Source organism: Danio rerio, chromosome 21 (genome assembly GCF_049306965.1).
Source record: "Danio rerio strain Tuebingen ecotype United States chromosome 21, GRCz12tu, whole genome shotgun sequence".
Lineage (NCBI taxonomy): Eukaryota > Metazoa > Chordata > Actinopteri > Cypriniformes > Danionidae > Danio > Danio rerio.
The window spans coordinates 22235357-22358328 of record NC_133196.1 but is presented as its reverse complement, the minus strand read 5'-3'; the positions used below and the strand labels follow the sequence as shown (position 1 = coordinate 22358328).

General features: G+C 37.4%; 2 protein-coding genes, 2 long non-coding RNA genes and 2 pseudogenes across 5 annotated transcripts; 2 read left to right on the top strand and 4 right to left on the bottom strand.

The window, feature by feature from the left end:
• Window positions 1-16074: 16074 nt before the first annotated feature.
• On the top strand, window positions 16075-23169 carry LOC141379860 (uncharacterized). The gene is made up of 3 exons (XR_012396770.1): window positions 16075-16155; window positions 16390-16614; window positions 16749-23169. It is a non-coding gene; the product is annotated as an uncharacterized lncRNA (long non-coding RNA).
• Window positions 23170-51829: 28660 nt separating this feature from the next.
• LOC141379855 (uncharacterized) lies at window positions 51830-56424 on the bottom strand. The gene is made up of 4 exons (XR_012396765.1): window positions 56085-56424; window positions 55887-56036; window positions 53572-55798; window positions 51830-52411 (listed from the first exon to the last, which is right to left on the bottom strand). It is a non-coding gene; the product is annotated as an uncharacterized lncRNA (long non-coding RNA).
• Window positions 56425-57043: 619 nt separating this feature from the next.
• LOC141374979 (complement component C6-like) lies at window positions 57044-85414 on the top strand (annotated as a pseudogene).
• A 177-nt stretch (window positions 85415-85591) lies between these two features.
• On the bottom strand, window positions 85592-100962 carry LOC141379850 (complement component C7-like). Its single transcript, XM_073935277.1, has 19 exons — window positions 100815-100962; window positions 99592-99841; window positions 97842-97894; window positions 97679-97754; window positions 96005-96146; window positions 95646-95781; window positions 95423-95561; window positions 94043-94177; window positions 93717-93960; window positions 91427-91540; window positions 91161-91327; window positions 90851-91079; window positions 89562-89733; window positions 88830-88917; window positions 88587-88719; window positions 87677-87865; window positions 86481-86574; window positions 86215-86396; window positions 85592-85860 (listed from the first exon to the last, which is right to left on the bottom strand). Exons 2-19 carry the CDS (start codon window positions 99628-99630, stop codon window positions 85691-85693), a joined length of 2502 nt encoding a protein of 833 aa, XP_073791378.1. The 5' UTR covers window positions 99631-99841; window positions 100815-100962; the 3' UTR covers window positions 85592-85690.
• A 7974-nt stretch (window positions 100963-108936) lies between these two features.
• LOC141380036 (succinyl-CoA:3-ketoacid coenzyme A transferase 1, mitochondrial-like) lies at window positions 108937-114727 on the bottom strand (annotated as a pseudogene).
• Window positions 114486-121369, bottom strand: LOC141379851 (succinyl-CoA:3-ketoacid coenzyme A transferase 1, mitochondrial-like). Of its 2 annotated transcripts, XM_073935298.1 has the most exons (5): window positions 121335-121369; window positions 116792-116929; window positions 116505-116654; window positions 116309-116415; window positions 114486-114593 (listed from the first exon to the last, which is right to left on the bottom strand). In XM_073935298.1, exons 2-4 carry the CDS (start codon window positions 116873-116875, stop codon window positions 116341-116343), a joined length of 309 nt encoding a protein of 102 aa, XP_073791399.1. In that variant the 5' UTR covers window positions 116876-116929; window positions 121335-121369; the 3' UTR covers window positions 114486-114593; window positions 116309-116340. The 2 variants fall into 2 exon arrangements, with proteins under 2 accessions (XP_073791399.1, XP_073791398.1); XM_073935297.1 differs by lacking the exon at window positions 121335-121369 and having other exon boundaries at window positions 116792-117184.
• Window positions 121370-122972: the final 1603 nt, after the last annotated feature.

Genomic DNA, 122972 nt, shown 5'->3' with positions numbered 1-122972 from the left:
GGACCTCTTACTCACATTGGTTCATAACTGGATGATTAAAAAAACTAAATTGTATACACACTGAGTAAAAGCACTATAGCCTTTAAAATTATAATGTATCTGTTTGTGTTATGTTATAGGGCTAATAATTATTAAATATTAAAATGTATTAGTGCTCTGTATCTAATGGAGCTCAACATATCTGATCAAATTTTAATACTCTGAATATAAATGCATTTTGTTCCACTTTTTCCCATATTTGTTTGTGTAACTAATTTAAATGTAATGTTCAGTATTATTATTAATAGAACAAACTGGTATGAACATTTTAAAGTCAGCAAAGCTTCTAAAATTATGCAAAGTAAAACTTGTGGCTCTTTGAACTTGAATACCCAATTCTAGATTGCATTTAGGAAATTATTTTTTATCAGTGTAAGTCAGGATTGTCGACCTGAGTAAATTATGATGTGCACAAAAAAAAAGGAATAAAAATAAACAAAACACACTGAACCACTACAGCCTCTATTGTAGTATTGCTAGTTACAACAGTACAGTTAACTGTTAACAGGCTGATGAATGACAAAACTCTTTAAAACTTTAAAGCTTTAAATCTTTAGATACATTTAGACTCTCAGCTGTAAGGGTAAATACAGAAGAGTCTAGCTGTGCATAGGCTGAAAAAAAGCATAAAAATGGCATAAAAACTGTGTAAACGTGACGACTTGTACACAAAATATGGCTTGATGGAATAATTCAGTGAGAGCAAACCACAATGAGTACTGCGCATCAAGATTTGATCAATAGATTGAAGCACTAAAACCATGCCAACTCAACTAACATCTTACAAAAATTAATCCAGATAATGAATAATATAAATTTATTGAATAATATATAATAATATAAATGTATTGAATAATACAATTAAAAAAAAATTAAGTACAGTTGTTAATTTGAGGGGGTGGCGTCATTTTTATTTTTGGGGGGTCCCCAAAAGAATTCGCCCTACACAAAGGGGCCCTCAGCTGAAAAGGTTTGAAAACCCCTGATCTAGTGGGTCCGTCATCTTTAATGTGCGCGTTGGTGATTTCAGGAGGCGTGGCTTTGGACAGCAGGGGAGGGATTGTATTTGAAATATTATGCTAACCAGTTAGCATTTTGGCAGATCACCTAGTGCAGCTTTAACTGATGTCACACTAAAGCTCCGATCTGTCAGAAGTCAAACTGTGGCATTTAAATATGGTCAGTAGTAAAGTAGAACTTATTGTGGTATTTTCAGCATTTTTTGTTAGCATGATTTGGAGGGGCTCAAAAAAATAAGCCAATGTTGTTCTTGAAAGTATCTTTTTGACCTTTGAAAAAGTACATAGTTCATGGCATAAAGACACACTGAAGGGGAGGTTTTCACTCATCAAAACAACTAATTAAATAAAAGACACCAAACATCCCCTAAAAGGTCATTCAGGGTGACAATAACAGTTCAAGCATCTAAAAAATATTATTCCTTCATTTTCTTTTCGGCTTGGTCCCTTTATTATTACACGCCACCGTGGAATTAACCTGCCAACTTATCCAGCACAATTTTTACGCAGCGGATGACCTTCCGGCCGCAACCCATCTCTGGGAAACATCCACACACACACACACTCAGTCACACTCATACACTACGGAAAACTTAGCCCACCCAATTCACCTGTACCGCATGTCTTTGGACTTGTGGGGGAAACCGGAGCACCCGGAGGAAAACCCACGCGAATGCAGGGGGAACATGCAAACTCCACACAGAAACGGTAGCTGACCCAGCTGAGGCTCGAACCAGTGACCTTCCTGCTGTGAGGCAACGGCACTACCTACTGCGTCACCTAAAAATATTATATGTATGGCAAATTTATATCCTAAATAGAGGGTCTCATCACTACAATTTATTTGTGTCTTTTTATTTTTGACAACCAAAGAGTGCTTAAACGGTCGGACGTCTATAAAGAGAGAGACGCTTGCTTAGCATGGCACAAGGTCCATTAGACCTTGTTTTATTGGATTTGGCAACCAAAGTATTGAGTCCCTAAAGAGATAGTTCACCCTAAAAATGAAAATGCACTCACCATTTACTGACCTACATGCATGTAGTTCTACACGTTTATTCATACGTTTGCATTACTGAGAGCAGGAGAGAGACCGGCTGCACTAGTAGGCAGTGACGTTATCTTCATAATATTGTTTAATTAGCATAAATGATTAGCAAATGAATCTGTCTCGTCAGCCTTTACAAGTGAAGGAATTATCTACACACAATCTGAATTCCCAATTAGAATAATACTACAAACTATATAATACTATTCATGAAAACACCTAAATATCAGACTAATCCAAATGCCCAACACGAGCGAGCTGCGCTCCAGACCAGATCAGCTCGATGACGTATAATGTCTCCGACACGCCGCCTGTAGTCCCATTTAGCAACTTGATAGCAAGCGTCTTTTTAAAGAAGCATAACCCATTAAAAAAGTCAAGAGTGTGCTGTAAGTGATGTGTTTTATGTCGTAGAACAAAACGTGAAAGTATTTTGAGTTTGTGTTTGCCACGAACCTTATTTAAGCGATTTTACTGAAACCCCATCGAGAAAACCCATTGACTTTGGGACGAAGGAACCGGAAATGCTAAAATTCTAACTCGCTTCCGGGTTTTTGCATACAAATTGACGTCATAGTTCCTCCACTCAATTAGGAGTAGGCTAGCCTCAACAAGACTGACTGCTCATTTAGTCTACATCTAGGCCTATTGAACTACGTGCTTTAGCATAGGCCAACGAACTGCAGTACAGACACCAATTCTCACTTAAGCTCATTTCAGGTTATGATTAGACCTGTCCAGTTTCATCTGAAACGCATCCCAGATGACCTTCTGAAGTGGTTTGAGCGATCGGATGGATATCTGATCAGAACAAAAAAAAAAAAAAAACAAACGAATGAAGTGAGCAAACAGCCTCAAAAACACTGACGTGACAGGAATATATATTGAATATAAATATATTATATTCATTATTTGATTAATATATAATATTCAATTACATAAAATAATTAAAAGGACAAATGCTGGACCTTTTGGCAACACTTTTTCAGTTTAGGTCACAATTCACAGTATTAACAAACAATTAAACTAACACTACTAGCATAATAAACTAACTAGCTGTTTGTTAATAATTAGTAAGGTACTAATTGGGTTTACGTTTAGGTTAGGGCTAGGCATGCCCCCACCCCGGCTACGGGCATGATGTAGTGGAGTAGCAAGTAACATGCTATTAGGTTATGTGACCGCTAGATGGCGATCTTGGATAATAAGAAGCTTACCACCACTAGGAGTTTGTCAGAGTCATTGGTCTTTAATTATAATCATCTGTCTCCCTATTCTACTGCATCCCAGAATAACACACGGCACCAAAAAAAAAATGTAAAAATATATATTCAGTATATTTAATATGTTTTTGTCCGCAACTCGCCGTCACGCCGTGACGGAGATTCCCGAGCCTGTTTGGTCCAATGGGAGGCGTGCTCTCCTCAGCGCTCACCATGACAACGAGACTCCCAGCAGTGACGTCGCCATGTAAACATTTGCATATGCATTCCTATAAAGCACGGCGGTTCTCTCTCGGTGTTGTCAGTTCTCTCGGGGCTGCTCTTAGAAATTGACCAAGGTAAGTTCAAAATAAACTTCTCTTTCTAAACACCTGTCTCGTGTTTTTATTTGTCATGTACAGCAATACACTGCCATACAGGTCTGTTGAATGCATTTGTACGCAACGTGGTTTGACAATAAAGTAGCCTAACAAGTAAATAGTTGTTAAAAATGTACCTTCATTAGTCAACATTTGGGGAAGGTAGTAAAAAGTTAATCAAAGATGTCCTAAGACATAATGGTAATGTTATGGATGTTACATGACTGTGTTTATTATTACGTATGTATGTTTAAAACCAGCAGAATATACTATATATTTAACATGTCATGAACTTACTGTTCTTCAAAAAATTGCTCAATAAAAATTTCCTTAAGACAAGAATGGGTATTGTTTTGGTCTTTTTTTCTTTTTTTTTCCCCTTTTTTTTTGTCAAACTACTGTAGGTTTTAAGTTACTACAGCAGATATAGGCTACCTATATCATTATATTGGTAGTCAGAGTTATTTTAATGACCCAAATCGAGTAAAATGTCTCCTACTCAAGTACTTTTTGCATGCAAAAGTCAAATTTACAGTTTTCAACAACAAAATTTTGTCTCGTAAAAATGACCCGTGGGGTGTGAGAAAAAAGTTAATGTCAAGTTATATATTATATATAAAAGAAGTGGAACAAGTTGTCATACTATTTAGTCATAATGCATTTTTCTGTACATTTCCATTAGACGTTTTTTTCTAAATCTATAATTGGTAAATTGCTCCCAGGTCAATCTGGACTTTGTCTAACGAAGGTGAGGTGTATCTGAAAGGAGATTGTCCTATGTTCACATTTCTACTTTTGTTTTGGGTTTGTTTTTTGTTTTCTTTGTCCTATGAAGTGCTGTCTTTTTCTTTCTGTATCACAATGACATGATCTGGCAACGAATCACAGTACAAGCCGCAAAAAAATGAAATAAATTAGCCGTAGCTTACATGAGGACGTCCATCCAGAGTACGCTGTTACATTGACAACATGAGTAAGTAATTTGACTGTCTTATCCGTACACAATGACACAAGGACTTGTCATTCTGACGGCACTGACATGTTCATTGAGAGATGAACCAAGGACTTTAAGCAAGAGACTGGCCTCTGCAGGTAATCCATGCTGTTTGGCTATTTGTATGTGCTGTTTTGAGAAATGCACTCACTGCTCAGCAAATTTCAAATCTGAGAAGTTTACCAAAGCGACTGAAAAAAAAAAAAACTGTAATACAACACAAGTTTATGCAAAGATGAAAAGTCTGCAAAGACAAAAGTGTGTATTTTTATTTGCACATATCACTTTATAAAAATAGTAGCGTATACATAATTCGGTTTTATATTTTTGGCTTAATATTTAATACTCGTTTTGATGTAACCATGTCTATAGTGGAATGGAACATCACAACCATGGTTTCTGCAGGTGTCAGTCACTATTTCAAATGTATGACTTTTTAAGTCTTTTCTGAAAACCATTGTGACCCCGACATTTCTCAGAGGTGGCTATAAATATACAAATGTTGCACACATAACAATAGGCCTATATAAACATGAGCATATTGCCAACACAAAGAGTGCAACAGTCTTAACAGTCATGGGCTATATAGTGTGTATAATCATTTATTCCTTTCTTTAATTTAATATTAATAACCTAACCTCAAGGAGACTGGTGGACAGCATGTGTTCAGGACAAGTCCATTGGTTTAATTTTGGAGATCATCCTCAATGGTCAGTTGTGGCCTGTGTTCATTTTCAATTTGATTACCATAAAGGGGTCATAAAGTTTAACCTGGTGCTATAAGTTCAGTCTGTGCTGTTGATCTGACGTACAATCTAATCTAATACACAATTCTATGACAAAAATTAAGGGCCGATGGCTCTTTATTTGCATGCGATCCTTGCATGCATGAAATATTGCACATCATGACAAGTTTTGCTTGCTAACTGAAAACGTGCTAGATATAATGCAGTTTTTCGTTCAGAATTGTGGTATTTTTAAAGTACTATCAAGTTTTCTAACTGGCGAGCGACATGATCTAGTGGGTCCGTCATCTTTAATGTGCGCGTTGGTGATTTCAGGAGGCGTGCCTTTGGACAGCAGGGGAGGGATTGTATTTGAAATATTATGCTAACCAGTTAGCATTTTGGCAGATCACCTAGTGCAGCTTTAACTGATGTCACACTAAAGCTCCGATCTGTCAGAAGTCAAACTGTGGCATTTAAATATGGTCAGTAGTAAAGTAGAACTTATTGTGGTATTTTCAGCATTTTTTGTTAGCATGATTTGGAGGGGCTCAAAAAAATAAGCCAATGTTGTTCTTGAAAGTATCTTTTTGACCTTTGAAAAAGTACATAGTTCATGGCATAAAGACACACTGAAGGGGAGGTTTTCACTCATCAAAACAACTAATTAAATAAAAGACACCAAACATCCCCTAAAAGGTCATTCAGGGTGACAATAACAGTTCAAGCATCTAAAAAATATTATTCCTTCATTTTCTTTTCGGCTTGGTCCCTTTATTATTACACGCCACCGTGGAATTAACCTGCCAACTTATCCAGCACAATTTTTACGCAGCGGATGACCTTCCGGCCGCAACCCATCTCTGGGAAACATCCACACACACACACACTCAGTCACACTCATACACTACGGAAAACTTGGCCCACCCAATTCACCTGTACCGCATGTCTTTGGACTTGTGGGGGAAACCGGAGCACCCGGAGGAAAACCCACGCGAATGCAGGGAGAACATGCAAACTCCACACAGAAACGGTAGCTGACCCAGCTGAGGCTCGAACCAGTGACCTTCCTGCTGTGAGGCAACGGCACTACCTACTGCGTCACCTAAAAATATTATATGTATGGCAAATTTATATCCTAAATAGAGGGTCTCATCACTACAATTTATTTGTGTCTTTTTATTTTTGACAACCAAAGAGTGCTTAAACGGTCGGACGTCTATAAAGAGAGAGACGCTTGCTTAGCATGGCACAAGGTCCATTAGACCTTGTTTTATTGGATTTGGCAACCAAAGTATTGAGTCCCTAAAGAGATAGTTCACCCTAAAAATGAAAATGCACTCACCATTTACTGACCTACATGCATGTAGTTCTACACGTTTATTCATACGTTTGCATTACTGAGAGCAGGAGAGAGACCGGCTGCACTAGTAGGCAGTGACGTTATCTTCATAATATTGTTTAATTAGCATAAATGATTAGCAAATGAATCTGTCTCGTCAGCCTTTACAAGTGAAGGAATTATCTACACACAATCTGAATTCCCAATTAGAATAATACTACAAACTATATAATACTATTCATGAAAACACCTAAATATCAGACTAATCCAAATGCCCAACACGAGCGAGCTGCGCTCCAGACCAGATCAGCTCGATGACGTATAATGTCTCCGACACGCCGCCTGTAGTCCCATTTAGCAACTTGATAGCAAGCGTCTTTTTAAAGAAGCATAACCCATTAAAAAAGTCAAGAGTGTGCTGTAAGTGATGTGTTTTATGTCGTAGAACAAAACGTGAAAGTATTTTGAGTTTGTGTTTGCCACGAACCTTATTTAAGCGATTTTACTGAAACCCCATCGAGAAAACCCATTGACTTTGGGACGAAGGAACCGGAAATGCTAAAATTCTAACTCGCTTCCGGGTTTTTGCATACAAATTGACGTCATAGTTCCTCCACTCAATTAGGAGTAGGCTAGCCTCAACAAGACTGACTGCTCATTTAGTCTACATCTAGGCCTATTGAACTACGTGCTTTAGCATAGGCCAACGAACTGCAGTACAGACACCAATTCTCACTTAAGCTCATTTCAGGTTATGATTAGACCTGTCCAGTTTCATCTGAAACGCATCCCAGATGACCTTCTGAAGTGGTTTGAGCGATTGGATGGATATCTGATCAGAACAAAAAAAAAAACAAACAAACGAATGAAGTGAGCAAACAGCCTCAAAAACACTGACGTGACAGGAATATATATTGAATATAAATATATTATATTCATTATTTGATTAATATATAATATTCAATTACATAAAATAATTAAAAGGACAAATGCTGGACCTTTTGGCAACACTTTTTCAGTTTAGGTCACAATTCACAGTATTAACAAACAATTAAACTAACACTACTGGCATAATAAACTAACTAGCTGTTCGTTAATAATTAGTAAGGTACTAATTGGGTTTACGTTTAGGTTAGGGCTAGGCATGCCCCCACCCGGCTACTATGGAAGGCCGTTAGGGCCAAAACGTCTGCAACAAACGTGTTAACGCGTAATTGCGTGTTAACACGTAATTTACGCGTTAACACGTAATTTACGCGTTAACACGTTGGTACGTGTTAACACGTCATTTACGTGTTAACACGCAATTTACGTGTTAACACGTCTTTTTTTTAAACTAGTCTCATTTTAAAGTGCTATCATTTATTCATTCTTGAAACTGCTTATTTTAAAATGTATAATGTCATTTCACTAAAATCACAATAAATGTTTTGCAGTCAATGATCTGTAGCAGATATTTAGTATTATGAAAGGCCAGACATCTTCTGTTATGTTATGTTTGATGGCATAATAATGTATATTAATAATGTTTGTTATTCAGCTGCTGAGATTTCTTTAAAAAATGTGTCCAGAGAAATCAGAATGAGATTTATTAGTGTGTGCAAACACAAGAAATGTTTTGTGTTTTTTTTTTTCAGGAGCACATATACATACAGTACACACATACAAATGAACACAGGAAAAAAGAATGGCATAAGTGGATAAAGTAAATAATACAACATTTTGGTTACAAATCATAAATAGTAAGGGTTGTGTATATTTATGACTATAAAAACAGGTAGCAACCAATCTAATAATAAAGATCGATAAAGATGTGTAGAGATTTGGATGTTGGGCAGGTGCACAGAATTAATCCTCTCCGCTGTCCTGGCAATCCGCTGCAGTCTTATGTCTGATTTGGTGGCTGATCCAAACCAGACAGTAAATGAAGTTTTGTCAGATGAAGTGGCTGCAGATTCTACATTCTCATACCGTATATAACATGTCATAAATTACTAAACTATATATATATATATATATATATATATATATATATATATATATATATATATATATATATATATATATATATATATATATATATATATATATATATAATGTTTGCAGAACTTTGCACTAGATATTTTTATATATTTTTTATAGCTGGAAGCTCCAATCACCAAGACAAAACATTACTTTGTGCAAACGATGTAAGGTAAGCAAAGCCAAAATTATAATTTACTAAATCAAAAGTACAAGATAAAGTCAAAATAATGATTTAATAACTCAAATTTATGACTGAATAATTCTGTAGAAATTACATTACAACAATAGGCGGTAAAAAAAACAACCATCTAAATATGTAATATAATTCTAAAGATGATTAATCTAATAAAAGATGTTTTTTTATTTTAAGAGAGTTATTTAATCATTAACTGAAAATTATGGGAAAATAGGATTTTTATATTATAAAACATGATATAGTTAAAAAGTATTACATAATTGAACATTCATATACATATTTGTAATTATAATGTGTGTGTGTGTGTGTACATGTATGTATGTATATATATATATATATATATATATATATATATATATATATATATATATATATATATATATATATATATATATATATATATATATATATATATAAATAAATAAAAACGCACGCGCACGCACACACACACATGCCTTTGAACTTGTGGGGGAAACCAGAGCACCTGGAGGAAACCCAAGCCAACACGGGGAGCAGGGATGGGCAAAAATACACTGAACCACATTTTAAAATAAAATCCTAAATCCATCAATTTTACGTGTATCAATATAAACTACAAAATACAGCAGGCACAAATGTATCAAAGTAAAATACTATATATTTATTATTTTTAAAACATATTAAAAAAAAATACATTTACAAGAGAGCAGAAAATTTCTTCGCCAACCCTCCACAATAGGCATATTTGGTCATTCCTTCACCATTACACTGACTATACTATGTGAACAATGTTTGACAGCAACAGTCTTGAAGATGATCTCTTTAAAAAAAAAACATTTAATGCAAATGAGTTAGACTAGATCTCATCATTGTGTTTCCATCCATTGAGTGGCCAAAAAAATTGACACCATCTCTTAACGGTCTTATATTTTAAAAAGGTGTTATATGAAGAGGTTTAGTAAAATATTGAATTAGAACTAAAAACCTGGTAAACACTTAAATCCTCAGCCCCAGAGTAAAGAGTCAACACATGGTTTGGAAAAAAAATAAACCATAGAATTAGTTTCTATATTTCTATTAAACTGTCAAACGGAGTGAGTATAGCCTGAACAAACAGAAAGCAGCTAACAAAGTTTAGAGGACAAGCTTACCGAATACAAAAAAAAACAAAAAAAACAAAGATGAAAATCAAATTACTAAATTCCCCAAGCTTTCTCTCAACTATAAACAGGTGTAAAGATATACAAAATAAAATACTCACGCTTTATTCACTCTTGGAAGTAAATCTCAAAGTACACAAAATATTATATAGTAATGGAAATGCAACAATAATGTTAACTTGGCTTTAAGGCTTAATCCAACTACAAGAACACTAATAAACAATATCACAACCACAAGTGAACAATATAATAATAAAATTTACTACTACTACTACTACTACTACTACTACTACTACTACTACTACTACTACTACTACTACTACTACTACTACTACTACTACTACTACTACTACTACTACTACACTTAAGAGCTGGGGAGAAGTGTTCCTCAGCTCTCTAGCTTCAGAGGGCTGTATTTAAAGCCAAACCACTCTGATTCAGGCAGATTCATAATTATTAGCAGCTGGGAGCTAATTAACCCGAGAGCTGGTGAGAGACAGAGAGAAAAGCAGGGTGGAGCACAACACAATATGCAGGGCCTACACATAAAATAAGGTTTTGGCTGTAACCAATGCAAAACATAAAACATGTCATCTGTAAAAATGGACTTATCTGTTTTTGCAAAGTCTGGAATCTGGAGTTTTTGACCAGTCTGTATAGGCTGGAGTATTATTAAATTTGTGTGTCTCATATACTGTATTTTGCCACTTTGCTATCTTTAGACAGACATCTTTCCTCTTCATTAACTATATAAGTGCACCTGCAGATCAAAATTCTGACTTTTTAAACAACCATTTAAGTATAGGTGTCACCACTGTAGGGCTTATTTTTATGTGGTGTGTCTTATTGTCTTGCCATCTACATCAGCAATCCATCCAGAACTACTATTATTTGTGCAGTTTACTAATTTTCTCAAGATTTTTTCAGTTCTTCTTTAACTTAAAGTCTTCGTTTACCCAATTGGTGAACTTCAGTACACTGTCTTTAGGTGTTTTTTTCATTATATTATATTTTTTCATGGTATTGTGCATTATACCATTTTCAATGACTGTTGCCTTGCTCTCAAATATACCCCTGTCATTTGTCTGTTATTTTCAAGCATTGATGACCTTCTTAATACATTTTCTGTTCTGATCTCAAGTCTGGGCAAACAACTGAGAAAACATCACTCAGAGGCCGCATTTTATGTCATTATGTAGACTTTCAAAGTATTTTACAGTATTTGAAAAATACAAAATACAAGACACTAAAGTATTTTGATACAAAATATAAAACCATTTTCATAAAGCCAATGAAATACAGATTACAATTTTGTATGTAAAATACTGCCCATCTCTGACAGGGAGAACATGCAAACTTCACACAGAAACACCAACTGACCCAGCCGAGGCTCAAACCAGTAATCTTCCTGGTGTGAGGCGACATTTTTTCAATATTTAAAAAAAATATATATAATTCAAATATGAACTTGTATTTCAGATACTTTACAGATTTACACATTTCATATGGCTTAATAGCAAATCATATTTACAGTAATTTGAATACATCATGCACAAAGTAAATATATTTCCATTATTCTGTTATTCTGTGTGATATATGTGTCCTATAAGATGTGGCCATGTGTAATATTGGTGTTTTTAGGCCGCTAAATACTTTAATGTATCACCACACTGGAGTGAAAATCCTTTTACTAGCGTTCTAGTCATGCCAATTGCTTTCATATAAGATCCAACTAAATGTGTCACTGCATTATTTTTAAAAAAAGAATTAATGAAATTATGTCTTTGTAACGAGTTATCATTATCTGAAAATGATTATATATATATATATATATATATATATATATATATATATATATATATATATATATATATATATAATTAAATGATATATCTTGATATTTATTTGTAATTATATAATTTTTTTAATTATATAATTGATTTGGTAACACTTTACAATAACAGTACATTGATAATGATGTATTAATATGTAAACTTAACATTACTTTATTATAAATTCATGATAGCAACGTGGTGGCGCAGTAGCGCTGTTGAATCACAGCAAGAAGGTCGCTGGTTTGAGCCTCGGCTGGGTCAGTTGGTATTTCTGTGTGGAGTTCTGTGTGCATGTTCTCCCCGCGTTCGCTTGGGTTTCCTCCGGGTGCTCCGGTTTCCCCCACAGTACAAACACATGCGGTTCAGTTGAATTGGGTAGGCTAAATTGTTCGTATTGTATGAGCGTGAATGAGTGTAAATGGATGTTTCCCAGAGATGCATTGCAGCTGGAAGGGCATCTGCTGAGTAGAACATATGCTAGATAAGTTGGCGGTTCATTCTGTTGTAGCGAACACAGATTAATAAAGGGAGTAAGCCGACAAGAAAATGAATGAATGATTTTATGATAAGTTAATGCATGCAATTATCATGAACTAATGTAAACTACAACATGAGTCACATGAGTTCATGTGTGAATAACAGCTACCTTAATTACTTGTTAGTACATGCTGTTAATTAATGTACTAATTAACATTTAAGTTTAAGCTAAATGTAACTAACGTGAACTCGTGAGTTGTTAATGTATAATTATGTCATGACTTGGAGGGGCACATCACCATTAACTCATCATTACCTACTCATGAATTCCTGTTCATGTTGATGCTGCCAGCACACTTTACAATTGTTATTCAGTGTAAAAATACTAGATGGACGTGCATCGGAAGTTCATGAGTAGTTAAGAATGGATTAATGATGATGTGCCCTTCCATGAAAAGTCACAATATAATTATACATTAACATATCATGAGTTCATGATGGTTAAATTAGACATAAACATGTACTAACAATTAAGGTAGCCGTTATTCACACATGAACTCGTGACTCATGCTTAAAGTTAATTCATGATTGGCATGCATTAACTCATCATTAGTTAATAATAAAGTAATGTTTAGTTTACATATTAATACATCATTATTCATGCTGTTATTGTAAAGTTTTACCCATGATGAACGACATTAAACAGCAGCAAAACTCTGTTGCTTTGTATTTTGCTGCTTTCGGTTTGTATTTCTTAACGCACTTCCGCGTACGTTACTCTCCCGTCATGATCTTGGATGATGAGGTAAGAGGCTCGTTTGACTTGGCCAAAATCTGCGCAGAATCGATCACCGGTGATCACCGCAAGATGCATGCCGGTTAGAAATGTGTCCGCCTTGCCTTCGCCTCGCTCTGATGTCACGCTGACGTGCGCCAAAAAACTCTCGCGATCGCGAGGCAGGTACCTCGGATAGAGCAGTCGGCCGCAGTTGCTCTCAAAAGACTGCGTTACCAAAAGCATGATGGGAAACGACTGGCTGACGACACAGCTTAATGCTGATTGGATGAGACTGACACATTACACTTCATTATCTTGTTTTACTAAGGTTTATACCTGGATTTGTTGAATACCTTTTTTTTTGTATTTTCGTTGATAATTTAAAAAAAAAGTCATAAAGAGCATAACATGGTTATTTATTTAGATTTACACACAAACAAAAACAAAACACATCTTTGTAAAACATAACGTGACCTATGTAATATAACTAAATGTTACTAATAAATCATTAGGATTTGTGTGTGTATTTCTCTCTCAGTTCTAAGTCCTGTTTGTTGTCATTTTCACTTTTTGTATGTTTGTGTGAATTTTGTATTGTATTTTTTATGCAGCATTATTCCATTAAAGTCAGTCCAATATATACATATATTCAGAAATACAAAGATAATCAGACTGTTTTGTCATTATGCCTTATCTTTGTGTGGTTTCATATGAGAAGTGAAAAGGGTGTAGTAAACAAGACACACACACACATATGTATATATATATATATATATATATATATATATATATATATATATATATATATATATGTATGTGAAGTCAAAAGTCATGTTTATTAGACCAAGAATATTTTGATAGTTTTTCCTACAGTCTAATAGATTTTATTCTGGAGAAAGTCTTGGGCTGTTTATTTTAGTCTGGCTGGAGTAATATCAGTTTATATAGACCTAATAAGCTTGTCAATATAATTAACCCCCTAAGAATTTATTTGTCAAACAAACATTTGTCATGACTTGTCACTCAAAAGCATCTTGCTATGGCTACTTCATTTATAATGTAGCCAAATTAGGTTTCTTGAAAGCTTTCTTTCTGTATAAGCTGTTTATTTTGTTATTCTTTTAACGTTTGTTGAATATACAGAATTATATTTTTAATACACCCTTTTAGTTAATGAGCTGTTCATCTTCTGTAATTCTGACCATCTTTATGTAAAAACAGTGATATTTCTATTGCATCCACTCCCACATTAAAAAATACTATAGTAATGTATACTGTAGTGCTTTTGAACCATGTTATAAAATAGCCTATTTAAATTTTATATTTCTGGTATCACAACAACTATAAACACAACACAATACTGAATAAACATGTTCAAAAATGCTATAATATTTACTATAAATCACCATAGTATTTTTTCATGAGGTCATTCGTCTGCGATAAAAAACGCGAACGAGATCTCCGCCACTGGTGACGTTTCCAGGTGGCTTAACAGCGAGATTCGGCAGGTGTCCGACTTCTGATGTAATTTTTGAGCCCTCCTCTTACTGCGCACGCCTGCTCTCGTTTACAATGCAGTCAAGGCGAGGCGCACCTCAAACGAGCCTAAGGTCACCGTAAGCTAAGCGTAGTGCTTCGGTCACTGAATCATGAATAATTCAAGTAAAACGTAGCTGTGTTGTCACGATGATTGTGTCTGTCGTAACAGCTCGTAATACTTCTCGTGAATATTAATGTGGTGATGCGAGCTATCGTAATGGCTACGTTGAGCCTACGTCATCTGCTCCACTTCCTTTAAAGAAGCTCAACATATTTGGCAGCAAGGAATAAACTTACAAACCGTCCTTTTTAACACGAGCTCTGTTAAACCGTCATGAAATGTCCGCTATCCATACTGTTCTCTCATCATAACTTTTTAGCTCTGAAAAAACGATTTCTTGTCAAAATAAAAGTCCCCCATAAACAATAGAAATAAAGTGATCCTTAAACATGAAGAAATGTAAGATAACTCTTATTAACGTCTGTTACAGTGTTAATTAATAAATTAGTTAACACCTTAGTGCTTACAAGAACCATTAATGAACAAATGTAACATTAGATAATGCTGAGTGTACACTACAATAAGGTTATTAATTACACCAACAAATGCTTTGTTAATGGTAAATCATATTAATAAATGGTTAACAAACATGAAAAACATGTAAGCTGAAGCTAGGAATTTCACATGAATACTCTAAAACCTGCATGTTATTCATGCTTGTTCACTACACAAAGACATCCATTTCAGACAGATTCCCCTGGCATCCACAGTTCCTCCTGTTGGATGTGGTTCATCTTTTTCATTTGGTGGTTTCTGGATACCGTGGCTCTTGATCATCTCAAACAAACACGTTCTGTCTTGGTCACAGATGCGCCAGCGAGACGCGCACCAACAGTTTATCCTCTTTTTTAACTATGTGTCACTCATTATGTTGTGTGCACAGCAATACTTTAGGATAAAAATGTGCTACTAAACCTTCACAGTCTGCTCTTACTGCTGGAATCTGCAGTCAATGAAGATTCGTCACCAAGGAGATAAGAGTCGTCTCGCGCATGCACTCTGTCTCTCTCTCTCTTTTTGCTTGATTTTCATTTTGACAATGCTGAGATTGAATGCATCAGAGTTTTTCACCTTCGTGAGAAATTAAACCCCAGACTAACACAGGTAATGAAAAATTCAACTTTAGTCATTTTCTATTTGGAGAATTACAGTTTGTGTAGCAGATGTCATGTGTGTTTAAGATCTTATGCCAGTTCACCTAGGAACTAATTAAGGCGGAGCTAATTTCAGGGGGAACTATAAAAATGATGCACCACTGTGAGTAGAGAGACCAATGCATTCACTTCCAAGCATTCAACAAGCTAAGGAATGCTTATGCTTTTCTTGAGTTTCTCCCTTCCGTAACCAGCCAATGAGGTATGTTTGTTTTGTATGATTTGTTGGGTTTGTTTGATTTGAAGTGTGGTGTTGTTGTTGCTGTTTGTTTGGTGTGTGCATTTAACTGTTTGTTTATGAGCGGTGCTATTTATAAAGTTAAATTGTATTAGTTAAGATTATGTGATCCAGTGTTATGTGTGACCTTAATGTGGTGATTTGGATTAATTTGATATGGAAATGCACTGTTGTAATTCATTGTTGTATGTTTTTTAGTTCTTAAGTCTGGTACACCCCTGATGTCTTGTGGTTTGCTCTATGTTGAGAACTGAAGACTTGCTATGAAAATAAACCAGTCAGTAGAAACCAAAGACTCTTGCTCGTTTGTTGCTGGAGGGAGCTACAGTAAGAACTCAAGGCTCATTGCGAGTATGAAAGAGGAAAGAGGACTCGTAAGCTGACTGAAAAGGGTCAGAAGTTGCAAGAAGAGAAGTTGGAAAGGTATGAACAGAGATTCAAGGTCAGTTATGATAAATGGAAATCTCTTGTCAAAGAAGTAAAGTGGTTATTATCTGAGTCTTCTTCAATTGAATCAATACAAGATGTTATGGTAAGAATGACAAAGGCTTCTGCAGTTGTAGGCACTGGGTATGAAGATCTACGCCATTTGAGTATTCCTGACCATGATACACGCCGCCGAGTAGACCATTGTGAAGCAGTCACAAAGAAAATGGAGGTTTTGGTGAAGCATTATTTCGAAGGGAATAAGGAAATGGAGTCTGGATGGAGTGACATTGAGTTATCTGAAGAGGTCAGTGTGGGCACAAGGATTTCTAGAACATCTACATCGTCTCAAAGTAAGTCAAGATCTTCTAAGTTTTCAAGTTTATCTGCTGCCAAAAAACAAGAAGCTGCTGCTGAGGTTGCTGCTAATGAAGCCACTTTAGAAGTCTTAAAGGAACAGGATCGTCAGTTTAAGGAACTTCAGAAGCTTGAAGCTGAAGATAAGAAGCGTATAGCTGAACAAGAAGCTGATGATTTGAAGCGCCGTGAAGAAGAGGCTAAGGTGAAAGCTCAGCATGAGGTGGAAAATGCAGCTAGACGTAAGTTATTAGAAGATAAACGCCGCGAACTGGAACGTTTGGAGACAGTTAAGAAGTTAAATGCAGCTAAAGCACGTATGCAGATATATGAACAAAGTGAAGCTTCAGAAGATGATGAACTTTTGAGTGACTTGTCTCATGATTGTGAATTTAAAGAAATCCATGTGGATAAAAGACACCACAGACCTGATAATTTGTCAACAAAAAATGTCACTTTACAGCCAACAGTGACAACTCCACAAATAGATAATACTTCTCTTGTCAAGGCTTTGACTGAATCTATGAGAGTCAATCGACTTCCTGTGCCAGAACCAATGGTTTTTAATGGGGATCCACTTAAGTTCAATGATTGGAAAACGTCCTTTCAAATGTTAATAGAGAAGAAATCCATTCCTGCAGTGGAGAAGATTTTCTATCTACGGAGGTATGTAGGAGATTCTGTCAAAAAGGCTCTTGAAGGCCATTTTCTTCTTGGAACAGATTCGGCTTATTGTTCAGCTTGGAAGATTTTGGAAGAAAGATATGGAAATCCATTTCTTATAGCCAAATCATTTCGAGAGAAGCTTTATGCTTGGCCAAAGATTGGTCCCAAGGAAAGTTTGGAACTACAAGAGTTTGTAGATTTCCTTCGTAGTTGTGAGGCTGCCATTCCTCAAATTAAAGAACTTGAAGTGTTAAATGATTGTAATGAGAACCAAAAAATTCTTGCCAAGCTGCCTGATTGGTTAACTTCAAGATGGAATAGAGAGGTGATGGAAACTGAAGAAAATACTAAAACATTTCCAAGTTTCAGCCAATTTGTTAAGTTCCTTACAAAGGAAGCCAAGATTGTGTGCAATCCTATAACATCACTTTATGCTCTGAAATCAAGCGATAAAGAAGGAACAAGGACGTTGAAGACTCGAAGCTCTGTGGGAAAGGTGTTGGCGACTAATTCTGGTGGAGACAACCTCGTCTTGGTGAGTTGTGTTTTTTGTCAAAAAAATGATCATAGTCTTCATAAATGTCATAAGTTCATGGAGAAGACAGTTGTTGAACGACACAAGTTTGTCTATAAGAAGATGTTATGCTTTGGATGTTTGAAGCCTGGACATCAATCAAGGATTTGTCAAAACAGAAGTGTCTGTGACATTTGTGCAAAAAACCATCCTACCTGTCTTCATGAAGATCGTTCAAGGAGTGTTGGAAATCATGGGGTGACTGAAAGCTTTAAGAAGAGTACAGATCCTTATCAGCATAGACACACAAGAGTTCTAAATGAGGCAACTTCGAACCAGGTAATGCAAGAAATTAATAATACCTGCACTTCTTCTATTATACCTGTATGGGTGTCTACAACATCTGAACCAGAGAAAGAGGTTCTAGTATATGCTCTCCTTGATACACAAAGTGATACAACCTTTATTCTTGAAGAGACTACACATGCACTGAATGTTAAGAAGGAAGCAGTTCAATTGAAACTTGCAACTATGGCTTCAAAGATTACAGTCGTTCCTTGTTTTAAAATGAAGGGTCTTCAAGTTAGAGGATTTTATTCGAAAACTAGGATTCCTCTGCCAACAACCTATTCAAGAGAGTTTGTTCCTGCCAGCAAAGATCACATTCCTACACCACAAACAGCAAGAGTATGGCCTCATCTTGAACATATTGCAGATGTCCTTGCTCCTCGACAAGGTTGTGATGTTGGCTTATTAATTGGATACAACTGTCCACAGGCTCTTCTTCCACGAGAGGTAGTGGCTGGTGAAGGAAATCAACCTTTTGCACAGAGGACCGATTTGGGATGGAGTGTAATTGGTCATGGTAATCCATGTGTTGACTCTGGCGATATTTATGGAACAAGTCATCAGATTATTGTGAGGCAAGTAATGCCAAGTATACCTGCTTCTGTCAATCTCAAAACGAAGATGCACTATGTCTGTCGAACACAAATCAAAGAAGTGGTTTCTCCAATAGATGTCATCAGGGTGTTTGAATCTGATTTTTGTGAGCAAGAATCTGAGGATTGCTGTATGTCTCAAGAGGATCTTCGATTCCTAGGGAAAATGAAAGCAGGTACATCATTAAATAAGGCTGGACATTATGAGATGCCACTACCATTTAAAGGTGACAGGCCTAACTTGCCAAACAATAAAGTCTGTGCAGTATATCGTCTCAAATGTTTGGCAAGAAGATTTAAGAAGGATATGCAGTATTACAGTGATTATACTGCTTTCATGAATGAAATCATTGCCTGTGGAGATGCTGAGAAGGTTCCACCTGAAGAAGCTGAGAAATGTTCAGCATGGTACATTCCTCATCATGGAGTGTATCATCCAAAAAAGCCTGGAAAAATTAGAGTTGTTTTTGATTGTTCTGCAAGGTTTCAAGGAACTTCTTTAAATGACCATCTTTTGACAGGCCCAGAGCTGACAAATACTCTAGTGGGTGTCTTGTGTCGTTTCAGGAAAAATCCAGTTGCCATTATGTGTGACATAGAACGCATGTTTCATCAGTTTCATGTCAAAGCAGAGGACCGAGATTATCTTCGATTCTTATGGTGGGACAACGGCAATTTGGAAGCTCAACCCTCAGTGTATAAAATGAAAGTTCATTTATTTGGTGCAGCTTCTTCCCCAGGTTGTGCAAATTATGGTCTTAAACATCTTGCTGCTGAAGGAAAAGGAATGTTCAATGAAGATGTTATCAGGTTCATCCAAAGGAACTTTTACGTTGATGATGGATTAGTAAGTGTGCCAACTGAAGCTGAAGCAATTGCTCTTGTGACTGAAGCTAAGAAACTCTGTAGCACTGGGAAACTTCGACTTCACAAGTTTATTTCCAACAGTAAGAAAGTTATCGCTTCAATTCCTCAAGAGGATCTTGCTAAAGGAGTAAAGGATTTGGATCTGGATCTGGGTGAGATGTATGTGGAGAGAGCACTTGGTGTTCAATGGTCAATTGCATCTGATGAATTCCAGTTTAGAGTCATTGTAAAGGAACATCCATTTACTCGCAGAGGAGTGTTGTCAACGATAGCATCTGTGTTTGATCCACTTGGATTTATGGCACCATTCATTTTGGTGGGCAAGAAGATCCTACAACAGCTGTGCTACAACAAGGCTAGTTGGGACGATTCATTGCCTGAAGAGTTGCAATCTCAATGGGAACGTTGGCTTTTAGATCTGCCAAATTTAGCTGATGTGAAGATCCCACGATGTTATGTTCCACAGATAAGTAACGAAGCCATTCGTTTTGAACTCCATCATTTCTCTGATGCTAGCATCTCAGGATATGGGGAATGCTCCTATCTTCGAACAGTCAGTGCATCAGGTGAGGTTCATTGCTCTTTCGTCATGGGAAAGTCACGAGTTGCACCAACAAAAATAACTACTATTCCAAGACTAGAACTTTCAGCTGCAGTGGTCGCTGTACGGGTCAGTGATATGCTGAAGAAAGAATTGGACATTAAGGATTTACAGGAATGTTTCTGGATTGATTCTAAGGTAGTTCTGGGATACATCAACAATGATGCTAGGAGATTTCAAGTTTTTGTAGCTAATCGTGTTCAACGTATCAAGTTGAGTACTGAATCGAATCAATGGAAATATGTAGGCACTGAAGACAATCCTGCAGATTCTGCTTCTAGAGGTTTGATGGTTGAACAACTAGTGGCGTCGAGTTGGCTCAAGGGACCAAAATTCTTGTGGCAGAAAGATCTTCCCAGTGAAGAAGTTAAGGTGGGAGATGTGATCACAAGTAATGATCCAGAGCTTCGAAAGGTTCAAGTTTTCAATATCCAAGCAAATAAAGAAAAATCATTGTTAGAACGTCTTCTCAAATTCTCGGACTGGGCAAGGATGGTGAAGGCCATTGCCAGACTTAAACGGTATGTAAGAGAAGCTAAAGGTTTTGAATCCAAAGCTTTTGAACCTACTACTTTGGAGCAAAGGAAAGATGCTGAGCTCTTTATCATTCGGTTAGTTCAAGAAGCAACCTTTTCCCATGAAATGACGAGTCTCAAGAAACAACTAGCATTTACATCTGATGCTCAAACCAAAAGCCAATTGTACAAGTTAAGTCCTTTCCTGGATAATCAAGGCATACTGCGAGTTGGAGGTCGCTTGGCAAATGCAACTCTTCATTTAGACGTAAAATATCCTGCCATTCTTCCAAGGAAAAATCATTTCTCAGCATTACTAATCAAACATTATCACGAACGAGTACAACATCAAGGGCGAGGAATGACCGTGAATGAACTTCGGTCCAATGGTATATGGATTCTTGGATGCAGTAGTGCTGTTTCTTCTCACATATACAAATGCCTGAAATGTAGGAAATTTAGAAGGTGTGTAGAAGAACAGAAAATGGCTGATCTTCCTGAAGATCGTGTGCAGCCAACTCCACCTTTTCTATTGTGTGGAATGGATTGTTTTGGACCTTTTTATGTTACCGATGGTAGAAGGCAACTCAAACGCTATGGGTTATTGTTGACTTGTATGTGTTCCAGAGCCATACACATTGAAATGCTTGATGCTCTGTCTACTGATGCATTTATTAATGCTCTCCGCTCCTTTATAGCCATTCGTGGAACAGTTCGCCAAATTCGATGTGATCAGGGTACGAACTTTGTGGGGGCAAGCAGAGAATTTATGAGCACATTGAAAACAATGGATCAAGAGCAGATAAAGAAACTTGGCTGCGAGTTGATCATGAACATTCCATCAGCAAGTCATATGGGAGGTGTCTGGGAAAGACAGATCCGTACCGTAAGAAATGTTTTGACTTCTGTTCTTGACCAGTGTCCTGGGGCACTTGACAGTACTTCCCTGCGAACTCTGTTGTATGAGGTTATGGCTATTGTGAATAGCAGGCCTTTGACTGTTGAGCATTTGAATGACCCTCTAGGTCCAGAACCTCTTACCCCAAATCACATCTTGACAATGAAGTCTATGATTGTGGAACCACCACCTGGAGAGTTTGTCAAAGAAGATCTTTATCTCCGTAAACGATGGCGCAAAGTGCAGTATTTAGTCAACAACTTCTGGTCGCGCTGGAGAAAAGAGTATCTTCTAAATCTTCAGCAAAGACAGAAATGGAATAAGAATCGCAGGAATGTTAAAGTGAATGACATAGTAATCCTTAAAGATGATGTTTCACCACGTAACAAGTGGAAATTGGCAAAGGTGGTAGACGTGTACCAAGGAAAGGATGGCAAAGTGAGACAAGTCAAGTTGTTAATGAGTGACTCTTCGCTTGATGGAAAGGGTAAGCGATTGTCTAAACCAAGTTACCTTGAGCGTCCAATACAGAAGGTAGTCATTCTTCTTGAAGCTGATTGAAGACTGCTTGATTTCACACTATCACTCCATGGGTTGCATTAATTTTCATAATTGTGTTTAAGTGTGATTTATAAAAAAGGAAAAAATCACAAGTGATTTGGTGGGAGTGTAGCAGATGTCATGTGTGTTTAAGATCTTATGCCAGTTCACCTAGGAACTAATTAAGGCGGAGCTAATTTCAGGGGGAACTATAAAAATGATGCACCACTGTGAGTAGAGAGACCAATGCATTCACTTCCAAGCATTCAACAAGCTAAGGAATGCTTATGCTTTTCTTGAGTTTCTCCCTTCCGTAACCAGCCAATGAGGTATGTTTGTTTTGTATGATTTGTTGGGTTTGTTTGATTTGAAGTGTGGTGTTGTTGTTGCTGTTTGTTTGGTGTGTGCATTTAACTGTTTGTTTATGAGCGGTGCTATTTATAAAGTTAAATTGTATTAGTTAAGATTATGTGATCCAGTGTTATGTGTGACCTTAATGTGGTGATTTGGATTAATTTGATATGGAAATGCACTGTTGTAATTCATTGTTGTATGTTTTTTAGTTCTTAAGTCTGGTACACCCCTGATGTCTTGTGGTTTGCTCTATGTTGAGAACTGAAGACTTGCTATGAAAATAAACCAGTCAGTAGAAACCAAAGACTCTTGCTCGTTTGTTGCTGGAGGGAGCTACAGTTTGCTTAGTCCATAAACAATCATTTTATGAAATACATAATTTATCCAGGCCTTTATATATTTATATTTTATATCTAAACTATAAATATACATTTTAACAAAAGTTTAAGAACATTACATGTAAAAAAAAATAAAAATCTATAGGGTAGGTTACAGGCTAAATCAATGCGCCTCGTCAGCTGAACATCACTGCGGTCACCGTATGCGCTTTTGTTTAATGCTTCATAAAGACAGATGACAGACACAGTCTCAATAAACACTTGATGCTTGCTGTCAACTAGGCTAGGTAATTTAGGGCATTTGTTATGAGATTGATAGGATCTGTGGTTGTCAAATAAGTTTTCTTATAATATTTTTGCTGAAAATCTGTTGTAACCCTTATTTCTGGCTGTTTACACACCAGTCTCTCCAACGTGGGTATCATAAATAAACGAGGGTTACCATGGTGATCATTCATTTCTTTTTCTTTAATCTGGAGCATCAACATGACATTCACAATCAGCATTACAACAGCATTGCATCTGTCAAACTTTTCTCCTACTTTCCGGTGCACCTCTCTTAAAGGAGCCAGAGCACATCAATAACTTTCACAACTAACAGCTATTAAACTTTGCACCAGACAAAAGTTAATAAAAAATCTTTATAAGTAGATTCAATGACATTTTTACATTTAAGTATTAATTAACAAAATATAAATTAAAATAATGAGTAAAATGTAAGGTTACACTGTAGTGTGCCTCATCACCAGTAAAATAACCAGCCTTTGTATTTAATGTATATTTTCCAATCAATGTATCGCATCCAAACTAAATTGTGGCCAGTTTTACTTATTATACTGTGCTTTGACTGGCTATGTAGTTTAAAAGCAAAATTGTTAGCTATAGTATTGAAAAACATAATTCACAATGCAAAACCCCGGCCCTGCAGTTATCTCTCTGAAAATAAAAATCTTATGGCCTATAGCCTACTTGTTTCGGTTTAGGCTATGGGACTAAATGTTTTTTTTATACTTACACTATTTTATCCCCTATACTAAACATAAATATAATACTAAATATATATATATATATATATATATATATATATATATATATATATATATATATATATATATATATATATATTCACTTTGGGTAAAAAACTATCATTTAATCTTATTATAAATTAGCTTATATATTTATTTATTTGTTAAAAGTGACATGATTCTCCCCAGCTGTTCTTTTTAGGCTTACAGGACCTTGTCATAACAATGAACGGAATAACAACAACCTGCTAATAATAATAATAATAATAATAATTATTATTATTATTATGATTATTATGGTAATATTTGATCACCTGCCACTAGAAGCAAAACCTTAAAATAGGTGTCATTATGTCCCAGTTTGCATATCTCTTACTGGCTTTTATAAAATTAAGTAAAAGCATGCGATGAGCCGCAATTCTGTTTCTCTCTAACATACAAACTTTTATTTCATATATGAAAGAGAATTGCAGCACACCTTGAGTGCATGCGTTTATTTTTTTATAACTGCCAGAAACCATTTTAAGGTTGTGCCTATAGGCAGTTGGTCAAATTATAACAATTAGGCTATTAATAAAGCCAGTTATTCCGTTCATGGCAACGTCCTGAAAGCCTAAAAAGAAAAGCTGGTGGGAATTGTGTTGGTTTCAAACAAATGAATAAATTAACAAGCTAATTTATAATATGCTTAGACTATCATTTTTTTTCATTAGCCACACTTTATTCTGTGTGTGTGGTTACTATGACCCAGATGTGTAGCCAATGAAATAAAATGCTTAAACATTAAAATGTAAGGTTTAGAAAATTTAAGTATAGAAAATAAAATTCAGAGGGAGAGACAGTACTGTAACTGCAGACCAGGGTTTTGTTGCATTGTGAATTACATTTTTCCACACTATAAGCTATGCAGTGCAACAACTAACAATTTTTCTTTTGAAATAAATAGCCAGTCAAAGCACGGCACATCCCATTATTATGATATTAGCTTATAATAATAATTGTCAGGAATCCTTCTGGACTGTCAGATTCATTCACTGCACCTGAACAGCCCCAATCACCAGACTAATCACTAATCACCTTCACCTGTTGCTCATCACTGCTCACACTACATAAGCCTAGAACACTCACTCATTTATGGTTTGATTTATTTGTTATTAGCCAGACTTATTTCTCTTCGGTGTGACAGCATTTACCTGACGATGTAGCCTGCCTGCTCACCAGTTTGTCATCCTGTCTGTTATCTTGTCCTGTTAATCCTGTACTGTTTACCTCGACTGGCATCATCTTGTTTTTGTTACAACCCGAAGTTAAGTTCTGTTTGTTTGTCTTCTTTTTGTTGGTATTGGTTATTTCTTTTATGAACAACCTCAACATTGTTTGAAGTATCATTAAATATCTATTCTCTGTTAATCTGCCTTTGTCTTCTCTCTGATCCGTAATAATAATAATATTATTATTATTATTATTATTATTATTAATAATAATAATAATAGTAGTTTGTGTTTTATTTTTGTTATTCATAATATTAGACATTTGTTTGGACTGTGCTCTTTTCAAGCAGCATTTTTTTCATTCTGCAGGCTGTACGCTCTGGCAGTTGGTCAAATATTTGTTAGTTAGCCTATCATAAAGCAGAGTTATTCTGCAATCAGGTTATGTGCTCCACCAGGCTTATCATAATCTTACTAATATCTTGTAGTGTGCTGTGCCACAGTTTTCTGGTCTTGTAGTGTGCGCACGTTTAAGGTTTGTGTGTGCTGTAACCAGAGTTCATTATTGTTTACGATTTTAAAACTCCTGCAGCAGGTGAGGAGAAAACGAAAGCACATTAGAACAAGGAAAAATCAGATACTTATGAAAATCTTTAACATAATGACAAATTAAAAATGTAGCAAACAAATGACGGGCTTGTAACCCAATTACAGTGTAACATTAAATAAACCCCTATTTCCCACAGAACAAAAATCTATTTATGGGCAGGAACAAAAACTTTGTTCCTGCCCATAAATATACACTTTTATAAAAGGATATACACTTTTATATCTTTCTTGGAAAATATATCTTTTTGAAACTCATTTGATATAATTTTTATCTTTATTTTAATGTATTTTTGTTGGTCTGTTATCTGCAAAATAAGCAAGAAGAAAGAATAGCATGAAGTGCACAAGTCAGCTATATGCTTGTATACTTTAACACAATTTGTTATATAATGTGCAATATTTACAGTTCTAGAGAAGCCCGTTTTAAACTGTTTTAATTTTTAATGACATTATCATTCATTGCGCTGGTCACTTTAAATGAGCCAGGGCAGGCTTTACAGGCTATTTGCAGCGCTGACCTTGTTCCCAGATCACTTCGGAAGAATGAACTTGGTTGGATGAATGATAGAAGTAAGAAACTCATTGTGAGGAAGAAGATGCTTTGTGCATGCCTGACCACAATTTTTTTTGTTTTTGTTTTTGAGAGAGTGTACATGCCGAATTTTGCCAGCCTGTCAAGATGAAAAATTGCTTGCAGCGCCTTAATATTTATAACATAACTATAAGAAATAAGACTTATGACTCCAGAAGAATTTGTTTTATGGATACTGTGGCATAATAATACTGTGAAATTGTCCTTGGTTAGTTAAAGACAATGTGGGAAATATTACTTTAAATTCACTTCATTTTGAATTGACTTAAACTGCATGTGTTACCCACTACATTGCAAAGTTACTTGTCAAATTACCATGGACCATTAATTTGAGTTTAAATTCTTTCATTAGCTTGTTTATGAAAACTGCATGCATGAAAAAAATGACATTCAGTTAAAGATTCAATAACTGAAATATAAAAAAAAAAAAAAGTTTTATTAGATTAATCCTCTTTAGAGAATTAAGTTACACATTTAAATGGTGAGTTGTCGCCATCTATTGTCGTTATGTCATTGCTACAGATTTATTTAGTCCTATTTTGAATTAATAAATCATTATTTTGACTTTTTGTCTTGTAATTTTAATTTAGTATATCATAACTTGGGCTTTGCTCAACAGGCAGAAAGGAGCTTAATTACAGTTTTATCAAAACTTGTCAATTATTTATTGTCAATTGTTTGCACACAAGAATGTTTTGTCTTGGTGATTTGGAGTTTCCAGTACAGAGACCAAAAGTATATAGTGTAAAGTTTTGCAAACAATAAATGTATAAAAAGATCAGATAAAAAAAACTCTAAGTGCCATCTAGAAATCACCAAATCAGACATAAGAAGACTGCAGTGGACTATCAGGACAGCGGAGAGGATTAGTGCACCTGCTCAACCTCCAGATCTCTACATATCTTTCTCTATACATCTTTATTATTAGATTAGTTGCTTCCTGTTTTATTCATACATATACACAACCCTTACTGTATATGATTTTGTATCCAAAATGTTTTATTATTTACTTTATCCACTTATGTCATTCTGTGTTCTTGTGTTGATTTGTATGTATATACTGTATGTATATGTGCTTCTGGAAAAAAAAACACCTTGTGTGTTTGCAGACACTTGTCAAATAAATCTCATTCTGATTTCTCTGGACACATATTTCAAAGAAATCTCAGCAGCTGAATAACAAACATTATTATTATGCATTATTATGCCATCAAACATAACATAACAGAAGATGTCTGGCCTTTCATAATACTAAATATCTGCTACAGATCATTGACTGCAAAACATTTATTGTGATTTAAGTGAAATTACATTATACATATAATAAGTTGGTTAATTGGAGAAATTAGTAAATGATAGCACTTTAAAATGAGACCAGTTTAAAAAAAGACGTGTTAACACGTAAATTGCGTGTTAACACGTAAATGACGTGTTAACACGTACCAACGTGTTAACGCGTAAATTACGTGTTAACGCGTAAATTACGTGTTAACACGCAATTACGCGTTAACACGTTTGTTGCAGACGTTTTGGCCCCAACGGCCTTCCATAGGCTACGGGCATGATGTAGTGGAGTACCAAGTAACATGCTATTAGGTTATGTGACCGCTAGATGGCGATCTTGGATAATAAGAAGCTTACCACCACTAGGAGTTTGTCAGAGTCATTGGTCTTTAATTATAATCATCTGTCTCCCTATTCTACTGCATCCCAGAATAACACACGGCACCAAAAAAAAAAAATGTAAAAATATATATTCAGTATATTTAATATGTTTTTGTCCGCAACTCGCCGTCACGCCGTGACGGAGATTCCCGAGCCTGTTTGGTCCAATGGGAGGCGTGCTCTCCTCAGCGCTCACCATGACAACGAGACTCCCAGCAGTGACGTCGCCATGTAAACATTTGCATATGCATTCCTATAAAGCACGGCGGTTCTCGCTCGGTGTTGTCAGTTCTCTCGGGGCTGCTCTTAGAAATTGACCAAGGTAAGTTCAAAATAAACTTCTCTTTCTAAACACCTGTCTCGTGTTTTTATTTGTCATGTACAGCAATACACTGCCATACAGGTCTGTTGAATGCATTTGTACGCAACGTGGTTTGACAATAAAGTAGCCTAACAAGTAAATAGTTGTTAAAAATGTACCTTCATTAGTCAACATTTGGGGAAGGTAGTAAAAAGTTAATCAAAGATGTCCTAAGACATAATGGTAATGTTATGGATGTTACATGACTGTATTTATTATTACGTATGTATGTTTAAAACCAGCAGAATATACTATATATTTAACATGTCATGAACTTACTGTTCTTCAAAAAATTGCTCAATAAAAATTTCCTTAAGACAAGAATGGGTATTGTTTTGGTCTTTTTTTCTTTTTTTTTCCCCTTTTTTTTTGTCAAACTACTGTAGGTTTTAAGTTACTACAGCAGATATAGGCTACCTATATCATTATATTGGTAGTCAGAGTTATTTTAATGACCCAAATCGAGTAAAATGTCTCCTACTCAAGTACTTTTTGCATGCAAAAGTCAAATTTACAGTTTTCAACAACAAAATTTTGTCTCGTAAAAATGACCCGTGGGGTGTGAGAAAAAAGTTAATGTCAAGTTATATATTATATATAAAAGAAGTGGAACAAGTTGTCATACTATTTAGTCATAATGCATTTTTCTGTACATTTCCATTAGACGTTTTTTTCTAAATCTATAATTGGTAAATTGCTCCCAGGTCAATCTGGACTTTGTCTAACGAAGGTGAGGTGTATCTGAAAGGAGATTGTCCTATGTTCACATTTCTACTTTTGTTTTGGGTTTGTTTTTTGTTTTCTTTGTCCTATGAAGTGCTGTCTTTTTCTTTCTGTATCACAATGACATGATCTGGCAACGAATCGCAGTACAAGCTGCAAAACAATGAAATAAATTAGCCGTAGCTTACATGAGGACGTCCATCCAGAGTACGCTGTTACATTGACAACATGAGTAAGTAATTTGACTGTCTTATCCGTACACAATGACACAAGGACTTGTCATTCTGACGGCACTGACATGTTCATTGAGAGATGAACCAAGGACTTTAAGCAAGAGACTGGCCTCTGCAGGTAATCCATGCTGTTTGGCTATTTGTATGTGCTGTTTTGAGAAATGCACTCACTGCTCAGCAAATTTCAAATCTGAGAAGTTTACCAAAGCGACTGAAAAAAAAAAACTGTAATACAACACAAGTTTATGCAAAGATGAAAAGTCTGCAAAGACAAAAGTGTGTATTTTTATTTGCACATATCACTTTATAAAAATAGTAGCGTATACATAATTCGGTTTTATATTCTTGGCTTAATATTTAATACTCGTTTTGATGTAACCATGTCTATAGTGGAATGGAACATCACAACCATGGTTTCTGCAGGTGTCAGTCACTATTTCAAATGTATGACTTTTTAAGTCTTTTCTTAAAACCATCGTGACCCCGACATTTCTCAGAGGTGGCTATAAATATACAAATGTTGCACACATAACAATAGGCCTATATAAACATGAGCATATTGCCAACACAAAGAGTGCAACAGTCTTAACAGTCATGGGCTATATAGTGTGTATAATCATTTATTCCTTTCTTTAATTTAATATTAATAACCTAACCTCAAGGAGACTGGTGGACAGCATGTGTTCAGGACAAGTCCATTGGTTTAATTTTGGAGATCATCCTCAATGGTCAGTTGTGGCCTGTGTTCATTTTCAATTTGATTACCATAAAGGGGTCATAAAGTTTAACCTGGTGCTATAAGTTCAGTCTGTGCTGTTGATCTGACGTACAATCTAATCTAATACACAATTCTATGACAAAAATTAAGGGCCGATGGCTCTTTATTTGCATGCGATCCTTGCATGCATGAAATATTGCACATCATGACAAGTTTTGCTTGCTAACTGAAAACGTGCTAGATATAATGCAGTTTTTCGTTCAGAATTGTGGTATTTTTAAAGTACTATCAAGTTTTCTAACTGGCGAGCGACATGATCTAGTGGGTCCGTCATCTTTAATGTGCGCGTTGGTGATTTCAGGAGGCGTGCCTTTGGACAGCAGGGGAGGGATTGTATTTGAAATATTATGCTAACCAGTTAGCATTTTGGCAGATCACCTAGTGCAGCTTTAACTGATGTCACACTAAAGCTCCGATCTGTCAGAAGTCAAACTGTGGCATTTAAATATGGTCAGTAGTAAAGTAGAACTTATTGTGGTATTTTCAGCATTTTTTGTTAGCATGATTTGGAGGGGCTCAAAAAAATAAGCCAATGTTGTTCTTGAAAGTATCTTTTTGACCTTTGAAAAAGTACATAGTTCATGGCATAAAGACACACTGAAGGGGAGGTTTTCACTCATCAAAACAACTAATTAAATAAAAGACACCAAACATCCCCTAAAAGGTCATTCAGGGTGACAATAACAGTTCAAGCATCTAAAAAATATTATTCCTTCATTTTCTTTTCGGCTTGGTCCCTTTATTATTACACGCCACCGTGGAATTAACCTGCCAACTTATCCAGCACAATTTTTACGCAGCGGATGACCTTCCGGCCGCAACCCATCTCTGGGAAACATCCACACACACACACACTCAGTCACACTCATACACTACGGAAAACTTGGCCCACCCAATTCACCTGTACCGCATGTCTTTGGACTTGTGGGGGAAACCGGAGCACCCGGAGGAAAACCCACGCGAATGCAGGGAGAACATGCAAACTCCACACAGAAACGGTAGCTGACCCAGCTGAGGCTCGAACCAGTGACCTTCCTGCTGTGAGGCAACGGCACTACCTACTGCGTCACCTAAAAATATTATATGTATGGCAAATTTATATCCTAAATAGAGGGTCTCATCACTACAATTTATTTGTGTCTTTTTATTTTTGACAACCAAAGAGTGCTTAAACGGTCGGACGTCTATAAAGAGAGAGACGCTTGCTTAGCATGGCACAAGGTCCATTAGACCTTGTTTTATTGGATTTGGCAACCAAAGTATTGAGTCCCTAAAGAGATAGTTCACCCTAAAAATGAAAATGCACTCACCATTTACTGACCTACATGCATGTAGTTCTACACGTTTATTCATACGTTTGCATTACTGAGAGCAGGAGAGAGACCGGCTGCACTAGTAGGCAGTGACGTTATCTTCATAATATTGTTTAATTAGCATAAATGATTAGCAAATGAATCTGTCTCGTCAGCCTTTACAAGTGAAGGAATTATCTACACACAATCTGAATTCCCAATTAGAATAATACTACAAACTATATAATACTATTCATGAAAACACCTAAATATCAGACTAATCCAAATGCCCAACACGAGCGAGCTGCGCTCCAGATCAGCTCGATGACGTATAATGTCTCCGACGCCGCCTATAGTCCCATTTAGCAACTTGATAGCAAGCGTCTTTTTAAAGAAGCATAACCCATTAAAAAAGTCAAGAGTGTGCTGTAAGTGATGTGTTTTATGTCGTAGAACAAAACGTGAAAGTATTTTGAGTTTGTGTTTGCCACGAACCTTATTTAAGCGATTTTACTGAAACCCCATCGAGAAAACCCATTGACTTTGGGACGAAGGAACCGGAACTGCTAAAATTCTAACTCGCTTCCGGGGTTTTGCATACAAATTGACGTCATAGTTCCTCCACTCAATTAGGAGTAGGCTAGCCTCAACAAGACTGACTGCTCATTTAGTCTACATCTAGGCCTATTGAACTACGTGCTTTAGCATAGGCCAACGAACTGCAGTACAGACACCAATTCTCACTTAAGCTCATTTCAGGTTATGATTAGACCTGTCCAGTTTCATCTGAAACGCATCCCAGATGACCTTCTGAAGTGGTTTGAGCGATCGGATGGATATCTGATCAGAACAAAAAAAAACAAAACAAACGAATGAAGTGAGCAAACAGCCTCAAAAACACTGACGTGACAGGAATATATATTGAATATAAATATATTATATTCATTATTTGATTAATATATAATATTCAATTACATAAAATAATTAAAAGGACAAATGCTGGACCTTTTGGCAACACTTTTTCAGTTTAGGTCACAATTCACAGTATTAACAAACAATTAAACTAACACTACTGGCATAATAAACTAACTAGCTGTTTGTTAATAATTAGTAAGGTACTAATTGGGTTTACGTTTAGGTTAGGGCTAGGCATGCCCCCACCCCGGCTACGGGCATGATGTAGTGGAGTAGCAAGTAACATGCTATTAGGTTATGTGACCGCTAGATGGCGATCTTGGATAATAAGAAGCTTACCACCACTAGGAGTTTGTCAGAGTCATTGGTCTTTAATTATAATCATCTGTCTCCCTATTCTACTGCATCCCAGAATAACACACGGCACCAAAAAAAAAAAATGTAAAAATATATATTCAGTATATTTAATATGTTTTTGTCCGCAACTCGCCGTCACGCCGTGACGGAGATTCCCGAGCCTGTTTGGTCCAATGGGAGGCGTGCTCTCCTCAGCGCTCACCATGACAACGAGACTCCCAGCAGTGACGTCGCCATGTAAACATTTGCATATGCATTCCTATAAAGCACGGCGGTTCTCGCTCGGTGTTGTCAGTTCTCTCGGGGCTGCTCTTAGAAATTGACCAAGGTAAGTTCAAAATAAACTTCTCTTTCTAAACACCTGTCTCGTGTTTTTATTTGTCATGTACAGCAATACACTGCCATACAGGTCTGTTGAATGCATTTGTACGCAACGTGGTTTGACAATAAAGTAGCCTAACAAGTAAATAGTTGTTAAAAATGTACCTTCATTAGTCAACATTTGGGGAAGGTAGTAAAAAGTTAATCAAAGATGTCCTAAGACATAATGGTAATGTTATGGATGTTACATGACTGTGTTTATTATTACGTATGTATGTTTAAAACCAGCAGAATATACTATATATTTAACATGTCATGAACTTACTGTTCTTCAAAAAATTGCTCAATAAAAATTTCCTTAAGACAAGAATGGGTATTGTTTTGGTCTTTTTTTCTTTTTCCCCCCCTTTTTTTTGTCAAACTACTGTAGGTTTTAAGTTACTACAGCAGATATAGGCTACCTATATCATTATATTGGTAGTCAGAGTTATTTTAATGACCCAAATCGAGTAAAATGTCTCCTACTCAAGTACTTTTTGCATGCAAAAGTCAAATTTACAGTTTTCAACAACAAAATTTTGTCTCGTAAAAATGACCCGTGGGGTGTGAGAAAAAAGTTAATGTCAAGTTATATATTATATATAAAAGAAGTGGAACAAGTTGTCATACTATTTAGTCATAATGCATTTTTCTGTACATTTCCATTAGACGTTTTTTTCTAAATCTATAATTGGTAAATTGCTCCCAGGTCAATCTGGACTTTGTCTAACGAAGGTGAGGTGTATCTGAAAGGAGATTGTCCTATGTTCACATTTCTACTTTTGTTTTGGGTTTGTTTTTTGTTTTCTTTGTCCTATGAAGTGCTGTCTTTTTCTTTCTGTATCACAATGACATGATCTGGCAACGAATCACAGTACAAGCCGCAAAACAATGAAATAAATTAGCCGTAGCTTACATGAGGACGTCCATCCAGAGTACGCTGTTACATTGACAACATGAGTAAGTAATTTGACTGTCTTATCCGTACACAATGACACAAGGACTTGTCATTCTGACGGCACTGACATGTTCATTGAGAGATGAACCAAGGACTTTAAGCAAGAGACTGGCCTCTGCAGGTAATCCATGCTGTTTGGCTATTTGTATGTGCTGTTTTGAGAAATGCACTCACTGCTCAGCAAATTTCAAATCTGAGAAGTTTACCAAAGCGACTGAAAAAAAAAAACTGTAATACAACACAAGTTTATGCAAAGATGAAAAGTCTGCAAAGACAAAAGTGTGTATTTTTATTTGCACATATCACTTTATAAAAATAGTAGCGTATACATAATTCGGTTTTATATTCTTGGCTTAATATTTAATACTCGTTTTGATGTAACCATGTCTATAGTGGAATGGAACATCACAACCATGGTTTCTGCAGGTGTCAGTCACTATTTCAAATGTATGACTTTTTAAGTCTTTTCTTAAAACCATTGTGACCCCGACATTTCTCAGAGGTGGCTATAAATATACAAATGTTGCACACATAACAATAGGCCTATATAAACATGAGCATATTGCCAACACAAAGAGTGCAACAGTCTTAACAGTCATGGGCTATATAGTGTATATAATCATTTATTCCTTTCTTTAATTTAATATTAATAACCTAACCTCAAGGAGACTGGTGGACAGCATGTGTTCAGGACAAGTCCATTGGTTTAATTTTGGAGATCATCCTCAATGGTCAGTTGTGGCCTGTGTTCATTTTCAATTTGATTACCATAAAGGGGTCATAAAGTTTAACCTGGTGCTATAAGTTCAGTCTGTGCTGTTGATCTGACGTACAATCTAATCTAATACACAATTCTATGACAAAAATTAAGGGCCGATGGCTCTTTATTTGCATGCGATCCTTGCATGCATGAAATATTGCACATCATGACAAGTTTTGCTTGCTAACTGAAAACGTGCTAGATATAATGCAGTTTTTCGTTCAGAATTGTGGTATTTTTAAAGTACTATCAAGTTTTCTAACTGGCGAGCGACATGATCTAGTGGGTCCGTCATCTTTAATGTGCGCGTTGGTGATTTCAGGAGGCGTGCCTTTGGACAGCAGGGGAGGGATTGTATTTGAAATATTATGCTAACCAGTTAGCATTTTGGCAGATCACCTAGTGCAGCTTTAACTGATGTCACACTAAAGCTCCGATCTGTCAGAAGTCAAACTGTGGCATTTAAATATGGTCAGTAGTAAAGTAGAACTTATTGTGGTATTTTCAGCATTTTTTGTTAGCATGATTTGGAGGGGCTCAAAAAAATAAGCCAATGTTGTTCTTGAAAGTATCTTTTTGACCTTTGAAAAAGTACATAGTTCATGGCATAAAGACACACTGAAGGGGAGGTTTTCACTCATCAAAACAACTAATTAAATAAAAGACACCAAACATCCCCTAAAAGGTCATTCAGGGTGACAATAACAGTTCAAGCATCTAAAAAATATTATTCCTTCATTTTCTTTTCGGCTTGGTCCCTTTATTATTACACGCCACCGTGGAATTAACCTGCCAACTTATCCAGCACAATTTTTACGCAGCGGATGACCTTCCGGCCGCAACCCATCTCTGGGAAACATCCACACACACACACACTCAGTCACACTCATACACTACGGAAAACTTGGCCCACCCAATTCACCTGTACCGCATGTCTTTGGACTTGTGGGGGAAACCGGAGCACCCGGAGGAAAACCCACGCGAATGCAGGGAGAACATGCAAACTCCACACAGAAACGGTAGCTGACCCAGCTGAGGCTCGAACCAGTGACCTTCCTGCTGTGAGGCAACGGCACTACCTACTGCGTCACCTAAAAATATTATATGTATGGCAAATTTATATCCTAAATAGAGGGTCTCATCACTACAATTTATTTGTGTCTTTTTATTTTTGACAACCAAAGAGTGCTTAAACGGTCGGACGTCTATAAAGAGAGAGACGCTTGCTTAGCATGGCACAAGGTCCATTAGACCTTGTTTTATTGGATTTGGCAACCAAAGTATTGAGTCCCTAAAGAGATAGTTCACCCTAAAAATGAAAATGCACTCACCATTTACTGACCTACATGCATGTAGTTCTACACGTTTATTCATACGTTTGCATTACTGAGAGCAGGAGAGAGACCGGCTGCACTAGTAGGCAGTGACGTTATCTTCATAATATTGTTTAATTAGCATAAATGATTAGCAAATGAATCTGTCTCGTCAGCCTTTACAAGTGAAGGAATTATCTACACACAATCTGAATTCCCAATTAGAATAATACTACAAACTATATAATACTATTCATGAAAACACCTAAATATCAGACTAATCCAAATGCCCAACACGAGCGAGCTGCGCTCCAGATCAGCTCGATGACGTATAATGTCTCCGACGCCGCCTATAGTCCCATTTAGCAACTTGATAGCAAGCGTCTTTTTAAAGAAGCATAACCCATTAAAAAAGTCAAGAGTGTGCTGTAAGTGATGTGTTTTATGTCGTAGAACAAAACGTGAAAGTATTTTGAGTTTGTGTTTGCCACGAACCTTATTTAAGCGATTTTACTGAAACCCCATCGAGAAAACCCATTGACTTTGGGACGAAGGAACCGGAACTGCTAAAATTCTAACTCGCTTCCGGGGTTTTGCATACAAATTGACGTCATAGTTCCTCCACTCAATTAGGAGTAGGCTAGCCTCAACAAGACTGACTGCTCATTTAGTCTACATCTAGGCCTATTGAACTACGTGCTTTAGCATAGGCCAACGAACTGCAGTACAGACACCAATTCTCACTTAAGCTCATTTCAGGTTATGATTAGACCTGTCCAGTTTCATCTGAAACGCATCCCAGATGACCTTCTGAAGTGGTTTGAGCGATCGGATGGATATCTGATCAGAACAAAAAAAAACCAAACGAATGAAGTGAGCAAACAGCCTCAAAAACACTGACGTGACAGGAATATATATTGAATATAAATATATTATATTCATTATTTGATTAATATATAATATTCAATTACATAAAATAATTAAAAGGACAAATGCTGGACCTTTTGGCAACACTTTTTCAGTTTAGGTCACAATTCACAGTATTAACAAACAATTAAACTAACACTACTGGCATAATAAACTAACTAGCTGTTTGTTAATAATTAGTAAGGTACTAATTGGGTTTACGTTTAGGTTAGGGCTAGGCATGCCCCCACCCCGGCTACGGGCATGATGTAGTGGAGTAGCAAGTAACATGCTATTAGGTTATGTGACCGCTAGATGGCGATCTTGGATAATAAGAAGCTTACCACCACTAGGAGTTTGTCAGAGTCATTGGTCTTTAATTATAATCATCTGTCTCCCTATTCTACTGCATCCCAGAATAACACACGGCACCAAAAAAAAAAATGTAAAAATATATATTCAGTATATTTAATATGTTTTTGTCCGCAACTCGCCGTCACGCCGTGACGGAGATTCCCGAGCCTGTTTGGTCCAATGGGAGGCGTGCTCTCCTCAGCGCTCACCATGACAACGAGACTCCCAGCAGTGACGTCGCCATGTAAACATTTGCATATGCATTCCTATAAAGCACGGCGGTTCTCGCTCGGTGTTGTCAGTTCTCTCGGGGCTGCTCTTAGAAATTGACCAAGGTAAGTTCAAAATAAACTTCTCTTTCTAAACACCTGTCTCGTGTTTTTATTTGTCATGTACAGCAATACACTGCCATACAGGTCTGTTGAATGCATTTGTACGCAACGTGGTTTGACAATAAAGTAGCCTAACAAGTAAATAGTTGTTAAAAATGTACCTTCATTAGTCAACATTTGGGGAAGGTAGTAAAAAGTTAATCAAAGATGTCCTAAGACATAATGGTAATGTTATGGATGTTACATGACTGTGTTTATTATTACGTATGTATGTTTAAAACCAGCAGAATATACTATATATTTAACATGTCATGAACTTACTGTTCTTCAAAAAATTGCTCAATAAAAATTTCCTTAAGACAAGAATGGGTATTGTTTTGGTCTTTTTTTCTTTTTCCCCCCCTTTTTTTTGTCAAACTACTGTAGGTTTTAAGTTACTACAGCAGATATAGGCTACCTATATCATTATATTGGTAGTCAGAGTTATTTTAATGACCCAAATCGAGTAAAATGTCTCCTACTCAAGTACTTTTTGCATGCAAAAGTCAAATTTACAGTTTTCAACAACAAAATTTTGTCTCGTAAAAATGACCCGTGGGGTGTGAGAAAAAAGTTAATGTCAAGTTATATATTATATATAAAAGAAGTGGAACAAGTTGTCATACTATTTAGTCATAATGCATTTTTCTGTACATTTCCATTAGACGTTTTTTTCTAAATCTATAATTGGTAAATTGCTCCCAGGTCAATCTGGACTTTGTCTAACGAAGGTGAGGTGTATCTGAAAGGAGATTGTCCTATGTTCACATTTCTACTTTTGTTTTGGGTTTGTTTTTTGTTTTCTTTGTCCTATGAAGTGCTGTCTTTTTCTTTCTGTATCACAATGACATGATCTGGCAACGAATCACAGTACAAGCCGCAAAACAATGAAATAAATTAGCCGTAGCTTACATGAGGACGTCCATCCAGAGTACGCTGTTACATTGACAACATGAGTAAGTAATTTGACTGTCTTATCCGTACACAATGACACAAGGACTTGTCATTCTGACGGCACTGACATGTTCATTGAGAGATGAACCAAGGACTTTAAGCAAGAGACTGGCCTCTGCAGGTAATCCATGCTGTTTGGCTATTTGTATGTGCTGTTTTGAGAAATGCACTCACTGCTCAGCAAATTTCAAATCTGAGAAGTTTACCAAAGCGACTGAAAAAAAAAAACTGTAATACAACACAAGTTTATGCAAAGATGAAAAGTCTGCAAAGACAAAAGTGTGTATTTTTATTTGCACATATCACTTTATAAAAATAGTAGCGTATACATAATTCGGTTTTATATTCTTGGCTTAATATTTAATACTCGTTTTGATGTAACCATGTCTATAGTGGAATGGAACATCACAACCATGGTTTCTGCAGGTGTCAGTCACTATTTCAAATGTATGACTTTTTAAGTCTTTTCTTAAAACCATTGTGACCCCGACATTTCTCAGAGGTGGCTATAAATATACAAATGTTGCACACATAACAATAGGCCTATATAAACATGAGCATATTGCCAACACAAAGAGTGCAACAGTCTTAACAGTCATGGGCTATATAGTGTGTATAATCATTTATTCCTTTCTTTAATTTAATATTAATAACCTAACCTCAAGGAGACTGGTGGACAGCATGTGTTCAGGACAAGTCCATTGGTTTAATTTTGGAGATCATCCTCAATGGTCAGTTGTGGCCTGTGTTCATTTTCAATTTGATTACCATAAAGGGGTCATAAAGTTTAACCTGGTGCTATAAGTTCAGTCTGTGCTGTTGATCTGACGTACAATCTAATCTAATACACAATTCTATGACAAAAATTAAGGGCCGATGGCTCTTTATTTGCATGCGATCCTTGCATGCATGAAATATTGCACATCATGACAAGTTTTGCTTGCTAACTGAAAACGTGCTAGATATAATGCAGTTTTTCGTTCAGAATTGTGGTATTTTTAAAGTACTATCAAGTTTTCTAACTGGCGAGCGACATGATCTAGTGGGTCCGTCATCTTTAATGTGCGCGTTGGTGATTTCAGGAGGCGTGCCTTTGGACAGCAGGGGAGGGATTGTATTTGAAATATTATGCTAACCAGTTAGCATTTTGGCAGATCACCTAGTGCAGCTTTAACTGATGTCACACTAAAGCTCCGATCTGTCAGAAGTCAAACTGTGGCATTTAAATATGGTCAGTAGTAAAGTAGAACTTATTGTGGTATTTTCAGCATTTTTTGTTAGCATGATTTGGAGGGGCTCAAAAAAATAAGCCAATGTTGTTCTTGAAAGTATCTTTTTGACCTTTGAAAAAGTACATAGTTCATGGCATAAAGACACACTGAAGGGGAGGTTTTCACTCATCAAAACAACTAATTAAATAAAAGACACCAAACATCCCCTAAAAGGTCATTCAGGGTGACAATAACAGTTCAAGCATCTAAAAAATATTATTCCTTCATTTTCTTTTCGGCTTGGTCCCTTTATTATTACACGCCACCGTGGAATTAACCTGCCAACTTATCCAGCACAATTTTTACGCAGCGGATGACCTTCCGGCCGCAACCCATCTCTGGGAAACATCCACACACACACACACACTCAGTCACACTCATACACTACGGAAAACTTGGCCCACCCAATTCACCTGTACCGCATGTCTTTGGACTTGTGGGGGAAACCGGAGCACCCGGAGGAAAACCCACGCGAATGCAGGGAGAACATGCAAACTCCACACAGAAACGGTAGCTGACCCAGCTGAGGCTCGAACCAGTGACCTTCCTGCTGTGAGGCAACGGCACTACCTACTGCGTCACCTAAAAATATTATATGTATGGCAAATTTATATCCTAAATAGAGGGTCTCATCACTACAATTTATTTGTGTCTTTTTATTTTTGACAACCAAAGAGTGCTTAAACGGTCGGACGTCTATAAAGAGAGAGACGCTTGCTTAGCATGGCACAAGGTCCATTAGACCTTGTTTTATTGGATTTGGCAACCAAAGTATTGAGTCCCTAAAGAGATAGTTCACCCTAAAAATGAAAATGCACTCACCATTTACTGACCTACATGCATGTAGTTCTACACGTTTATTCATACGTTTGCATTACTGAGAGCAGGAGAGAGACCGGCTGCACTAGTAGGCAGTGACGTTATCTTCATAATATTGTTTAATTAGCATAAATGATTAGCAAATGAATCTGTCTCGTCAGCCTTTACAAGTGAAGGAATTATCTACACACAATCTGAATTCCCAATTAGAATAATACTACAAACTATATAATACTATTCATGAAAACACCTAAATATCAGACTAATCCAAATGCCCAACACGAGCGAGCTGCGCTCCAGATCAGCTCGATGACGTATAATGTCTCCGACGCCGCCTATAGTCCCATTTAGCAACTTGATAGCAAGCGTCTTTTTAAAGAAGCATAACCCATTAAAAAAGTCAAGAGTGTGCTGTAAGTGATGTGTTTTATGTCGTAGAACAAAACGTGAAAGTATTTTGAGTTTGTGTTTGCCACGAACCTTATTTAAGCGATTTTACTGAAACCCCATCGAGAAAACCCATTGACTTTGGGACGAAGGAACCGGAACTGCTAAAATTCTAACTCGCTTCCGGGGTTTTGCATACAAATTGACGTCATAGTTCCTCCACTCAATTAGGAGTAGGCTAGCCTCAACAAGACTGACTGCTCATTTAGTCTACATCTAGGCCTATTGAACTACGTGCTTTAGCATAGGCCAACGAACTGCAGTACAGACACCAATTCTCACTTAAGCTCATTTCAGGTTATGATTAGACCTGTCCAGTTTCATCTGAAACGCATCCCAGATGACCTTCTGAAGTGGTTTGAGCGATCGGATGGATATCTGATCAGAACAAAAAAAAACAAAACAAACGAATGAAGTGAGCAAACAGCCTCAAAAACACTGACGTGACAGGAATATATATTGAATATAAATATATTATATTCATTATTTGATTAATATATAATATTCAATTACATAAAATAATTAAAAGGACAAATGCTGGACCTTTTGGCAACACTTTTTCAGTTTAGGTCACAATTCACAGTATTAACAAACAATTAAACTAACACTACTGGCATAATAAACTAACTAGCTGTTTGTTAATAATTAGTAAGGTACTAATTGGGTTTACGTTTAGGTTAGGGCTAGGCATGCCCCCACCCCGGCTACGGGCATGATGTAGTGGAGTAGCAAGTAACATGCTATTAGGTTATGTGACCGCTAGATGGCGATCTTGGATAATAAGAAGCTTACCACCACTAGGAGTTTGTCAGAGTCATTGGTCTTTAATTATAATCATCTGTCTCCCTATTCTACTGCATCCCAGAATAACACACGGCACCAAAAAAAAAATGTAAAAATATATATTCAGTATATTTAATATGTTTTTGTCCGCAACTCGCCGTCACGCCGTGACGGAGATTCCCGAGCCTGTTTGGTCCAATGGGAGGCGTGCTCTCCTCAGCGCTCACCATGACAACGAGACTCCCAGCAGTGACGTCGCCATGTAAACATTTGCATATGCATTCCTATAAAGCACGGCGGTTCTCGCTCGGTGTTGTCAGTTCTCTCGGGGCTGCTCTTAGAAATTGACCAAGGTAAGTTCAAAATAAACTTCTCTTTCTAAACACCTGTCTCGTGTTTTTATTTGTCATGTACAGCAATACACTGCCATACAGGTCTGTTGAATGCATTTGTACGCAACGTGGTTTGACAATAAAGTAGCCTAACAAGTAAATAGTTGTTAAAAATGTACCTTCATTAGTCAACATTTGGGGAAGGTAGTAAAAAGTTAATCAAAGATGTCCTAAGACATAATGGTAATGTTATGGATGTTACATGACTGTATTTATTATTACGTATGTATGTTTAAAACCAGCAGAATATACTATATATTTAACATGTCATGAACTTACTGTTCTTCAAAAAATTGCTCAATAAAAAATTTCCTTAAGACAAGAATGGGTATTGTTTTGGTCTTTTTTTCTTTTTCCCCCCCTTTTTTTTGTCAAACTACTGTAGGTTTTAAGTTACTACAGCAGATATAGGCTACCTATATCATTATATTGGTAGTCAGAGTTATTTTAATGACCCAAATCGAGTAAAATGTCTCCTACTCAAGTACTTTTTGCATGCAAAAGTCAAATTTACAGTTTTCAACAACAAAATTTTGTCTCGTAAAAATGACCCGTGGGGTGTGAGAAAAAAGTTAATGTCAAGTTATATATTATATATAAAAGAAGTGGAACAAGTTGTCATACTATTTAGTCATAATGCATTTTTCTGTACATTTCCATTAGACGTTTTTTTCTAAATCTATAATTGGTAAATTGCTCCCAGGTCAATCTGGACTTTGTCTAACGAAGGTGAGGTGTATCTGAAAGGAGATTGTCCTATGTTCACATTTCTACTTTTGTTTTGGGTTTGTTTTTTGTTTTCTTTGTCCTATGAAGTGCTGTCTTTTTCTTTCTGTATCACAATGACATGATCTGGCAACGAATCACAGTACAAGCCGCAAAACAATGAAATAAATTAGCCGTAGCTTACATGAGGACGTCCATCCAGAGTACGCTGTTACATTGACAACATGAGTAAGTAATTTGACTGTCTTATCCGTACACAATGACACAAGGACTTGTCATTCTGACGGCACTGACATGTTCATTGAGAGATGAACCAAGGACTTTAAGCAAGAGACTGGCCTCTGCAGGTAATCCATGCTGTTTGGCTATTTGTATGTGCTGTTTTGAGAAATGCACTCACTGCTCAGCAAATTTCAAATCTGAGAAGTTTACCAAAGCGACTGAAAAAAAAAAACTGTAATACAACACAAGTTTATGCAAAGATGAAAAGTCTGCAAAGACAAAAGTGTGTATTTTTATTTGCACATATCACTTTATAAAAATAGTAGCGTATACATAATTCGGTTTTATATTCTTGGCTTAATATTTAATACTCGTTTTGATGTAACCATGTCTATAGTGGAATGGAACATCACAACCATGGTTTCTGCAGGTGTCAGTCACTATTTCAAATGTATGACTTTTTAAGTCTTTTCTTAAAACCATCGTGACCCCGACATTTCTCAGAGGTGGCTATAAATATACAAATGTTGCACACATAACAATAGGCCTATATAAACATGAGCATATTGCCAACACAAAGAGTGCAACAGTCTTAACAGTCATGGGCTATATAGTGTGTATAATCATTTATTCCTTTCTTTAATTTAATATTAATAACCTAACCTCAAGGAGACTGGTGGACAGCATGTGTTCAGGACAAGTCCATTGGTTTAATTTTGGAGATCATCCTCAATGGTCAGTTGTGGCCTGTGTTCATTTTCAATTTGATTACCATAAAGGGGTCATAAAGTTTAACCTGGTGCTATAAGTTCAGTCTGTGCTGTTGATCTGACGTACAATCTAATCTAATACACAATTCTATGACAAAAATTAAGGGCCGATGGCTCTTTATTTGCATGCGATCCTTGCATGCATGAAATATTGCACATCATGACAAGTTTTGCTTGCTAACTGAAAACGTGCTAGATATAATGCAGTTTTTCGTTCAGAATTGTGGTATTTTTAAAGTACTATCAAGTTTTCTAACTGGCGAGCGACATGATCTAGTGGGTCCGTCATCTTTAATGTGCGCGTTGGTGATTTCAGGAGGCGTGCCTTTGGACAGCAGGGGAGGGATTGTATTTGAAATATTATGCTAACCAGTTAGCATTTTGGCAGATCACCTAGTGCAGCTTTAACTGATGTCACACTAAAGCTCCGATCTGTCAGAAGTCAAACTGTGGCATTTAAATATGGTCAGTAGTAAAGTAGAACTTATTGTGGTATTTTCAGCATTTTTTGTTAGCATGATTTGGAGGGGCTCAAAAAAATAAGCCAATGTTGTTCTTGAAAGTATCTTTTTGACCTTTGAAAAAGTACATAGTTCATGGCATAAAGACACACTGAAGGGGAGGTTTTCACTCATCAAAACAACTAATTAAATAAAAGACACCAAACATCCCCTAAAAGGTCATTCAGGGTGACAATAACAGTTCAAGCATCTAAAAAATATTATTCCTTCATTTTCTTTTCGGCTTGGTCCCTTTATTATTACACGCCACCGTGGAATTAACCTGCCAACTTATCCAGCACAATTTTTACGCAGCGGATGACCTTCCGGCCGCAACCCATCTCTGGGAAACATCCACACACACACACACACTCAGTCACACTCATACACTACGGAAAACTTGGCCCACCCAATTCACCTGTACCGCATGTCTTTGGACTTGTGGGGGAAACCGGAGCACCCGGAGGAAAACCCACGCGAATGCAGGGAGAACATGCAAACTCCACACAGAAACGGTAGCTGACCCAGCTGAGGCTCGAACCAGTGACCTTCCTGCTGTGAGGCAACGGCACTACCTACTGCGTCACCTAAAAATATTATATGTATGGCAAATTTATATCCTAAATAGAGGGTCTCATCACTACAATTTATTTGTGTCTTTTTATTTTTGACAACCAAAGAGTGCTTAAACGGTCGGACGTCTATAAAGAGAGAGACGCTTGCTTAGCATGGCACAAGGTCCATTAGACCTTGTTTTATTGGATTTGGCAACCAAAGTATTGAGTCCCTAAAGAGATAGTTCACCCTAAAAATGAAAATGCACTCACCATTTACTGACCTACATGCATGTAGTTCTACACGTTTATTCATACGTTTGCATTACTGAGAGCAGGAGAGAGACCGGCTGCACTAGTAGGCAGTGACGTTATCTTCATAATATTGTTTAATTAGCATAAATGATTAGCAAATGAATCTGTCTCGTCAGCCTTTACAAGTGAAGGAATTATCTACACACAATCTGAATTCCCAATTAGAATAATACTACAAACTATATAATACTATTCATGAAAACACCTAAATATCAGACTAATCCAAATGCCCAACACGAGCGAGCTGCGCTCCAGATCAGCTCGATGACGTATAATGTCTCCGACGCCGCCTATAGTCCCATTTAGCAACTTGATAGCAAGCGTCTTTTTAAAGAAGCATAACCCATTAAAAAAGTCAAGAGTGTGCTGTAAGTGATGTGTTTTATGTCGTAGAACAAAACGTGAAAGTATTTTGAGTTTGTGTTTGCCACGAACCTTATTTAAGCGATTTTACTGAAACCCCATCGAGAAAACCCATTGACTTTGGGACGAAGGAACCGGAACTGCTAAAATTCTAACTCGCTTCCGGGGTTTTGCATACAAATTGACGTCATAGTTCCTCCACTCAATTAGGAGTAGGCTAGCCTCAACAAGACTGACTGCTCATTTAGTCTACATCTAGGCCTATTGAACTACGTGCTTTAGCATAGGCCAACGAACTGCAGTACAGACACCAATTCTCACTTAAGCTCATTTCAGGTTATGATTAGACCTGTCCAGTTTCATCTGAAACGCATCCCAGATGACCTTCTGAAGTGGTTTGAGCGATCGGATGGATATCTGATCAGAACAAAAAAAAAAAAAACAAACGAATGAAGTGAGCAAACAGCCTCAAAAACACTGACGTGACAGGAATATATATTGAATATAAATATATTATATTCATTATTTGATTAATATATAATATTCAATTACATAAAATAATTAAAAGGACAAATGCTGGACCTTTTGGCAACACTTTTTCAGTTTAGGTCACAATTCACAGTATTAACAAACAATTAAACTAACACTACTGGCATAATAAACTAACTAGCTGTTTGTTAATAATTAGTAAGGTACTAATTGGGTTTACGTTTAGGTTAGGGCTAGGCATGCCCCCACCCCGGCTACGGGCATGATGTAGTGGAGTAGCAAGTAACATGCTATTAGGTTATGTGACCGCTAGATGGCGATCTTGGATAATAAGAAGCTTACCACCACTAGGAGTTTGTCAGAGTCATTGGTCTTTAATTATAATCATCTGTCTCCCTATTCTACTGCATCCCAGAATAACACACGGCACCAAAAAAAAATGTAAAAATATATATTCAGTATATTTAATATGTTTTTGTCCGCAACTCGCCGTCACGCCGTGACGGAGATTCCCGAGCCTGTTTGGTCCAATGGGAGGCGTGCTCTCCTCAGCGCTCACCATGACAACGAGACTCCCAGCAGTGACGTCGCCATGTAAACATTTGCATATGCATTCCTATAAAGCACGGCGGTTCTCGCTCGGTGTTGTCAGTTCTCTCGGGGCTGCTCTTAGAAATTGACCAAGGTAAGTTCAAAATAAACTTCTCTTTCTAAACACCTGTCTCGTGTTTTTATTTGTCATGTACAGCAATACACTGCCATACAGGTCTGTTGAATGCATTTGTACGCAACGTGGTTTGACAATAAAGTAGCCTAACAAGTAAATAGTTGTTAAAAATGTACCTTCATTAGTCAACATTTGGGGAAGGTAGTAAAAAGTTAATCAAAGATGTCCTAAGACATAATGGTAATGTTATGGATGTTACATGACTGTATTTATTATTACGTATGTATGTTTAAAACCAGCAGAATATACTATATATTTAACATGTCATGAACTTACTGTTCTTCAAAAAATTGCTCAATAAAAAATTTCCTTAAGACAAGAATGGGTATTGTTTTGGTCTTTTTTTCTTTTTCCCCCCCTTTTTTTTGTCAAACTACTGTAGGTTTTAAGTTACTACAGCAGATATAGGCTACCTATATCATTATATTGGTAGTCAGAGTTATTTTAATGACCCAAATCGAGTAAAATGTCTCCTACTCAAGTACTTTTTGCATGCAAAAGTCAAATTTACAGTTTTCAACAACAAAATTTTGTCTCGTAAAAATGACCCGTGGGGTGTGAGAAAAAAGTTAATGTCAAGTTATATATTATATATAAAAGAAGTGGAACAAGTTGTCATACTATTTAGTCATAATGCATTTTTCTGTACATTTCCATTAGACGTTTTTTTCTAAATCTATAATTGGTAAATTGCTCCCAGGTCAATCTGGACTTTGTCTAACGAAGGTGAGGTGTATCTGAAAGGAGATTGTCCTATGTTCACATTTCTACTTTTGTTTTGGGTTTGTTTTTTGTTTTCTTTGTCCTATGAAGTGCTGTCTTTTTCTTTCTGTATCACAATGACATGATCTGGCAACGAATCACAGTACAAGCCGCAAAACAATGAAATAAATTAGCCGTAGCTTACATGAGGACGTCCATCCAGAGTACGCTGTTACATTGACAACATGAGTAAGTAATTTGACTGTCTTATCCGTACACAATGACACAAGGACTTGTCATTCTGACGGCACTGACATGTTCATTGAGAGATGAACCAAGGACTTTAAGCAAGAGACTGGCCTCTGCAGGTAATCCATGCTGTTTGGCTATTTGTATGTGCTGTTTTGAGAAATGCACTCACTGCTCAGCAAATTTCAAATCTGAGAAGTTTACCAAAGCGACTGAAAAAAAAAAACTGTAATACAACACAAGTTTATGCAAAGATGAAAAGTCTGCAAAGACAAAAGTGTGTATTTTTATTTGCACATATCACTTTATAAAAATAGTAGCGTATACATAATTCGGTTTTATATTCTTGGCTTAATATTTAATACTCGTTTTGATGTAACCATGTCTATAGTGGAATGGAACATCACAACCATGGTTTCTGCAGGTGTCAGTCACTATTTCAAATGTATGACTTTTTAAGTCTTTTCTTAAAACCATCGTGACCCCGACATTTCTCAGAGGTGGCTATAAATATACAAATGTTGCACACATAACAATAGGCCTATATAAACATGAGCATATTGCCAACACAAAGAGTGCAACAGTCTTAACAGTCATGGGCTATATAGTGTGTATAATCATTTATTCCTTTCTTTAATTTAATATTAATAACCTAACCTCAAGGAGACTGGTGGACAGCATGTGTTCAGGACAAGTCCATTGGTTTAATTTTGGAGATCATCCTCAATGGTCAGTTGTGGCCTGTGTTCATTTTCAATTTGATTACCATAAAGGGGTCATAAAGTTTAACCTGGTGCTATAAGTTCAGTCTGTGCTGTTGATCTGACGTACAATCTAATCTAATACACAATTCTATGACAAAAATTAAGGGCCGATGGCTCTTTATTTGCATGCGATCCTTGCATGCATGAAATATTGCACATCATGACAAGTTTTGCTTGCTAACTGAAAACGTGCTAGATATAATGCAGTTTTTCGTTCAGAATTGTGGTATTTTTAAAGTACTATCAAGTTTTCTAACTGGCGAGCGACATGATCTAGTGCAGGGGTTTTCAAACTGGGGTCCGCGGCCCCCTGGGGGGCCGCCAGATGGCGCTAGGGGGGCCGCAAAGAAATTTTAGATCAATGAGCCCACATGGATGAATTTTGTGTCCTGTTGGACTTCAAAGGGTCCAGTGCATGTTCAAAAATGGGTTCGGAGTCAATCTGTCAAAAATTATAAGTTTTATTTGCTCAAGCAGGAAAGAAACCAAAAGCAATACACTGCGCAGGAGAGGTACAGTTCTCTAAACTCTCCTTCAGAGACACATCCTTTTATACCACAGTTGTCTTCCGTGCATCTTCTCTTAAGAGTTAACCTTTTAAGGCAAATGTCTCCTCTTAGCACACACATGGCTCATACATCCTGTCATTCTTAGAACTCGCACCTATATTCAATAACAGGATGTAACACTGGTCTATACCGTGCTCACAATATGGCTGTTAACCCTTCAGACGATTTCATAGTAACCAACACCCTATGGATCAATCATTAAAGACTTCTTATGCATGGAAAACATATCAAAATTATATTTAAACTGAAAAACACCACAGTCCCGCATCATTCTGAGGGTTAATCTATTTTTATTATAATTTGAGCTCAAAAGTACTGCAAAAATGAAGCTTTTTTCATTCTGCATTTATGTCATTTAAATGCAGTTGACATTTTCGTGACACAGGAAAAGAAGCGCAGCGGCCCGCCTCCGTGGACGGGGACTTTTATTGAATAAGCGCTTCTGGCCAGGCGCTTCCTGACTGTGATTTTTGGCGCTTGTCTGCCGCACCAGACGGCGTTTACCTTTCACTTACGCTTACCTCTTTTACGCTTAACAACTAAATGAATGCTCAGGTTTGACTGACTATATTTCAGTTAAAATACATGATCAATTGGAAAATTATCGGTGGCTGAAAGCACTACCTTGTTTATGGCTTGCGTTCCTAAGTAACCGAGGTGCTGCGGAGTACGCGCCTCTCTGCGCAGGCTTCACTCATAGGGAACAAATAGCATTTTAAAGACACGGCACAACATTGCACCTCGTCCACAGCGCGACAGGCTTTTACACTTTGCATTGTACAAATATCAGACGGTCCTCTTTGCAGCATGGCAAACAAACATATTAAAATTGTAAAGCAAAAAGTGCTGCAATAACAATGAATGGAGCTGTCATCACATCAGCGAGTGCTCAGTTTCACTCCTGTTACACTAATGACAGCTGGATGAGCTCTGCAGTGGACCTCTTACTCACATTGGTTCATAACTGGATGATTAAAAAAACTAAATTGTATACACACTGAGTAAAAGCACTATAGCCTTTAAAATTATAATGTATCTGTTTGTGTTATGTTATAGGGCTAATAATTATTAAATATTAAAATGTATTAGTGCTCTGTATCTAATGGAGCTCAACATATCTGATCAAATTTTAATACTCTGAATATAAATGCATTTTGTTCCACTTTTTCCCATATTTGTTTGTGTAACTAATTTAAATGTAATGTTCAGTATTATTATTAATAGAACAAACTGGTATGAACATTTTAAAGTCAGCAAAGCTTCTAAAATTATGCAAAGTAAAACTTGTGGCTCTTTGAACTTGAATACCCAATTCTAGATTGCATTTAGGAAATTATTTTTTATCAGTGTAAGTCAGGATTGTCGACCTGAGTAAATTATGATGTGCACAAAAAAAAAGGAATAAAAATAAACAAAACACACTGAACCACTACAGCCTCTATTGTAGTATTGCTAGTTACAACAGTACAGTTAACTGTTAACAGGCTGATGAATGACAAAACTCTTTAAAACTTTAAAGCTTTAAATCTTTAGATACATTTAGACTCTCAGCTGTAAGGGTAAATACAGAAGAGTCTAGCTGTGCATAGGCTGAAAAAAAGCATAAAAATGGCATAAAAACTGTGTAAACGTGACGACTTGTACACAAAATATGGCTTGATGGAATAATTCAGTGAGAGCAAACCACAATGAGTACTGCGCATCAAGATTTGATCAATAGATTGAAGCACTAAAACCATGCCAACTCAACTAACATCTTACAAAAATTAATCCAGATAATGAATAATATAAATTTATTGAATAATATATAATAATATAAATGTATTGAATAATACAATTTAAAAAAAATTAAGTACAGTTGTTAATTTGAGGGGGTGGCGTCATTTTTATTTTTGGGGGGGTCCCCAAAAGAGTTCGCCCTACACAAAGGGGCCCTCAGCTGAAAAGGTTTGAAAACCCCTGCTCTATATAGTTATAATAGTCACACATGAAAGCATATAAAACGCTTGTGTTACTCTAAAACTGGAGCTTTCCTGTCTTTTGACCCCATTGATGCTGCACACTGGTGTTGGTGTGGAGAGACCCCCCATCCCCCACCCCCCACGAACACACACACACACACACACACACACACACACACACACACGATTGTGAAGTGCTTTAGGTGTATGGCCATACACAATAAATGTGCTATTCTTTTAGCTATGTTTTATTATTTTTTTAAAAACTGTCTTGGTCAATATTTATGTAAAATTCAGTCGGTTTCGTCTCAAGTGAACACAAACAACTGGGAGAAAAATGAATCAATACATTGGATCTGTGCATTTAAGTTAATGTGATAGCAATAAAAAAAAACATACAAATTGCTTTATATCTTTAATTTTTATTATACAGAAAAATAAAAATAAAAATGTTGCAGCACTGCACTCTCTTTCTTCAAACGGTGGCTTGCAAATTGTGTATATTTTTGTATAATGAAATTTAAATTGACTTAAATTCTATTTACTTTACTTCTTTTCTATTTGCAAATGAATTATCTTTTTCAGGATCTCCGTGGGGGTCTAAAAAGCCTTAAGATGTCTTAAATTTCAAAAACAAATATTTAAGCCTTAAAAAGTCTTAAATTCACTGAAATATTGTCTTCTGGTCTTAAATGAATTTAAACAGGGCTTAATTTTCCTTTGTTTACGTAAAGCTACCCAATTGATCCAACACATTCAATCAGCAACAACACATCTCAATAAAACATTTAGCAAAACTATTCATAACTAATATTATTATGCTGTAGTTTTAAAGTAATTCAGCTTTTATTTGTATAGCGCTTTTACAATGTAGATTGTGTCAAAGCAGCTTCACATAAATGGTCATAGTAATTGGAACAGTGTGGTTCAGGTTTTAGTGTTTAAGTTCAGTTCAGTTCAGTTTAGCTCTGTTCAGTGTGATTTAATCATTACTGAGAGTTCAAACACTGAAGAGCAAATTCATCGATGCGTAGCTCTACCAATCCTGAACCATGCGAGGCAGTGGCGACAGCGGAGAGGGAAAAAAAACTTCACCTGATGGGAGTGAAGAAAAAAAACCTTGAGAGAACCAGACTCAGTTGGGCACGACCATTTTAATTTCTCCGCTGGCCAAAAGTCTTGTGCAGAACTTCATTCGCCGTGGTTTATGCTGGAAAATGGCCTCAATGAAGACTCGTCTGTCCCTGGAGCGTCGCTGGAATCAGACACATGTTCTCCACTCCCCACGACCATCAGCGCAGCAGCAGCTCAGGATATGGCCTGGTCCCGGATATGGAATCCTTGGGATCATCACGTCGCTGGTCTTGGATCCAATCAGTGACTCCGCCTAATCTGAGGACCTCGGGATGAGTATCCCCAGGTGAAAATAGAGAATAAAGAGAATAATTAGCGTAGCTGCTGTTCATAGTGTATATAAGCAAGATGTAGAAGCCAGTGTGGAACCTGCTAGGTGATGCACTGAGTGTATGCTTTACTAAACAGATAGGTCTTTAATCTAGTTTTGAACTGGGAGAGTGTGTCTGAGCCTCGGACATTACCAGGAAGGCTATTCCAGAGTGTAGGAGCCATGAAAGAGAAGGCTCGACCTCCTTTACTTGATTTTGCTATTCTAGGTACTACCAGAAGCCCTGAATTTTGAGATCTTAAGGAGCGAGTTGGTTCGTAGCGAGACAGAAGGTTGGTTAGATAAACAGGAGCTAGATTATTTAGAGCTTTATAGGTGAGAAGTAATATTTTAAATTCAATACGAAATTTAACAGGCAGCCAGTGTAAGGAGGATAAAATTGGGGTGATATGATCATATTTTCTAGACCTGGTCAGAACTCTGGCTGCTGCATTTTGCACTAATTGAAGTTTGTTAATAGAGGATGCTGGGCAGCCAGCAAATAGAGCATTACAGTAATCCAGTCTCGAAGTCATAAAAGCATGGACTTTTAAAGCACAAATCAACAGTTTGTTTTGGTTTCTTAATTATTTCCATAGCTTTGTGTTTTGAGCTATTTGTGCTTATCTCTGTATAAGAGGCACATTTGTGTAGCGAATGTTTTGGTATGTCACATCTCATATACATTAACTCAAAATTCTGTCATACTCAGTCACAAACCTGTTTAAGTTTCAAAGATTTTTTTAAAAAGTTGGAAATCGGTAACCTTTGAATTCTGTATTTGATTTTTCTACTATGGAAGTCATGCATCAACATTAACATTTTTCAAATTATCTTCTTTTGTGTTCAACAGAAAGAAATTCATAAAGGGTTGGAACCAGTTCAGAGTGAGTACTTTTATATCTTTAGGTAAACTATCCCTTTAAGCTCCCACTTATACCTCCAACAAGAAGCTTGGAGCCATTAGGAATGTCCTGGACGGTCTCCACAGGGTCTGAATAAAAACAGGCTCTCCATGACTGCGATGTTGAGAAATGAGCGCTGTTGGATTCCTGTAGAGTAAAGCGACAGTGAGAGCATGACATACTTATAGTAAAAAAGCATGTTGTTTTCTACTTTAACCGAAGTATCTTTATAAAATATAAACAGTGTGATGTCTTTTTGAACCTGTTTTGATGCTCACGCTGTACAGTATTGCTGTTTGCTTCCAGTAAACTTTAGTTCTTTGAAAGGAAGTTCAAAGAATACTTCAATGTCACGTTTAAACATGTCAAATTTAAAAGTGAATTATATAATATTCCCCATGTTCATTTTAAATTCTTTCATCATTCATTAATTTCACGTGCTATTCAATCTTTAAAGAGACACATAAATAAATGGTGAAAGGTTGAAAGACATTTTCATAATATCTAAAGAGTCTTAAATGAAAAAACATTATGTATAAAGTAAAATTTAGCTGGTCAGGTAATGCTTAAATAAAAGTAATTAAGTAAATAAAGTAGCTTTGTTCTCATATTACCAACAAAATGCATTAATCCTAATTCTACTGTCAAACATTATAGATTATAAATATCAGTTACACTCGATCTTAAAGTACCATGTTACTGACGGTTGTCATTGGTTATGCTTGCATTTCTTCCAATGCATTAAGGTGTTCTAATATCTTTCCCCATGTTTTATCAAATATTTTATTTGATTGTATTTTTTATTTAATGTTTCTCATTATTGATATAACTCAACCTCTCCAAAGCAATCATGTTTACGAGATCTCTTCCCCACGTACCAAATTTAGGTACAGATTCAGCTTTTCACATTCTCAAAATTCCCCTTTTGGTAGTAATACCATACCAAATAACATGGCTTGTCTTTCATGTATATTGAACATCTCTAAGTTACTAAATATCCCAAGAACAGCTATAAGTGGACATGGATTTTTGGAGGGCTTTAGAAAAACATTCAAATATATTTTCCAAAAATTCTTAAATTAATTGTTAAATAAGATGCTTTTACTTACATCACTGGCAGAATATTTAGCTTGTTTTAAAATGGTGGTCCAGCTAGTTGTATCAGTTTGAGCCTGAAAAGGACGCTGCTGAACCTCATGCTTGCCCTCTAAAATAAAATCTGACAAGTGTCTTTCATACAGTTGAAGTCAAAATTATTAGCCCCCTTTGAAATGTTTTTTCTTATTTAAAGATTTCCCAAATTATGTTTAACAGAGCAAGAACATTTTCATAGTATGTCTAATAATATTTTTTTCTTCTGGAGAAAGTCTTATTTTGGCTAGAACCAAAGCAGTTTTTAATTTTTGAAATATAATTTTAAGGTCAAAATTATTAGCCCCTTTAAGCTATATATTTTTTTGATTTTCTACAGAAAAACTATTATGTTTAGAAATGTGTTGGAAAAATCTCCTCAGCGTTAAACCGAAATTGGGGGAAAAAATAAATAAGGGGGCTAATAATTCTGACTTCAACTGTATATTCAGGTTATAATTATGTGTAAGCAATATGAAACGTTTGTTATTGGAAATGTAACACAAGTAAAGCGGCCGCAAAGAGAGACACTGCATAAATTGCATAAATTGTTAGCGGTGCCAAATAGCATTTCTTGTTGTTTACATCCTTGTTTAAGTCCTTGCTACAGCATATCATTTATGCTTGACTCTATGCATGTAATAGTTCAGTTTGAACAAATAAAACACTTTAGTTTCCCAGTGATGGGTTGCAGCTGGAAGGGCATCCGCTGTGTAAAACTTTTGCTGGATAAGTTGACAGTTCATTCCTCTGTGGCGACCCCAGTTTAATGAAGGGACTAAGCCAAAAAAGAAAATGAATGAATGAAAACACTTATAGGTTATGGCTTACAATCCACAGCTTTGTCTTATATGGTTGGAGCTGCTCCTTCTTTGAGGAGTTTTCAGTCGAATCCCACACTGAACTAAGAGAGGTTCTGGAAGCTATCTTTTGTCAAATGATAACTATATATATCTTTTTAATTCTCCGGAACATAATTAAAATGAAACTGTAAGCACTTCACTCTTTGTGTCGTGTCCTTTGGAAGCTTAAATACAGAAACAAAAGAAGCTCTGTGGAAATAGCAGCATTTGGACGGCATTTTAGCTTTTTCTGCTATAACATTATAGTGCCTCGGGCCACGCCCCTTCACTGTACAGGGCGTTTGTGATCTCACTAGCCCGGATGTGTTTTTTGTAGTCACCAAACTTCATTCGCTGTAGGCTAACTTTGTAAAAACCAATGTCTCCCTTTGCATTACACTTTGAGTGTATTATATTCAGAGATGTTGTTTATGTTCACACAGCTACATGACACATCACCTAAAGTTTAAAATGATATCGTTGTCGACCAACCCTTTAAGAAAAAAAAACTTAATTTTTACTTGTTATTTCTGACAAAAAAAAGAAAAAAAAAATATATATATTTTTTTACTTGTCTAGAAAATACTCATTGCTTATTTGAAGATTAAAACAAGGTTATTTTACTTACCCCACTGGCAGATTATTTTGCTTATTTTAATGAAAACTCACTTAATTATGACTTATTATTTCTGAAAACAAGACGTATAGTTCAACATGCATATATGAAAACAATACTTCTAGATATGAGGTATCAACATATGGTTTTAGCCCCTTTTTGTCACTTTATAATTATGTTTTTAATGTAATTGTGTGTTTTATTGTAGCATACACATCCAAGCTAAGAACATCAGTTGATGCATTTTTGTTATTCTTCTTTGTTTATTTTTTATTTTGTTTATTAAAAAACTAAAAACTACAAATAATGAAAATAACATTTAATAAGAATAAAGCAAACCCTATTTTGGCATGTAGAAATGCAATAAATTAGTCCTGTAATAACATGTTTTCCACGTACTCCCTGTTCACATTCCCATAGTCTAAACCCAAGCCAAATGGCAAAGTGAAGAGTTGCAGCTGTAGGGCTTTACTGGAAGTCATGGGGGATGGAGATATTTTGGACAGAGAGTCAAGAAGGCGTGCTGACAGACAATTCATAAGGGTCAAAATAAGCTCCAGAGCAACTGATTCTTGATCATTTTCATGTTTACTTTTATTGCGATTGGACACAAAAGCTGTTCGTGAAAGTGCCACTTTTGGAGGAGTCTGTAATTCTGTGAGTATTCCTCAATCTCAGACACTATTAGCTTTCAGTAATTTGTCTCAAAAATCGTTCAGAGGATATGTGTTAACTTTATTGAATGCTTAATGTCCATATTTTATCACGTTTTCATTCCTTCTTAAGTAAAAGTTTGCTTCACAATATACTGTTTTACTATTTAAAAGCTGCTTCTGAGATCGAATTTCTCAACACAATCTCTGTTTTCAACCATAGTTTTGCAGTGTCTAAATGTTTAAAATTGTACAAGTTGTACAAATGTCAGCAGCTTAAGCAAGCAAATTGTTAATTGGCGTTGCTGATGTTTACAATGCTTACGATGCTAAAAGCATGCTAACGTATGCTAACAATGTGTTAACCATGTGCTACTTCAGACTATAATGATGTTAACCATGCTTTTTAAACACTTTTATTTACATTTTAAATATAGAAATTATAATATTCTCTTATACAATCGATTCTTCAATCCAGATATCTGCTGAAACTAAAGATAACAGTCTTGTACATTTGTAGTACTTTTTACTCTGTTTACGCAGGAAATGCAACATATTTATTTACTATTTAAAAGCTGCTTCTGAGATCAAATTTCTCAACACAATTTTTGTTTTTAACCATAGTTTTGCAGCCATAGCCATATCACCCTGCAGCCCAAGACCGGTTACTCACTGAAGCTAAGCAGGTCTTAGCCTGGTCAGTACCTGCATGCGAGACCACATGGGAAAACTAGGTTGCTGCTGGATGTGGTGTTAGTGGGGCCAGCAGGGGGCGTCCAACCTGTGGTCTGTTTGAGTCCTAATGGCCCAGTTAACTTGAAGGGGACACCATATTGTCAGTGGGCACTGTCTTTTGGATGGGACGTCAAGCCTGACTCTCTGTGGTCATTAAAAATCTCATGGCTCGTCTCGTAAAGAGTAGCGGTGTGACCCCAGTGTCCTGGCCAAGTTCCCTCCATCAGTCCTTAGATATCATGGCCTCCCAATCATCCCCGCCCACCAAATTGGCTCTATCACTGTTTCTCTGTTGCTGGTGTGTGGTGAGCGCACTGGTGCTGTTATCCTGTGGCTGCAGTCACATCATCAAAGTGGATGGTGCACACCTAGTGCTTTATGATTGTAAAGTGCTTTGGGTGCATGGCCACACACAATCCGCTTGTTAAAGGGCCATGAAACCCCCTCGTTTCAGCAGGGTGTTTTCACACCTCCACTTGGGAAAAAGTCAGAAAAGTGGGCGTGTCCAGCTCTGTTTAGGGGGGAGTGTCGGAGGAACTAAAGTAGGATGGTGTGGGAGTGTCTATTTGTGCACGCGCGAGTTTCAGAGTCAAAATACACACCCACAGCGGACAATGTGACTGTGTTTACATGGACATCTGTAGTCGAATTATTTGCCAAATTATTAAAAGTTGGACTTTAACTGCAGTTTGGCTCTTTCGTTCAGGGAATTCATTCATGCCTCTCGCGACAAACGAGATATTTGATTCGAGGAACTGCTGCAAGCGTGTATTTTTCATGCAATGTTTGATACCGCATGGCGAATGAGAGAGAAAAAAATTCCGCGTTTCCCGGAAACTTAGATACACACGGCAGGTAGCATCAGAAAGCCGCGTGTGTTATTCCGGTCACAAAATGCGGTGCTTACATTTCTGCACTCAGTGCAATAGTAACTTAATTCGATACGAACAAACTGAATAAACAAAGAGCACTGGTCGCTTACTTACCAAATCTGTAGAGACAGGACAATCACCAGCAACTAGAGCCGCGTCTTTATGGAGAGAATACTACAAGCGAATTCAGATTTCAGCGTTTGCAGATGAGAACAGCTCTCAGGTAAACAATAATCCTCAGACACGTAAGTTATTGTTGTCGAGCGTCGCGTACACTGTTAATCCACACGTGAGACTGAGCTCTCACAGAGAGAAAATGAAAACGAAACTTAACGGCAGCAAACTATAAAAGCAACACTTCACGCTTGTTTTGCCAACACAACGTGGCGTCTTTGTGGCGTAAACACGGTGACACTAATGAATATTAATGAAGTTCCACAATAGAGCGCGCTGATTGGTTTGAACCAAGCCTTACTCATGCATTAATGTATCACACTGTAAGATGTAATAAGACACACTCTGGCACAGACACCCAGTCTGCACGCTGGAATACAACGCTATTATGTCATGACCGTGACGCAGCTTCAAAAATTCGTTTCAAACAGGAAGTAAAAATTTGCTTGAAATAACGCAAAAACAACCAATTTACACTTTTTAGTGAAATATAGGTGTCCTAATAGTGTTTTTGGCAGTGTGGGACACATATACGACTGTCAACAGCTCAAAAAATGTGTTTTGGTGTTTCGTGACCCTTTAAGTGTGACGTCACGCGAAGCGGCTTCTGGGTCCAAGTTTTCTATTCAACTGAATGGGGAGGCTCACGAAATGGTAATAATAAACGTTTACGAAGCGATTTAATTCTTTCGAAAATAAAGATAGAAGTATATATGGTCATGCCTAATATCCGATGTCAGAAAATGATTCATTTTTTTTTAATTGTTAAATTTTTGGTATTTGTTATGCAGCAAGCCCAGAGAATGTTGTGTACACTATGATTTTATATAAAATTAACTTTAATGTGTGATAGGAATAAAACGTGATCATAAACGAATGATTTCTCCACTCAAATGAATGGCGGCTTGGACCCGGAAACAGTATTACATACGTCATCACTTAACAAGCGGATAAACACACTATATAAATACACATTACATTACATTAGTGTCTAAATATGGAAGCATGTTTACAATGCTAGAAGCATGCTAATTTATGCTAACAATGTATTAACCATGCAACAAACGTGCTAGCAACATGCTAAGACCAAATCCCAATTCTAGCCCCTAGCCCTTGTTCCAGTTCTCTTTAGCTTAAAGGTGTAGGGCTAAGGGGAAGGGCTAGATACCTCTTCAAACAGACATTTTTCAGGACCACTCTCGAAACCAAGGGTAAGAAAATTTCCCAGAATACACCAGCTATAATGGCAGCATGGCAGCATTCGGAAGTAAAGAGATCCACAAATTAGTATTTTTGGTCATTATTACAAATTTTAACAAAAAACAAGCTTGTTTAAATTCATTCATAATGGCGTTCGTGTTTTACCGTTATGCTTTAAAAAAATGCTAAAATATAAACTGCTACATTTTGCGATCTATTATTTATAATCATAACTCCTGTACAGTTGTCCCACAGCATTCAGACACTCGATGACACTGGAATACCCCATCAGAAAAGTCTAGTGACTGGAAATGACCTTTTCACAGTGTCTGCTGTAGTATAGCGCAGTAAAGTTACAATCTTATTGCCACATTAGATCATTATGCATAATATATGCCTTTAATGATTTCCTGAAGATAAATACCAAAAAATAAACCAACTGGAAAAACTACTTGGGAAAATACAACACACTGATTTACTATTTAAAAGTTGTTTCTGGGATCAAATTTCCCAGCACAATCTCTGTTTTAATGAATTAACTATTTGTTAGCAAACATCAGCAGCTTATGCTAACAAATAGTTAATTAAAGTTGGTAATGTTTACAATGCTAAAATTATCCTAACAATGTGTTAACCATGCAACAAACATGCTAGCAACATGCTATATCAAACCATGATGCTAACCATGCTTTTTAAACACTTATTAACGTTACATTTTAAATATAGAAATTTATTTTTACATTTTGCCATAATATTCTCTTATACAATCAATGCTTCAATCTAGATATCTGCTTAAACTTAAAATAACAACCTTGTACATTTGTAGTTCCCCTTCGGGTGGGGAACTCCAATGCTATTAGTGGATTTGATTTTAGAAAATCCACGTATGGGAGGATTCGGTTCAGAAGCCACTTGTCTGAAAGAGTATGGAACGGGCCAATGAATGCCGATGAATTGGCAGCGTAAGCTTGCGCATGTGTGCTTCATTGCCAATTAACTCCGCATATAAGCACAGGTGAATCAAGCATTCGCTATCCTTTTTGCTTCAGAGACTTTCTGATCAAGTCGATGAGGGTTCCTCCTGCTGTGATCCCGCGATTCCAGCGAACGAGAGCATTCTCCTGGTCCAGAGTGTGTACACGCAGCGGCAGACGGTTGAGCTGGGTTTTTCCCTTGCCTGGCGTTCTTTGGGTCAGGTCCTCCAGAGCGGTGCGTATAAAGTTGCAACTTCACAAAGAGAGCAACACAGTCGTGCAGCACGTCCTTTTCAGGATGGCGCTCCGACTGTGCGTTTCTGGATGCGGTGGTTTACTGTCCTCGGATGATGGGCACGGGCACTGCGTTGCATGCCTGGGGGGTCCAGCATATTAATGCGCTGCTCGCGGGCAGTTCATGTCGTCATTGCGATTCCATGACTGTTGTGCAGTAAAGATTGCGGCTAGCCTTTGCAAAAGGGCAAACCACCACAGTTGTCCCCTGCTCTGCAGCAGGCACACAGGCAGATCTGAGGGTTCAGCGAGAGATAATCCGTCGCCCACGGGCCCGTGGACCTCCCGCTCCTCCAATTGCTCCATCCAAGCTTTGGGCTGGGGAAGCGATCCGTCTAACAGATGGTAGCCCTTACGCTCAATGACACCGGAGACCAGACGTCCACCGCGGCATCGGAGGGTGGGCTTTCATTGTCCGATGATAATCCAAACCCACTCGCCCCCTCCGGGCAAGTGAGCGCTGTCAAAACGGATCCTGAAACGGACATGTTAGCCGTGTTTTCCCGGGCTGCTTCGGCCGTGGTTTGGAGATGGTTTATCTCCCAGCTCCGCTGGCCTGTTCGGCTTCACCGTCTGTGAATTCACCCAGGAATTCGAGGCAGTGAGAGAGCAGTTTGATGGGTGCTGTCTAATCGGCGAGTCCGTAAGCCCCCTCCGCCCACCGTACCATCCATATCTGCTCCTCGCCGAAGGCGCCCGCCTACAAGAGCTGCACCGCCCCCGCACAAGCCTCTGGAGAAGCGAGCGCGTCGAGCACCTCGGAAGCAGGCAACCCCCCTGCCCAGAATGATGCTAAGTCTGGCAACGCACCGCGAAGCGTCCCTGGGACAGGCCATTTGGAGAAGAGGAAACTTGCTCTTTCCATGCTGGAGGGCAGGGCCCCATTTCCAACGGCACTTTTTACTGCCATGCATTTTTCCACTTCCCTGGATGTGACAGCCCGAAATCTGCCAGTCTGGCACGCTATGCTTTCTAGCTTGCAGGCTCGGTGCGTTTCGCCAGTGGCTCACGAGCGCTGGGAGGACGGTCTCCTTTCTCCCACCCCTCGAGCCACCCCTCCGGAGCTCGGGTGCGGAGTGAGAGTAAATCTCTCACTTCCAGCTCTTCCGTGGGACCCGCGCGCTTCCCGGATCACCACATCCACTCCGCGCTGCCCCACTGCTGGTACGTCAGCGATTGTAGCGATGAGTCCATTAGCGAGAGCTCTGCCTGCCTGGTTAGCATAGGCCAGCCCTTCGTGGTGGCTCATACGCACAATCAGACTCGGCTATGCGATTCAGTTCGCGAAACGGCCTCCCAAGTTCACGGGTGTGTATTCACCAGGGTCAGCTCCCTGTCCACCCCTGTCTTGCGAGAAGAGATTGCTGTCCTCCTGGCGAAAGATGCAATCGAGCCGCTCCCTCCAGCCGAGATGGAGAGCCGGTTTTACAGCCCACACTTCATCGTGCCCAAAAGAGCGGTGGGTCACGGCCAATCCTTGATCTGTGCATTTTGAACCGCTGTCTGCACAAGCTGCCGTTCAGAATGCTCACGCAGAAGCGCATCCTCCGGTGCGTTCATCCTCTGGGTTGGTCTGCAGCATTAGACCTGAAGGACGCGTATTTCCATGTCCCCACTCTTCCACTCGGCTCGCAGGCATCCGCATACTCCATTATCTCAATGACTGGCTGATTTTTGCCCACTCTCGGAGCAATTGATTATGCACAGAGACAAAGTGCTCTGGCACTTCCACTTGTTGGGGTTTCAGGTCAACCGAGAAAAGAGCAAACTCGCCCCCGTGCAGAGGATCTTTTCTCTCGGGCTGGAGCTGGACTCGGTCACCATGGCAGCGCGCCTCTCCGGAGAGCGCGCTCAGCTGATGCTGTACTGTCTGAGAGAGTTCGACAGTAAAATAGTGGTCCCACTGAAACTATTTCAGAGGCTCCTGGGGCATATGGTATCCGCAGCCGCTTCACGCCGCTTGGATTAATCTATATGAGACCACTTCAGCACTGGCTTCCTACATTCCTACAGGCCTGAGTGCCTCTAGGACAGGCGTCCAGTCTTCTTGTTGTTTCAACAGACGCTTCCAACACGGGCTGGGGGGCTGTGCGTTGCGGGTATGCGGCTGCGGACCTCTGGAAATGAACCCAGTTGCATTGGCATATCGCCTGGAGCTGTTGGCAGTGTTCCTCGCTCTCCACCATTTTTTTTTCGGTGCTGGAGCAGCAACATGTGCTGGTCAGGACGGACAGCACGGCGGCGGTGGCGTATATCAACCGCTTGGGGGGTATTCGCTCTCGCTGCATGTCTCCTCTGGAGTCATCCACGGCTGAAATCGCTGCACGCCATTCACATTCGGGCAAGCTCAACCGTGCAGCTGATGCGCTCTCACAGCAGCCTTACGTCCTAGAGAATGGAGACTCCACCTCGAGTCTGTTCAGCTGATATGAGAGCGATTCGGGGAAGCCCAGATCGATTTGTTGCTTCCCCCGAGATCGCTCATTCCCAGTTGTTCTTTTCCCTGACCGAGGGCTCTCGGCACGGATGCACTGGCTCACAGCTGGCCTCGGGGCATGCGCAAATACTCATTTCCACCAGTGAGCCTGCTCTCGCAGTTACTGTGCAAGGTCAGGGAGGACGAGGAACAGGTTGCTGGTTGCACCCCTCTGGCCCAACCGGACCTGGATGTCAGAGCTCTCCCTCCTCGCGATAGCCCTCCCCTGGCAGTTCCCTTTGAGAGAGCACCTACTCTCTCAGGGACAGGGCACCATCTGGCACCCTCGCCGATCTTTGGAACCTCCGGGTGGTCCTTAGACGCGAGGAAGACTTAGGTAACCTCCGATTGCGGTGGCTAATACCTTCACTCGGGCTAGAGCCCCCTCCCCGAGCGCGCCTATGCCCTGAAGTGGAGTCTATTCACTGAATGGTGCGTCTCTCGCAGAGAAGACCCCCGTAATTTGCCAGATTAGCATTGTGCTTTCTTTATGGCAAGAGAAGCTGGAGAGCAGGATGTCGCCCTCCACACTCAAGGTTACGTGGCTGCCATCTCCGCTCTCATGACGCGGTGGCTGGCAGCACCGTGGGAACGCATAACCTCATCATCCAGTTCCTCAGGGATGCTAGGCGAATTAATCCACCCCGCCCCCCTCTCATGCCCTCTTAGGATCTCGCCCTCGTTACACGAGCTGCGTCAGATCCCTTCGATCCTCGACTCAGTATCTTTTCTGTCCCAGAAGACAGCTCTGCTGGTCGCGTTGATATCGATTAGAGGGTCGGGGACCCGGAGGCATTTTTCGGTCAGTGACTGGTGCCTGTAATTGGGCTGGCTTTCTCTCACGTCCTGAGACCCCGCCCGCGATATGTGCCCAAGGTTCCTACCACTCCCATTAAATACCAGGTAGTGAGCCTGCAAGCTCTGCCCCCGGAGGAGGTAGAAATTAAGATTAATTAAAGATTTTAATTAAATTAAAGATTAAGATTAAATTAAGAAATTAAAATGCCGTATCGAAATTAAGATTATCCCACTGGATTGTGGATGCCATTCTCTCGTTTATCAGAGCCGAGGTGAGCCGTGTTCCCCGAGAGTGCGTGCGCACTCCACTCGGAGCATTGCATCCTCTTGGGTGCGTGTATGCGGCACCTTTCTAACAGACAACTGTAGAGCTGCGGGCTAGGCGACACCCAACACATTTACAAGGTTTTACAATCTGCGAGTGGAGCCGGTTTCCTCAAGGGTATTAGGTAACACTTTGGTGATTGAGGAAACAATTCGGTAGGGTGTTGAAACACACTTGCTGCGCCATTCTCCCTAACACGGAGATACGTCAGCCTTTTTATTTGTCAGTAAGTTCCTCGTCAGGTGAGCCCCACAGATTCCTCCATGGCCCCCAGCACTGACTTAGCGGAGGAGTCACTTGCTGGCCCACTACGTTGTAGGTTTGCCCGCTGGTCTGCCCGCGTTTTGGGTATAGGTGGCTGCTATGTTGGAGGACCGCGCCTCCCATGATGTGGGTGCGTCACGCTTGCTTGACTATCCTCTCATCGAAGGTGTTGGTAAGGTACAGTCATTATGGCGTTTTCCATAGTTCTCCCCTACGTGGATTTTCTAAAATCAAATCCACTAATAGCATTGGAGTTCCCCACCCGAAGGGGAACACTCTGGTTACTAAAGTAACCCTCGTTCTCGAGGAGGGGAACGGAAATGCTATTTACCATCGCCATAATGACTGTCCCTTAGCTGTTAGTAAGTCTCTTCAGCTTAAAAGGATAGCGAATGCTTGCTCCACCTGTGCTTATATGCGGAGTTAATTGGCAATGAAGCACACGTACGCAAGCTTATGTCAATTCATTGGCATTTATTGGCCAGTTCCATAGTCTTTCAGACAAGGGGCTTCTGAACCAAATCCTACCATACGTGGATTTTCTAAAATCTTATCCACTAATGGCATTTCCGTTCCCCGAGGAGGGGAACGAGGGTTACTTTAGTAACCAGAGCGTTCTATTTTACTCTGTGTTTACTCAGGAAATCCAACTTAGGATTTTACTATTTAAAAGCTGCTTCTGAGACCAAATTTCTCAACACAATTCCTGTTTACATCAATAGTTTGCAGTGTCTAAATGTGTAAACATTTTAAAACAAGTTAGCTAATGTCAGCAGCTAATGCTAGCAATTTGTAATTAGTGTTGGAAATGTTTACAGTGCTAAAAGCATGCTAATCATGCTAACAATCTGTAAAACATGCTTCATAAGCATGCTAGTAACATGCTAAATCAGATCTACTTTTTTTTTTACATTTTATATATACTTAAACATCCCATTCCTCAACCCTGATATCTGCTGACTTAAAGATGACAATATTTTTTTATTTTTTTATTATAAATTWTATATATATATATATATATATATATATATATATATATATATATATATATATATATATATATATATATATATATATATATATATATATATACATAAACAATTTGCTTTCGTTAGCTAAAAGATTCATTCTAATGATTTGTGTTTGACTACAGATGCCAGTTGTTTATGTATGTCATTGGAAGTTTAACAAACTCTGTGTTCCCCTATAAGCTATCAATTTCCAACAGGCCGTCTTCTCTATGGATTGTACTTGCATTCTCCTTGCCCTACTCTCCACCCTGGCTTCTTTAAGTCCCACTATGGGGTGTTTCTGTGATCATTACCCATGGAGTACCTGGTCCCAATGCACTAAAACCTGTGATTCTGGTACTCAATCACGTTTAAGGTAACAATTATTGAGCATTTATCTGATGTGTAAAGCTTAATGTTGTGATGTAAGTACATGTATTGTTGCAGGGCTGTCCAGTATGATGATCACTGGTTAAAAAACAGCTGTTCCCAGCTGTGTCAGATACATGATAATAGAGTGTGTAATGTTGAGGCCTGCCCTATAAACTGCCAGCTGACTGAGTTTGGACCCTGGTCTGAGTGTTCATCTTGTGCCAAAAAGTCAGTGAGTAAAACACACACACAGTTTAAAATGAGTTGCTCTGGGTGCTCACATAGTTTTCAGTGTTTGAGTTTTTGCATTCTATTGACCTTTTTCTTTCACATTCAAGAGGGTGCAGTCAATGGAACCTTACTGGCTCAAGACTCACATTGCAGATCTCATTCACATTCATTGATTTTTAGCTGTAAAAAAACAGCACAAAATTCAGCTTGATATTACAAACTCGTGTGTTGTTACTATGTGTAGTCATAAAATATGGTCATTTCTGCTATAGGCTAAATGAATCAAAAATCAAAAAACAAAACATTTGCAGAATAAGAGAGCAGAAGCAGAATGAGGTCAGTACAGATAATTAGCATAATGCAAACTGCTGTACATATCCTATACATTCTTAAATTGCTAATTATTTTGATTTATCTAATTTGTGCACTTTCTGCAATATAAATGAAGAGACTTTATTTAACTTATTCTATAAATAAACTTATAATAATGATAAACGATGAACTTCTTTGGAACAACATTATTCTTTATTTATCATCCTTATTTAAATATGATTTATTTATGAATGATGATCGGCTTTACTGCTTTGACTAGAATAATGACTTTTGTGCAACTGCAGCAGTTCAGGGCACATAATATTAGGTCAAACCTAGTTTAATGACCCATTTCAATGCAAAAACTTACTTTGGCTTGATTTTAAAGGACACCTATTATGAAAATCTTGTTTATTGTGTCCTGATCCAAATCCTATCCCATTTTGAGGCCCACCGCAACATGACATAGGACTGTGGTTTCCCTGCCCACCAAAATTGATTGACAGCCGTGCATTAACATGTATTCGAAGTAATGTGAAAATTTATATCAATAAGACAGGACATGCACAAAGCAACTGGAATTAAAGGTTCAGCACCCTGTGATCATCAATCATAATCAAATGTGATCAAGATTGAGTTTTACAAGTTTAAAAGGTTTTTAAAACAGTGCATTTTTGTAATGAATTTACCATCTTTGCTTCATCACCACAGCCGCATGTCAGTACAATTATAAAAGAAGACCCTTCTATCCTGGTTTGTGAACGTTAAATCAGGTTGATTTTCTACATAAACATAAAAGATATCCATACAGCAGTGTGTATTAATGTCTATCCTGTCACATTTTCATGCAAAGTTAAATGTTAAACCTTCAGGAACTGAGTTTGCCACCACTGCTCTAAACCATGTTGTTTTTCAGAATATTGTGCTGTTTGTGATTTAGTTCAAAATCAGGTCTGTGTTGAGGCCATCTCAGTTCGAAGGAGCCAACTGCAGTCAATCTCGTATGGAGGAAAGAGCCTGTCATCCTTTCAAGGAATGCAGGATTGAGCCTTTGGACTGTAAAGACAAGTTCACCTGTGACACTGGTACATCAGCAACTTCTGCTACATAATCTGCTGATCTAGCAAGTTTGTACAGTCCTTCAATGCAGTGTTCTAGAAAACTTGGGACAACCAACTTGTTTTTTTTTGCCACCAAAGGAAGATGTATACATGCTGATCTGCAATGCAACGATCAGAACGACTGTGGTGACAACTCTGATGAGAGAGACTGTGGGCGCATTAAAAGTGTGTGTTCAAATCAGCGGATGTATGCTTTCGTCCCTGGAGCAGACCAGATTGGTTTTGGGTGAGTTACAGATTGAGATCATTTACTTTCTGAGACCGCAAAACAGCTAAATGGAAAACATTTAGGGTGTTGTCAGCAAAGCATCTCTGGATATCAGAGAATGTGCTTGATTTAAAACTGATAATGATTTAAAATTTAATGATTAAATCAGATTTGATGCTGCAGCGGAGCAGATGAGAGGTGCTGTTCTGGACAACTCGTTCATGGGAAGTAATTGTACTGTAGAAAAACTAAAGAGGAACCTCTACAGAATCTCAGCCAACACTGAGAGATATGAACTCAAGGTCAGAAAGAAATCATTTTATGCAAGTATTTGAGTTGTCTTTTATAATTTATTATTATAAAATTATAATTATCATTTTTGCTCTATTTAAACACATATTAACTAATATGGGTTATTTAATAAGAATTGCAAAAAATCTTTATTAATAGTTCTTATAAAGAATTTTAAAAGGAATAATTCATAGTGTTTTGGACAGTACATTCATCATCTTGCAGTGCCAAATTTGTGTAGGGGGAGCTATTTATTTAGCTTTTCACAGCAAAATAGCATAGATAAAAATTCATTTAATGCATTTATGTGAGCAATATCACATGAGTAGCAGTGTGATATGGTTACATATTGACACTGGTGGGAGGTGTGCGTTTATACAAAAATTTGACAGCGTAATCGTGTGTATAAAAAAGAAAATCAAACACGGGACAGTCTCAAAAACGCCTTTGTATGAGGAACTACTTTCTTACTTCACTCATTCAAATCTGCAGCTGACGTCAGAACGGCAGAAACCGTTGCCTGTTCACAAACGTCACTGTAAAGCTAGTATTTAAATGATTGTCTAGCATAATATCTAAAGTGATGACAAAACAGGTGATTTTTACTCTCAGTTTCAGATTGTAAGGATGAACGGCATGAAGTGTCATCAGTCTACAGAAATTTCCCAGTATTTCTCTGTTGCAATCGGGATTTCACAATAATCAACCCCGAAAAAGCCAGAGCAAAGCAAACACGACCAGTTTCTGTGGTATAAATACAACAATACAAAATACAAAAATACAACTTTGAAACCTGATTTATAATGATTTGTTCAGCTGCAGTTTGAAACTTATGCTGAGAAAATGCTGTTTTTCTCCCTAAGGACTTATTATGTGGACTCTGTTGCCATCTTGTGGCGTAACATCAACCGTCACTTTCTTTGGTCTGCTCAGACAGGCTGATGGCGGCTGATATACTAAATCTAATGCTCTGAAATGATAAATATTTTAAAATATGTGCTATCCTTTTAAGTTGCAATCTAAACAACTACATTCTCAACTAAAACAGCATCAAAAGTACATTATGTTGTCCAACAGCCGCAATATTTTTTTAAACTGTAGAGTGTGCTCGGCTTGTCGCTGTACAAAGATAAATACACTAGATATAGCATACTGACCCTGAGCATGTGTCAATAGCGTCGCCACATTTGTACGGTGCTCCCAGCACAAATGTCATTCAGCCGCACTATTCAAGATTAAAGCCAATGTGAAGATGCTGGACTTGCACTGTGTACGTGTGTAGTAACGAGCAAACAAACCATAAAGGCAGAACATTTCAGAGGTAAGATTTAGTTTTTTCACGTTTTTGTATGTTACAAACTTTAGTGCTCAAAAAATAACGTTATTGATGATAATACAGTCTCTTACTGCACTGACCATAAGGCAAAGTAGCACCAACTCACACTAAATACTAGGCTTATGCTAGTTTTGTTGAATAAAATAAGCAAACAATGTAAATGAAATATGACAACAAGATGCTGAGGTGCTGGAAACTTGTCTTATTGTTGGCTAAGTGAATAGGAGTCATTCACAAATGAATCGCTTCGTTAGAATGAGAAGTGAAGGCAGGAGAGGAGGTGTGTTTCAGGACATGGATTAGATCAAATTTAGAGGATAATATATTTCCATGCACACAAACACACACTCTTTGTCGGCAATGCCCATGTGATCACTTATGCATCAAAGTAGAAAAGTGATATAAACTTATAATTTTCGTAATTTAAAAAAATATTTGCATTCGAACCACCGGGAAAACTCCAGATCATAGATATATGTATGTATGTGTATATATCTTGTGCTCTGGATGGCAGTCCTCCGCTGCACCTTGGCCCCACATTCATTTCCTTGAGCGCTACCTTGTAGTAAAAAGGCGGTTATATTGACACATTGCTTCCATTGGACAACAATAGCATAGGCGACATCTAATGTAAATATCTATGGTCTCTGTATGTGGGCGGAGTAATACACAAGGGTGAAGAGTGCTGTTATTTCCAGAAAATCACACAGCCATCAACCAATCAGATTCAAGAACCAGACCGAGCTGTTGTATAAATATATTTAAATATTGTTCAAAACAATCATCATCTGCTTATAAGTAGTGGCCAGAATTTTTATATTGGTGCTGTATTGTTTTGTCACAAAATTATTAGCACTAATCAAAATTCAGTCGGATTTTATTTGCAAACCCATAACAGTTCTGTTTATCTTTGGATGTCAAATAAAAGATTTTTAACCTAAGAGATTTCTGTCCTTTTATTAATGTCTATTCATTCCCAACTCTTCAGAGTGTTTTAATTAATGTCTTCTGAAAATACATGCTTTATAGCAATAACAGATTAAAATTCAGTCATGTATAGACCCTTTTCCCATTTCCGTGTTTCTCAGCAGCGGCAGTCGTCATAGTTGGTTAAATTATGATATAAACAGTGAATGGTAGAGTACAACAAATATATATATATATATATATATTCTATTTGCTAAAATAATAAAAGAAAAACTCCAGGATGGTGTTACCAAGACTTTATAAAAAGAAAAAAAGTGTGAGACTGATAACGACAGCCAGAGGAGTGAACAACGTCAAATTTACTCTCAGCCCTATAGACGTTGCTTTAAAAACAACTCACCTAAGCGGTAATTCGTTTTTTGTCATTTGACACAAAGATGATATAATACATACATATATGCATATAAATGTTCACGTATTTCATACGTCTTGTGAAAGAGATACATTATTGGTCACTGAAGCTCTAGCATGCTTGCTTGATTCGTAAGGATTCGCACAGCACATTTGAGCTTCAACAAGAACCAATGAAGTCTGTTCACATGTCAAGCAGAATTAGTCAAACATCCTTTTACGTTCACTTGTCAGTGTTTAAAGCAATGGTCTCAAACTCAATTCCTGGAGGGCCACAGCTTTACAAATATTAGTTCCAACTAACCTCCAACTCACACCTGCTTAATAGTCTCTAGTATTCTTGAACACCCTGATTAGTTGGATCAGCTGTGTTTGAGTAGTGTTGAAGCAAAACTGTGCAGAGCTGCGGCCCTCCAGGTATCAAGTTTGAGACCTATGGTTTAAAGACTAATGATAAATTTACTTGATGCATATATTAATGTATTTTTTATCTCAGCAGATGGACAGGAATCTCTCAGATTTGATTAAATGTCTTTTATTTTCAGAACAAAAAACATTTAGTTTTGGAATGACTCGAGTTAGATTAAATTAGGACAGCATTTTAATTTCAAATGAACCCTTTTATGACTGGCTTTTTTATTTGATGGCATTTCCAGATCGAAACCTTTGAGGATTTTCAACAAAAAGAAACCAAATCCCAAAAAATCGATCTGGCCAAAGAACCCCTTTACAGGGAAGCAGTGAAAGCATCTCAACAAAAGGTGAAGGTTCTTAAACAATGATGCTTTTATGCCCTATTAATATGTTCACATCTAAAGCAAAGATCTTCTCTCTTTTTTTCAGGACTCTGTGTTTTACCGCGTGGATCAAGTTATCGTAACAGCAACATTCAAAGTAAAATCCTCTGACCTCTATTTATCAGATCAGTTCCTTCAGTTTCTAAGCAGCCTACCCTTGGAATACAACTACGCCCTTTACAGGCATATATTCCAGCTGTTTGGAACACATTATTTCAGCTCTGGGACATTAGGAGGGAAGTATGAGCTACTTTTCCAATTCGATCGAGAAGAACTGAAAACCTTTGGTAAGTAGATATTATTATTATCGGATAGGAAGCGGTTGTGGCACATCATTAGTGTTCACTTGACTTTATTGTTTCCCTCTCATTTCTTGCTATTAAAATCAGCCAAACATCTTTACACTTTTTAGGGCTTAAAGAAAGCGACTCAGAGTACTGCTTGTCTCATGATGACACACTCGTCACATTTTTTTTATAATAGACATTCACAAAAAAACACTTGTGGGAATATTTCTATGAAAACCAAATATGAAGGTAACAGACATACAAATGTACTATTTACGCAAACAAGGCTTATGTTTTTAGTTATATAAATGTGTGTCCACTCCAGGGTCAATGGTAAAAGCATCAAAGATCTGTATCACATCTGTACAAGGAGGAGATCCATATTTTGCAGCAGCACTGGCCTGGGAGAAGAACTGCGTTTCACCAGCGAGCCCTTTAATCACAGACTGGATCAAGTCTACTATAAAAAATCCAGTGGTTATTCATTTTGAGGTTAGAAAGAGCAACAAACCTTAATGCCCTTTCTGTAAAAACAAAACAAAAGAGGCCATCATGGAATCTGTGATATTTTAATGGTTATAATAGAAATAATACTGGCTTTAATGGAAACTATTTGGCCTTCTATTGGTGCTGTGTTCAAATCAATACATCCTAATGTAATGTGTCCCACAACACACTTAAAATCATCAACATGTGCTACTTTTAATGGCTAAAATCTTTTTTACTACTTACTACTAATTTTAGTAGTGGGAGTCTTCTTCTGTGATGGTTTCTGTTGTTTGAAAATGGCTGTGGATTAACCTGCTAATCATACTGGCAGCCTTTTATCTAAAAAGAGAGAAAAGAAGAGCAAATCACCATCAATAAATGGCTCTCAGATTTTAATATGTTTGTGTCTTATCCAGCTTTTGCCTTTAGTGAATTTGGTGCGGGGCATCTCTTGTGCTGTGACAAAAAGACGCCACTTTCAGCGGGCACTGGAGGAGTACCAGACCGAATTTGACTCCTGCAAATGTGCCCCCTGTCCGAACAATGCTTGGCCGGCTCTTTCAGGAACCGAGTGCCTTTGTATATGCCAGACTGGAACATATGGATCAAACTGCGAGAAACGAGCACCGGACTACACCTCAGGTTTACGTGCATGCTTTTAAATATTCAAATGTGGTATTGACGTAAAATATAAATACCCTTTGTAGGCAAGGCAGGTTTATTTATATAGCACATTTCATAAACTATGGTAATTCAAAGTGCTTTACATAAAAAAGACAGAAACGTAAAATAAACAACAATAAGAAATAAAAACAAATAATAAAAATGATTAAAATCCAATACAACTAGATTAAAATGTGTTAAACGACATGTTAAAAAGACTTAATAGTACGATCTGTCGGACGTAGGACAGTGGACATTCAGTAAAGGCACAGCTAAACAGATGTGTTTCACTCTTAATTTGAATGTACCTTATGTTGGAGCACATCTGATCACTTCTGGAAGCTGATTCCATCAACGGGGGATGCAGTAGCTGAAGGCCGATTCACCCTTCTTTGACTGAACTCAATTTGAGACTGAATTTCCAATTTACTTAACCCTAATGGTCTGAGTGATCTGTTTATTATATATAAAACATTGTTAACTCACCCTCATGAGGACTTTTGTTCATGTTCAGAACAAAACTGTAGATATTTTATGAAATCAGAGAGATTTCACTGTTGAAAATCTTTTTTTTTTTACACTTTAAAACATTTTAAATCAAAACTATTTAAGCAGTTCAATCCTTAAAAAGTCTTCAGAAGAGATATTATTGTTTTATATGAAGATTACATTATTCACATATAAACAATGATCAGCAAAAATGAACAGCATTTCTACATGATAAGCAGGAACAAACCTCATTAATTTGTATTTGAACCAATTTTGACACCATCTGTCCACATCTTACAGTTGAAGTTGATGGGCACTGGAGCTGCTGGAGCTCTTGGAGTCCTTGTGATGCCACCTTGAAGAAGCACCGCTCTCGTACCTGCAGCAACCCTGCCCCACAGCGAGGCGGCAAACCCTGCCCAGGCCTTGAAAAACAGGTGGAGGAATGTACTATCTCCTTTTTTCAGGAGTAAGTGCCCTGATTTACCTTGTAGGCTACAAGCAGGCTTGTACTGTCATTGTTACGTCGATGAATGTGAATTGTTCTAATTTGGGTAGCATGTGCCTGAAGCTAGTCATTTACATTCAGTCTGTCCATACAGTATCTCACACACATGTTGGTGTTGGTGGTTTACAAGGACTCTCCATAGGAGTAATGTATTTTATTCACATTTCTAAACATAATAGTTTTAATTAATAATTCATTTCTTATTACTGATTTATTTTATCCTTACCATGATGACAGTAAATAATATTTGACTAGATATTTTTCAAGACACTTCTATACCGCTTAAAATTACATTTAAAGGCTTAACTAGGTTAACTAGGCAGGTTAGGGTAATTCGGAAAGTTTTGGTATAAAAATGGTTTGTTCTGTAGACTATCGAAAAAAAAAGATAGCTTAAAGGGGCTAATAATTTTGACCTTAAAATAGATTTGAAAAATTGAAAAACTGCTTTTATTCTTGCCGAAATAAAGCAAATAAGACTTTCTCCAGAAGAAAAAAATATTATCAGACATACTGTGAAAATTTTCTTGCTCTGTTAAACCACATTTGGGAAATATTTGAGATAGAAAAAAAAATCAAAGGGGGGCTAATAATTCTGACTTCAACTGTATGTGTAAAAGCGTTCTTGTAAGAAGTAAAATGCAAAGATACTAAAGATTTATTTTAGTTTTTATTTGATTGTAACCTATTATTATTATTATTCTCTCTTCTTGTTTTTGTCTCTAATTTATTTCCTTTTTTGGTTAATTATTTAGTATTTTCGCCAGAGGCGAAAGTTGGTTGCTTGTCCATAACAATGTATGCTAGATTATTTCCAACTGTTCAATAAAAATGTAATCACAAAAAAAGAAAAACAATAAAAGAATTGATAAACTTAGTGAACACTTATATCTTCTCAAACATCAGACTTCAAGCTACATAAATATAACACATTTTCTTTAAAAATTGTTTTACAAAAAAAGTACCCATCTATGAAAATCTACAGAATTATTTGCAAACGAGACCCACTTTTCCTATTTGTCCATCTTTCACAGGCAAAACGTCTGCATTAATGATGACAGTGAGAGTCGGCTGCCTTCTGGAACTTCTGGCTGTGCAAAACCTCTTCCACCAGCTAACAGTCACTTAAGAGTGCGCAAAAATCACATCACAATGTTTTGCCAAACTCTTTTACATTGTCTTTTAATATCTTTCATATTTCTTATATGTGCAGTTCAACAAGCGTCAGTATGATTATGGAGATCTTGAGGAGATTATTTGCTTCACTGGATTTGAGTTGCAGGGATTCCAGCTCATTCATTGTTTGCAGGATGGTACATGGGAGAAACCAAAGGCACAGTGTATTAGTAAGCCAAACAAATGCCTGTTTAATATCAGAATAACACAACTTATGATCTGAAAGCTCATTTTGTCCTTTAACACACTTTGTAATCAATGTAATTCATGCCGTACCAGAAACCGTTTGCTCCAAACCCTCTGTGCCTGATGGCATGACGATTAATCCAGACAGAATGGAGTATAAAGTAGGAAGTGACATCATGCTGGTTTGTTTAGAGAGCGGCACGAGTCCTTCAGGACGCCTGTCTTACTCTTGTGGAAAAAGTCTTGTCTGGGAACCGAGCATTCCAAAGGACATATACTGCAAAATCGGTACTCATTCATTTTTCTTCGGCTTCTTCTCTATTTTAGAGGTCACCACAGCGGAATTGACCGCCAACTATTCCGGCTTTTGTTTTATGGAGCGGATGCCCTTCCAGCCACAACCTAGTACTGGGAAACACCCATACACACACACACACACATACACACACACACACATACAGTATGGACATTTATTCATTCATTTCATTTTCCTTCGGCTTAGTCCCTTTATTTATCAGGGGTCATCACTGCGGAATAGTGTAAACCGCCAACTTGTCCAGCATATGTTTTACCCAGCAGATAGAGTGCATATGTTTTACACAGCGGATGCCCTTCCTGCTGCAACCCAGTACTGGGAACACTCTCTCATTCACACAAATGTATGGACAATTTAGCCTACCTAATTCACCTATACCAAGTGTCTTTGGACTTGTGGTGGAAACCAGAGCACCCGGAGGAAACCCTTGCCAACACGGGGAGAACATGCAGACTCCACACAGAAATGCCATCTTGCCCAGTCGGGACTTTAACCAGCGACCTTCTTGCTGTAAGATGACAGTGCTAACCACTGAGCCACAATGCCGCCCAAAAATAGGAGCTTACAAAGAATAAATGCCAAACTTGATTTTGATTCACAGCTTTAGCTTCTGAGATGCAAATATGATGCCTCTATTGTGACCTTTTAAAGGTTTGTTTTGGAGGTGTCTTAAAACAGGTTTATAACCGTCAATGGTCCCTGTGATGGCCAAATAAAAAATACGTGGAACCCAATTGCAAGTAATACAAGTCTTTAATGCTGTTCTCACAAGGACAGGAAAATGGTGAGTCGCTGGAAGTACAGAAACTGTTGGAATAATAATAGAAGCGATCTGGTTCGGCAGCGCCGATCAAATGTTCATGATACTCATCAACAGAGCGGATCAAACAACTGGTGTGTGCGGATTAATTGGCTTATGAAAAACGGGCTTTACTTTGGATACATGGAACACGGGATGAATTCTCCTGTACGCTGGTGGTAATTTGAGGCGGATTGCCACAGGACTAATGATTTTAGTGACAATAAAAGGTCAGATAAATTTAGGAGCTAACTTATTACAGACGGTGCAGAGCGGAATGTTTTTAGTAGAAAGCCACACTTTTTGACCAACAACGTAAACCGGAGTCTTAGACCGGTGGCGATCGGCTTTAGCCTTGGTGCACGTCCCTACTTGGAGGAGGGTCTGTCTGGTCCTAATTCAAGTGCGACGGCACCTCTGGACAAAGGCGTGGATGGAGGGAACTGCAACTTCGGATTCCAGACTGGGAAAAACTAGTGGTTGGTAACCTAGACTACACTGAAACGGAGAAAGGCCGGTGGCCGACATTGGTAACGAATTATGTGCGTACTCCACCCACGAAAGTTGTTGACTCCAGGAGGATGGATTCTGCTGGACCAAACATCGCAACGTGCGCTCAAGATCTTGATTGGCTCTCTCAGTCTGGCTGTTACTCTGGGGTTGAAAACCAGAAGAAAGACTAACAGTGGCCCCAAATAAATGACAGAATTCTCTCCAGAATTTAGAGACGAACTGCAGCCCCCTGTCAGAGACCACATCCGTCGGGAGGCCATGAATGCGAAAAACGTGATCAATGACAGCAACCGCTGTCTCTCTGGCTGACGGTAATTTGGGCAGGGAGATAAAATGAGTAGCCTTCGAGAACCTGTCCACCACGGTTAAAACTACCGTGTTATCGTTAGAGGATGGAAGACCCGTAACAAAATCTAGCGAAATGTGTGACCAGGGTCTCGAAGACACTGACAGCGGTTGGAGGAGTCCAGCAGGTGGGCGATTGGAAGACTTGGAAACCGCACAGACAGAACAAGCCAAAACAAAATCGTGCACATCACGAGCCATAGCTGGCCATCAAAATCGTTGTTTAATAACAAATAATGTGCGACTCACCCCTGGATGACAAGCTACCTTGGAGGATTGACCCCACCGGAAAACGTCAGACCATAACCCCTCCAGCACGAACAAACGACTCGATGGGCATCCGATCGTAGGCGTTACCCCATCCAGGGCTGCGCGGACCCTCAACTCAATCTCCCAGGAAATGTTCGCTACGATGATGTTCTGAGGGAGCACAGGATTGGGAAATGATTTGCGATCCGAAGGATCGAAAAGATGTGATAACGCGTCAGGTTTGATGTTTTTGGAACCTGGTCTGTACGAGGTGGTAAAATTAAACTGTCCAAAAAGTAATGCCCACCGAGCCTGCCTGGAGTTTAATCTTTTAGCGGATCTAATATATTCAAGATTCTTATAACTGGTCCAGACGATAAAAGGCCCCCCCGAGCCTTCTAACCAGTGAAGCCACTCCTCCAGAGCAAGCTTGACGGCCAACAACTCTCGATTACCAATGTCGTAATTTCTTTCTGCAGGGGATAACCGATGAGAAAAATACGCGCAAGGATGTAGCGCTCATTTGTGCGCCCATAGGCGTTCTGGTCTAAAAATGAAGGCGTTCTGAGGCGGAGCGCTGGTGCGTTACTATTTTGAGAAACTATAATAGATTTTTCATTAGTTTCATTAATTGGCTTATGAAAAACGGGCTTTACTTTGGATACATGGAACACGGAATGAATTCTCCTGTACGCTGGTGGTAATTTGAGGCGGATTGCCACAGGACTAATGATTTTAGTGACAATAAAAGGTCAGATAAATTTAGGAGCTAACTTATTACAGACGGTGCAGAGCGGAATGTTTTTAGTAGAAAGCCACACTTTTTGACCAACAACGTAAACCGGAGTCTTAGACCGGTGGCGATCCAGGGCTGCGCGGACCCTCAACTCAATCTCCCAGGAAATGTTCGCTACGATGATGTTCTGAGGGAGCACAGGATTGGGAAATGATTTGCGATCCGAAGGATCGAAAAGATGTGATAACGCGTCAGGTTTGATGTTTTTGGAACCTGGTCTGTACGAGGTGGTAAAATTAAACTGTCCAAAAAGTAATGCCCACCGAGCCTGCCTGGAGTTTAATCTTTTAGCGGATCTAATATATTCAAGATTCTTATAACTGGTCCAGACGATAAAAGGCCCCCCCGAGCCTTCTAACCAGTGAAGCCACTCCTCCAGAGCAAGCTTGACGGCCAACAACTCTCGATTACCAATGTCGTAATTTCTTTCTGCAGGGGATAACCGATGAGAAAAATACGCGCAAGGATGTACCTTGCCATCCAAGGCAGAGCGCTGGGACAGGATGGCTCCGACCAAAACCTCAGATGGATCGACCTCCACCACAAACTGCCGGGAAGGATCAGCGGCAAAGGATAAGTATTCTTAACCGTGATGCTGTTCAGCCCTTGATAGTTTATGCACGGACGAAAAGAACCTTCCTTCTTTTTCACAGAAAAAAATCCCGCCCCCGCAGGTGAAGAAGACGGGCGGATGATCTTGGCTGCTAGAGAATCAGAAATATATTTCTCCATGGACTCCCTCTCTGGAACAGACAGCGAATATAACTTGCCTTTAGGCAGAGACGTACCTGGCAGTAAGTCTATAGCACAGTCATAGGGACGGTGAGGAACTAGAGAAGCAGCCCGGGACTTACTGAACACTCTCTTCAGGTCATGGTACTCACGAGGCATGTTTGACAGATCCACCTGCTCTTCCTGAAACACAGAACAAGACACAGTGGAACATGCAGACAATAAACAAGACTTATGACAGCTCTCACTCCAAAAAAAACTGTATTGGGGCCCCAGTTGATATGGGGCTTGTGTAACACCAACCACGGATGTCACAGAATAACAGGATTTTTAACAGTGTTAATGAGAAAGAAGGAAATAGTCTCAGTATGGTTTCCTGCAGGGATGAGTCTAATAGGGGCCTCGATATGCGCCATAGTTGGAAGAGGTAAACCGCTAAGTGCGTGAACAGCTATGGATGAAGAAAGAGGAAAACAAGGAATTTTTAACATATTAACTAAATCAGAGTCAATAAAATTCCCCTCCGCTCCTGAATCAATGAGCGCATGACAGGAATAAAAGTTCAAGTTGAAACCCAATTTAATGGCTAGAAAAGTGGAATCGGAAGAGTCTTTTCACGTCATAATTTCACCCACCAAAAAAGTCTTACCAGTGGATGATTTATTGTTCTTAACCGGACATAAAGCCACATAATGACCAGCAACCCCACAGTACATACACAAGCCCCCTGTGCGACGGCGACGTCTCTCCTCCTATGAGAGGCGAAATCTTCCCACCTGCATGGGCTCGGGTTCCGGATCAGGGGGTGTGGCCTCCAAAAAACAGGTCTGCGATCGAAAACCCTTGTGAATACCTCTGCGCTGCAGATGGTTGTCCACCCTCATGGCCAGATTGATGAGTATGTCCAACGTCTTGGGCAGCTGCAAAGCATAAATCTTATCCTTTATATGGTCCGCGAGTCCGTGAAAGAACATGTCCCACTGAGCTTCAGTGTTCAAACCACACTCAGCCACCAGGGTGCGGAAATCGATGGAGTAATCCGCCACACTGTGATCCCCATGACGAAGCTCAGCGAGACGTCTAGATGCCTTTCTCCCTGAAGCAGCCTGATCAAATACCGTCCTGAGCTCCTCTGAAAAGGACTTAAAAGATTGACAGCAGGGAAGCTTTTTCTCCCACGCCGTGGTTCCCCTTAATGCCGCCTTTCCAGTCAACAAGTTGATTAAAAACGCTACCTTGGTCTCTTTGGTGGGAAAAGACGATGGTTGCAGCGATATGTAAAGAGAACACTTGGCCATAAAATCTCTGCATAACTGGGGTTCACCTGCATAGGACTGTGGTGGAGGTAGTCGCGGTTCGAGGAATCTCGTTAACAACAGGACTTACTGGTGGGTTGACGGAGGGAGCTGGCAGGGTGGATCCGGCGCTGAGACCCGAGCAGAGTCGCTGGACCTGTGTAGTCAGCTCAGAAACCTGATTGCTGGTCCTGGTGATCCATCCTAGCGACACTGCGTGACAGCACATCATGTATCTCCACCGAACTTGCTGGGTCCATGTTGATCAGTTTGTTCTGTGATGGCCAAATAAAACAAGATGTGGAACCCAATTGCAAGTAAAACAAGTCTTTAATGCTGTTCTCACAAGGACAGGAAAATGGTGAGTTGCTGGAAGTACAGAAACTGGTGGAATAATAATAGATGCGATCTGGCCGATCAAATCTTCATGAAACTCATTAACAGAGTGGATCAAACATTCATCATTGAAGAAACAGGATGCTTCAAATGATACTCATCAACAGAGCAGATCAAACATTCATCATCGAAGAAACAGGAAGCATCGGACACTGCAACATGGAATTCAACCAGACCACTCACCACCAGCAAAATCAGCGAGAGGAGCCTGACAAAACACAGAGGACCGTGAGCATACAACGAACTGACAAGGTGAGAACCTTGAACATTTATATGCACACAAATGCGCTGCACCTGTGGAGCGCTGATAATCAGCTGTGCGGTGCTAGACAACAGTACCGGTGAAAATGGTCATGTGACCGCTCAGCTGATGACATGAAAACAAACAACCACTGACAGGCACGCGACTCCCACACAAACACAGAGAGAAAGGCACACACACTTAGAAACACATACCATAATAGGGAACTGTCAAACAACGCAGACACTTCAAGTAAAGAGCAGATAGATTCACAACCGTGACAGTCCCTTATAATATTTAGCAATGGAAAAAAAAAAAAGACTACTTAAAACTGTTCAGTTTGTTTGGATTTAAGTAAAATGTTTATATTTGTTTTATTCTATAATGGTTTGATCAATTATATTTTTTGTAATGTTTTCATTTGTTGTGATTTAAAAATTTGGATTGTTTCACAAGATTAATTCTTTAAACTCTTCTGAATTTAAAGGTATTGTGTTGTCTAAAGAATGCTCTTTTTTTGTTAATATATGCAGTATAAGTAACAATTTAAGTTATATGCACTTATATTATCATTATACATGTTATTTCATCATGTTGTTAGTGAACAGTTAGCTTTATTAAAAATGAAATTAAAATATAATACGAGCCTATAAAGACATTCCCAAGAGGCATTACATCATTCTTTGGATATAATTATTGAATTTCCAATCTTTACTTCTAATCTTTTTTCAATTGAACAGCCAGGCTAAATTATGTAGCTAGATTTTTTTTTTACACAAATTTAATGAAAACCTATTATGGCAAAATTAATTTTAGACCACTTTCATCTCTTTACTTAAGAAAAATTCTTTCTCATGAAAAACAATATAAAAAATCATTAGAATTTTTGAATCATTAGAAATATAATAAAAAACTCACAGGAGACATCATAAGTTGGTATTATGCTAATTTTATATAAATCTTCTAAGCTTGTGCAGAAAGTAAAGGTGTAATTACTAACGACTTGTTTCCACTGATTGTAAACTTCGACCACTGGAAATGTATGGAAATGTATATACAGATATACTGTAATACACACTATATTAAACATTTGTAAAAGCTTTAACAGTGCATTCTTTTCACAGATAAACCCTATGTACCAGACAGCAGCTGCAAACCTGGAGAGATCAATGATGGGACTAAATGTGTTTGCATGACTAAAGAAAGATGCAGGTATGAAGTGTTCCTATTTGTGACAAGTTCATTTCATCATGTTGTTTTCCTTCTCATGAGAAACAATATTAAAAGTCCTTAGACTTTTTGAGTCATTAGAAATATAATAAAATTTAGTGGTGTAACGGATAACAAATCTCACAGTTCAGATCACATAATGGTTTTTTAGTCACTGATCGGATAATTTTTCTGCCAAAAAGGGAGGAGACAAATGTAATTTGCTTTCCATTTATTACAAAGACAGTACTCAAGACACTTTTGGTTTTTAACAAACAGAACTTAGAACCTGTAATTGTATTAAAAATAAAATTAAGAAATAATCAGCTGAATCAAAATAAATTGTAAAATATTTAGTACTGTGAAAAAGTCACTGATACTACTGCTGTTGCTGATAACAGTAAATGTAGAAATCTAAGATTATCATTTGCACAATCCATATTTATTTTTAGTCTTGTTTTCAATAAATGATTCAGTTATTATAATGTAATTGCTGCCAACAACTCTCATTTTTGAGCGTTGTTAAATATGATGGTGATTTTAATCTTTAACATAAACATCAGTGGTTTTATCCAAACCCTAAACTGTTATCTCAGGATTTCTGTGTTATATGACTGTTTGTAACTTTACAACTAAATCAAAAGACTAAAGCCTGAATCATTTTTAAATTTTAAGTGTTTTCAAACACAGATTTGAATGTAGCGATTCGAGGGATTAATAAACATGCGAATCACTATCATTTATAATTTATGTTGCGTGGGTGTTGAGATCCCGATCTTTTAATGATTAATCGTGCAGCTTACACTGAATGCATTGATGCAGGCTAAACAAGTTAAGACAGAAAACACCTTTCATATCCCTAGGCTCTCTTGTAAAACATAACTGTGAAGAAAAAATTTGCGGTAGTTTATTCAGGATGTGGTGGGTTTCTTAAATGCTTACATACATGCAATTTGAATGACTCGAGAGGCGATCTCTCTACGATTGTCACAAATTTAGGATCAATCTACAAGTGCGGGTCACGTACGTGTGTTTCAAATTGTGGGTTGCGATTCGTTACACTCCTAACAAAAGTAGTAAAAGACCTAAAACACTCCCACATGAAATGGGCAAATAATTAATCCAAAAACATCCATTCATTAATTTTCCACAGTGAAATGAACCACCAACTTATCCAACATATGCTTTACGCAGCAGATGCCCTACCAGCCGCAACCCATTACCAGGAAACATCCATACACTCTCATTCACGCATATACACAAGGGCTAATTTAGCTTATTCAATTCACCTATAGCGAATGTCTTTGGACTGTGGGGGCAACCGGATGACCCAGAGTAAACCCACGCAAACACGGAGAATGTACAAAATCCACACAGAAAGGCTAACTGATCCAGCTGGGGCTCGAACCAGAGACCTTTTTGCTGTGAGGCGATCGTGCTACCCACTATGCCAGCGTGTCCCAATCCGAAAACACCTCTTTAAATCCACCATTTCATTCTATGATATGCTTTCACATGAATTATCACTATATCCCAATTCATTTAGCTTTTAAAAGCAAAATACTAAATCAACTTTATCAAACGCCTTGTAGAAAATCTAACAGCTTAACTTGCCTTCATCATATTTTTTCATATAAAATCATATACAGTTGAGGTCAGAATTATTAGCCCCCATTAAGATAGCTGCCTTAATGCAGTGCTATTTGCAGTTTTGACCATTTAACACTATGTATTTGTGTATCCTGCAGAGGTTACAGAGAAGACTTGTGCGTTTATGACGCTGGCAAGGAAACTGCCATTATGATGTCCCTCTGTGCTTTTCATGCTGACCGTTGTCATGGAGACAGATTATACTTTATGAATAATGGACCGTGCAAAAGTGACGCACGCAGTCTGGACTGGGCCAAATTCAGGGTCAGTGTATCTGAGCAGAGCTCGGTGCAGGAGCCCTGCGGTTCAGACACCTGTTACGAGTGGGAGACCTGCTCAGGTACAGACCGAATCACAAATCCTTACATAATGCATTCTTTCATTATATTCAACTAAAATAATTCAACAGTCTTATTGTCTTTTCTTCTTAGTGTCCAAAACGTGTGAGTGTAAGATGCCCAGAGAATGTCCAAAAGACGGGAAGAAAATATACTGCCTGAAAATCGTGAGGACGCAAACCACAAGAAGCATGAATCTGTGTTTTATGGCTGCAATGAAGTGCAGCAGTATAGAGTTTGAGCTTCAGCATGAAGGCCCTTGCGCAGGTTCTTAATTGTGCACCACTTAAGCTGTAAAAATGTTCACAGATTTGCAGCCATTATTGATTCATATTGATAACACATTGTCATTTTAAAATCACTCACAGCATGCTATAGTTATTTGTTTGTGCATATGGGCATTCTTGATATTGATCTGGAACAACACAATAAAATATAATCGGACATTCAGATGCCTTCTAGTATTTAAATACTCTTTCATCTGCTAAAGTTGAATGTTAAAATAATTACTTTCTGGCATGTCAGAAATAACTGTAAATAAGCTATTCATGTGAATTATACTGAAATGCTTTGCTGTTTTTTATTGCCCACAATCCAGGAACACTTTAAGTAACAAATTTGCACTTATTTACAAAATTTATTTGCAAAGTGAATACATGTCTTTTTTATATTACAGTAAAAAGAAACATCATAGAGCTGCACCAAACAATATATTTAAAAAATACTTTATGACTGACAGGCTCCAATTTTGAGCACGTTCATTTCTTTCCCTCTGCATCTCCAAGCTCCCGCCTCACATTCTGACATCATCTCAGGAGCTCCGCCCATCAGAGAGACACACACGTGGGCGGAATCATCAGGGCAGTCCTCAGGATCCTTACAGTCACATTTCGAACCTAAGAACACATTTAAATACAGTTTTACATATACTCTAAACTCTAAAGTGACCAAATGTTCTACTTCATTATGTATGAAAATAACAAAAGATGGAACTGTGGAAAATATGGTCACAATATTATAAATATTCTTTTTGTATCAGATTTTTTATTCACTTATTAGTCTGTCAAAATTAAAGCCTCTGGCTATTTTTCTTGATAGACATTTTTTTAAGGAAATGATTAATTATCATACAATCAGAGTATCCAACACATTATGTGCGTGAATAGTGTTTTGAAAGAATTATTATAATTGCACACAAAGTGCACTGTGTCAATGACCAGTATGAGAAAGTTACTGTTTTTTTGTGTTACCATCGCATGTCTCCCACTGATGGCAGTCCTGACAGGATGTGAATTTGGTTTCTGGCCAACTGCATGCACTATCCTGCAGCAAAGTAAAGGTTTGCCCAAGACACTGCAGAGCCCCAAGCTGGCAGACACTCATTCGGTTGACCCGGCCCGGACGCACAGTGGCACAAACGTGGAGAGACGTCCTGGTCAAAGATGTGACATTAACACGTGCTGCTTTTGTATGATTTTTTTTGTCATATATTCAATACCATAAATAAGGCACTTACTTGCATTCAAAAGGCATTTTGCAAACACACTGACCCGTCCCTGGTTTTTCCCATGGTTTGCAGAGGAGGCTTGGTTGGGTGGGCACTGCTTCAACTAATCAAAAATATTATATTAGCCATAATTAAAGCCATATTTAGAGCCATCCATTAATTTGATAAATATGAGCAAAGAACGCTGTGGAAAAATAATTATCTGGATCTTTTGATCAATCTATTTTTTTTTAAATGGAAGAAGTTGACAGATGTTTGTGGTGAGACTTTTTAATCCATAGGTCTTAAACTCAGTTCCTATTGGGCTGCAGTCATCAAACTTATCAAACACAATTGATCCAACTAATCAAGGTGTTTAAGACATATCGAGTAGAATTGAGTTTGAGACTTATGCACCAATCCCATGACCCTTCTAACCTCTGCCGTTCTCCAGCTGTGGTTTTAAGAGATTTATTTGGCCACTTAAACCTTCATCCTAACTGTCTTGTGAAAAATTCAGCACATGTCCTCTTCCAGGTTTGAACCCTTAAACTCTGTTTCTTTACCTACATTCAGGTCAACTCTGTTACATTACAAAAAGACATCGGTTATAAAAATCTTTAAAGTACTTATAGAAAGAAACTTATTATTCTTTCATTAATTTGTAAAAAAAAATGTAAAGGCTAATTATTTGTAAACTCGGTTACTGTGATATTTCAGTGAATTTCTCATTTACTTTTTATAAACAATAATATGACAAAACTGCATAGAATAGCTTAAACTGTTTATTTTAGTAACTAGATTAAAAAGTTCTTCAACACAAACTTTAGGCTGGCTTGAGAAAGCTTAGACTGAAGGTTTAAAGTAGTTCTTAAGTTTTAAATGGCTTAAAATTTTAAGTAGTTTTAATTAGTTCTAAGTTTCACACAGCTTGAGGTTTAAAAGTAGTATTAAAAAAAGTAAAAAAAATTGTTTTCATCAACAACAATTACTAACAAAATCAAATGCTCTCTATCACGCATTTTACATTGTCACTTCAATAAAATATTTAAATGGCTAGATTATACAAATACTAGATTGCTGGATTATAATATACATATGTAACAGTGCAAATGACCAAAATGTTAAATAATATAAACTTTTTCACAGCCTTCTTTGATCTTATTTATGAAGGGTACCGATATGTTGGGCACTGTATGTGTTTGCTTTTTTTAATAGGAGCCTACCTGGGTTGCAACGGACACTCTTAGGATCTGGATACCAGCTGAGTCCAAGCCGGCACCTGATTTCTCCTTCACCATCTTTCTGCATTCCGCTTGGACATGAGAGGGTCACACTGTCACCAATACGATAGGATTGTTTTAAGGGCACAACAATCACATTTCTGAGAACAGCTGGAGCATCACACTCTGATTCTGGTAAATATACAAACACAAGAAAATACTTCACAACAATTGCCAAATGTAATGATCTAAAAACACAGAACTGCATTAAATGGGTTACATGTAAAGATTTGTATAACCATATCTCTATTAGTCTCAGATATTCTTTATAATTTAACTATGATATCAAAATGATGTCATTTGAACTGCCTAGTTTGTCGACATGATGCTGTTGAATAGCAGAGCTTGATCAGATACTTTATTAACTAAATTTCTTAACATCAACTATACAGCATTGACTGGTACATCTTAGATTTATCAAAAGTATTCATTTTTCAGATACTTGTACCAGTGAAAAGCTACTTAATCATTAAATTAGTATTTATACTCTTATGCCAATTAAACAGATTATAGTTATCACATGCTAGTATTTATTAGATAATAGTTCTTTTATCATTTTAGTACTAATACATTTATCATTTTATATACTATATACTATATACTAATGGATAAAAATACTTATCTGAACTATTAGAACTGAAGATATTTAACATTTCATCGGTAAGACTATTAACCAAAATATACTGTGGTCATTCTGATTAACCAAATGTTGCTAAAAATGAGACTTAATGAACAGCATGTATAACCCTGATTTAATAATTATTCTCCTGGCAAATACCTAAACACTTTTTGATTTGGCAACTACCCAGAAAATATTGTCACCATAAATAATATATTTAACATTTTCAATTACTTTTGCACTCCATTGGTGATATCCTCCATGTCAGGCTTTCTGTACATTCAGCGAATGGATTGCCAATGCGATCGTATCCGTCTGTGCAGGTGTATTCAATCTTCTTGCCAACTGTATAGATGTCTTTTGGGTCCTGCATACATGATGGAATGCATGCTTGATGTGAGTTTTGTGTATTGAAAGTTTCATTACTGTGTGTATTCCCACACCCTTTCCATTTGCCTTGAATAGGGAGATACTTACCAAAACAAACCCATTAGCCAAAGGAGGGGGAGTTTTACATGTCTTCACTGGTGTCAGTGTGGGATCAAAGCAATGGGGCTCCAAGATTCTAAAGTATGGAGAAGAAAAAAGGCCATGATTGTACACCAAAATATAGAGTTAAAGTCAGAATTATTAGTCCTCCTGTGATTTTTTTTTTCTTTTCTTTTTAAATATTTTTCACAGTATTTACTATAATATTTTTTTCTCCTGGCGAAAGTCTGGTTTGTTTTATTTAGGCTAGAATAAAAGCAGTTTTATAAAAAAGAAAAAAAAGAAAAAATATATTATTTAAGCAGTATTTTTTCCAATAGTCTACAGAACAAACCATTGTTATACAATGACTTGCTTAATTACCCTGACTTGCCTAGTTAACCTATATAATCTAGCTAAGCCTTTAAACTGCACTTTAAGCTGAATACAAATTTCTCGAAAAAATATCTAGTAAAATATGATGTGTATGGGCTAATAACTCGACTCTCTCTCTCTCTTTCTCTCTCTCTCTCTCTCTCTCTCTCTCTCTCTCTCTCTCTCTCTCTCTCTCTCTCTCTCTCTCTCTCTCTCTCTCTCTCTCTCTCTCTCTCTCTCTCTCTCTCTCTCTCTCTCTCTCTATATATATATATATATATATATATATATATATATATATATATATATATATATATATATATATATATATATATATATATTAAATGCACAAACTGTCATCCTCACTTGAGGTTTTCAAAATCCGGCTCCTCGCAGCTTCTGCGCTCTATGGTTTCTCCTATGCAATTTTTGCCTCCATTTCTTGGCGTAGGATTGTTGCATGAACGAGTCCTTGACTTTTGACCATGAGAGCAGCTGCTCCAGGCAGACCAGCAGCTCCAGCCTCCTTCAATCACTCCTGTAAAGCATGACATATTTCAGACACAATGAACAGGCAGGATATGTTCAACAAATGAACAGCATTCTTTAATTCTGAATCCGTTTTTCTAATTCCTGAACAAACAACTCTTATGAACCAGATCTTTATAGGGAATCAAAAACAAGAAGCGCAACCAGTGATTTTATTTCCTGAACGAGTCTAATATAAGAAAAATTTAGATAATATATATTTGACCAATTAAAAAGCTCCTATAACCTCTTATAAGCAATTAATGACTAGTTTGAATCACTTCAGCCGTTCCTGAATCAATATCTGACTCACCTAAAATGCAAGTTTCCAATAATAAGTGACCCATTTTGTCTTGTAGGGGCGAGATACTTTAAATACCAGAGTGCAAAAGTGATGATGTGAGGAACTGTATCTCAGTAAATATTAATAATAATAATAATTCCTTACATTTATATGGTGCTTTTCTGGACACTCAAACACTTTTTACACATTGGGGGGAATCTCCTCATCCACCACCAGTGTGCAGCATCCACCTGGATGACATGACGGCAGCCATATTGTGCCAGACCACACATCACACACCAGCTGATTGGTGGACAGGAGGCCGAGTGATGAAGACAATTGTGATATGGGAATGGTTAGGAGGCCATGGTGGACAGAGGCCAGGGAGTAAATTTGGCCAGGAAGCCAGTGTTAAACTACTCTTGTTCGAAGGACTTCCTGGGATTTTTAACGACCACAGAGAGTCAGGACCTCGGTTTAACATCTCACCCTAAAAGACTGACAAATCTTCTAATGAGAAGAATGGGCACATTAGCTAAATAATAACTTTAATACTAACAGATGGATAACCTAAAGGATAATTTTAACACTAACCGGGAATTTGTTTTGTTGAAACATATGACCACCATTAGCTGAAGTGCAAAAGTGATGTCATTAAAAATCACTGACCCAAAATGACAGAAGTGAGAAACTATTTCACTAAATCTTCTAATGACAATTGTGTATGTGTTTTGGAGCACAGTAGCTATTGGATAATATTAATACTAACAGACTGATACCAACACACACACAAAAAACTTTCATTTTATTTTCATGCAAACTTCAAAAGTTAATTAAGTCCTACCTGGTTGCTCTCCAAGGACATGGCCATTCTGGCAGGCATTACCGCTGGTTCCTGGCCTACACACACATGTACAAACCCCTTCACTGAGCACAGCCATGCCATTGTTCTGACAGGGTCTGCAGTGACAGGGGCTCTGCTCCTCCAGATAGGCCTCCAGTGCCCTCTTCAGGTGGACTTTCTTTAGTCCTGCACATGCCACCTCCTTGACCAATTCATGCAGCGGCCTCAACTAAGAAATAGACACATCATAGTGTAAATATTTACTCTATACTTTTAAGTACATATTTCTAATGCCTTAGGCCTGACATACCTTCTGTTTTATAACTTTAGGGAACTCCTTCACTGACCCAGCCCACTTTGTGTACATTTGTTTGTTATTGTCAGGGTTTTCCAAGTCCAGGAGACTAAGGCCAGCGATATAAGCGCTATTTCCTCCTATAATGTCTGTTTTTATTGGCATCTTATGGTTTCTGTTCTCTGTAACACATTTTAAAGTGTTCCACATTCAAATCTAAATTTAAACACACCTTTAGTGATAATAATTTGTCAGAGCATCAGTAATAATGTGCTACTAACCACTGAAATTCTCAATGGTCTTCATCAGTTTCACACACTTGGTTGTTTTCTTCTTATAGAAGAGACGCCGCTTCACACGGGTAATACACTGGTGGAAATCAGTCTCTGTTCTACCTGCATTAAAAAGGACATTAAGTTAAGCAGAATGAATCTTACACAAATGCCCCACAATACAAGGGTTAGCGCTTACACTGAAAGCACATTGACTTCATATAGAAAAATATAAAGTATCACTTAATCAGGAGTTCCCAATTTTTTCAGCCCACAACCTCCAAAACTGCAATGCCAGTGACTTGTGATCCCCAGTATTCTCTGAGGTGGTTATAAATATATAAACCTTGCACACAGTGGCGCACACATACCAATAGGCCCAAGTCTAGTCATTGTTTAATTTTGGAAATCGCCAGTTAGAGACGATCCTCCATGTTCAGTCATAAAGGGGTCAGAAAGTTTAACCTAGTGCTGTAAAATCAATGTGTCTTTAATACAACGTAATCACCCAAGGGGTCGCAAAAAAATCAAAAGGCTGATGGCTTTTTACTTGCATGCTGTTTTTTTTTTTACGAAACTATTAACTACTATTTTTCTTCAGTAGGTTATGCATAAAATATGGCAATTCTAATAGTTTGTAAATGAATTAGACTTATGGACATCACCAAGCGACCTGACCCCGCACTTTGGAAAAAACTGACTTAGCTGACAGAAGGGTCAATATTAAGATAGTTGTGTCTGAATCAAAATATGTTCATAAAAATTATTTTTTATTCAAAAAAAATCATGTAAAATGTAAGAAATGCTTATTCTTTAAATCATTTGTTTAAAATAAAATGTCAAAAAATATTAAATGTTATGATATAATGCTATCAGCATGATATAGTGAAGATAAATTTATGTGGCCAATCATTAAAACATATGCCATAATAAGTGATCATACAAAATGTTAATTTTAAATTATATTAAAAAATTATATGTTGATAAATAAGTAAAGCCTAGAGATTTGAAAGATGGTGGCAAAATATAAAGATTTAAAATTACATAAATTTAGTCATTTAGAGCTGCATTGTAATCCTTAAATGGAGTATATTAATAGAGTAACTCATCAATTTAATATTGTTCTAATACGCCTATATTTCTTTTTTTTTTGTTTTTTGTTTTGTTTTTGTATATTAACCCATTTTCATCTTTAACCCAGTAGATGGTTTCAGAAAAGGTCTGAGTGTTCATAATTCAGAAGCCCAAATTCTAATCAAATACGAAACAGAAAAGGATTAAATAAGGATTTTGGAATAAAATCTAATACATGGAAGAGATTGATTGGACTGATAAAGATAAATGTTTGTAAATAAGTAAGTCCCCTCAAGTTCATAATTCTAGCACATATTAACGTGTTGGGGAAAGTTACTTTTGAAAGTAATGCATTACAATATTGAGTTACTCCCCCAAAAGGTAACTAGTTGCATTACTTAATTACTTTTTTTTCTAAGTAATGCGTCACTTTACTTTTGAGTTACTTTAGCTTTACGTTTTATTACCTGGCTGAGGCTAGATCTCTTTCAGTACTTTTCTTTTAAATACAGGAGCTCAGCAATAAACAACACACTGTATAGCCTACACCTAATTAAAAAGCCTAATTAATTAATTTTTTAATAAAAAAAGAACAAAACAAAAAAAAAATGTTATCGTTATCAGAGAACTTTTTGACCCCAGAGCTATACATGCCATATATACAGATTAATGACAGTTTAAAGCAATGTGCTTTTCTACTATTTGTCTTAGGTAAAATCACTGTCTTATTGAGACAAAGCCCTTTTCCTTTTCTTAGATGCGTTCAAAATAATGAACACATTCTCTCATTGACTGCGTGATTCATCATGACTACTTTTATTTTAATTCAGCAATTTTTTTTTATAATTATTTTTCAGGGTTTTCACCTTTAATGGATAGGACAGTAGAGAGTATTGACAAGAAAGCATGGGGAGCAGAGAGAGAGGAAAGATCGGCACAGGACCGCGAGGTGAAAATTGAACTCTGGTCGCCATGAGCACTGGAGTGCACGTGATGACACACCAACCACTACGTCAATTAAAAGAAAAACAATAAATTAAACTAAAAAGTAACTTGCATTAAATAAAAAAGTAACTTAAATATTTATCATTTTTAAAGTAATGCATTACTTCACTCGTTACTAAGAAAAGTAATATTGCGTAAATCACACTACTTGTAATGCAGTTTATATACCCTATTATTTCACAATTAATATTACCAGAGAAAAGAGAAAATTAACACATACTCATTTCCATCATATAATTTGCGTCCAGCTCCAGCAGTGCCCTATACTGGCCCCCCAGAGATCCTTCCTCCATATAGTGAGTACCATATCGCTGTATGAATAGTCGATAGGCTGATGGCTCATATGTGATGGGCAGAGCTGATAGATCCTTCCAAAAATCTTCAGACAGAGGCAAGTATTCCGGAGCGTTGTTCTGGAACTGAGCCACTTCTACCTCATTTCTTATTATCAGCAGGTGATAGGTCTTTAAAAACAGAAAAACACTCTTTAAATATATCATTATAACAAGTCTTTTCTACTGTTTAATATATTGAATGCATTGTTACCTTGTCCTGTTTAAGTTGGTTATGAAAGGTTTTATGATCATGGCCTCCCCGAATGATCCTTCTTTGCTTTTCATCCCTCATGTAGGACCAGGAACTGTCATAGTAGTCATCAGTGAAATCGTTTTCAACACTGACCTAAAAGGAAACAAAATGTTTATATAACAAGGAGGAGAAATAACTAAATATTAATAGTACATTAAGTAATTGCAGCATATTTACACTTTTTGCTCCAAATTCTTTTTTTTATACTTTATTTATAAAAGTTTTTATGAAACTTAACACCCACTAGAGAACATCATGTATTTATTTAACACGATTATCTCAGTGTTTTTACCAGATACCAACTAGAACATGCACCAAAACACTAGCAAACAATACTGCAATTATACAGCATTATCATTAAAATAATACATCCCAGCCAGACTAATCGAATCAGAAACAAAACAAAATAAAATGACATGTAAAAGGAAAGAAAAAAAATATTTTAGAAAAATAAATAATTACAGGCATTATTAACATTTACATCTAAGAAGGGGGCCCCAGATTTTATAATACATCTTTTGTTTGCCGAATCTAGAGAATCATAACCATTAGAGTACCATAAAGAACCATTTCAGCTAGCTATTTAAGAGGTGTCGTGGATTTCCACTCCGTCAGAATCGCTCTCTTGTCTAGCATTTTCCTCACAATTTTGAGTGTGTACAGCCCAATTGTGAAATTTACAAGTTTGGACATTAAAATTGTGTGATATAAATTGAAAAATTGTACGATAAATTTGCAGGATGGAATTCTAAGATAGAAAGTCATTATTATATATTGATTCAGAATTGCATATTTTTTTTAAATAGAAATAGATATACAAGTTTGTATCCCACAGTTCTGACATTTTTTATGTCTTCTGTTGAACAAAAAAAGATAGTCTGAAGAAAGTTGAAAACAGTAACCACTGACTCTCAGTATTTATTTTTCCTATGGAAGTCACAGGTATTCAGCTTTCTTTAAAATATCTTATTTTGTGTTCAATAGAGGAAAGAAACTCATAAAAATTTATAACTACTAGATGAGTAAATAGTGAGTAAATTATTATTTCTCATAAATGTGACATTTAAAATCTATGGCATTATTCCTCGCAGTTGTGATTTTATTGTTATAAATTCTGACTTTGTTTTTTCTGAGTTTATATCCCACAATTGTAGCTTTTTCCATCAATTTTTGAAATAAAATACAAATAAGAAATGTGAAACATAAGCTAATAATCTGGCAGTTTTGACGTGCTTTAGACTTTTTTCCTCAGTATTATGGCCTGCAATTGAGGGGAATAAAAGCCCCCCAAAAAGGCTTTCTATGATTATAACATACACATATGCTAAAAATGTTCACCTGAAAGCTGTATCTGAGAAGATTTTGAGGAAGTCTGAAGAAATCTCTGTGGTCTCCACTGAAAACCTTCCTGCACTGTCCACCAAAGCTATGGGTGTTGATGACACCTGCTCTCAGCTCACCCGTCAACTCATCAAACCTATTGAAAGCCAAATATAGTCACTATATTGCGTCATATCATCATTTGCAATAACTTACAGTCAGCATAAAATGCATATTCTACCCTCTTCCTGTGAGGTCTGAGTTTGGTGGTGGCTTTTGCTTATCACACACTATAGAGCCACTACAGCGCTGTTCATCCAAACCATCTTCACAGTCATGATCTCCATTGCACACCAGAGACGGGTTGATGCACTGACCTATGAACAAACAAACCAATAATCAAAACTGCAGATTTTAGCTCCAAGTTGCTTCAACACACTTGCAAAATGTTTCTAGAAAGCCTAGTAAAAGCTTGATTAGCTGGTTCAGGTGTGTCTGATTGGGGTTGGCACAGGCCCTCCAGGTCCAAGTTTGTACACCCCAGCTCTAAACTGACTTTTGGCTTTCGTCCACAAATAGGCCTAAACTGAAGAGAATTACCAGACGTGCAACGAAATCTGTTTTCACATCCTGCCTGTAGAGGGCAGCTTTTCTTCGGTAAACAGGCTTGTTTCTGAATGTCCTCGCCTGTACAAGACTTTCCGCCAAACTGAGGGAATGTCTCTACTTGACGCACTCGAACCTGAGAGAAGAAAAAATCAAGGAGGTCAGTCATTCGGTTGTGGTCAGCACGGTAGTTCCTGAAGATAAAAACATTTGTATGTAATTTGTATTTGTAAATGTATTTGTATTTAGGTTTTTCATAAAATGTTTTTTTTTTCTTCAGTCTAATGTAAAGACAACATCCAACATGCACTTATCTATATCTAGTTGTGTCTGTAAAATTCGATTACAGTACACGTTTTAATTTCTTAGTAGTTTCACACCCTCCCCCAAAAGCAAACAACAACAACAACAACAACAATAAAGAATATATGAAATATGTAGGAAATATGTAACCAGGGGTGGATTTAGTGATTTAAGGGCCCTAAGCAATTCCAGCCTATGTGGCCCAAAAGTCCTAAAATGCACCTTTTGTACTTTCATTTATTTTGCAGTTTTTTTATATCACTTAGTCTTCTTTTCTACATTTTATCTTAATGCAAAATAATAATAAGATGTAAATCATCTTGTAAAACTTTTAAATGATTTGTTTTCTTAAACTGAAAAAAGAACTCCTTTGCTTTTTAAAACTGATCTGACTGCTGGACTGCTCTATAATTTAGGGTGAAGGACTTGGACAGATGTAATATTTACGTTAAAATTAAATCTTTTATACCCTCTCTGTACAAAATATGATAGAACAGTTTGTTATAGTTTATAGCTATAATTTATACTTTTCCCAGTACTGGGTTGCAGCTGGAAGGGTATCCACTGAGGAATAGTTGGTGGCGGTTCATTCCGCTGTAGCGACCCCTGATAAATAAGGGACCAAGACGAAGGAAAATTAATGAATAATTTATACTTCTAGGTTTTTATTTTGGGGTCCTCCGATTTCCTGGGGCTCTAAGTGGCTGCTTACTTTGCTTATTGGTTAAATCTGCCGATGCATTATATTTTTTTCCTACTACAGAATTCAAGTATTACAGCAACATATTTCAAAATATCCTATTTTGTTTTCACCACAAAAGGCATAACAGTTTAAAACCACTTTATAGTGAGTTTATTTTTCCTTATGGGTGAACTATACCTTTAATTTCAGCCAATTGAGCCATAAATCTCCACTTTAGTAATACTAACACGCAGCAAACTTGCAAAGTTTTATAGATACTTATTTTCTGAAAGTTTTAACTTAGAGATTTTGTATTAAGAACGTATCTAATTATATACTTTTTCTTTCTACGCAAAGTTTTGACATTTTTTTCTTTTGGCAATTCAAGTACTATCTGAATAATAAGGAAAATAAATCCCCAATTTTCATTCTGTAAAGACAACTGATACTATGTCAAAAGAAACCAATACAAATGAACCTGACATCATCCAGATTTTGGTCTCAAAATGTTTGCAAATTCAAATTAGTGCAAATATTTAAATGATCCTTCATTTGCATATAAATATAATCCAAAAAGTATATTATAACAAATATTGCAATTATTAATGTAATAATGAATAACATTAATAATGTAACAAATGCAGTATGTTAAAAAGGTATAAATAAGGGTCTTTTTTTTGTACCTGTGTTTTGGTACAGCCGTCACACTCTGACCAGTCTCCATACTGTCCCCATCTGCAGTTTAATGGCTGCTCACACCTTTCACAACAACAGCACGCCAAGTTAATAGATGAAAAGTATGCAGCATAACCAATGCATACAATGATGTTTTCAAGCTGAACTCACCAAATGTAAGGCAGAAACGTGAGAAGAAATATTAAAGAGGACTGAGGGCACATCTGAAAAACACCAGTGTTATAGATTGTTTATAATTTTTTTAAGTATTTGTTAATGTTATGTCATTATATTTCAATTTTATATATGTGAAAAAAGGGGGTTTTCAAAGGGGGCTTTTCAATTGTGCTGTCTGGTAATGACTATAAATCATATATATTGACCACGACTTTTAGAAAACCAGAATGAAGAATGAAGAGAGGACATGCAAACTACACAGAAACGCCAACTGAGCCGAGGTTCGAACCAGCGACCCAGGGACCTTCTAGCTGTGAGGCAACAGCACTACCTACTGAGCCACTGCATCGCCCCAGTTTAACAATTGTAAACAAATTTCTTTGGACATTACAACTGAAATAATTTAATGACATATTAAAAGGCTATTAAGGATCAGAGTGCAATTTCAAACTAGTAATTTATTGTCATTATAAATATTTATTCTTAGTCATTCTTCAAAACACTGAGATTTAGCTATATTTATCAGCAAGAAGTTGTAATTATGTAAAACATTTAGTGTGCTGACTTATTCTTTTTAAATATTTTAATAAGTACATTAATTACACATTGTACTTTTATTTACAGTAATTTACATGAATATGTCAGAATTATTAGCACCCCCCCTTTTTATTTTCCCCCCAATTTCTGTTTAACTGAGAGATTTATTCAACACATTTCTAAACATAATAGTTTTAATAACTCATTTCTAATAACTGATTTCTTTTATCTTTGCCATGATTACAGTAGATAATATTTTGCTAGATATTTTTCAAGACACTTCTATACAGCTCAAAGTGACATTTAAAGGCTTAACTAGGATTATTAGGTTAACTAGTAATTAGGCAAGTTATTGTATAATGATGGTTTGTTCTGTAGACTATCGAAAAAAAAAGAAATAGTTTAAGGGGGCTAATCATTTTGACCTTAAAATGTTTTTTAGAAAATTCTAGCCGAAATAAAACAAGACTTTCTCCAAAAGAAAAAATATTATCAGACATACTGTGAAAGTTTCCTTGTTCTGTTAAACATAATTTGGGAAATATTTAAAAAAGAAAAAAAAAATGTACAGAGTGTTTAATAATTCTGACATTAACATATATATTTATTTGTTTTTACACAGTTGCATAACACCTGCATAGATTCTTTTTTCCGCAACGCATTTTCAGACATAATAATTTTAGTAACTAATTTCTAATAATTAAATTAATTTATCTTTGCTATGATGACAGCACATAATATTTTACTTGTTATTTTTCAAGATGAAAGTCCAATTTAAAGGCGTAGGTTAATGAGTCAAGTCATTAAACAAGTGGTTTGTTCTGTAGCCAATCTTAAAAATCTTAAGCGGCTAATGATATTGACCTTTATAATTAGAATTTTATTATAACTAAAATTAACAATACTTTCTACAGAAACAAAATATAATTTATATATACTGTGAAAAATTTCTTTGCTCTGTTAAACGGAAATTGAATTTTATTAGTGTTACGTCACTGACTCACTTTCGGTTTCAATTTCACTTGAGGTCTTAGTTATTTTGACATAAGCTTTAGTCATTTCTGTTCCTTTTAAATAGATTTATTTTGAATTTTTAGGTCAACTTTCAAAATTATATTAAAACTATTAACATTAAAAAACTATCCGGCCATGACTTTAATTCTCTACATCCCAAATATATTACATTTCTGCATAAACAGCTCCTTACCTTAATGTTGTAGATGCTGCAGAGTATACAGGTCAGCATTGATGGTCCTGCTCTTATACTGGGGTTCCTACATTGATTTTGACGTCATTATAGCACAGAAAGGAATTCCCAGCGTGACTCAACTGCTGGACATTCAGTGCCACCTCCTTATGCTTACTGTGCCAGTTTCATTTCTGTTGCCGCCCTTTCACAATCTTAAATCCGTCGATTTCAGTAAGTGGTGTGAGTATGATGTTCTTGGGCTGTTATTCTGGGAAATAAGTGAAGTTTATTCATAAACTAATTTCGAGAGGAGCACGTGATTATGATTGAACACGGCTGGTCCTGCATTAGCATGCTTGATCCACCAATCAGGCCATTCCTAACCACTATAAAGAGCCAGGGTTTTCTCACTACAGTCATCTTCGATTTGAAGAATACACTGCTCTGCATCAGCTGCTACTGCTACTGCTACTGCTACTGCTACTGCTACTGCTACTGCTACTGCTACTGCTACTGCTACTGCTACTGCTACTGCTACTGCTACTGCAGCTACATCAACTTCTCCAGCTACAACTTCTCCAGCAACAACATCAACTTCTCCAGCTACATCAACTTCTCCAACAACAACAACTTCTCCAGCTACATCAACTTCTCCAACAACAACAACTTCTCCAGCTACATCAACTTCTCCAACAACAACAACTTCTCCAGCTACATCAACTTCTCCAGCTACATCAACTTCTCCAACAACAACAACAACAACTTCTCCAGCTACATCAACTTCTCCAACAACAACAACAACTTCTCCAGCTACATCAACTTCTCCAACAACAACAACTTCTCCAGCTACATCAACTTCAACAACAACAACAACAACTTCTCCAGCTACAACTTCTCCAGCTATATCAACTTCAACAACAACAACTTCTCCAGCTACATCAACTTCTCCAGCTACACCAACTTATCCAACTACAACTTCTCAACCTTCTACTTCAATTGCCTCACACAATGCAATCTCTGTGTCTTCAACCCAATTCTCCAACAAGATCACAGTAAAAACTCGATCACCATCCATGAACTTTGCCTAAACTCTCGATGCCTGCGATTCAAGCTGAACTCTCTTCTAGGGGTGCACCAGCGGTAACATACATGACACTTTTTAAGGGGAAGCCTCACAAACTACAACTAAGATTAAACATCCATCTTTAAAGGATGATTCTAGCGTGAATAGAATGACTCACCTCTCAATCAAGGTTGTAGACAATCCAATCCTTAAAACATCAGTCCACAACTTATGCATACATTGATAAACATCCATGTTAATCCTCCAAGCTAGTCGCTGTGGTGCATTCAATAGAGTAGCGTCTCCAATCATAACACTAGTTCTCTGGCAAACAAAATGGCCGCCAGCCTTTTTCTGCAACTTTGCTTGACACTCCTTCGAGCCAATAGCTGAAAGAAGCGTCACCATCCAATGAACTCTCAAAAATTTGAGATGGTCCCACCCTCTCTCATGACAAGCTCATGAATGATTATCATTACATTTACACAATTACTACTAAATGGTGACATTAATTTTAAGTTCAGGGTTTGATGTTGGCAAATGATAAACAAATAAATACATAAATTAATAAATAAATAATAAAGAAAATAAATAATTATAAAATGTATAAAAAATAATTAAAAAAAAAAAAATAATAATAAAAAAATAAAAAAAATAAATAAATAAATAAAAATACAAATAAAATAAATTAAAAAAAAAAAAAAAAAAAAAAAAAAACTGCCACATCTGATAGCAGTTTAACTTCTAAAAAGTTTACTCTGCTACTAAAAAACTTTCAACGCATTAGGCATAGAAGTCCAATCGTAATATGCCCCAGTGACTCATGTCCATACACTTATAAGCCATAAGCTTATAATGGCAAGTTGGTTAGATGTGAAAACAGCAAAGAAACAAATTTCCCGCTTTGACTTCCACGAATGAGAGGAGGACATTTCTGACATGTCTGATGTTTCATCAATTGACTCTGCGTTAGATACAAACCAAGGGGTTTAAACTCCACTATAATTCCACCTACCCTGTCTTCAAGAGGTACATCAGGATCACTAGACGAGCAGATTTCCCATTTAATATGCCATCCTTAGGAGGGACAAATGCCTACCTCTACTATCTTTGCTCGTTGCGACAATGAGGTTTCGTACCATGCATTAACAAAGGCACTTCCACACTTAGTTGCCCATGCTCTTATTAAGACGCCCCGCATGGTTATCAGCTAAAATAATTCATTGTGTTTGCCATACATGTACCATGTTGTAATGTCATTTCTGATTCTCTCTTGTTTTTCTCATTTCAGAGATCATGTCAGCTGGTTGCAGAAGCTGACCCTCATCCAACCTATTACACTCCACATCCATTTCTAAATACATTTACACTCTTTGCAAATGACACTTTTCCACTCACATAGCCCACACCCTCGATTCCATATTCACACTAGCCTTTTTTTAAGTCTTCTGAACTAAGTATGACATTTCAATCCAACGATACACCTAACCATATCTGATCTATCTTCGCAGGATGAAGGGATGCAGGATGATATCCGTTCCCCCACACACCTGTTCTAAACAGGCCCGGATTGGCTAATCGGGAGGACCGGGAGAATTCCCGGTGGGCCGTCAGTCGTGAACTGAGGTGGGCTGGTCTGAGGCTTGAAACTCCAGAGCTGAAAAGGTGTCCCACTCCGGCCCTGGTTCTAAACCTCATAGCATTTTTACACCACAGAAGAGCAATACCACCTCGGGGAAGCCCAGCCGATCCTCTCCAGCCAACTTCCACCATCATGCATTATTGGGTATGAAGTATGACTCTGTCATTTCCTTCCTATTTCCCTTCCTATTTAACATAGGAGCTCCTTCACTACCCTTCCCTGTTTTTCTAGCTTTAACTTTTTCTCTCCAAATTTAAACTATCCTATACTTCTATTCGCTTTCATTCACCACAGCTCCGACCAATTCAGGGGTTGTCTTGAGTTTCAGTTGCTGCAAAAGGAACGTTCTAAATGAGCTTGCATACACTTACAAATTTTCTAAATACCACCATCGTTGCACTCCCCGCACTAATACAGCAGTAAATGCTTCTGCGGGAGCACAAGTTGCCTCCATACTGGCCACTACACCACTGCAGCCGCAGAAATGCTCCGCAGAGTTGCACACCCAAAGCACCACTGCTACCGCAGTGACCCTCTAGCATATGCCTTATTCACCTTCATCTTTACATATCACTAAAGGCAGTATTTAACGTCCCTGCGGGAGCACTCAAAACTTACTAATATCGACTGTTTAGGTGCTCCACTTAACTATACACCCCATTAACATCACTGCAACTGCAGTGACGCTCTAGCTGAGCCCCCTTTTCACTTTCATCTCTAAATATCACTGCTAATAGTACTTAGTATTTCCGTGTGAGGCTCTAATACTGAGTACCACTGCACCTCTGCTCTTGCAGAGACGCTTTGCCGAGCCTTATTCTCCCTCTGCACCACTGCTGCAACAGTTAAGCTTTGCCTGAGCTGCAACTGCAGAGACGGCTGTTTAGCCTTAATTCTCTGCACCACTGATTTTATTGCACTTCTGTAACTGCAGAGAAGCTCTGCTGAGATTATTTTTTTCCCCTGCACCAATGCTGCAGCAGTGACGCCCTGCCTGAATAGTCTTCCAACAACAGATATAAACTCTGTCATTGGTCCTTTAACACCTCTAAATCCTCAATTTGCCTCAGCCAATATTTCCTCAGAGAAGCCCAGCTGATTCTCGGTTGCAGACTTCAACCTAGTTTCCAAGCAGCACGACTCTGTCTGTTCTTCCTACTTTCTGTCTTAGTTGCATAGGACTCATTTTTACTAAACTTTCCTTTTTATTTTATTAAACTTCCCTTCTCTTTCTCTTCATAATTTTTAATTTCACTTGCACTCATTCTCCGCAGCTCGGACTCCCACAGGGGTAGCCCCAAGCTCCCACTGCCACAGCAGTGAAGCTCTTTAAAAGCTCACTTGTACACTTTTCAAAAAATTTAACCATTATCACACTCCGCCGCAATAATACAGCCGTAAAGGCGTAGCGGGAACTCGTATTGCTTCCATACTGACTACAATTACACCTCTACAGCAGCTCCACTTAATTACATTGCATTGTAGCATCAATTTATTCTCCATCACCACACTCCCCGCAACAATACAGCCATAAAGGCTTAGCGGGAACTCGTATTGCTTACATACTGACCACCATCACACCTTTACAGCAGCTCCACTTAATTACATTGCATTGTAGTATCAATTTATTCTCCATCACCACACTCCCCGCAACAATACAGCCATAAAGGCTTAGCGGGAACTCGTATTGCTTACATACTGACCACCATCACACCTTTACAGCAGCTCCACTTAATTACATTGCATTGTAGTATCAATTTATTTTCCATCACCACACTCCCTGCTATAATACAGCTGTAAAGGCTTAGCGGGAACATGTATTGCTTTCACACATATAATGCACCAGACTCTGAATACCTATGCACCCCTGCAGCCACAGAGTTGGTCTACTGTGCCTGATTCCTATCTGCTACACAGCTGTTAATCAGCTCTCCAAAGCGCACTTCCCTTTGGAAACTGACTTTCACCGCACCTCTGCAGCCGCAGAGACGCTCAGCCGAGCATCACTCCCCTCTACATCACTGTCGCAGCAGTGACGCTTAGCGAGCGCATATACACTTCCACTTAGCAATCCACTACTGATACACTCTCCAGCACTGCCAAAGCAGTTAAACGTCTCTGCGAAGGCGTATTTACCTTCCAGATACTGACTTCCATTGCACCTCTGCAGCAGCAGAGACGCTCAGCCGAGCATCATTTACATCCCCTGCACCACTGCTGCAGCAGTGACGCTCTGCTGGAGCTCATGCACACTTCCATTACACTTATACCACTTCTGTCACTCCCAGCACTGCTAAAGCAGTTAAAACGCTGCTGCAGAAGCGTATTCTTCCCCTTAGGACTGACTACCACCGCACCTCTGCAGTCGCAGAGACGCTCAGCCGAGCATCACTCCCCTCCACATCACTGCCGCAGCAGTGACGCTCAGCGAGCGCATATACACTTTCATTTAGCAACCCAATACTGATACACTCTCCAGCACTGCTAAAGCAGTTAAACGTCCCTGCGGAGGCGTATTTCCCTTACAAATACTGACTTCCATTGCACCTCTGCAGCAGCAGAGACGCTCAGCCGAGCATCATTTACATCCCCTGCACCACTGCTGCAGCAGTGACGCTCTGCTGGAGCTCATGCACACTTCCATTACACTTATACCACTTCTGTCACTCCCAGCACTGCTAAAGCAGTTAAAACGCTGCTGCAGAAGCGTATTCTTCCCCTTAGTACTGACTACCATCGCACCTCTGCAGTCGCAGAGACGCTCAGCCGAGCTTCATCCCCCTTGCACCACTGCTGCAGCAGTGTCGCTCCACCGGAGCTCACGCACACTACCATTTATCCATACCACTACTGACACACTCCCCATTGGACTGCCAAAGCGGTTAATCAGTTAACCGCTTCTCATCTGCAGCTACAGCTCCGCAGAACCTTACAGCTTTATTTTCCATCACTACTATACTAAACCTTTACGAAACTCACCACATATGTTTTAAACCTTTACACTTACCCCACTCACTCTCCCGCTGGTCCTTACAATTAACAGAACCCGGAAGCACACATAGTCATACATAAGCACTTTCAGTTAATTTTTACACCCACACCAGTCTCTGTTGCTCCTCCAAGCTATTTCTGTATCACTTTTCAGCAGCCGGATATGGCATTAATCTCCTGTGCCTTTTGGGGGGTTCTTCAAATACGCGGCTGCTGTCCCGAGCGGAGCATTTTGGGGAGTTGTCGAGATCTACCTGAGCTCGAGGCTCCCCTCTCTTCCTCCAAACGGGAGGGAGCCCAGGGCTCAAGAACCTTCGAGCTCAGGGCTCTCTCCCGGGACAGCATGCCAAACTTGCTTATAATCAATCATCAGCTAAGTGTGAACTCTTGAAGTGAAGTTTATTCATAAACTAATTTCGAGAGGAGCACGTGATTATGATTGAACACGGCTGGTCCTGCATTAGCATGCTTGATCCACCAATCAGGCCATTCCTAACCACTATAAAGAGCCAGGGTTTTCTCACTACAGTCATCTTCGATTTGAAGAATCCCCCCTTCCACCCCTACCTTTTCACCTTTCCCTCCATAGGGCAGCACGGTGGCTCAGTGACTAGCACTGTCGCCTCACAGCAAGAACGTCACCGGTTCTAGTTCCTTAACAGGCCGGTGGTCGTTTCTGTGTGTAGTTTGCATGTTCTTCCCGTGCTTGCGTGGGTTTTCCCCGGGTTCTCCGGTTTCCTCCCACATTCCAAAAACATGTACAACAAGTTAATCGTTAAATCTAAATTTCAATACAGGTAATCTAATAATGCAGCATATCTTTTAATAGCCTTCAATCTTAATCTTTAGCTATTATAAAAAGGGGAGTTGTCGAGATCTACCTGAGCTCGAGGCTCCCCTCTCTTCCTCCAAACGGGAGGGAGCCCAGGGCTCAAGAACCTTCGAGCTCAGGGCTCTCTCCCGGGACAGCATGCCAAACTTGCTTATAATCAATCATCAGCTAAGTGTGAACTCTTGAAATGGGGTTCATTTTGTATTGTAATGAGGATGGTAAAACTGGTTTGTCCTAAATGCATGTGGAACACATAGACCTCTGTTTTTTTTTTTTTTTTTTGAGTTGTGCAATGTTTGTTGTTCAAGTCGATGACCAATCACTGACTAACATGGGGTCAAAACATCCACTGAATGCTCTGTTTGTGTGTCATAATATAGCTTTGTTCTGTAATTCAGGACATCAGTGGGATTGCTGTTTACACAATAGTGAGCACATCCTATACAGTAGTGAAAGAAATGACTGTGCTTACAAGGCAAATGACTGTATTACAAGTGGTGTTATAGAAGTAAACAAATCTTTATCAAGTATAGTAATTGCACAGCTGCATTATTTAGTGCTGATTAGCTTTTGTTTTTGGACAATTAACAAAAACTGACATTTGGAGATACACAATATCCAGTAGACATTGAAAATGTTTGGTTTGTCTTTATTTTAAGGTTACTGTGTACAGTGCTTGCATCAAAAACATTAATTAAAATGCTTTATATTTTTATTTGAAATTTGGATAAAATGTTATCTTAAATCCAAACAGACGATTTTAAAGGGAGGCATGGCACCTACACCCCTAAACTCAACCATCATTAGGGAATGAGCAAATCATATTAAATTGTACAAACGAGACTACAAATTCATACAAGTTAGCCACTAAATCAAAAACTTATGAATTGCTGTGAGATCGTGTTGAATAAATCCAGTAAATACAGAGAACCTGATAATTCGAGTCTCTTCATTTTATTCTATTCTTCATGTATTTTATTTCACACTTAATATGGGTTTCTTGGATAACACTTTACAGTAAGGTTGTATTATTTTACGTTAATTAATTCATTAATTAACATGAATTAGAAATAGCAAAACATCTTTAGCATTACTTATCCTTTGTTAATGTGAACATGCATGTAAACATTTGTTAGTTAATGCATTAGTTCAGTGGTTCTCAAACTGTGGTACGTGTACCACCAGTGGTACGCAGGCTTCCTTCTAGTGGTACACGGAGGAATGAAATATGTCATGTACATGCTAACGTTACACACATTTCAAAATTTATCAAAAATGATGTATATAATATGTCATATATGACATATAGCCTATATTTCTGATGTAATCTGCCATGTTTTTTTAACTGTGCAGAGTTGTAGCTGCTTTACTGGGCCTACTGCGCCACTGTATTTCAATACTGCTCATTTTGGTGGTACTTGGAGAGACAATTGTTTTCTAAGGTGGTACTTGATGAAAAACGTTTGAGAACAACTGCATTAGTTAACATTAACTGATGGTAAACACATATTAGCATTAGATAATCGTTGTTATGGTCAACACTCATATTCTAATATATCTCTTTAGATTATCAGTTTTGTAGTTGCTCCAACTTATTTTTTTTCAAATTATCATAATAACATATTTCTAGTTGCCCCAACTTAATTTGTTTAATTCTTTTAGCCTTTTTTATGTTCTCATAACATAAACTTTCATGTTAACCTAACTTAATTTTTTTATAATTTAGCTTTCTAGAAGATTGTACTGTATAGTGCTGACTGAGCCACTTGTCATTGTTCATATTAACTAATGTATTAATTAGTATTTTTATTTATTTTATTTTTATTTTATTATTTATTTATTTATTATTTTTAGATCATGTTATCTAATCCACTAACAAAAATTAGTGTATGTGTAAACATTAATGTAAGTAAACATTAAAGAAATACATTACAAATTGATTAAGCTACTGTATCATTAAGAAAGATTTAGTAATAATAAACAGATGTGTTGTTTATTGTTAATTCGTGTAAATTAACCCATTAATGAATTAACACAACCTTATTGTAGTCTAATCATTTCTTGCCATGTAAGTGAGATATGGTTTATTCATTAATTATATATAATCGTGATTATGTAAACAGATTGCAAAAATTAAATACTTATAAGTTATATTATATTTTAAAATACTCATAGTATCGTTACTTTTTATTATTTAATATATTCGTTCATTCATTCATTTTCTTTTCGACTTCCTTAATTAATCTGGGGTTGCCACAGCAGAATGAAACACCAACTTATCTAGCATATGTTTTACGCAGCGAATGCCCTTCCAACTGCAACCCATCACTGGGAAACACCCACATACTTCCATTCACACACATACACCATGGACAATTTTATTTTAAATTCACATACAGCATATCATTGGACTTGTGGGCGAAACCGGAGCAAACACGTGGAGAACATGCAAACTCCACACAGAAATGCCAACTTACCAGCCGAGGCTCGAACCAGCGACCTTCTTGCTGTGAGGCGAGAATGCCACTCACTGCGCCACTGTGCTGCCCTATTTAATACATTGCTAAATAAAATAAGCTGTTCTCCTTAATTGTTTATTTTAATAGTTTATCTTCTTTTTTATTAAACATCGGTTGTTTATGCTCAGAAATTGAGAGGCCACAAAGCATTTTTTAAATAGCATTTTATTTTGACTGGTATTTTCCAATATTTTGTTTAGTGGGACAGTAACAAAGAACAAATATATTTCTTTCTCTTTGTATTCTTATAGCAATGTGGTACAAGATTACTCTTTCTTTATTTCAATTACTGTGACATAATTAGGTTTTTATGCCACATTCAGAAATGCAAAGATATAAAAAAAAAGAAAAGAAATGCAAAGACATTTTTCAAATGTGCGCAGTCCAGTCCTCTGTCGCCATCTGGCTGTGTCTCAGCAGACTGACAGAAGCTCAACGCTACAAATCCTCATATCTGCTGCATTGGTCGTAGGTTTTGCGACACCTGAAAAACACCAGAATAACTTAACAGATATTCTGTACACAAACCTTCAAAAGTTAAAGTGAGAAAGAAGCACATTTAACAGTGTAATGTATAATGTTTGATTTCTTTCCCCATCACCTATATGGATTTACACTGTTATGTTTTTGAGTAAAACATATTTTTTATGAACTGTATCATTAATTAGTCTGATTAGTAAATCATAGCACTTATATCAAAAGGTCAATAATATTAGCAGCTTGGATCTTGCAATCTGCAGTTTTGCCATGATTGTCACCCAATTGAGCATTTGTTTGTTTTTTTCACTTTTAACAGATCAAAAGGATATAATCAGCTCTGATCATGAGTGTCTTCTGTTTGCTGAAATTATTTACTTTTATCAGCCACTAATGATGATTCAGTATGAAAATGAAGGATTATATGAATGTAAAATGCCAAATGAAATTACATGTAAGATGTATAAAATGAAACACGTAATGTGATGTTGACTTAGATATTTTGCACCCCACAACACTCATTTTGCTGATGTGAGAGGGTTACGAAACACACGGTTTCAAATGCACACACTCTTATTTACAGGATGACTCATTTTTAATCACATTTACCTCTTCAGCATAGCTCCTACTGAAGTAATTCAACAGTTATGACTAACACATTCTCAGAAAAATGATATTTTAAATTCTAACACACCTCATCAGTTTAGTAAACATGTTGTGCTTTAGTAATTGTAGCCCTGGTTTTACCTTTAATGCATTTTACTGGACTTAAAACATCAACCAGGGAAACATTGCTGTTTACTGCTGTTTTATTCTGACTGTCTCTTCTATCTAATAGCTATTAAAATTTAAGCTTGCCCAATTTACATATGAACATAAAAGATCTATCTATCTATCTATCTGTCTGTCTGTCTGTCTGTCTGTCTGTCTGTCTGTCTGTCTGTCTGTCTGTCTGTCTGTCTGTCCGTCCGTCCGTCCGTCCGTCCGTCCGTCCGTCCGTCCGTCTGTCTATGCTTTTAAACTAAAACTATAGCAAATTTTAAATCCCATCTGTGTGCTTCAACAATAAAACAATCAGGATTTCTGCAGGTTTCCCCAAGTCAAGACATTTTAAAGACCATTAAGAATGCAATTTCAGACTTTTACAGAGCTAAACACTAAGGTTTTCTTTTCAAAATGACCAGAATGACCAGTGTTAAAGATTAGTACTTTTTCAATAAAAGAAAATCTTATTTAGATATTTATACCATATATTACAAATAATAATTCAAACAAGCTACAGTAACTTTAGTTGTACACATACACTTTTTACCCCAACATAACTTTTAAAAATGGTCACGTTCTAAAAACTATAATAAATTAAATGCTGTCACAACAGTCTGTAAAGGTCAGTGTCTAACTATAACTATAACTATAAAGTGTAACTATAAACAAATATTTATTAAGATGGATTATTCATGATTGGATAGGTGTTGCTTTAGATAGAAATGGGAAATTTAAGAGCTGATTAAAACAATTGAAGACCTACAACACAATATTTAAGTGATTTTAAGACTTTAAGGCCTAAAATATGGTTTTTGAAGTGTAAGACTTTTAGACCCAGTGGACATGCTGATGCGTGAATTGAAAGTTGCTGCAGACTTTTATTTAAATATGATCAAGTTCAACTAAGTAGGGGGGCTGAGTTTTGTTTTGTACTCCTTGGCCTGTCACCATATCTATTTTTTGTTGTAAGATATAGTGAACCAATATATATTGTTATAAACAATATTACTGTCATTTAAAGATCATTTTATGTCGTTTATTATATAATGGCAGAATGACAATATAATATTACAATGCAAGTACACTCTTCCTAAGAACACATACTATTTCATTTTTAGGAATATTTATTAGTCATTTTAAAAGTTTAATAATTAGCACTGAAATCAAAATGTGAAAATGCATATCCTAAATTATTGAAGTCATGTCATGTGTTGTGCGATAAGTCAATATTTATTATTGTGAAAGGCCTATGTACTCCTCCTCATACCTTTCGCTCCCAACAATCTAATGGTTGAAAGGGTGTAGCTAATCATATTTAATCCAAGCTGTCAAACTGACATCAGAGAAAGACTGCTATTCCAGTGAAAGCAAATGGTCAGATTTTCATTTAAGATTACAAAATACTTTTATTAACTCACAGACTAGAAAAATAAACATTGTAAATTATGATTTCACGTGAACTTTACAAATCAGATCAGTAGACAGAGAGTTGCTGGTCTTTTGTGACCTTTTGAACACTTTCAACCAGATCCAATTGATTGCATCTTCAACTGCCTTTTGTTTACATTTAGTTACATTCAGTGTCATACAATTGTGACAAGATAATCGAAAACATTCTATCTGGTTTTCACTCTAACTTTATATGGTTTTCACTCTAACTGGTATCTTAATACCAGTGGCCCTGTTTAAAAATAAACAGAGCCTGTGAGCCTCACCTCAAACTCTGTCCCGGTACAGGCTCTGATGTCATCTGGTGTCAATCCTTCCAGAATCTCAATGAGAGTTAAACCCTTGCTCTTGTCTACATCAAACACCGCCTAAAACAAGAAACATCACACTGTCTGTGATTACTATGAAAAACAGCCTAACAAAATGTCTAACTTATAAGAAAGAAGTTTTACTGACCTTTTCAGTGATTATACGGTCAACACACTGTTTTCCAGTCAGAGGAAGTGTGCACTTGTCTAAGATTTTATGCTTCCCACCCTTTAAATATAAAGTACAAACTTTAGTGACAAAAAGGTGTTCACTGTTTAATCACCCTCAAGTAATTCCAAGTCTTTATGAGTTAAGTTTTTTTGTTGTTGTTGTTAAATGGATAGTGGAAGCCGGAAGACACTGACATCCATAGTGGGAAAAAATATATGGAAGTCAATGGCTATTAGTTTTCAACATTCTTCATAATATCTTCTTTTGTGTTCAGCAGGAGACCAAATCTCAAAACAGGTTTGAAACAAGTTGAAAGTGAGTAAATAATGAGAAAAGTTTCATTTCTGTGTGAACTATCCTTTTATATTGGTAAGTGTGAGAGAATACAGATTTAGGCTGTTTACCTTGGCAGAATGTTCCATAGTGACCACAATCCTTTGATTTTGTGGCATCACCAGACACCAGGTCCATCGCTCCACCCATCCCCTTCACCATTTTACCCTAGAGAAACACTTACATGTCAGTCTAAGCAAGTGTAAACACACTGAATGATAAGACAAAATCAAGCATGAAACTCATACTGGGATCATCCAGTTGGCCAGATCTCCATACTTGGAAACCTGCATTGCTCCCAGCATGGTCAGATCAATGTGACCACTAAACAAAAAGGCATAAAAGGTGAAGTTAAATTATAGTAGTTGGGCCTGTAATCTTGATAGATGTATTTGAACACACTCTCTGATCATGGCAAAGGATTCATCTCTGGAGAAGTAGGCAGCTCCTGGATAAACTGTTACCGTCTCCTTACCTGAATGACATATTAAGAGATATGAAAAAATGTTCACATGGTTTAATGTTATTATCGTTGTTCTTAAGTCAAATTTTAAAAGAATTGAACAAATCAATATTAATATGAGTCATTTTTGAAGATATTATTATTTGTATTTATTTTAGGATATTATATTACGTTACATTCTATTATATTATGTTAATTATAATATATCATATTATGCTAATTTAAAATTCAACTTCTGATTTCTAAATGAAGATCTTAATAGCAAATTCAATTAAATTAGATATCAGATTAAATGTTGACTGTGTGTCATGCATTAAGCTATGTAGAATGTGTAGGACATATATATCAGACCATAAAATATGATAAACATAGAAGATGTCACTCTACCAGCATTGATTAAATCAGGATCCACTTCACTTTCAGTTGGATAAGGGCCCTAAATGAGCAAAAATAAATTGGGAATTGAATGTGCCATACATTTACCCACTCTGCAAGAGCACAGTGATATCAGGACTAATGTAATTGCTGGCCAGCATAGGGATCCCAATACCAAGATTAGCTAGGAACTTTGTCAAGGTGTGTGTTAACAAGACACTATTCACTCATCCACCATATTGACAGTGATAGTATATGCAGTATGTAGTCAGCCTACTGAAGGATACCATACATGCCATCCTGAAACTCCAGTGCAGCTCGCCGGATGATTCTCTCCCGGGTTATATCTGACTCCTGCTTCACTTTAGGCTTCTCCTCCTTGCCTGATTAAACCAACCTTTTCTGAAAAAAATGTGCTCCTGAATCTTATAAATTCTAAAATTGCATGTACATTTGGTTTGAAAAGTCATTATCATTTTAGGTTTTCTTTCCCCAAAAGGTTGCATTTTTAGTTATTTTAATGTGCTACTCTTCGTCATCGTGGATCACAATATTTTTCAGGCCATAACAATTTAATTTGTTCAGCAAAAAGTGTCTTACATAGCTGAAAATAATTTCTTGCTGTCAGAAAAGGTGTATTTTTCCATTATATACTGTGTATTCAGATATTTACATTTAGTCATTTAGCAGACGCTTTTATCCAAAAAAATGACTTACAAATGAGGACAAGGAAGCAATTTACACAACTATAAGAGCAACAATGAATGAGTGCAAAGTTTAAGAAGGAAAGCATTAGTAATGTAAGTTTTTTTTTTTTTGAGTACAGTTAGTTTTATAGCCAGAGGCAATTGCAGATTAGGAAGGAAAGTTGATGTTATTGTACATTTCTTAGGCCGATATTTCATTTACTTTATTTTTAAATCCTCTAAAATAATGATTTTTTCTGAATTTGAAACTGTTTACAAATAGTGTTAATGTAATGTAATGTGTATTTACATGTGTAATATCTAATGTGCTCAAAAAATAAAGGAAACACTTGGAGTGTTCCTTTTTTTGTTTTTGAGCAGTTGTATATGTGTCCATAAATCTTTTGTCAATCTATCACATTGGGTTGTTCAAAAGTTGTTTAAAGAGGAATCCATTAGTGCCACCGGCTGTTAACATTTATACTAGCAAGTGGAGTTTTGGCCTTTTAAAATGCATTTAAAATGGTCAATTCTGTTACTGTCAAACCACACACTCTGTAACCAATGTAGCATAACAGTGTTGACATGACAGAAATGACAAACTTTTTATTATTATTATTTTATTAGGTAAAAAAGAATTAACTTGTATTTGGCAAGCACTGGATTATTGAAGATGATTATTTTCTGTACGATACTGTAAAGTATTCCTGTTTGTGTTGATTTTATTTGTATTTCTTAATATGGAATCACCCATCTATATAAAAATGTATAATATGCTCAGAAATCATTAAACCCTTCCAACGGTGAAGATCAGACAGGTTATTCAGTCTTTCTCACCTCGATTCTTTTTTCATAGCTGGCTCCTTTCACCACGCGGTCTACATAGATGCCGGGAATGTGAATGTCTTCTGCATTAAAACTTCCAATATCAACAATCTCTTCGACCTACAAGGTAAAAAGCATTATCAGTTTTTTTTTTGTTTTTTTTAGATGAGTTTAAACACAGTATTCCAGTAAATGTTGCACAGCTCATACTAAACTATAAGGTCACAAACCTCCCCTATGGTGACTTTACACATAGGCTGATTGAAATTGCGGGTTGTTTTCTTTTTAATGTATTTAACTTGAACTATTTATTCAAATCAGAACATTATCCCTCGCTTTCTCTCCCTTTTTTGAACTGTGTTTTTATTAAAGTTTTAAAAACGTAGTATACACATATAACATTTACTTAGATTATTTTTATTCACAAAAAAAAAAATAGAAAATAATAATAGATATAAATTTTAATAATAAATAAATAATAGCGACAGCTAAAAAAAGATAATACATTACACAAAAAGTAGATATATAATTAATTAAACTTCAAAATAATGACAAAAACTACAACAAAGCCCCTGACAGCATTTCAAAGATATGGTTAGATCAATGCCCAGGTCTGTTGGAAAATGTCTGTTTTCAACTGCAAATCTGCAACCATTTTACTTACTAAACTGATCGGGGGAAAGCCAACAAGCAAAAATAAATAAATAAATAAATACTGGGTGCATTGGTATGTTGTATCCTAACACTTTACTAAAACTTTACTCCCTTTTAACCTTCTGCCAATATTTTGGGACATTACCCTCTCTCCTTTTTATTAAACTAGAATTTAAAAAAAGTTGCATTAAATATTTTAAACTAGTAGTGGGAGTGAGTAAACAGCCTACATAGCAAACTTCAAATAGCCTTATGTTTCTTTGAAGGCAGTTTTGATTCAGATATACCAAAGCAAGTCTTTTCCTGAAAATAAAAATTTAAGTAGCGACACTAAAATAATAATAGTATCCTTGTTAACAAACAACAACAGTCCATTATTCAATGTTTTTTATATTATGTAATGTGGTATAGCTGAACAACTAAACTGTATTTTTATATTATATCAATTTTCTATGTATTATTATCATTATTATTATTATTATTAAAAAATATTCATAAGTCGTGTGTTGCGGACCTATTGGCTAGGTCACCCTTGTAAATTAGATCTTGATCTCAATGTTTTTATCTGGTTAAAGAAACATATAATAATCTAATAATATATGTGCTTTTGTTTATTTTTGTAGTGTACAAAAACCCTATTCATTTTTGAAATAAAGTGAAGCAACATCAACACTTCCACCGATAAAGTCAAGTACATTTTTCCAAAAAAGTGGAAGACACGAAGGAGAGATGCCTAAATGACTATTTGATAAGCAGATGAAGCCTGACCTCTAGTGGACAGTAAGTAGGCTTACTTCAGAACTCTACTTCGGAAAAGACTAAATATTACAGAAATGTCAAGAAAGGGACATGATTTTAACGTTTCATAAATTATATATATATATATATATATATATATATATATATATATATATATATATATATAAATATATATATATATATATATAAATATATATATATATATATATATATATATATATATATATATATATATATATATATATATATATATATATATATATATATAWATATATATATATATATATATATATATATATATATATATATATGTATATATATATATATGTATATATATATATATATATATATATATATATATATATATATATATATATATTTTTTTTTTTTTTTTTTTTTTTTATTAGATTCGTATGTTTTACCTGAAAATAAGATTTCCTGCTCTATCAAATTTTCAGGCCTTTACCAAAGCAAAGTCACCAGTGATCGCCTTTTCCATGAGATAATGCCTGCCGTTAAACTCTCGAACCTGGACCAAACAACCAAAAAAATTTAGGGCCAGGTATGTATTTTTTTCGGAGACAGTATGTTTTTAGACAGTAATATGATTTGCCACACCTCTCTTCTTTCACTTGCAATGGCAATGGTCCCATCTTTGTTGTATTTAATGGGCGAGCCGCCCTCCTGGATGAGAGTGCCGTATCCGGTGGGAGTAAAAAACGCTGGGATTCCTGCACCACCAGCCCGGATCCTCTCTGCTAATGTGCCCTGCCATACAAACAGGTCAGTAACACTTTACGTAAGGAGTAATGTACATCCTTCATCCACATTCTAATCTACAGAATTACCTAAACTAAAAAAACATGGAGCATGTAAACAGTGATAAGTAAATTGATCTACAGTACCTGAGGTGTAAGCTCTAGTTCCAGCTCGCCTGAAAGATATTGTCTCCCAAACTCTGCGTTTTCCCCAACATATGACGATATCATGCGCTTTATCTGTTTGCTTTTTTTAGAAGCATGCCCAGGCGAAAGTTGTCAACCCTGCAATCACAAACACTCTATATCAGGGGTTTTCAAACTGGGGTCCGCGGCCCCCTGGGGGGCCGCCAGATGGCGCTAGGGGGGCCGCAAAGAAATTTTAGATCAATGAGCCCACATGGATGAATTTTGTGTCCCGCATCATTCTGAAGGTTAATATATTTTTATTATAATTTGAGCTCAAAAGTACTGCAAAAATGAAGCTTTTTTCATTCTGCATTTATGTCATTTAAATGCAGTTGACATTTTCGTGACACAGGAAAAGAAGCGCAGCGGCCCGCCTTCGTGGACGGGGACTTTTATTGAATAAGCGCTTCTGGCCAGGCGCTTCCTGACTGTGATTTTTGGCGCTTGTCTGCCGCACCTAACGGCGTTTACCTTTCACTTACGCTTACCTCTTTTACGCTTAACAACTAAATGAATGCTCAGGTTTGACTGACTATATTTCAGTTAAAATACATGATCAATAAGAACATTATCGGTGGCTGAAAGCACTACCCTGTTTATGGCTTGCGTTCCTAAGTAACCGAGGTGCTGCGGAGTACGCGCCTCTCTGCGCAGGCTTCACTCATAGGGAACAAATAGCATTTTAAAGACACGGCACAACATTGCACCTCGTCCACAGCGCGACAGGCTTTTACACTTTGCATTGTACAAATATCAGACGGTCCTCTTTGCAGCATGGCAAACAAACATATTAAAATTGTAAAGCAAAAAGTGCTGCAATAACAATGAATGGAGCTGTCATCACATCAGCGAGTGCTCAGTTTCACTCAATGACTGTAAAAAATATGGACGACGCAACAGCCTCTTTTCCCATTGAACGCCTTGAGGGCAAAACGCCTGCTTGACGGGCACAAACTGTCGCAAAAGACTGCTGAAATTGGAGCCAGACATGCGCAGAAGGACTGTCTGATGGAGCCAGAGGAGGAGCTGCGAAAATGAGCAGAGTCGAGCTTCCAATCAAACGCTTTATGTAAAATCAACCACGCCCCCGAACTTCTCAGCATGCGTTTGCTGTCATATCAACACAAATGGATGTAATAACGTTAACAAATATGAGGGTTTTATATATTCAATCGCGCCAGCTCCAGGCCGCAGCGCATAACTTACTCGCGGCGTCGCGGGCTGATTCCGGCTCGCATGCGGCAGCGCCGGCTCGCTCGGCCGCTGCATCTGGCTCGATTGACTCGGGCTGGAATTGGGTAGTGAGTCCAGGCATCCGGAGTAGGTCCAGCAGACGTTAGTCAGTCTGAGCTCTAAGAGATAAGTCTCCGGCAGGCGAGAATCTAGCCGGAACTGTGTTTTGCTATCTGGGTGGCTAGGCGTGTATCAGCAAACTAATAAAGCCCGAAAAAAGCCCTGAACTTGGCGAATAAACAGTGTTCCACCAGGATCATGTATGTCAGAAACTATAGTTTACTGCTGAACTCATTTTGTCATGGTAAAATAACACAGAAATCGAATAATAACATTTCAGTCTACTTCAGTCTCCTGCCGAAGCTCAGACGCCGCGCTTTGAGAAACTGTCAATCACAGCTGTCAATCACGATGACACGCCCAGCATTAAATTACTGCTAAAAACAAACTGTTTACAAAAATGAAGATCTGCACCTATTTCAGCACAATAATCAGTGCCTTAATCGACCAGAACTATCTTTCGGGACATTTTATTGCAAGTGTAATATTTTTTTTTATTTGGGCTCAAGTCTCCTTCATTAACACGGAGAAGGCGGGCTTTATGACTTGTACTGCAGCCAGCCCCCAGGGGGCCGAGACCCTCACTCAAACGTAGGCTTGCGGCACACTTGGTTTCACTCCTGTTACACTAATGATAGCTGGATGAGCTCTGCAGTGGACCTCTCACAATGGTTCATAACTGGATGATTAAAAAAACTAAATTGTATACACACTGAGTAAAAGCACTATAGCCTTTAAAAATTATAATGTATCTGTTTGTGTTATGTTATAGGGCTAATAATTATTAAATATTAAAATGTATTAGTGCTCTGTATCTAATGGAGCTCAACATATCTGATCAAATTTTAATACTCTGAATATAAATGCATTTTGTTCCACTTTTTCCCATATTTGTTTGTGTAACTAATTTAAATGTAATGTTCAGTATTATTATTAATAGAACAAACTGGTATGAACATTTTAAAGTCAGCAAAGCTTCTAAAATTATGCAAAGTAAAACTTGTGGCTCTTTGAACTTGAATACCCAATTCTAGATTGCATTTAGGAAATTATTTTTTATCAGTGTAAGTCAGGATTGTCGACCTGTGTAAATTATGATGTGCACAAAAAAAAGGAATAAAAATAAACAAAACACACTGAACCACTACAGCCTCTATTGTAGTATTGCTAGTTACAACAGTACAGTTAACTGTTAACAGGCTGATGAATGACAAAACTCTTTAAAACTTTAAAGCTTTAAATCTTTAGATACATTTAGACTCTCAGCTGTAAGGGTAAATACAGAAGTCTAGCTGTGCATAGGCTGAAAAAAAGCATAAAAATGGCATAAAAACTGTGTAAACGTGACAACTTGTACACCAAATATGGCTTGATGGAATAATTCAGTGAGAGCAAACCACAATGAGTACTGCGCATCAAGATTTGATCAATAGATTGAAGCACTAAAACCATGTCAACTCTACTAACATCTTACAAAAATTAATCCAGATAATGAATAATATAAATTTATTGAATAATATATAATAATATAAATGTATTGAATAATACAATAAAAAAAAAATTAAGTACAGTTGTTAATTTGAGGGGGTGGCGTCATTTTTATTTTTGGGAGGTCCCCAAAAGAATTCGCCCTACACAAAGGGGCCCTCAGCTGAAAAGGTTTGAAAACCCCTGATTTAGTGGGTCCGTCATCTTTAATGTGCGCGTTGGTGATTTCAGGAGGCGTGGCTTTGGACAGCAGGGGAGGGATTGTATTTGAAATATTATGCTAACCAGTTAGCATTTTGGCAGATCACCTAGTGCAGCTTTAACTGATGTCACACTAAAGCTCCGATCTGTCAGAAGTCAAACTGTGGCATTTAAATATGGTCAGTAGTAAAGTAGAACTTATTGTGGTATTTTCAGCATTTTTTGTTAGCATGATTTGGAGGGGCTCAAAAAAATAAGCCAATGTTGTTCTAGAAAGTATCTTTTTGACCTTTGAAAAAGTACATAGTTCATGGCATAAAGACACACTGAAGGGGAGGTTTTCACTCATCAAAACAACTAATTAAATAAAAGACACCAAACATCCCCTAAAAGGTCATTCAGGGTGACAATAACAGTTCAAGCATCTAAAAAATATTATTCCTTCATTTTCTTTTCGGCTTGGTCCCTTTATTATTACACGCCACCGTGGAATTAACCTGCCAACTTATCCAGCACAATTTTTACGCAGCGGATGACCTTCCGGCCGCAACCCATCTCTGGGAAACATCCACACACACACACTCAGTCACACTCATACACTACGGAAAACTTAGCCCACCCAATTCACCTGTACCGCATGTCTTTGGACTTGTGGGGGAAACCGGAGCACCCGGAGGAAAACCCACGCGAATGCAGGGAGAACATGCAAACTCCACACAGAAACGGTAGCTGACCCAGCTGAGGCTCGAACCAGTGACCTTCCTGCTGTGAGGCAACGGCACTACCTACTGCGTCACCTAAAAATATTATATGTATGGCAAATTTATATCCTAAATAGAGGGTCTCATCACTACAATTTATTTGTGTCTTTTTATTTTTGACAACCAAAGAGTGCTTAAACGGTCGGACGTCTATAAAGAGAGAGACGCTTGCTTAGCATGGCACAAGGTCCATTAGACCTTGTTTTATTGGATTTGGCAACCAAAGTATTGAGTCCCTAAAGAGATAGTTCACCCTAAAAATGAAAATGCACTCACCATTTACTGACCTACATGCATGTAGTTCTACACGTTTATTCATACGTTTGCATTACTGAGAGCAGGAGAGAGACCGGCTGCACTAGTAGGCAGTGACGTTATCTTCATAATATTGTTTAATTAGCATAAATGATTAGCAAATGAATCTGTCTCGTCAGCCTTTACAAGTGAAGGAATTATCTACACACAATCTGAATTCCCAATTAGAATAATACTACAAACTATATAATACTATTCATGAAAACACCTAAATATCAGACTAATCCAAATGCCCAACACGAGCGAGCTGCGCTCCAGACCAGATCAGCTCGATGACGTATAATGTCTCCGACGCCGCCTGTAGTCCCATTTAGCAACTTGATAGCAAGCGTCTTTTTAAAGAAGCATAACCCATTAAAAAAGTCAAGAGTGTGCTGTAAGTGATGTGTTTTGTGTCGTAGAACAAAACGTGAAAGTATTTTGAGTTTGTGTTTGCCACGAACCTTATTTAAGCGATTTTACTGAAACCCCATCGAGAAAACCCATTGACTTTGGGACGAAGGAACCGGAACTGCTAAAATTCTAACTCTTTTCCGGGTTTTTGCATACAAATTGACGTCATAGTTCCTCCACTCAATTAGGAGTAGGCTAGCCTCAACAAGACTGACTGCTCATTTAGTCGACATCTAGGCCTATTGAACTACGTGCTTTAGCATAGGCCAACGAACTGCAGTACAGACACCAATTCTCACTTAAGCTCATTCCAGGTTATGATTAGACCTGTCCAGTTTCATCTGAAACGCATCCCAGATGACCTTCTGAAGTGGTTTGAGCGATCGGATGGATATCTGATCAGAACAAAAAAAAAAAAAAAAACAAACGAATGAAGTGAGCAAACAGCCTCAAAAACACAGACGTGACAGGAATATATATTGAATATAAACATATTATATTCATTATTTGATAAATATATAATATTCAATTACATAAAATAATTAAAAGGACAAATGCTGGACCTTTTGGCAACACTTTTTCAGTTCAGGTCACAATTCACAGTATTAACAAACAATTAAACTAACACTACTGGCATAATAAACTAACTAGCTGTTTGTTAATAATTAGTAAGGTACTAATTGGGTTTACGTTTAGGTTAGGGCTAGGCATGCCCCCACCCCGGCTACGGGCATGATGTAGTGGAGTAGCAAGTAACATGCTATTAGGTTATGTGACCGCTAGATGGCGATCTTGGATAATAAGAAGCTTACCACCACTAGGAGTTTGTCAGAGTCATTGGTCTTTAATTATAATCATCTGTCTCCCTATTCTACTGCATCCCAGAATAACACACGGCACCAAAACAAAAATGTAAAAATATATATTCAGTATATTTAATATGTTTTTGTCCGCAACTCGCCATCACGCCGTGACGGAGATTCCCGAGCCTGTTTGGTCCAATGGGAGGCGTGCTCTCCTCAGCGCTCACCATGACAACGAGACTCCCAGCAGTGACGTCGCCATGTAAACATTTGCATATGCATTCCTATAAAGCACGGCGGTTCTCGCTCGGTGTTGTCAGTTCTCTCGGGGCTGCTCTTAGAAATTGACCAAGGTAAGTTCAAAATAAACTTCTCTTTCTAAACACCTGTTTCGTGTTTTTATTTGTCATGTACAGCAATACACTGCCATACAGGTCTGTTGAATGCATTTGTACGCAACGTGGTTTGACAATAAAGTAGCCTAACAAGTAAATAGTTGTTAAAAATGTACCTTCATTAGTCAACATTTGGGGAAGGTAGTAAAAAGTTAATCAAAGATGTCCTAAGACATAATGGTAATGTTATGGATGTTACATGACTGTATTTATTATTACGCATGTATGTTTAAAACCAGCAGAATATACTATATATTTAACATGTCATGAACTTACTGTTCTTCAAAAAATTGCTCAATAAAAATTTCCTTAAGACAAGAATGGGTATTGTTTTGGTCTTTTTTTCTTTTTTTTTTCCTTTTTTTTGTCAAACTACTGTAGGTTTTAAGTTACTACAGCAGATATAGGCTACCTATATCATTATATTGGTAGTCAGAGTTATTTTAATGACCCAAATCGAGTAAAATGTCTCCTACTCAAGTACTTTTTG

Excerpts from the sequence above, each read along its gene's own strand:
- LOC141379851 (XM_073935298.1), bottom strand. The coding sequence starts at position 116,875 with ATGATATCGTCATATGTTGGGGAAAACGCAGAGTTTGGGAGACAATAT. Across the intron at positions 116,655-116,791 it reads AACTAGAGCTTACACCTCAG|GGCACATTAGCAGAGAGGAT; the intron begins GTACTGTAGATC and ends TTTGTATGGCAG. Across the intron at positions 116,416-116,504 it reads TTGCAAGTGAAAGAAGAGAG|GTTCGAGAGTTTAACGGCAG; the intron begins GTGTGGCAAATC and ends TGTTTGGTCCAG.
- LOC141379850 (XM_073935277.1), bottom strand. The coding sequence starts at position 99,630 with ATGCTGACCTGTATACTCTGCAGCATCTACAACATTAAG. Across the intron at positions 91,080-91,160 it reads CTAAAGTTATAAAACAGAAG|TTGAGGCCGCTGCATGAATT; the intron begins GTATGTCAGGCC and ends TCTATTTCTTAG. Across the intron at positions 88,720-88,829 it reads TGGCTAATGGGTTTGTTTTG|GACCCAAAAGACATCTATAC; the intron begins GTAAGTATCTCC and ends TCATGTATGCAG.